Here is a 144,179-nt window from a genome sequence, read left to right on the forward strand (position 1 = left end):
ACCTGGTATTAATATTAGATTGGATTATCTTCAGAAAGACAAAAGGCAAGAGCTGTCAGTGGCAGTCATAAGGGATCATAGAAAGTGAATATTATAAGGAGCTTTCATGTCATTTATTCCAACAGCACTCTCCCTCCTGCTTTGCAGCTAGACTAAAACCCTAAGACAAGAGATGTGGCTCAAGCCACATAGCTAGTTAATGTCAAAGTCAGTGTTCACATGCAGTCCTCTTATTTCTCATTCCCTCAGACTTTCTACAATAATGAAAGACATCAACTCCTAGAGTGTAGAGACAGTGCCTTTGCCAATTACAGAAAACAAACAGAATAGAAACACAAGCATGCAAAGTCTATGAACTTTAGTGAGACCCTATCTTACTCACAAACTGCTACTCTGATACAGCCAGACTACTCAATGACAGCAACCTGGGTGACAAACTCCACAATTCTTCCATGAGGCCAATAGCAAAATGTCAAAATTCCATACTATATTTTAGAAGGCCCTTAAATACCAGATCCTTGCTTACCTCTAAGGCTTTTAATACTGTGGCTCTTCACCTCAAAATAAGTATTCTGGTCTCAAGATAATTCAACTCGACCCCCAACATCCCTTCTCTTTACATTTTCCTCTGCTCCACACAAACATACTGAATCTAGAAATTGCAATTTTATATTCAAATAACTTGTCTTATTTCTTTAAATATATATGCATATTTAAAATTTATATATCTTTAAATATACATTTTAATTATTTATATATACACATATATTTATATTCTTGAAAAGAAATATTTTTACATTTTTATCTATCTATGTATCTATCTAGGCTAGGTATCTTATGTATTCACCACAAGACCAGTTTTAGAGTAGTTCTCATAAATGTTCATTTAGTGAACAGTTAAGTTGGCATTATGGCACACAATACATAAAACTAAATTAGATTATTCCATCCAACTACACTTCCCTATCCCATTATGTAGCATCTTGCCTCTACATAAAATTCCTTCTCCCTGATGGACATTGGAAAAAATTCTCAAAGTTAGAGGCGTACAAATACTGCTAAATAATCTCTATATTCTTTAAATTTCTTCCTATCTTAAATGATACTAAAGTGTCAGGAAATACGTGCAGCAGTCTCCCAAAGCATTTGCAGGTTTCTGAGAAAGCTCCATTTCTTGGGAGTACTCACTATCCATCTTTTATATAAGGAAAGGAAAACTGCAGTTCTTGCCACTAAAATTCAAAGTGCTATCCGCATTATAGAGTGAAACCCAGGAAGATTCAGAGAGAATCTAATCTAGTGCAGTGCAAAGCAGTAGACAATGTTATTTCCAACAAATTAATTTAATTGGTTCTACAATAGCAAGAGGAAGTAGCTGTGTGCATTTAGATGTTCCCTTGGGAGCAGAGCTGAAAGTAGCTCAGAGAATACACAGGAAATCTACTGTAGACCAAATGTTCTTACAGAACTCAGTCCTTACTCTGTTACCTAATTGCAATACAATTTTATATCCAAACTACTTGTGCTGTTTTATTACTACTTAAAAAAAATACTTACAAAATGAATTTAATTTCCTAGACACTTTTATAATATGTTAGGGAAATTTGTGTTAATAGAATACAATATCAACTGACTAATATGATCAAAAGTTCTTATCTACATAGTTTGAAACTGACAGATTAATTTATCTATAGCATTTTTTTTTTCAATTTAAAGGAACAGTTTGAGAGGTTGCGAGGTCACAAAAACTTATGATTACAGTGGAAACTAATAAGGTTTTCATTTTATATATCAGTACATTTTTAATATTTTCTATAATGAACCTGTTACTTTTGAACTACAAAAAAGCATTTATTATTTTTCATGTTACAAGTGTTTGAAAGAGAAAAGTTCAAGGTCCACCAGAAGCTAGAAGAAGATGACTGTAAAGGCTTTTAGAATATGCACCAGCTAGAACTCTAGATCAAGGGAAGAGTATTTCAAACAGAAGCAACAGTGTTAGCAAATGCCCAATATTATACATGTGAGTGTGTGAATTAATGAGCAAAGTTATAAATAGCAAACAGTCTAGGCATCATTGAGAGAATGATGTAAAAATGCTTTATGAAATGGAATATCTTTAAAGTAGGCACTGTTTTCTACTTTCATATATGCTAATGAATCTGAAGTAACCTGAGAGGAAGGTAATATTTGTCTACTTTACAGATAAAGAAATTGATAATATAGAGATTAAAATGATTTATTCTCTTTTACTCAAACTTTTTACTGGGCGCCTACACTGTGCCAGGCAGTTTTTTGAGTCCTGGAGAAGCAGAAAGAAACAGACTGGATAGTCTCACCCTTATGGGAGAGTCCCTGTCCAGGGAAGAGAGTTTCAGGGATGGGATTTGAGGATCTGCATTTCTTATCAGTTTCTAGGTTACAGATTTCGGCTGGCCTGGGACCACAATTAACCAACAAAGGAAGAGCCCATGTGGGGGGAGCCTTATAACAATGAGAATGGAGAGGTAAATGAAGTGAGAGAGGTAGGCAGGAGCTGACTTGGGGGGCTTCATGGGTTATGTTCATAATTTGGAATTTTTGAAGCGAGACATTAAAAGCTGTTAAAGAAGGTTTGAGTAGTAGTGCTAGAATAAGATTAATGTTTTTATAAAGGATTGCTTTTATTATGGTCTGGAGAGTAGACTGGAGAGAGAGGGAAGTTTGGATGCTGAGAAAACAAGAGCCTATGTAATTGTTGAGAGGATGGCGGTCTGGACCAGGGTGAGAGCAGGAGAGATGAAGGAGATGAGTGGGTGTGACTTACCCTAATTTGTATAGCTAGTAAGTGGTAGCTGGATTATTTGCATCCAAATTTTCTGATTATATATTTGGTGCTCTCTCCAGTTGCTATTAAAGTCTGGTCTAGATCATCGTTAGCAGCAATAGCATCTGAGAATTTGTAAGAAATGCAGAATCTCAGGCTTTAACACAGACTTGCTAAGCCAGAAGCTGTAATCCAAAAAAATTTCCAGGTGATTCACATTCACATTAAAGTATGTAAAGCACTACTCTACCGTCAGATAGCTACCTTGCATCCTACAAATTTAGACAAAATTTATGCTTTTTGAATGACAGAAATTATGAAGGGAATCTAAATTCTCTTCCAAAGACAGTCTAGGATTTTTAATCAAGACATGTAGATTAATAATAAAAAAAAGGAATTCAGTATCTATGTACAGAAATACATAGATACTGAATTTCTGATAATAATCATATAATAAAAAAATTCAAGAGATTTGAGTTAATGACTATAATCCTCTATTAAATTAAAAGTTCCTGAGTTTTACTTTTCTATCCATAACTGAGATAACTTAGAAGAGAGAAAAATGGTTTATTAAACAATTTAACTAACTAAAAATTTCTTTATAAAATTGGCAATATAAGGTAGAATAAAATTTGGGGATGCAAGATATTCTTTATAGCTTTAAATAATGGCAATTTGATGTTTACATAAATTTAATTTGTTGTTTTGTTAAAAGGAAAAAAATAGTCAATCTCCAAATTTCCATCATGATAAATGTTCAGAAGACAAACAAAAGATTAAACAAAGTCTAATAGGTATTCCAGTCCCAATTTGCAATAATCAATTATGAAATCTCTAATGGCAATTCATCTTTTAGGCACATTGTTTAATGGTATATTTCTAGCATTTTTGCACCTTATTTTTATCATTTTCCTTCATAATTGGACACACAGTTGATTGGGTTTAAGGCCAATGAGTTCCTGATAGAAGCTAAAGTTAAGCCTAATGATCTTCATCTTGCCTTCCTTAACTATACTGTTTATGAAACCTATGCTTCTGCTCACCATTATCAGCAATTTTATTTTATCTGTTTTAGCTATTTGTGTAAAGTAATAAAGACAAAGTGAATAAGATATTAAAATATTTCCACAAATGAATATTGTTTTACAAGTAGAGATGGTGATGCATATAAACTAAACTGCTGACTTGTAGGTCAAGCCATTGTTGGGTAGACTGAAGTGTTCTTCCTAAGCTGATGTACTTCGATGTTGTACATAAAAATTATTTAGAGGGTCTCAAGGTACAGTGCATGAAAAAGCAGGATATTCTGAGAACTAATTACCTTGCATAGACCCTGGAATACATCTTAAACACCAAACTCTTCTGCCAGGACAAAAGTTAATGTTGCTCAAGATTTTGGAAGCAGAGTGTCCAGTGATTTATTCCTCTCCTTCTGTCTCCACTGAATTGACAGACATTTCTAAGTCATATTCACTTTGTAGCATTTATACTTATTCATTTTATATATAAAAAATCTATTAAGGTATGTATTATTACTGTTTTATTTTACATAAAGAAATTAAAGCTTAGAGACTATAAGGAATTGGCCAAAATAATATAGCTAGAACATAGTGGCACTAGAATTTCAATTCAAGCAATATGGTACTATAGGTAACATCTTAAGCACCTCATCTACCACTTCTCTTAAGTGTACCATAGCTATGAGCAACACCATTTCTTCCACAACTACTACCAGTGTTGACCACACCAGCTACTAATTTTTAAGCCAATATGAATTTTGACTAACACACATTTGGCAAAGTCTGTACAAGTTAGCTACCCTTTAAATGAGCACTTTTTACATATGAAACATTGTGCTAAGGACTTTACTAACATTAAGTTATTAATTCTCCAAGAAGGCATTATTATCTGCATCTTGCAGATAAAACTGAAGCTCAGGAAGTTTAAATAACCAAGGTTATAGAGCTAAAAAGTGCATGAGGCTGGGTCAAATCCAGATCCTTCTGATTCTTAAGATGGGCTCTTAGTGTCCAGATGAGCCCTTCCATGCTTTATCTTAGTAGTTCTCAACCAGGGACAGTAACACCCTCTAGACAGCATTTAGAAATGTGGAGAGTATTTTGTGGTTGTCTCAAAGCATTGAAGGTAGAGATGCTAAACATCCTTGAATTGCTGGAACATCACAAAAGGAAGAATTATCCCACGCCCCAAATGTCAATAGTGCCTTCTTTGAGGAACAATAAATTGTCATTTTCCAATCATAGAGGTGTTTCTCAGGCTGTATGTTAACTAAAGTGTTTTCACATAATAGTTGCCAGCTCTCATATCTAGAAAGATTTGGGGAAATGGTGAAGGTTCTTTGAGATGTAGTTACATATACATGCAGTAATGACTTTTTTCAGGTCCTAAAGTAGTTCTCATTTATGTTTCTCTAAGAATACAGATAACTTATCATTTGAAATAGCAAACGAGGGCAGCTGACATGTAAATAATACAACTCAACCCCTTCGATCCCTTGTAAATAATGCAAATTAATTCTGATAACTGTCTAAATCAAATGTTCACTGAGAGAGATACAAAATTGTTATGACAGATGATGCAGGAATTAATTGCTGTTGTTATTGGTGGTAGTGGTGATGGTGGTTTGTTTGTTCACTTACGGAAATTATAATTGGCAATCTATTTGTCCATCTGTATCTCTTACAGCTACCTGAGGTGTTTATACAAAACAATAATTTGAATCCTTGACTACTTATCTATTAATTTTATAGGGTTTTTTCCTCCACAGTGACAGGTGTTATAATGATTTTCTCAAATGTTATCACTAAATGCTAAAGAGCGATGGTTTGGGAAAGAGTAATGTCATGATGACAACTAAGAGTAACCAGTGGTGAATGGTCTGTTTTCAAAGGATAATTTAGCTGCCTCATGAGGTAAGAAATATGCTTAAATATCTTGAATTTGGTTATTATTGTAAGCCAAAGGCTGGATACACTTTATTTTTGCTTGAAAAGATAGAACAAAAAAAAAAAGAAGTGACTGACAGTAGTTTGCCACAGGATAGCTCACGGACTCGCTCCCTTTTATTTATCATGTTAATCAATCTCAGAGGATTGGAGCATATTTCTCATCAGGCATCATTCTCACAGTATTCCTGCGAGGTCTAAGTAGCCATTTCACAGATGAAGAAAATGAGTCTTTGAAGGTAAATGTCTCCATGTGAGCTTGTATACAATAGCTAAAAGAAGGGAGACCCCGTCTTGTCTAATACCGAGATTTCATTTTTCATTTTTAATTGTGGCCTGACTCCTTCCCTCTTGGCTGACATTCTAGTTAAGGTTTAACTCAGTGCCCACAACTTTTGAGAAAGAAACCTTTGTCTTAAGTCTGCAATTTAGAACTGGCATTTAAAATACAAAGGCTTACCAACATGTTTGCATAAGCCTTTGTTTTGTAGAACCTCAGCAGAGACCATTAACCATAGGAAAGAACATCTTGTGACCACGTAGAAACCAGTGATTATGTGGCAGACATCACAGGACCAAGAATCATATCTCATTCCTGAACCCTTTCTCACTTCGATGGCCTATATAATCTTGTCAACATAAAGCCTTCAGGTATGTGATTTTTTTTCCTTCTCTCCCTTTTCTTTCCCCAACACCACTTCCCTTCCCTCCCCTCCTCGCCCCCTCCTTCTCCTATCTACTCAAACTCTATCTACTCAAAATTTATTCTGAGTTCAGTGTTCATTTCTATGACATTGAGACTCAATAACTCATGGTTTTTCTGAGCTCGGTAACACATGGTCACAGAGGTAGAGACTATTAGAGCAAGGATTCTAAACCAGGACAAAGGAGTGGTAAGGACCCCTTAAGTCTTGTATACTGTCTAAATATTGTCAACACACATTCATGTATCACGTTCATTTGTACTTTATAACACTTGAAGGCAGTAGTTAGGAAACAAATAATTACTTTTTTCAGAGGATCAGGGAGATGAAGGGAATTTTCCAATGCCATACAGCTAATAATGGTAGAGCCACAATTACAGAATGAGGAGTTGGTATAAAATAATGCTTTCCAGAACAATACTACCTCTTTGAGAGATAAAGTTGATTTCTGTAGCCTCAAAAATGTGTTTACATTTATAAATCAGACTATTTTTCTCTAACCAAAGAACAATAAGGTTTTATTTAGCAAAGCAAATCTTGTGAATATCTGTAGAATGATGCTTAGCCATGTCAATTGTTGATTAATTCATTAATAACTTTTCAAAGAGATGTAGTAAATACAGCTGAATTGACAACCTTTGCTTAACCAAAACTTATCCCCAAGAAAACCACTTGAATGTTCAAGACCTTAACTTTCTCATCTGTAAAAGACAGAGATTATAACATTTTTGTTCACAACATAACATTAAGAAAGAATTAAAAAATAATTATATAATATTCATTGATTTAAGTAATCATATTTATATGACTTATTTAGATTCCTGTTTTTGTTTTTTCCCAAACCTCAATAGTAACATTCTACATAATAATTTATATATAAATTGCATAAACACACCACACACACACACACACACACACACACACACGTTTATTAGACATCCTGTTTATAAAATATATAAACACCATGTATTCTTAATTTGTTATTAAAATACATAATTGAAGTTATAATTAAGAATATTTTAATGACTATTTCTTAAATTTTAATTTGTTATTAACTAACCTTTGAGAGGAAAAGACAGCCAATGTATGAGAAAATCTTACTCTAAATTTGTTTTTCACTATGGGAAATCAAAGCCAGAATGCAAGTATTGCTGTTCTGATTTAAAAGCTACAACAAATAGAATGGTAATTTCGCTTCAGTCTCAGATAGGTAAAAATTAGAGAAACAGTATAAAGACAATTCTGAGTTTTGAATACAGAGCCACTGCTTCAGTAGGCATTATATATAGACTGTTGGGAGGAAACCCCAAGGAGCATCTATGGGCCTCCAGCACTCTCTGAAAATGGAGCAAGGAGTGTCAGGCAATTAGCTTAGGACCAAGAGAAACCAAGAGAGAGTTTGGGAGGACTTGCAAAAATCTTTTTCACCAGGGAAAAAGGAACACAGTAGGTATCAGGTCTATATTTTCCTTTCCTTCTAGTTGACAGTATATGGGCCTTCTTCTCCTTCTTAAGAGCTCAACACTGCATAGTGCTAAATCCATCTGTAAGTAAACTAGGGATTTCTAAAAGGTTATAAATTAACCCAGGTTAGCCCATGGAGGTTATTCTTCAGGAAATTCTAATGTATTAGAAAATGACAAATGCATTAGCATGTATGAGACCCATACCAAATTTTATATATTTGAACAGAGTGAGTGATTGACTACCCTAGATTCAATATTATCAGTGCAGCATGAGGTATGGGTGTGGGGATCATATGTGGAACAATACACAGTAAAAGGATTTCTGTATCAAGAATAGTGCATTCCACCTCTATTAAAGACCACACACAAGAAACTGATATTCAATTCTAATTTTAAAAGCTTCTACTTCACCTTGCTGATGGTTTATTTTGCTATGCAGAAGCTTTTTAGTTTGATGTAGTCTCATTCATTTATTTTTACTTTTATTCCCTTTACATTTGAGAAACCGTCAGCAAGGTAAAGAGACCACCATCTGAATGGGAAAATATATTTGCAAGCAATGCCTCTGATAAAGGCCTAATATCCAAAATATACAAAGAACTCACACAACTCAACAACAGCAAAAAAACAAACAATCCAGTGAAAAAATGGTCCAAGGACCTGAACAGACACTTCTCCCAAGAAGACATACAAATGGCCAACAAACATATGAAAGGATGCTCAACATCGCTAGCTATTAGGGAAATGCAAATCAAAACCACAATGAGATACCATCTCACACCTGTTAGAATAGCTATAATCAACAGGACAAATGTTGGAGAGAATGCGGAGAAAAGGTAACCCTCATACACTGCTGGTGGGACTGCAAATTGGTACAGCCACTATGGAAAACAGTATGGAGGTTCCTCAAAAAAACTAAGAATTGTCTACCATATGATCCAGCAATCCTTCTACTGGGTATTTATCTCCAAAGACTTGAAAACTCATATCTGAAAAGATATTTGCACACCGATGTTCATAGCAGCATTATTCACGGTTGCCAGGACATGGAAGCAACTGAAGTGTCCTACAACTGATGATTGGTTAAAGAAGCTGTGGTACATATAAACAATGGAATATTATTCAGCCATAAGAAGAGATGAAATACTGCCATTTGCAACAACATGGATGGACCTCGAGATAATCATGCTAAGCGAAATAAGCGAGACAGAAAAAGGTGAAAAACACATAATATCACTTATATGTAAGATACAAAACTAAAAGCAACATATGAACAGGAAAAGCAAACAGAGATTCATGGACATGGACAATAGACTAGTGGTTACCAGAGGGTAAGGGGGAAGGGGAGAGGAGGGAGATAGACAGTGTAAAAGGGGTCAAATATGTGGTGACATAAAGAAATCTAACTATTGGAGGAGAACACACAATGCAATATATATATCCCTTACTGTTAAATTGTACACCTGAAACTTACTGGATTTTGTTAACCAATGTCACCATAAAAATAAATAAATAAATATATATATTTATATATAAAAATCATCTACTTATGGAGCAAGTGTCATATAATAGGAGATTTATACCTAACTTAGCATCACCTTATTGAGCTAGGTCACATTCTCCTACAAGAAAACTGAGGCTCTGACATGTTAAGTAACTTGTTCAAGGACTCACAGCTAATAAGTCGCAACACTGAATTTTATGGGATTTGACTTTAAGACCTAGGTTATTGATCCCCATGTGGCACCGAGTCAAAGAGAAGGTCAGCTATACAGAGAAATGACAGTAGGCATATTTATATTTTTTATAAATAAAGCTTAAATTTTCCCATCTGAGGCAGTTTATCATTAGTCCTAACTAGAAATCTCCAGATCTGTCCCATTCAAAAAAGTGGTTTCCAAACCCCGTATGGCTACTGAGCACTTGATGTGGCTAGTCTGCCTGTACTGCAAGTATATAAAGCCTATCAGATTCTGAAAATGTACATTTTTTTTATTGTTATATGTTGAAATGAGAATATCGTGGATATATTTACTGAGTTAAAATATATCATTAGAATTAATTTTACCTATTTATTTTTGTATTTTTAAAATGTAGCTACTAGAAAATGAATTTTACATACATGGGTCATCTTATTGGATAGTACTAGTCCAGATCATGAAAGAATAGAGATGATAAGATGCTTTTTACCTTTGAAGACCTTGCCTTTATATGTACGTGTGTGTGTGTGTATGTATGTGTGTGTGTAATGTATATATGGAAAATACTCGAGGATATCGCTGTTGCCGAGCTTTTGTTTTAAAAACGAGCTTTCTTTGTTATCTGAGCTATGATGAGGTGATCGGCATGGGCACTGGATTAAGTTACAATTACACTCCCCTTATCCTAAGTAAGAATTCTTTTTAAACATTAGTTGCCCTCTTAGTGCCTTAGTATTTCATTTGAAAAAAAAAAATGAGAATAATCTATCAACCTCAAATTCTTGTTATAGAAATTAAATGAAATAATCCATGAAAAGTACCCAGTTTAGGGACTGGCTCCTGATAAATGTTCAATAATGTAAATTTGCTTCCTTTGTTCCTCTTTTCCCTTTTTGTGTCTGTCTTTACAGGATTCCAGGCCAGCCATATTAATAATACCATCTTTTCTTACTGTACTATAGATGATTTTTTTTTCTAATCTTAAATTTTCTCTTGCATGTCATTATCCAAGAAATGATAAGAGTGTTGCTTTTTTTAAAGGTCAGCAGCTTAAGACTGAACGTGTATCAAAAATGATAAATATTTCAAAGTAAATTAAATTTGTAAATATTTACTTGTCTATATAAGCTCTGCTTTTCAATTTATTAAACCAAATGCTAAAATTTTATGAGCAAACCAAGTTATACATAGTACATTTTGTTTTTAAAATAGGACAGCCTTATAAAATCAATATTGCTTTTGTGTTCATTTCTCCATAATTTCCTGAATTGAAGCATCTCTCAAAGTTTCCTCTACTTTAGAATTTGAAGAACATTTTTATTTCTAAATGGACTCTTAAAAAGCCTATGACTATTCCTTCTGATTGTGATCTTAATTCTTAACTAAATGTTCATTCATACACTCGTTCATTCCTTAATTTACTAAATATTTATTGGATATCTGTTATATGCCAGGAACTGCCAGAAGTGAACAGGATATAGTATTTAACAGGTCAGATTCACTTACTGCACTCTCCAAGCTTATATATTAGACAAAAACGTATTTAACAACAAGACATAATAATAGACAACGAGTGAGAAGATACAGGGAACTAAGAGAATATTTAAAAAGGGACTTGCCCTCAGGGCCAGGGAAGTGACTACTGAAGCAGAAATGTTCAAAGTAAGACTATTACTAGGAGTAGGAGTTAGGGAGATGAATATTATCCCAAACCACATCTAAGACTCCGTATCCCAAAAACTTTGCCTACCATTGTTGTACCTTTAAAAATAAAACAAAATTGGGCATTCTGGGAAGTCATTTTTGGCCATGATAAATCAATATGAAGACCAGAGTAACATGAAATATTCATATACAATTAATTTCTCAAAACTGCATCCAGGATGATGCTATACTTGAAAAGCATCTTGCAGAAGTCATGGTCCCAAACTTTTTAAAAAAGAGGTGGAACATCTTTGAATACTAAGTAAATATTGATGTATTCTTGCAAGAGATATAAAATAAGCTTTCAGTGACCTGTAAAAATTACTCTCTTAATGGAATCCCAAGCATTATTCAATTTTTTAATAGTCAAAAAGACATACCACATTTAGGGGGAAAAATCCTCTGAGAGCCATTATCCAAAGATTACCGCCTCAACAAGAATATCAGAGAGGAGCTATAGACAATACCTCATTATCGTAGAAATTATAAATGCATATTCAGTTGAAATTTATTGACCATCTACTTTATGTTGGGCACTTCTAGCCCAGATTATTTTATAAGATACTCTTGTTCTCAAAACACCCAAGTAAGAATTTTTACTCTCATTATAAAGGTTAAGGAAACTGAAGTTCAAAGAATAAAAATGACTTGTCAAGCTCACAGAGCAAATAAAATAGTAGGAAAGGTACATATCAGCCTTTGATTTCTAACTGTCAGTGTAAGAAACTGACTAAATGAGAAATGACTGGATATAGGAAGAACCATGTGTGTGGCCTAGATTATAAATTGTGTTGGTATTTAGAATGGAATCCCAGGCACCATTCACTACTGTGAGGAGCCTTCCTTCACTAAGTGCCCTGAATTCTAAAACTGTTCCTTAAAAATTGCTGCTAGAGAATTAAGGACATCTGCCCTAGAGGAAAATAATGGTTTTGGAAGACAAATAAGGTCCGGTATCTTTGCCTAAAGTCTTGGTGTTTTCTCATTCTCCCCCTCAAGAATGAAATGCATGCAAAACTGATCTTGTGCCAACTCTGTGTGTCTAAAGGTAAAGTAACCGCTCCCCGCACCCACAGCCCCCGTCACCCTCCTGTCTTTCTTCCCTAACCCCCTCACCCACAGATTCCTAACTTTGGTTGGCCAACTCATACTCATTCTCTACATCACAGCTTTAACACCAGTTCTTCAAAGAAGTTTATTCTGTTCTCCCAGGTAAGAATTAAAATTTCTGTTCTATGCACTACTTGGGTTCTTTTATTTAGCCTTTATAATCTTTTATCTTAATTGTAGGTTTACTGGCCTGTCTTTCCCACTTAACTGTTACATGTAAACAGCAATGGATCCCAGTTTTGTGGAGCCTCAAGTATACATAAATTAGGGGGAGGACTATTTAATAAAAATAATTCAAAATTAAAAATAGAAAATTAAGTATACAGGTGATTATTTATTTAGAATAAGAAAATAAATCACATCAAATTAGACATTTTAAAACTTGATACATATTACAAATACTGCACACTCAGAAAAATAACATTATAGTTTTACTAAAAACCTAACATGCCTCTATATACTTCTTTATAGAAAAACTTCTGGGTCTAACCATTTACAACCTAGTTTTTTACCATTCACATGTTTCCAGTGTTTAGCACAAATGGACACGTTACAGTTTATGAACATGTACCTTTTAATCATGGAACCCAGTGAGTTGGCATAGTGGGCAGTAGTATTTCTAGATATCATTTCTAATCTGAGGCACCTAGTCCTGAATGAACATACACAGAAGTGACTGTGAACCACATACATCTATTCCACTAAATCTAAACTATACCTTTCTTCTCTTCTCTCCTCCTCTTTTCACCTTCCCCCTCTCCCTCTTTATCTCTCTCTCCCCTGCCACTCCTGCCCCTCAACACTAATTTCTCTTAGCTGAATCTCCCAAATGCCCCTGGCAGCTTCAGTGCCACTCCTCTTGGGAAAAGTGTGTAATAGGAGCGCTGAAGTATAAAGGGACATAGGTTCTCATCGAATGCATTTAAAGTATTTTAATTGTGCAAATTCTACAAAATATATGACCATATAAACACGTCACCAAAGCCGGACTTTTCAAGAGTTTGTGTATATGCTTAAACTTTACAATAGATATACTTTTAGATATATAGGAACAAAGATGTGTCTTTTGCTACTTTTGAATTTCTTATTCCTAGTCCTGTGCCTGGCATAGAGTAGTCCCTCCAAACATATTTATTAAACTAATTATCTAAATTCAGTCATATTAGTTTTTAGTCACATATTCATGACCTATGTATTGTTTTGCAAAATAATGAAGTATAAAACAGGGAGGAAAAAATAGCCAACATTATTAGTGATACTATATCCAGCTTATAAAACAGCAAACTTAATCTAATGCTTTGCATATCACCAGCATATTATTTTTATTGTCATAAATATCCTAATTCTATCCCTGAATATTCTTGTTACTGCTTTCCTCTCTATGATTGAGACAGTAGAGAACTTAGTTTTTGAAATACTTTTCACAAAGGAGTTATTAATATCAGGACCTAAAATAAAAGGTAAATAACAGGTAAATAAAGTTCAAGGGAGCTATGCTCACCGACAGGAGAACATATAAACAAACTGAGATATCTGTGCAATGCAATAGCTACTCCAGAAATTAAAAAGAATAACTATTGGCATGCACTATAACACAGATGAATCTTCAAATAATTATGCTGAGTGAAACAAGCCAGATAACATGAAATGCAATTTCATTTACATAAAATTATAGAAAATGCAAAAAAAAAAATTATGACAGAAAACAAAAGAGGTATTGTGAGGAGGGGGCATAAAGGGTGAGAAGAAGAGATGATAAAGGGACAACAGGAAACTTTGGGGGGTGATAGCTGTGTTCATTATCTTGACTGCTGTGATGGTTTCATGGGTATACAGATGTCAAAACTATCAAACTACATATTTTAAATACGTGCAATTTACTATATGTCAATTATATATCAATAAAGGTGTTAAAAATTCGAAGAAGCATGTATTTATTGTTGTGTTACTAAAATAAAATATTAATCAGCATTATGTAGCACAAGTCCCTGAGAGTGTAGACCCAGATATATCTCAGATGTGTCCTCATTTGCCCAGACTTCTATGCCTGCTTATATAAATTCTTACTTTGCTAAATTAACTCCTGAGCCTTCTCAAAGATTTATAAAGAATAATATTTAGTAGAACATCCTTATCAGCATTTCTAAAGAATACCTATTTCTAGAGTGTATTAAAGGCCAAGAAAGATTTGACAAAGCAAATAACAGACTATGTAATGAAAGGCAATTCTTATTCTAAAACAAATGCACAGCATTCTAAAACAAATGGATTGGATAAAGTTCTATTGTATTAGGCCAACTTTTTTATACATTTGACACAAGGTCATTTCAAGTGAAGGAATATTCGTCTTTTTTTAGAAGATCAAACTTATTATTGGATTAGTTTTAAGGACATTCCAACGACTTATTAAATACCATAATGTTTGCATTGAAAGCCTTTGCAAAATTCACTTCACTACTTAAGGTCTGGAGAGGGTTTTTATATAAATAATCTATATCGGGTACTAGGGTCTCCTTTGCCTCATTTTTACTCTGCGTGGAATATTTACTGAATGATTACACACACATACACACATACAAATTGTTAGTAAATAAGAAATAATATTAAAATAAATACAGTTGATTTCTTTCAATTTTGTTTTGAAAAAAATGTTTAAATAAAATTTCAAGATAAGAGAAGATAGTCACGACCAAGAAAGTCAAGTTGCGTATCTTCACAACGACTTTCATCCGTCTAAAGCTTGTTATAATAATCCCCAGTGACAGGTAAGACAGGTAACAATCTTCACATTTTATTTTAAAAATACAGGTCTCTCATAAATTCACTATATTTTCATAGTCTTCAATTTTCTTTAAAATTAAATTAGTACGTGAAAGTTCTCCTTAATTTCTCCCATTTTTCCTCCTCTTAATGTAGTGGGGAGGCATGGGAACTAAATATTAAATCAAGCTGTATTCAGAGCCTGCAAGGTGCTGTTACCAGACCATGAGAACAGAGGAAGAGAACTGCTGGGACTCTTCCTGCACCTTTAATTTTTCCTGTGCTTACATGGACAGAATTAGACATTGGAGTGTTTCAACACTTCTTGACATTTTTACTGTTCCCAACTACACTATGTACATTCAAGTCTCACTCTGAGCCTTTGCTTAAAGGGTGGTTCCACATCTTGCAACATTGTGTTTCCACTGATAAATTATCCTCTTCTGTATAGATATTTGAACTCTTCTTTTATAGATTTAATTACTTCCCTTAAAAATAGGTATAAATAGATCTTGGTACATATTGCTCCTCATGCAATTTAAGCATACATGTTTTTTAAGGAAAAATATTGTATAATAGATGTCCTTTGCATATATTTTTCTCCTCAAATTGACTGAGTTTCTATATGTTGGATTAAAGATGATTTCCAATTATTAGAAATTTTGTGGAGTGAGGCGGACCTGAGTTTGAGTACTGTCTCGAATACTTCTAGGAATCTACTTTTGAACACATTAGTTAATCTCTTAGTGTTACCTTGGTTTTTCCATTAAAAAGAAAACAAACAGAAATCATAATACCTGGCTTGCTGGGATATAGCAAAGAAGATATCATGAAATAGTATATATAAAGCATGCCTGGTATATGTTCAATAAATGATTACTAATGTCAGTGTTGCCATTGCTTTCACAATGACAACTGATAACCCAGGAAATCAAAATATGTTTTTGAAGAGCTTTCAGTTACTCCCCAGGTGGTAACTCCTTACAGATTTTAAGAGAGAGGAATATTATAGAGATCACAAAACAACATTTCTCGAAATAAATTGATCCTCACAAATATATTGGCTTGATCTGACAGACCTTGCTATAGTGCAAATGAAGAGAACTGTAGCCAAAATAAGCTATCTGGGGTCTTCTGAGGCATCAGGACCATAGGAGATAATGAAAACATACATCACCCGTAACCTTTCAGCCCAACTGGGCTATTGAACGTAACAGAAACATAATGGCTTTCCTGATGTGTCAGAAATTCTCCACGTCTGCCTACAGGTAGTTCATCAAATTGCTCCATGCTTATTGCTTCAATCTGCATTCAGGTTTAACTTGTCCTACATGCCTGAATCCTTCCCCTGAAAACCTTCAAGGCCCCAGGAAATTGTTGCATCTGAATGCCATACTTACTAAGTGACAAAGACCCTGAAAGTTGAAAATCAAACCTGCTACACTACAGAAATAAAAAGGAAAGAAGTCATGTTAAAAATAAACAGTTTCAAAGATTTCATGAAAAGAAGTCGATGCAATTTGCAACTTCATTTGTTCTAGTGACAAGCTGATAAAATGTTGGTGGTACAAATGCATCAAAAAAATTTGACACAAATTGAAAGTGACTACACATTCCATTATCCCAAACTCCCCTGGTAATGGAAAATGATTGTTAAAGACAGTTTCTAATATGTCTTAGAAGCATGAGGCTGTCTATGGGAAATAATATCCTCGATTATCAGGAAAGATAAGCATTCAAAAGGAAATAATGGCTGTAGTGACTTTGCGTTTTAAGCCTCACTATTCAATTACTGGCTGTAAAAATAATTTTATTAAGGGATACTAAAATATATAAAAAAAATTGTTGTTGATGAAACACATTTAAAAATTTGGGTATAGAAATGACTCATTAGGCAGTTATTCATTAATGAAAATGTCAATGTGCTCAGTCAATAATTAAAGCTTACCAAGGTATTTATTGCAATTTTTCTAAAATAGTGTTTGCATATATTTAAATGGCATTGTATTCAGGGAAACAAAGATATTTAAAAGAAACTTTAGAAATATGACACATCAAATTGACTTTTCTCTAAATCTTTTGAAATAAAAGTATATTAGAATCTAGTACATCATCTTTTAAATTAACCATTTTTTCATAATGCAGTTTTGTTACATTAGTATGTTGTATCTTATGCAAGGAATGATTATATAATCAAAGAACCTAGATTCTTAAGATTTAGATAATATTTATGCTAATACTTATAATAACATCATATGAAAATACTTATTTTCTATATTTTACAGGGAAAATTAATCTCAGAGATTAAGGGCCCTTCCCAAGGCCACACAATAAGTGATACAAATGGGATTTGAATTTAAGGGTACCTCACTTGAAAGACTCGACTATTTCTTCTATACCATCTATTCCAATAGACTCTGACTCTGTATTTTATTCAATTCTGAATATACATTATAGCATCCTTCATAATAATATATTAATTCTGAAAACATCTTCAGACTCATCAATATGAAAAATTAATTTACCCAATTCATTCAAAAACATTAGTTTATTAATTCCTAAGTGCCATGCTTAGTGGCCATAATAACAACAACAGTAACAGTCAGAACAATTTCAATTACAAGTGGGAGAAACCCAATGCAACTAACTTAAGCAGCACAGAGAGATTTATTGGCAGGATACTGGAACTGTCCCCACAAATGAAGGAAGGGCTGCAGGAGCCAGAGCAGCTTTGGGGCTCTAAGACATTGAGCTTGGGATTTTTCTCACCATGATCCTCTCTCCCCATCTCTCACCTTCATGTCTGTTAGAGAGTATGCTTTATTTACTCAGGCTTCCCTATGTGATAACAAGCATGACCCTTACAGCTCTGAAGCCACAAGACCACAGTCTGAGAGGAAAGAAAGCTCCCTGCAACTCAGTATGCAAAAAACACCAGGGAAGGATTATATCTGGCCAGTGAGGTTTGTATAATGATCCTAGAATGCTCATTGGCCAGGGTGATGAAACATGAGTATTCAGGCTTGGGTTACATGCCCACCTCTATGGTCTGGAGGATGGCTATTTTGTTTTGGAAATCTGCGGAATTATAAGATTGCAGTGGGAGAAGAAGAGCAGTTACCCAAAGAAAGAGGCCAGGGGAATGTTATAACTAGAAAATTAGGAAATCATATTGGGTAGTCAAAACTAGCAAATATCAGATATACTAACTAACATTTATCAAACATGTACTACACATATGACAAGTATTATTCTGAACATATTTCATGTATTTTATTATTTAATTTTCACAAAAATCATATTAAATAGGTTAAATTTTATCCCCAGTAAAGATTAGCAAATTAAGGCTTAGAGAGATTAAATAAATTCCTCAAGGAATTTATTCCTGGGAAGGGCTGGATTGAACATAATGTCTGTCTGGACTAGCTTTTACAGTCATTCTATGCTACCTCCATGTTTGGAAACATTTTTCTTTTTTTTTAACCTATTATTACACATGGTGTGATTTCTAGGTCTCAGGTACCCTGCTTTGTGAATATTTTAGTTTGTTAAAATCTTTAAAATGTACTATTTATTAGAAGCATGTATTAGAAGTATCTGTAAAACAGGAAAGTGAGTGCAAATCATGCTCATAATTCAGATCTTCGTTATCTTAGTGAAGCAACTTAGTTTAAAATAAATAGGTAATCCAGTTTACACTTTGGAACAAATACAATATTTCAAACACTTTCCTATCGCTTGATACCAAAGCAGATATTTGTCTCTTTTTAAAATTAAATACTTTAGAGTTTCTACCTTTATACTTTGTTGATTTATATATATATTCATTCTTGGGTTGAATTTCTTTTTCTTGGCCTTGTTCACCAATCTCACCAGCAAATGTCAGGCTAAAAATTATCCCTTCCATTCATTGTATTAGATATGATCAAACTACTTATCACATTAGGGGTCATATGTATTTATATGATTTTGTTGTTGATGATGTTGTTTGATGTATATTTTTCTTTTAGATGATAAACTTCCTATTATGTGTCTATTCTATTCATCACTGAATCTTCAGTGGTTAGCCTTATGTTTGGTAGATTGGTCAACCAATGGGTAATCTTGAATGAATAAATGGGTAAGTCTATTGATATTTAATATATAAAGCACATATTTCATCAAATGCAAAGTCAAATTTTGTTGTTTTCTTTGATATTTAAGGTTAAGATAAAGTCTCAAAGCAGCAATAATTTGATGTTTTTCTACTTTTATCTCCTGTGTCAGACTGAAACATGTTGAGACTTGTCATACCATCTTGCCTTTGCTCAGTGTTTCTTTGCCTTACATTGCCAAACTTCTGCTTTTCTACAGGGTAAACTCCTAGTCTCCATTATAGAATTTTTTTTTATCACTATATTACTTGTAAATCTGTTTTGACTTCCCCATGGTAGTTTCTTCTCTACTTATGTTTCTGTGGTGCAATTCTAGTTTTGCCCTTATCATCTTTCACTGTTATTAGATGCTTAAATGTGTGTACCTAGAGGACAGGATCAGTCTCTAAATCTGTCTTCATACTCCTGGAAACTAACAGAATACTTGGAACATAATTTTATTATCATGTTCATCATTATTGTGATCAATAGAATCTGATTTATCATAGAATTTATCTAAAAACTTTTTACTAGTAGTCATACCACAGAACCACATTCTGAGTGTGGCGATGACTCTGATGCTGATGGAGTTTACTTGCTTGGTAGCTGAAAACACACAACTCCTGAGACAAAAATCCAGTTTACTGAAGCAAAGGCAGAATTGTACAAGATTGAAAGGATTTTTGTGGGGAGGAGGAAGAATTATTAGAGAAGTGAAAAAAGGAAGTGAAAGTACATGATAGGAGTATATATTTTTCAATATTGTACAAATGTTCCCAACCAGAACTTATATTCTAGGTGTGAATTTCCTTGGCAGATAAACTGCTCATCTTACATTTTTACTTCTATCTTTTCAATTTTATCTCCCAACATCATCTATCCTTCCCTCTGACTGTCCAGACTCTTATTTGACAGTTAGTGTATGACATTAATTCCATGGTAAACTGACTTCGTAAAATAGGAAATGCAAGAGGAGACATATTTTACTAATGAAAGACCATGTTGAAATGAATAATAAAATAATCTATAGAGACAAGGAATCATGCTTGGGGAGGCAGCTGGAACTCTGGAATCACACTGGCTTCAATTCAAATTCTGATTGTGAAAATTATTTAACTCTCTGAGCTCCGATTACCTCCTTTGCATGACTGGATAACATCTACTTCATATGGTAATTGGGAAAAAGAAATAAAATAACTTAGAGTGTCTGGCAAACAGGTGTTCAATAAAAGTGTATTAAATTCAGTTGAATTAAAAGAAAATTCTGTGGCCTTACACATTTCTCATTCCATTCAAGTAACATACCATTTAAAAATTTTAGGGAGCTTAACTTTAAATAAGTAAATTAATCTGTCTAAAGTTGCCAAGTTAATAACTGGTACAATTAGGATCAGAATGTAGAAAGAAGGAAAATATATTTAAAGGACATATTTTAAAAACTGGCATACCAGAAAGATTTTTGAAAATACAGAAAATATTACAATATGACATATGAAGAAAAATTTATTTTTGTTCTCTGTAGTGATAATACATTTTTTCCAAATAATGAGTCATGCTTAATTTCAAGCTGAGAATGACAAACTGTGATCTGCTTAATTTCTTATATTAAAATATATATATGGTTTTGCTCAAGTGACATCATCCCTGATATAAAACTTTGGAGATCTGAGAGTTATTGTTTATTACGTGCCATGCGTTAATTCATCTCTTTGCAAGTTCAGTGTGCATTTTTTGGAGGGGAAACTTGCTGGAGATTTATGAGCAATTCTAAATCCAGAGAAATATGATTAAAGAAAAAAAAAAAAGATGATCTTAGACTAATGAGACAGTGGCTTCAGGATTCCATTCCTCCGAATAGCCGCCTTTTCCAAATACTCATTAGCAATCTGAAATTTTCAGGGCAGTTTAAACTTTATCCTAAAATATTAAGCCCACCTTCAGCAGGTATTTTACTGGAGAACTATTAACAGGACCCTGGGTGTTTATGTGCCTCTGGGAGCTCTTTTCTTCCCCCTTCTTTTTGCTGTGAGGGAAGCCTGAGGCAAAAGCCACTCTGGGTGAACTCTAAGGGCCTGTTTTCCTGCTGTGTGTACCCAGCCAAGAGAGTTGAATAAGAGGTGGTGAAACTGGAAAAGATGAAAAGCATTACCACTGCAAGCCCACTTTAACCCTCATTCAAGCATGGAGTATCTAGCAAACAACATTCAGAACATACAGGCCCTCTTGTCAGCTCCTATCAAGAGGGCCTTGTCAGCTGGCCAAGCACTGGTGACCACCAATGGCACTCAGCAGTAGAAAAATTGCCCCTGAAGCAGAGTCAGCTAACCTTTGTCAAAGTGGGAAAGGCTTTTCCTGTTCTAGGGCCCACAGGGGTGTTTAACTAAGGAACCTGGTACTGAGATCTCTGGACACAGTGATAATCATCTCATGGATTTACAGATGTGATCTGGAAAGTTATAAGGGGATTATCTGCTCACTCTGCTTCTTGTACTCATGGAGGTGATCTTTGTAAGTGTCCAAGTTAGAATATTCCAGAGTCTGAACTACAAGCACATCTTTGATATGTATTGCTGCCTCAGAACAAAATAAAATAAATGTCATTTGAACCTTGGTGTTTATTCCCAATCACCTATATTTTTCAGTGCCTCTCACAGATAAAGCCAACCCCCAGTTTTCATAAAGAGCCAACTCAGTACTTGTTTGGACAAGTGGAATAACAGAAAAAATGCAGGACCTCCAAAGATTGTGCTTTTAGTGGCTATGCTAATTTGGGAATGATAATATCTTATTATTAAAGAGTAAAATATAGCACATGAGAAGTATCTAGCTAATAGAGCAATGCTTGACACATCACTGGCATTTATTAATAATGGAACATAGAAGATTTCTGGTCAAGATGCAGAGTAGGTAAACCTTGTGGTTGCCTCCTCTCACAACCACATCCAATTTACAACCAAATGATAGAACAACCATCGTTGAGAAACACCTGAAGTCTAGTTAAAAAGAAGTTCTTATAACTATGGTTATACAGAAGAAGCTACTCAAGACTGGTAGGAGGGGCAGAGACATGGAAAGAGCTGGTCCCATACCTACGTGTGGCATTCAAAAACTGAGAGGGATATCTCAGTTATAGAGGCCCCCCCGAGGATCGAAGGGTCCCAGCCTCACAGTAGGCTCCCCAGCCCAAGGTTCCAGTTCTGAGAAAGAACTTCTCACAACTTCTGGCTACGAAAACCAGCAAAGATTATGGCTGAGTGAGAGGGCCTGAGCATGGACTTACTTGCTAATGGACACGCTTGCTCTGAACTCCAGCTCTGGGGCAGCAGCTTGAAAGACGTCAGGGGCATATGGGGAGGAAATGAATCGTCTGGCTTCAGGGTGAGGGCTGGAGGAGCAGCTTTTTCTCAGACAGAATTTCTAGCAAAAGTCACTGTTCCTTTGTTGACTCCTTCCCCAATCCAGGGTATAGATGCAGGCAGCCACCTTATCTGAGTTTTCATCGACCTAACATTGGTTGCCCTGCACTAGTGATTCCTTCAGGCCCTGCCTCACCCAACATGCAGGCTCACCCAAGCCACTTCCACTGGCTTTTCCATACAAATTGCCTGTCTTGGCTCATGCTGCAGACTTTCCTAAATTCTCTCAAAGTTTCACAAACCTCAAATAAGCAGAATTTGGCTTCCATGTGCCCCTTACCTTTTTTTCTAAGCAGCTGTAAACTTGACACTGCCTTGGCCTCTCCTAGATGCTTCCAAGTCCAGTGAGAATGGCGACCACATGCAGATCACTTTGTGTCTCATGCCAGGTGGTCGCAGGCAGGGCACAGACTGCAGCTGAACTTGCCCTGCACAGGGTATCTCCCAAATGGCGCCAGGGCTGGAACACACCTGAGCATGACCAAGCTGCTTCTGTGGATAACACACCCAAAGGGCAGACTGGGCAGGCACCAGAGCCCCACTAAAGTGAAGCCTACTCTATGGGTTCAGCCCCTGCACAACTTGTAGTCAGCTCCCCCATGTAGTCATGACTAGTCCTCTCAATCAATCAACCTAAGGGGCAACCCCTCACATTGATGTGCAAATGGCAACCAAGGCTCAGCTACAACAGGAGGGCACACACAACCCACACAAGGGTTACACCTAGAGCACTTGGCTCAGATGGCCAGGGAGATTGCGCCACTTGCCTCCACAAGATACCTACTACATAAAGACACTCTACTAAGAAAGGGAGACATAACAGCTCTACCTATTACATAGAAACAAACACAGGGAGGCAGCCAAAATGAGGAGACACAGAAGCATGTCCCAAATGAAAGAACAGAACAAAGCTCCACAGAAAGAACTAAATAAAATGGACACAAGCAATCTACCAGATGCAGTTCAAAGCACTGGTTATAAGGATGTTCAATGATCTCAGTGAGAACTTCAACAGAGAGATAGGAAACATAAAAATGGGGTTAGAAGATATTAAAAAAAAAAACAACAGAAATGAAGAATACAGTAAATGAAATGAAGACTACATTAGAGATAATCAACAGTAGATAACATGAAGCAGAGTTTCAATTCGGTGATTTAGAATATAAGGTGGCAGAAAACATCGAATCAGAAAAGCAAAAAGCAAAAAGAATCCAAAAAATAATAATGAGGACAGTTAATGGACTCTGGGGACAACATCGAGCATACCAACATTCACATTATAGGGGTACCAGAAGGAGAAGAGAGAGAACCAGGAATCGAAAACCTATTTCAAGAAATAATGACTGAAAACTTCCCTAACCTGGTGAAGGAAATAGACATACAAGCCCAGGAAGCACAGAGAGTCCCAAACAAGATGAACCCAAACAGACCTACACTAAGATACATCATAATTAAAATGCCAAAGGTTAAAATCTAAGAAAGAACCTTAAAAACAGCAAGAGAAATGCAGTTAGTTACCTTTAAGGGAGCTCCCAAAGACTTTTAGCTGATTTCTCAACAGAAACTTTGCAGGCCAGAAGGGACTGGCATGAAATATTTAAAGTAATGAGAAACAAGAACCTACAACCAAGATGACTCTACTCAACAAAGCTATCATCTAAGACTGAAAGACAAAGAGCTTCCCACATAAGAAAAAGCTAAAGAAGTTCATTGCCATCAGATTAGTATTATGAGAAAAGTTAAAAAAAAACTTCTTTAAGAAGAAAATAATATATAAATAAAATGACAATAACTACATATCTATCAACATTGACTTTAAAAATAAATGAATTAAAAGCTCCAATCAAAAGACATAGGGTGATTGAATGGATAAGAAACAAGACCCTTATAATTGCTGACCCATACAGACTAAAATTAAAGGGATGAAAAAAGATATTTCATGAAAATGGAAACAAACAAACAAATGAAACCCAGGGGAGCAATACTTATACCAGACCAAATAGACTTTAAGACAAAAGCTATGTAACAAGAGACAAAGAAGAACCCAGTAATCCCACTTCTGGGCATTTATCCAAAGAACCCAAAACACTAATTCAAAGGATCTGTACTTCTATGTTTATTGCAGGATTGCTTACAATAGCCAAGATATGGAGGTTACCTGGGTGTCAATCAATAGATGAATGGATAAGAAAGAGGTGGTACATATACACAATGAAATATTACTCAGCCATAAAAAAGAATGGAATTTTGCCATCTACAATACAGATTGATCTAGAGGGTATGTGCTGAGTGGAATAAGTCAGACAGAGGAAGACAAATACCATATGATTTCACTTATATGTGGAATCTAAGAACAGAATAAACAAACATACAAAACAGAAACAAACTCATAGATAGGTACAAAGAACATTTTAATGGTTACCAGATGGGGGGGGGGTTGGGGAGATGGTTGAAGAAAGGGAAGGGATTAATAAGTACAAATTGGTAGTTATAAAACAGTCATAGGACTGTAACATACAACATTAGGAATATATTATATATTATGGAATATGTGTGACATATAATATTACAAGAACTATGTATTGTTTCAAATGAGTAGTAGATTTGTTGGGGTGATCCTTAAGAGTTATGTAACTCTTAAGTTATATAAATGTCTAATCAATATATTGTACACCTGAAACAATATAATATTGTATGTCAATTATAATAGTAAAACTTAAAAAAATAATAAAAATAAAAGCAACAGAATGTATAGGGTGTTCCTTTTGCAACAGTATTAGTTCCTTTGCTCATTTCTGTGCCTTGTTCCTTTACTTTCCAGACTGAGAGGACTATTAATCATTTCTAATGTAACTATTGCAAATATGCCCTTGGTTCAGCCACTTTCCAGATATTTAGCTGCCTAGAAAACACCCAGCTTCACCCACCACCAGGGGTGTTCCTTACCTGATGTATTTATTGTTCATCTTCCACTCACCCCAGCTCTTCCTCTCTATATAGATGTATGTACATATCTCCCTTCATTTCATTTTCAAACTCTGTTACTTTCTAGTTGTAGGAATCTGAAGATGCTCAAACAGAAATCATTACAATTAATTTGTGGTAATATGATTCCTGCTTCACCATCAAATGCACTCATTTTTACTTAAAGCCTAAAGTCTGATAAACTCTAAATGTATGTATTGCAAGTCCAAAAAAATGAACATATTATCAAGCCTGGCAAATAAAAAATTTTAAAACCTATGCAACTAAAAAAAAAAGTTACTAAAAGTTAAGAGATAGAGGGGGCAAGGCAGGACAATTCATTTCTCCCAGTTGATGTTCCCTCTCCTGTGAAATGAGATTAGGTTAATGCATGCCCCCTTCTCAGGCATGAAGTGAGGAGTTATTAACGAAGACATACCAATGACAAATATTCACATTCATGAACCCTGAGTATGTACTTGCATGTTGAGCAATTTGTATATACTTGATGTAAGCTTCAATACTCACTGTGAGAGAGAACATTTATATCTCTATTTTTATGTATACAAATTGAGACTCACATGTGGTGCTCTATGTACCAATTACTTTTTAATAAAAGAATGCCTTGGAATGTCATCTATCTATTATTATTATTATTATTATCTCTTTAAAATGTATGCTAATACGAGATCTGCAAAAAGCCATGTTTGTTTTCAATCAGAGAAATAAAGCTGTCATTCTGTGCCCACCCTTTTCCTTTCACAGCAGGCTTTGCAGATGCACTGACTACACTTGCAGACTTCATTTGATGATGACTCTTTCTCTCCTTATCCTCCTACAATCTCCATCTCCTCCCTATCACTCTCCAAAACAAAATAAGAGAAATAATGCTTTCATTAAGACAATATGGGAGCCAGAAGTCGCACCATTTCTTAATTAATTGAAGATACCTCTCTTTCTCTTCCCCTAATAACATGCTTCTTTTTCATTTCCTACTCATGATGAGAATCTACACTCTTAAATGGAGTCAATATAAAATTTGAGTTTAATGGGTATGAACTTGACTCTGGGGAGAAAATGACATTACTTCACCACAACAACTCACAAAAGAACTTCAGGGGTGTGAAGGTTAAGTTAGCTTATTCTTAATTTATTACGCCACACAACTTTATTGAGCAATGCTAAGTACTGGGCATAAATCCGTCAGTAAAAGTGATGTGTTTTCTGTTCTCATGCAGTCACATTAACAAAAGAGATAGACCTTGTCTATGTCATTTATGACTGGAGATTGAGAACGTGTATCTGTGTCTTGTTTCACTTACTTGATAGTGGTGATACAGCAGTAGTTGTGGTTGTTATAATAGCTCACCTTTATTGATGCTTACTATATGCCAGCACCGTTTTACACACCTTGTAGGTATGAACTCATTTAAGGACTGTTCTAAACTATAAAATTGGTCATATCACTTTCCTATTTCATTGATTTTTTATAGATCCACATTACTGGGAATACAAAGGAGATTAGAATATCATAAGGAACTAAAATATCATTAGAAATAAAAGTCGTTGGAAAAAACATATTTACCAGAACTCTGTTCAGAGAAAAAAAGAAAATGGGCATGAGGATAAGAACCAGTGGGGTTGCTTGAGTCATAAGAACTATTCTCTAAAGTGCCTTTAAGAGAAGATCAGTCCTGTTAACTTCCACCTTTTTTATCTTTGCCAGGTGGAGCAGGCATGATGGACCAAAAATAGGTTGCTCTCCATAATTGAGGAGAGACTGAGAATTGCCATTAATGTTCCTTTCCAGTCCTTCATGCAATCCTCAGAGCTTCCTCTAAATGTATGTCCAAGAGAACTCAAAAACTATGATCAAACAAACACAAATTATTATCCCCTAAGTCATTTTCATTTTTTAGACATGCGTTGAACTTCAGAATGGTATCAAAAATGTTTCTAGTTTACAAACACTTTCTATTCTGGTATCTAATTATCTTTGTATCCTTAACTGCTACCATTCTGCCTCTCTGTGTTCATGTGCACCACCACTATTGCCTCCTCTATTCCTTTTCTAAATATGTGCTTATCTAATTTCTCTATCAAGTACAAGTTTCATAAACACAGTGACTTTTCTTATTCATCTCTGTATCCCATTGCTAGTATCCTGAATAACACATATAGGTGTAATAAATATTTGCTAAGTGATTTTCTACTGAAAGAAAATTTCTACTGACTTGTTTAGTAAGTCACACCTACTACATCCAAAAATATCATACGCACAGATCAGAAATTCAATAAATATTTGTTGAATGTCTATATGATCATCTGATCCCTTGTTCTTCTAAATAATTTTCATTTCCTCTAACACGAGCAAATCATTTCCTTTCACTTTCTTTAAATAGTCTCTCTTTTCTCTCTCTCTCTTTTTGTTTTGTTGCTATTTTTGTATCTCAAAACATTCAGAAATGGTTTTGTTTTACAAAACTCTGAAGTGTGTTAAAAATGTGTTATTTATAGACTAATTGGCAAAGCCATATAGTTCAATGATGGCAGCTCAATGTCTGGGTACAGTCTTGTTTGGTTCATCATAATTTGACAAGTTGGCATGTTTGAGGTTAATGAGAAAATTTATTTTAACTGACATACCAGTCTTTTAGGAGAGCAACCGTCACACTAATAAGAAATTTCATGTCACACATATTCCATCCTCTTTTCAATTTTTTCTTTAAAAAAAATATGAGTCATTTGCTTTGCTGAACTCTAGAGGAGACCAAAAAAAAAAAGGGCAATCACTCAGGACTTCTAAAGGGAACAAGCTGTCTTAAGAGCATGTGGGTGGTAGAAGTTCAAGGCGATAGCCCAGGTAGGCAAACTTAGAATTTGCCCCCTGCTTGGTGGAAGCAAACAACAGAACTGAATTACTTGTCTATATAATTCTGAAAATAGTTGTTTACTACAAACCATGAAAATAATACTAGTCACCATAAACATCCTATAAAAATAAGCTAACCACTCTGAATATTGAGAAGCAACCCTTTTTCCAAAGACAGTGAGTACAGACCCAGACAGCATTTAAATTAGGCCCATGGGGGGAAAAATAATCAACAAAAGATCATTTACTAAATAAGTATGTGTTGACACTGTGCAAAGTGCTAGAGAAACAACAGTGAATGGCAAGCCCTCTAGGAGCACATGACCTAGTAGGAAATGTGTGCAGTTCTAGTAGGCTTAAGGTTGATGCATTCCAGGTCAGAAATTTTGTAAATGACATTATAGCAAGTAAATGTTGTCAAGAAGAAACAAATCTGGTTCTGAGTAAACTGAGCTCCTAATTAGTTCTAATAAGATCTTTGTCCTAAAATGGATTGTTCCACATGAAACAAGAACAGAGACATAACCTCTATTTTAAGCACAAGGTCTAGTCATTTTCCCAATTTAACTAAAGCTTTTTACAAGTCCGACACTTATGCTTGTCATTATGGTCTTGCTTGCCATTTGTACCACTGTGGACATACTTGGCCAAAAAAAAAAAAAGTACTTGCAAGAAGCTTTGAGATTATTATATTTAAGTATTTGATTATTAAGAATAATAACAAAATCTAGCATTTGTATTGAGATTTGCTGTTTACAATGTGCTTTCAATATACATTATATTAATGACTCTCAACACTGGCTGTGCCTCAGAATTACAAGTACAGGTTGTTAAATTTCCAATACCTATACCCCAGACCAGCAGATTTTGATTCAGGAGGTCAAGGAATGGTATTTTTAAGCAGCTTCATGAATGATTTTGAATTGCAATCAGATTGAGAACTATGGATTCATGAATTTGTTTTCCCACAGTGTCCCTGGGAAACATACTTTATTAACATCTAGGAGCTTTCGCTTTCTGTGTTTGGAATGCTTTTCTTGAGGCACCTCCTCAGGGAAGCCTTCCCTACCTAACCACATTCCCCTCTAACCTGGTCCCCACCCAGGCAAATCCAAATCACAAACAAGTAACAAACATACCTCAGATCTGTCATCATATTGTCCTGCAATTTTTTATTGCTGTTGCTTGTTTAGCTCTCCTACTTAAGACCTTCTTAAGGTCATAGACTTAACTATTCACCTTCTCTTCTCTTAATAATGTATTACCTTATTTAGGCACAGTAGGATTAAAATTAATAATGATGATAATATGTTGTGTTTACTATGTGCCAGGCACTGCCTCCACCACTGTATATGCATGGATTAATTTAATCTCCATGACAACTATGTGAGGTCGGTGTGCTAAATACTTATTATGCTCATTTTACAGAGAAAACCAGAGAACAAAGAAAGTAAGCAGCATTAGGTCACACTGCTTGTTTAATGGAGGCATTGATCACATGTCCATATCACAGAATGAAGAAAATTCTTTTCATTTTACAGATGAAATAATTTGAATTCTTTCAATCACAGCAGTTTGTTAGGTGTAGACTATTTATATTGTGGTTTAGATACTTGCTCTTTATTACAACAATGTCTAAAGTTTGGGGGATTCTTCAGGTTCAGTGAATGTTCTATGTGATACCTCTACACTGTGCTATTATCTCTCTTACATGGGGCAGGTAGAAGATACCAGCTGAACCACTGCAGTGTAAGTGCTGCCAGTTGAGAACAGATGATGTAAAAGAGCAGTGCCAGCCATCTGTTGACATACTGATTTGCCACTGAAAAAAATGGAGCACATTTGTTCACATTTCCAGATTATTTAAAAATAAGGAGCAATGAGAGTTATTAAGTTGGGCAATTTGAGTTCTAAGTAGCATTTATACTTTTTTTTTTTTCATGGATGCCTTCTTTAAAATTAAATTTTTAATAACCTTTAAGCCTTGCAGCCTTGAGGGAATAATTTCTTTCACAGTAGTTCAAAGGTTTAATTTCACAGTAAAGCTTTTGAAATATGGTATTATCCCTTTTGTTCTAGAAAATTACTGTTTAAAAAAATCATATTTCAAAGTAATGATTGTAATGAGAAAAAGATATGAGACCCAACTTCAAAAGAAAAAAATGATAACCTCGCCTGTGATGTCCTCTAGTGAGCCTTTCCCGCGTGGATTCTAATTTTTAACAGTTCAAAAAAATCTCTGGAATTGCACAGTCTTTGCTTGGTAATACAACTGGTCCAGGAGCAAGAGGGAGAGGTTGATAGAGATATAAAGGAAGCTGTTAACTGTCTTCGGTCATTCTGTGTGTGTGTTTTCTAAAATGCTATTTCCAAACAATGTTATCTTTGGAGTTCTAAAACCATTTTCTTAAACATTGAAGTCATTGGTGGGGTTTCATAGACAATGGGGACCATCCAGTTTAGTAGAGCTGAACAGGGAAAGGGGAGGAGAGCCCCCAAATACAAAGCATCCAGCATGTGCTAGACACTGTACTCTGGGCTTTACATATGTTTTATCTTTTCTAATTTTCACAGTAGCTCTCTGAGGTAAGTGCATAGCATTAGCCCCATTATACTGATGTGAAGGTCTCATTCTACAAGAGATGATACTTATGTAGTCTGAATAAGAATTAAAATCCTCACTGCAACTTTCGTTCGGAGATGCCCTGCCCCACTTATTATTTTATAAGAATACTTAAAGAGATTTGTTAAATTGTAAATCCATAAAGACATGAATGGATTAACACAGAAAGATTAATGGAATGAGAATTATATATTCAGGATTGAATTAGAGCCATATATATTTTAGAGAAAAAAATTGTTATCTACTAAAAAATTGAAATGAAGGAGAGTGTCATACAGCAGTCAAGGACACTGGATAAGATCTGAAAATGCATGTATGTCATTTGTAGGGCTGTAAAATCCTGGACAAATCACTAAAATGCCATTAGCCTCAATTTCTGCATCTGGGAAATGGATGGAAAAGATGTGAACTGTTCACCTCAAATGAAAGAAGGATAAGAATGTGACAAGAACTTTCTGAACTATCAATTTTAGTTGGTGTTGCAGAATGGGAAAATTGGTTGGTGATGGAATGATATATTTAATTTTACAGGGAAAAACAACAACACAAAGTGGTAGTAAGGGTTTAACTGTTTTACCAAAAAAACCATGACCTGGCTTAAATTCTGATTCTGCCATTTACAATTTGTGTGACCTTCAACAGGTTAATTATTTCTTGAAGCTTCCATTTTTTCATTCATAAAACATTTGTAACAGGATTGTTAAAAATATTAAATCTGTTACTGAAAATATAGATGTTTTCTCCATAGCTGATACCTGTTTTTGGTCATTTTTAATTTCATCCTCTCCACTTCCTCCCCCTCAATTTATGTTCTAGAATTGATGACTTACTGATAGCCCAGAAATCCACTACAGTTATATGTATTATACTAATTATATGTATTATACTCTAGAAATTCCAGTATTTCTCTAACAATTGATGTCTCTTGGAATGTCTTGTACATACACAAGTGAAATAAAAAAAATTAAAATATGTAAGTTGCACATTTTGTGTCTATTTTCCTGATTTTCTAGATAAGCTTGTTGCCCAAGAAATGAAGAGGCTTGGTTGATGTCATTGGGCTAATTAGGTTGTAACAGCCTGTGGTTTCAGTCTGTGACTCAGCCTGCCTATTTTTCTTAGCACAGTTTATAGCCCAGGGTCAGACTATGTGGCAGGCGATGTGTTCCAATTTGGGGTTTGGGAAATACAGTTACCAATTTAGACTATATGGCAATTAAAATGCAGGAGATAGTGCAAGAATGATACTGAATTCATTAACATTTACGAGATATTAGCTCTCATATATTTTTCCAGAGGCAAGAGGCAGGAAAGAAGGGGTAGAACATTGGCTTCTAATAGGAGGTAGAGGTAGCTTTAAAGTTTATCCACTAAAGTTCTAACAAAACCAGATTCTTTGATAAGGTAGATCAGCCAGCCAATGCGTGTTTTGTAATTTCAATACACTGTTCCACTTTCACACTTCAATAATTCATTTTCTAGCACTTAGAATCTAGAAACCCGCTTTCACTGATGTAGCTAAAATGCAAGGAACAGAGTTTAATAACAAACATCTCCACTTATCTCATCTCATTTCCCAGTAAATTGTGGTGGAAAACATGTGTAAATAGTACCAAGCAAACAGGGCATTAATGGTCTTCTTTAGAGTGTGCTCTACTTGAATTCTAGACTTAATGACTTTTATAGAGGGTAACCACTTTCCAAAACAAAAAGGCAAAACTTTCTAAAATAAAAATTTTAATACTATCACAGAACCATAGAATCTTCTAACTTAAATTCAAATTGAACTAACATATGGAAAGGATCTAATTCGTCCCTGTAGTATTCTGAAGGGTTTCAATCTCTGTGTAGTGGATATTATCATTTCCCTTTTAGTCTAAATTGCCTTAGACTAGTAGAAGTTAAATTATTTTCCTGAGGTTGGAGATGAAATAGAGCTTGGAGGAATCTAAGTAGGCTTAAATGCTTGCCATAATGAAGGATTAATTACTAACTTTGCTCTTCAGGAAATAATATAAAGGTTAAAGTTATCACTACGCATTCCAGAAGTTACTTCCCCTATCCGGAGATACATTCTTTGAACATAGCCAATGTATGCTTTTTACATACTTTCTCAAGTTCAAATATTGAGCAATCACTGGATATGTCAAATAAATAAAGTAATCCTCTAAAGAGGTATTCTTTCCCATGATCTTAAATATTAAAAAAATAAAACAAATACCTGAGAGTATATGAGGTGATCTTTAAATCTATTGGTGCAATATCCATAATCACAGATATTTGTTTTTTCAAAGAAACTGAAGATAATTTACTGAGCAACTTACTTAGTGATATTTAGATACCATAAGCAACAGTGATAATTCAGTTTGATTGGGTGCCAATATAGCTCTAAAGTAATCCAGGTAGAACTACTGCTGAGTGAAGAAATTAAGACCATCATGTATATAAGCTTGAATTCTAAAGGCCATCGATATTTAACAGTCCTAGGACCAACCTTTCATGGATGTGCCCCTAATGATTTAAAAATGATGTTAAGGTGCATGGGCTATCTTATGAATATCAACGTTATTATGATGCGGCCTTTGCAAATCATTACTTTCTTGGTATTAATGCAAATAACAACTGCAATAATAACCACTAACAATTATTAAGCACCCTCTTTGTGCTAGACATTCCGCTAGCTAATTTGCACATTTTACATATTTTACCTCCAGATCTGTGGCATTCTCACAATTTTACAGATAAGTAAACCAGAGCTCAGAAAAGTTAAGACACTCAGCTAATAAAGACCTGAGTCTGTTTGACACCAAAGGCAGGGCTTCATTCCTTACAGCCACTTCTGAATATATGAAAAGATCAGAGCAAACTTCAGTATAATAAAGGAGTGTCATTCATCCATAGCTAAACAAAGCTCTTTATTGGATGTTCAGCAGCTTAAAAACCTAAAATATGGACGATGACATCAATGAAGTCTGACCACCAAAGATTAATGCTTCCTTTTCATGGTGTGAAATTGTTAGTCTGCCACAGACTATATTTCTTGAACCCCCTTGAATCCAGGTAGAACAGTGTCTGACTTTTGACCAAATAATATAGATGGAAGAGATGAACAACACTTCCAGACATGATCCAACCTCCTGAGTGATGCTTCATTGTCTCTCTTTTCTTTATGTTAGCTGGCTGTCAAAATCCAGGGTGATCTTGGAGGTCAAACGTTGAAAGTGCTGAGTCTTTATTTGCTAGGTCCCTTAAGCACAGTAACACTTCTCTCTTCCTACCTTGTGCTGACTGGTTACTAGATGAATAAAAAATAACTTTTATGGTATTAAACTATTGAGCTGGGAGTTTCCCTCTTAGAGTAGTTAATGATAACATGCAGATTATTAGATATACATATTATTTCCAGTAATGTGGTCAATCAAATCTACATAAGTCAAACCAATCTTGTTTATATAATAGCATTAATTCAATTTCTCCTTAGAAAAGAATTTTGAACTATTTTTGATCAGCAGATTAAAGGAAGAAGTATTATTTCAGAATGCTGAATGGCTGTGTCTAGTATGTCACAGAACCACTAAAAAGAAAACCACTAGTTTTCACAGTCTTTGAGGATAGAAACCAGGACAGTCTGTTTAAGGGGTTGGAGACAAAGTAAAATTTCAAAATGAAATGATAATACAACATAATGAGACTATGTTGTATGAGACAAAAAAAAAAGGCAGATTTTTAATAAGACTTAAGAAGCCAAAGTTAACTGTACAGCTGAATCTCTCTGTCTCTCTTTTTCTTTCACATCTTGAAAGATTAAAAATGTCGGCTCTGATAAGAATAATACCTACCATCTACTAAGAACCTTTTATGTTATAAACAAATAGTGCTACATGCTTTACATATTTTTATCACAGTAACACTCAAAATAGCACCATAAAATAAGGTTTATCATAGTCATTATGGTTAGGGAAACAGACTCGGAAGCATTATATAAGCTGCCCATGGTCCCATTGCAGACATGGCTGAAGACCAGGACATACCTGCCTAATTACCGTCCTTTAATCACAAACTCCAGGCTTTCATTTCCAAAAACCTGATGATTCTATTCTCTGTTTTTTCATCTGTGACTGCTAAATGTTAAAACTAATAACGATTATAATGTGGCCCCCTACTTAATCACTCTGCAGAATTTGACATTCCCTCTTTTGGCTTGCTCAGCACCACCATCTTCTTAGTCTCTTGCTAACTATACCTAATCCTGAGCTTCTTTCACTCTGTCCTGCTCTCAAAGACTTGATCCACAGCCCTTCTTACTGAGAAAATTTTAGTTTTTCATTTCCCCATATGGTTTCTAAACACTTGGAAATGTTTTCCCAGTAGAGTGTTGTTACTGAATTTATGTTCAGGGCTCATATATTCTTGGAGAAGAAATGAATTTTATTCTTTATGTAAGTCTGTATTTTATGTTGCACAGTTATGCAAAGGACATGTTCTGTATAAATCTTACAAATGAAAATGTGAATTTGAACATGCAAATCTGGTAACAACTGTGAATTGAGATATAAACAGAGGAGAGTCGAATACATGAAACATTTCTACAAGGCAGGAAAAATAGATCAAGGGAGACAGAAAATGATTTGCTTCAATGCTTGGGACCTTGTTTTCTGCCAAACTCAAGGAATACAAACAACAATATTGACTTTGTAAGGTCAAAAACACTGAGTTTTAAGCAAAATGACTTCAGTGGAAGAAATATTTTTTGATGTGCATCAAAAAACAAAAATATATCCCTCAGAAAAAAGCTGGAGCTTGCCAATCATTAGTATTTTAATCCTTAGACACATAACACTACTTATTACTAAAATCTATTCTGTAGGGTTACAAGAAAAGGCAACTAGCATTTATTAAGAGCCTGCAATATTTAGGAATTTTACTAGATTAATCTATTTAATCATCACAAAATTCCTTCAAGAAGAATTCTATATAATGTCCACCCCACTTCAAAGTACACAAATTTGTGACTGAGAATTTAGGTGATCTGCCTGACATTTTAAAAATGGTGAGAGGCACGACCATGATTTAAAATTAAGTCTATCTAATATGGTCAAACATTATAATTTTAAACAAATTCAGTCTTCAGCATTCATCATTCAAAGGCCATATTTATGAAACTGATTATATCCAATATTTACAGGGTGCAATTTCAAAAACCTGCTAATGGATACTATATGTGCCTAGACTTAAGATCTGTTGATTTTATCATCCTTTTCTGTGACATTTCCTTTCCCAAACCAACCTCTGATAACTTCTCCATCCATGGATCTTATATGATTAAGTAATTTAGTTTTTACTACCAACTTGCATCCAATATGAATTATGATTTCCAGTGACATCATATCACCTTCAAAATAATGAGAGAGTAGAGCAAGGGATCAGAACATAGAATGTGGTGCAGTGTGCCTGGGTTAAAATCCTTAATTAGCCACCTGCCCTAAATTTGATTTTGGAAAAATTACTCTATGATTTGGTGCTTCTGTTTCAAAACCTGTAAAATGGAGATAATCAGAGTCCCTAACTCACAGAACTGTCATGAGACTCTAATAACAATATAAGCACTAGTCTGTTTTTAGATGGTAAGAACAAAATTATTTTAGTTTCTATACCTTAAACGAGTAGTGTCCTCATGGTAGACATCCAATAAATAAATGTATGTTGACTAAGAGAATGAATGAATAGGCAAGGCACTTTAAAAACAATGTAAAATGCTGTTTTTATGATAGGTTGAATTTTCACTCCAATATTTTCTTCTGATTCTTGCAAAACTCAGCCTTTCATTTGATATAATATGATTACTAAGACTCTTTTAATATGTTAGCAGTTAACCCTTTGGGTATGGTTTAGATACTATTCTATAATTAATCATGCTATAATGAAATTTCAGGACATCTGGAACAAGGATGCGAAGAGTAAATTGCATATTTTGTGAAAGTAAAATTCTCATTTTGAGGACAAATGGGGAAAGGGAAAGGAAAAAAGCCAAGATTGGCTGCTTCTTATATTATTGAGTGTCAGACCTGCTCTAAGGCCTTTCTCATTAACTCTTTCAATTCTCATTCAGTTTTCAAGTAAGATTAGGTTGTACCCATCATCACACAGTAATGGAGATATTTTCTCAAATTTTACTTTTCCAATATTTTGCAAACAATATACTTGAATGTTTTTGTGTATACATGTGTTTGTGTGTATGTCTATATGTGTAGTCAGACTTTTTGAGGTATAATTTACATGCTATAAAATGCCTATGTGTTTTCTATCACTGTCCTCCATAAATAGGGTGACCACACATCTCAGTTTGCTTAGTGCTTCAGATAGGTTTCCCTACCTAAGCAGCAGACTTGGAGATGAACGATGGATATTTGAGTGAAGCATTTTGATTAGAGAATACCTTGGCAATTAAACTTGTAGAAGAAAAGAAAAAAACAAAAAAAGGAGCACTGGATATAAAGAAAGGGGGACCTGGACTGCAGTTTCAGTATACATAGGTCTCAGCCAATTCTATACGCAATTCTGAAGGTGAGATGATCCTACAGAATTGTCCTGAGTAGAGCCGAAGGGAAAAAGCATTTATACTCCCCCATATCAACTGACACAGACACACAGACACACATACATGCACAGAGGACTGGTCATTGGGATAATGGTTGTTCTGCAAAAGGAGTGTGACATTCAAAAAGTTAACTCTCCTCAGCAGATTCCATCTCCCCAGAGGGGTATATGGATGGAATATCACAACATCCACCATGCCTAATTGTTCCTAGTTTATGCCTGTTTTCCCAATGTAACTATGAATAGCATTCCCATTTTCATTCAAAATTATCCTAATTTGAACAACAAATCATATTATTTCTCTACCCTTAAATCATGTTCCCTGGCCATTATAAACCTGGAGAAAAGAAAGGATACCAAAGAGGAGGGATTCCAACATAAAAAGAATAAAAGGTTGAAATCTAAGCCTTTGTAACAATGGAGGAGAAAAGGCAAGAGAAAAAGAAAAAGTAAAAGGTCAAAGAGAATTATGTCCTTACTTTCTCCCTCTCAGTGTGGAACCTAGAAAAGCAGAGAATAATAGAAACATCTAGGGAAGTCTGAGGTCTGGGGATTCCTGAGAATATCAGAGGTACAGAGACCCACTTCCCTAGATAGCTTATAGCATCAAGCCTCCAGGCTTTAGGTCTCCAGAGGAAGCTCTGTGTGTGGCATCATCAAGATGGCCTAGGGCTATAGCATGAAGCAACAGTAATGTGGGATGTGTCTACATAGGTGGATGTGACAGCTCTATCGGCTCTCACAGTGTGGAGTGAGGTGTGCAGAAAAAACAGAATCCTTGCATGCTCTGTTATAGGGATACCAGAATGCTAACGGACCTATGAAGATCCCCTGTAGGAGAAAGAGGACTTTATAGGTTTCCATTCCAGCAATGGGTGTCATCATATTGAGGGAGCAGACCACATAAGCCCACTCTGCAGTAGAGCCCAAGGTGAATTTAGAGAATATGAGTAGAGTCAGAGATCTCTTTTTCCCTGTTCAACCAAAGGCAATATTAAATATGTCTCACTATCCACAACATTGTTGTGAGGCAATAATTCTTTCCTGCTCCTGTTAGATGGCTATTCTTTCATGTTAGATGAAGCTGTTGTAAATCCCTAGACTCTATTTGCATCCTCATCTACGTCTATTGTGGCTTAACTAATTTATTAATTTGATGGAGGTACAGGTTGGTGTAGCAGAGCCTTTTTTTCTTACTATTGGCAGTGAGCTACTCGGTGGGCACATGCATGGCCAGACAAGAGCTTCTATGAATAGGTGAATCTGTCTCTGTTCAGTATTAGAGAGATCACTTGCCTATAGATATTAATCATATTCTTTTAAAAATCTACTTTATGATACTCTATGTCAGTGATTCTAAGACTCACATCCTTTCTGCATTTTAGCATTTCTGAAATTGATGTGCAGGTTTCAATTGATAGCATCTGATGGCCACTGTTGGCCAGGGGACAGTCATGACAGTGGATATTGCCTACACACTTGTTAATATCAAATGTATCAGTGTCAAAATTTACTGAATGGTTATCAAAAACACTGGAGAAAATCCTGAAGATTGTTTTTAAGCCTTAGGAACAAAATTTGAGGAGTTATATCAGATACGTTGAGAAACATCCTTGAAGTAGGAGTCAAAACATCAAAAAGCCAGCTTAAAAGTCCAGTGCCAGTGGTTTCCAGATTTTTTTTAAATGAACTATTTTAAGAATGCAATATCATCAAGACTTCCGATAAAATATAGGACAATATTATACAAAAACAAAAAACAAAAAAACAAAAAACAAAAAAAAACACCCTTAGAAATTGACCCATCTGACTGGGAAAAAAAAAAAATCAATCTCCCAATACAAAGAAGCTTTAGGAAAACCTTTACTCGTTTAGTTGGTCAATTACTTTCCTGTTTACGGTTGCATAAGGTTGATGTATGATAACGATATATAAATAATTAAGATTAAGTGTTTAAGTGTAAAAAATAAATTCTAAATTATGAGAAAGTTTATTGTCAAATATTAATTAGTAGTGTTTTTATCTTTCCAAAATATATAAAATAATGGTATGTCTTAATGTGCGCATTGCCATGGATACAAAGAAATGTGGCATTTTGGTAATTTTACATATTCCTTTGCTTTATTTTTCAACTAGTTCAAACACTGAGTTGTGCAGAAGGGTACTATTTACAAAATCCTGTCAAAGACTCCAATGCCATTTTTAAGAGAAAAAGGGGGAGACATAATTCTAAAAAATTAAACTTTTACACAAAAGGGAAAGTGGCTGTTTTAAATGAAAGGAGACAGTTTAAACCTGAAGAGACTCAGGTATGTTTAATTAACAAGTTTAATCTGTCATACTACCTAATAGTTTGAGGAGGTTCACATAAAAAAAAAAAATATTAGACCTATTATAGGAAATGGAGAAGCAATGCTTAACTGATGAATTTTAGTCATACTCAGTAAATATAGAGCCTGATTACACTAACAGTGATTGGAGATAAGAATTAAACATGCTAAAGCTTTTGAGTAACTTGCCAAAGATCACATAGGTAGTGTGATGAAGCTGAGTTGAACCTTTAGGTAATTCCATTCCAAAGCCCTTTATTTTTCCAATGCACAAACTGTCTTTTCTTTCTACATATTGTGTTATTATTGCATGGCGTTTAACCCTGTATCAGTTTGGCAATCTCTACCTTGGAGCTACCTGAAGTCAGTATAGACTGGGAAAGAACCAATATGTCCTGGATGTCATTTATATTTTGATTCAGTAATTTAAACTTTTGGGGTTTAAGTGAATGTGTGCATCTGAAACTATAAGGAGATCATAAAAAGGGAAGGTCTCTCAACACACGCTTGAAAGAAATCCATGGTTAACAAGGCTCTGGTTTGAAACTAATGAATATTTAATTAAATGTTTGACTTCATCAAGGAGACTTAGTAAATTGCTGTCAAAGTGCTTTGCCTATTAACATCTTTTCCAGCTCTTGAGTGTACCTAGAGCTAAAGTTCAAACAAGATGATCAAGATTCAAAAGATGTTGAGCTGTCAAAGTCTTTAATGATCACCTCATTGAGTAATTTCCAACATGGTTTCTGCTCAACACAGTTCTTAGATATTGTCTAATAAGGAATCCTTTTATCAAATATGCTGACAGAGTAATCACCTGGGAGATTCATACAGCTCATGAGCCTAGAAAAGACTCTCAAAAGTCCTACAATTACAAAACAAAATATTAAATGCATTTAATTCCTAGCCCTTCCTAAAACTGATTTGGGCATTTAAAAATGGTCTCTGTGTATTTTAACACATACCTACAGCCTAAAGAATGGATGGTTCTAGTAATACATTTTGGGAAATGCTGATTCACTGCAAATAATAAATCATTTTTGGTTATAAGGGAAACGAAGCCCCAAAAAGTTGAGTAACCTAGTTTAAGATATCAGTGAACTGATAGAGCCACTGGGTCCACTGACCCAGCCGCACTCCCTCCCCACCATCCCGCCATTACAAAGACTTCAGAATCTAATATTTAAGTAAGCTTCACAAGTGAACTATCACATTTAATGGTCTTTAGTGAGCACACAGGTTTTATATATTTCCTTCTGTTTTAACATATACCTGAGGGACTGGGTTCTTCTATAATTATGCAAAGCCTCAGCTTCACTTCAACATTTAATCAAATCTTGCTTAGTATCCTTCCTCCATCCATTTCCCAGAGCTACTAATTGCTTTAAATACATCTCTACCATGAATATTTTTAATTGTGAAAGAGTTTGAATGGATATCAGTTTAAATTCGATTTATAATAATCTCTTTAGTGGTATTCATTGCTTTTAGTATAAAGTGTTTTTCTTTCTTTCTTTCTTTCTTTCTTTCTTTCTTTCTTTCTTTCTTTCTTTCTTTCTTTCTTTTCTTCTTTCATTTCTTTCTCTCTCTCTCTCTCTCTCTTCCTTCCTTCCTTTCTTCCTTCCTTCCTTCCTTCCTTCCTTCCTTCCTTCATTCCTTCCTTCCTTTTCGTTCGTTCTTTTGTTTGAAGAGGTGTTAAATACTTTGAGTTAATTTTAAATTAGCAGTGGATATAAGTCTTTCTATTGAATCAACAAGTTCTAAATGAAAACTCCCAGGTCAAGAGAGTTATTTTAGGTATGTATGGCTAATCTAAGTTAATAGACCATTTCTGAGAATGACTCATCTCCTCTTCTATAATTATATTATGTGGAAAGAGACTTTTAATACAGAATTCAGTTCACTTTGAAATGAAAACTGGGTGTCTAGACTTAGGAACCCATTCAAAAGCATGGAGGGACCACTGGCTTTCTTAGAGCTTGTCATCTGATGGTACAACTGATAATTTCATAAATTGTCAGAGATGAAAAAGTCTTGGAGATCAAATTATCTGTGAAGACAAGAACACTGACAGCCATAGATGAGGGTCACCCAGGAAATTAGCACCAGTGTTTGAAAATAGAATAGTTATATTTATATTCTACCCCATAAAGACATTTTAAAGTGTCAAAAACTTGTAGGTCAAACCATTTTTTTGTTTGTCTTAATGGTCTTATAGAGGCAACAATCACTACAACATTGTGAATTTAAAAATGTGGCATACCAAACTCTTCTTGTTTTCATTTTCCTGATATTTTTAGTTTTCTTTTGCTGCATAATAAATTACCACAAACTTAACAGCTTAAAATAACACATATTTATTATTTCACAGATTCTATGGGTTAGGAGTCCAGGCACAGCTATGTCATTTGCATAGGGTCTCAAAAATCTTAAATCAAGATGTCAGCCACACTATGTTCCTATCTGGAGCATGGGGTTCCATTCAAAGCTCACATAATTGTTGGCAAAATTCAATTTCTCACCATTTTCTTGCTGACTATCAGCTCTTAGTTCCTAAAATTTGTTTACAGTTCCTTGCTATATGGCCATTTCACAACATGGTAGCTTACTTCTTCAAGGCCAGCAGGCAAACCTTTCCTGATTAGGTCAGGCCCACTCAGAACAGTCTCCCTTTGAACTCAACGTCAACTGATTAAATACCTTAATTACATCTGGAAAATCCTTTCACCTTTGCCACATAATGTAACCTAATTACTATGTGACAATCATAATGTTCATAAGTCCCACTGCATTCAAGGGGTGGGGGTTACATGGGGCATGTTCACTAGGCAGGTTGAAATCTTGGGACCATCTTAGAATTACCTATATACCAGACTAGCTTCATCTCTTCCCAGAGACAGATTTATGAAGTTTGTTACTTAAATTTGCAGATTTTTTTCATTTGCATGGGCCACTGTGAGTACTGGAAAAAGCTGGGAGTTATTCTAGGTAGACAAAAAAGCTAAGTTTTGATAAGAAAGCATTTCTATATAAACATTTCTGATTCAGGGAAAAGGAGACCTAAATCTTCAGGGATCCAGTTATTTATTACAATTTCTCTTCTCATTCTAAATAAATATGCACTATGTGTCTGTGTATATTTTCCTAAAAGAAGGCTCTTTAACTTTTGTAAACTTAAGGTCTCAAAACACGGCCCTGCCACTGTCTCTTGACATTCACCATGATTTCAGTACAAATGCTTGGGACTGTCTTAGAATTCACCAAGATTTGTCAGGTTTACAGTTTTTTCATGTTATTTCTATTCCTTGAAAGTCCTAATTCCCCTTCTCTACTTGATTGTCTCCTACCATCTTGAAGAATCAACAAATTGGGCCTTACTTGGTTTGGGGCGGGAGGCATCTCGGTGCTTATCCCTGTCATACCATGGGGTTTTAAAATGATATATCTTTTTCTAATTTGTTTCCCTACCTCCACCATTTCAACTTTCACTCTCCACCTGACCTTAAGGAGGGAAGAGTAGGTTTCCCTTCCTAGTTCCCCAGTGCTTAGTCCCATTGGCATGTAACTGATATTTTTAGAATAAATAAATATAAATGATAGAAATGAATGGTTAAATTTCCAATTATGATTAAAAAAGGAATGAGAAAGAAATGGCATTGATTTGGGTCACAAAACTAATTTAATTTTGTTCGAAATTAAGTTTCTCCTTTATAATATTATTTAAATAACTACTTTTTACATTAACATTTTTGTTCTCAGAACTACAAAATGTGAGGGCCCCGGACTTAGTGAATAGATCCTGAATGTCAGAGTAAGACAAATCTGGGCTTGGATCCTAGCTGGATGGGCTTGGGAAAATGACCAGGTTTCTTTGAGACTTCATTTTCTCATCTGTAAAATGAACTTAACAATTTCAATCTCAAGACTGAGTGATATGATATGTTTTCAAGGGTCTAGTAGACTGCCTGGCATATAATTTGTGCACAGCAAATATTAAAATTAAAAATGTAACAATGATGACAACAAATAAACAACAACAAAAAACACCCTAGTTGCCAGATAAAACAATTATAATTATTTCCATTTTATAGCTGAGGCTCAGAGACATTAAGTAACAAAGGAGAAATGACACAGGTATATGAACTTAAACTCCTTAATCTCTCTGAGCCTCTATTTCTCCATCAGAAAAGAGGATAGAAATAGATAATGCTTATATTACTGTGAGGATAAACTGAAATAGTATACACGAGAGTGGCTAGGCAGTACATAGCACAGAGTAGATAAACAAGAAAAGAAAAGGAAACAAAAAGATAAGGGAGAAAAAGGGGGAGAAAACTACACTTTGGGGACCAAAGAAGTATTTATTTTTTTTCCCATTTTGCAACTGTAAAACCTAAGGCTCAGAATACACAAATATCATGTCCAGCATCACACAACTTAATGGATCTAGATGTAAGTCTCCTCACATCAAGTCTAGGCTCTTTCTAGTACCAAACTCATCAGAGGCTCCTCACCAACTGCATATCCCATGAGGCGTTAATTCCTAGCTGCTCTGCAGAGGGCCTAATAGTGTTAAGAGCAAGTCTGTATTCTATGCACACAGAATAACTTGATTCACAAATGCCATATTCTAATTCCAGATTGAGAGGAGGCTATCTTGAGCAGAGAGGCCAGTAGGTGACTACCACCCAATAACTACCCTTTAAAATATTCCCCTTGAGAGAAAGAAATTTGATTTAATATAGAGAATAGAAAAAATAAATGCTATGGCATGGTAGTTAAGAGGCCAAGTTCTGAAGCCAACCTGGCAAGGGTTTGAGTCTGAGTCTACCACTATCTTGGGCAAACTGAGTTAATTTCTTTTCTGTAAAATAGAGATAATAATTTCTACCTCTTGAGATTGCTGTGCAGGTTAAATGACATAATGCATGTAAAGTTCTCTGGACAGTGTCTGGTAAAGCTCTCCACTAATGTTCACTACATAGTAGCCCCAGCACACCTATGTAAATGGTCCATTCCTATGCAATCTCATACAGGTGCTCCCTGGGTTGTGTAAAACTCCACCTCCACCTGCACCGAAGAGAAACAAGAAATTGCACAGCAGCACTGTATTTATAAATGTTTCTATTGGAATTATTTGCTTATATACCTTATGTACATTTTGATACATTTTCACAACTAAACACACACATGTAACTAAGACACAAATCAAGACAGAACATTTCCAGCACCCTAGAAACTCCTTGTATTCCAATCCAGTTACTATTCCGCCCCTTCCCTGGGGGTAACTTTGATCCTGAATTCCAACAACATATATTATTAGGTCTGCCTGCTTTTAATTTAATATGAAATGGATTCTTACAGCATGTACTCTGTTTTGTATGAATTTTCCCTCAATATTAAGTTTGTGAGATTCATCTATATTTGTAAATGTAGTTGTATATCACCCAATTCTTATTACTTTATAGTACCTCATTGTGTGAATATGTCTCAACTAATTTATACATTTTATTGTTGATTGACATTTATGTAGTTTCCAATTAGGGTCTGTTAAGAACAGAGTTGTGATAAATATTCCAGTATGTGGATTTTGGAAAACATATGAATGCATTCTGTTGAGTACATACTTAGGAGTGGATTGTTGAGGTTATACATATGCGCAGCTTTAGTAGATATATATTGTTAAATAGTTTCCAAATTTGATTGTACCAAATTACACTCCCACCAACAGTGTAGAAGCATTCTGGTTCATCCACAGCTTTGCCAACACTTGATATTTTCCATCTCCTTTTTAACCATTCTTGTGGGTGTATAGTCTATAGCATTGTTTTTAATTTACATTCTCTGATAACTAATGAAGTTGATTTTTTTTTTCATATATTTCAATAGCCATTTGGATAACTTCTTTTGTGAAAGACCCAAGTCCTTTGCCCCTTTTTCTACGGGGTTGTCCGAATTTTCCTACTGACTTATTAAGTTCTTATATATTCTAGATATAAGTGCTTCGTCACGTACAAATACAAAACAGAGTACTGACACATACAAATATCTTTTCTGCTCTTTGAGTTTTCTTTTATATTCTCCTGATAACTAGATGTTTTTAATTTATTATATACTGTGAATTTTATCAAATTTAACATTTTTATTTTATGGGTTCTCTTAGCTCTATTAAAAGCAACTTCCTTTCCTTCCCACAAATGATAGGAATGCAGTGAAGTTCAAATAGTATAGTTAAACAGAGTAAATTTAATGCTTCCACCCCAGGTCTGTGCACAACTTTGATCTCCAAGAGGTCCAAGCTAATATTGTCTTTCCTGATATTCTCTTTTCTTCCGAAATTAGTTCTAGCCGCTAACATTTATAATAGAGTAATCAGCATTAGGAGGGCAAAATAGCAATGCTCAGTAATTTAGAAAGACAGTAGAGCAAATAATGCAGATTAGAGAAAGAACTATTACATTTGGGAAGTGGTAGGAAGTTGCAAACAAGATGCGTGTAAATGTATTTGGAGTTAAGTCGCATATTCAGAAACCTAACCTATCATAAGTAAGGAATGACATTACTTTGGTCATTCATTCATTCATTTATTAACCACCTATTGTTTTATGTTGTTCTGATAGTTTCTCCTATATCAATTTGACTCCTCGTTGAATTTGTGTTTGTCCAAAGGAAACTGACACCTAGGTCAGTTTCAAAAAAAAAAAATCCTTTTCCACATCTTCCTATCATAGTAGAGACAGGGTCTCTTCTACTTAGGATCGCAAAATTGAGTGAGACATACCTCTACGATCCCAACAAGAATATGTTGTGAAATTGTCAAAGGTAGTAATTTTCCAAGATTCTCCACTGTGAAGTTATTCCCCTCTTTTCCATACTGTACTCTCTGTAAGCAAGTCACTAAGCACATGCTTAATTAAAGAGTAGAGAGGCAAGTATTTATATCAATTATTTGAAATTACTCTGTAATGAAGATTTATCTCTTCACCCCTATTTATTTTTTATTATATCATTTATTTATATTACATGAGCATTATTTTGTACTCAGTAGTATAAGTCAATGGTACATTATTTATTTTGTTACTCAAATTGTTCTTGTTTTGGCCATTGAATGCTCTTTCAGCTGCCTTCTGTGTCCTCTTGACAAATGCTCATCATTTTGTTTTGAGCAGTTCCTTAGTTGTTGGCACTACAAGATGTTACAGGTTTGTCTTATATATTCTATGCCCCAGCTCTAAAATCAGCCATTCCTTTAAAGAGTTTTGGTAGCTTTTATTGGAAAATGGTATTAGAAACCAAGATTTGGGCATATGGTTATACTATCTTTTGATGGAAGAATTCTATTCTCTTCTATAAATGTATAGACTACTGTACAATTCAATAATTCGACACTTCAGGTAAAGCTTTCTGACTTGATACCTCTAAGGCCTAAACCTATCAAGCCTTATCTTTCACTCTCATAGCAGTTGGGGGCTGAGATAGACTACCAATATGTTAATTTTTTATACTGATCTTCTCTTGGTTCAAATGAAGATTACCGAGTGTTTTCATTTGTGCATTTACACCTAACTGAAGACCTCTCTGAGGCAATCAGAAGAGTTGAAAGAGAAATAAAAATGGAGAGCTTTCTAGGGAACATTCTCCATCAAAACATGATTTCATAGATTTATCTATCCTTGTAAATTGGCTATTTGTTAGAATGTTTCTCTTGAACTTGAAAGAACGGGCTATGGAGACCTATGCAACCATACAGTACCAATAATCACACCCAAAGTTTATTCAGTGCTAATCGTCAGGCACTGGGCTGATTAATCTGCACCATGATCTCACTTAATCCCTAAAACTGTCCCATGAATAAATGCTATTTGCCCATACTAAAATTTCTACTTTACAGTTGGGGAAATTGAACCTGAAAAACTGACTTACCCATGGCCGCACAGCTAGACACTAACTGAGGTGGAGCTCAGAGTGCTGATTTCTCTGACCTCAATTAGCCTCGTTTACCTAATTTCACTTAACCACCACATGATATGTATGGTCTGTCATAGGGCCAGTCATCACAGACTCTCCTGCTTCATATACTTTAAAAGTATATTTGTGCTTAATATATAAGGTTTTACATGTAAATTTAAGAAGACACAATTATTATTTTGTTTGTGTTCAGAACACTCTTAAATTTTGGCTCAACAAATGCAATCATCATAAACATGGCTGGAAAATTCAAATGAAACTCATCTATATAAAGACTTATGAGAAGATAGGGCATAGTCACTGGAAAATTCTCTAGAAAATCTGTCGTTGAATAAGAAAATTTACATTTGCTTTTGCAATTTGATTTTATATATAGATACTAATATAAATATAGAGATTGGGTTAGTAATATAACTACTAAAGAATTTCCACTAACAAATGATTATTTCTTGTTTTTTTTTATTGTTGTTGTTTGTTTATTTTAACTTAGAAAGCAGCATTGTTGAGTGAAAAACACAGATTTGGAAATCAGAGAGAACCTGAATTAAGTCCTGACTCTGCTACTTATTAACCAAGTAATTTTAAGAGTTTCTTAAATGTTCTGTGCCTCAGTTTCCTCACTGATAAAATGAAAATAATAGAGGATTATTACGAAAGGTAAGTAAGATAGCACATGCAAAGTACCCAGCCCACAGATAATCCCATTACTCTGCAATGATATGTCCAACTACACCATAATATTCTACCATATAGAATGATGACACATACAGTATAGATTGCTGAGTTAACTAACAGTGGTTTGGATGCACTATGTCATGTAATCCTGGCTGAAATTCTTAAAGTGTGTATTACTGTTATAGTTAATTATAAATAAGAAAAAAAAAAAAACCACTTAGGCATATAAAGAAGTTTATTAGAGACTGTGGGAAAATTTCTTTGAACCCTATATTGTCTAAAAGCAAGACATGCACTTAAACCCCTCTGCCTTCCTAATTTCTACTATCAGCTCCATGAACAACAGGACAGAATCTAACCTATTCACATTGTATCCATGCCGTTCTGCTTAATGCATGATGATGCACATTAGGTTTAATAAATAACTGAAAGAGAACTAATCTCTCCTTTCTTTAAGCCTAAATAAAAATTTAACCAAATTAGAGAAAAAATCCTTAAGCATTAGGCCCAGTTTTATTCCCTTTTCTTCCTTGCTTGCAAAAAAAAAAAAAAAAAAAAAGTTTGAAATAATCATTGCTCATTGTTCTGTGTGAAAACTCCCTAAACAGTCTCCAGACCTATCCAATTAATAAAAAAGGGTAAATGACAAGTCTATTACTAAAGTTTTGATTAGAACTATTAGCCAAGGTCCAAAGAGGGTTTTTGTTTAACAGTTTTGAAAAACCAAACAGGCAAATTTCATGTATATTTCTATGAATTTGCCACAGAATGACTGACTGACACTTCTGATTGTCAAAGTGTTGAATTCCTTCAAAGACTTCCAAACAGCATGAAATAGGAGTAACTGCTTTTCATGTTTCCAAAGAGACTGCTAATTTTAAAATTTAACCTCTCCTTTGCCAAATTAAGTTTGGCATTCTTGCTTTCTACTCTCTTCACTCTTTAGAGCTTCCTCAAAAAACAATTTAATCTGGGTTAGATTAGAGATGCTGTTCTTGAACCAATACGGAGCACTGTGTCCACATAACATCCTGGCCTATTGAATTTATTATCCTTAAACAAGGCTGTGAACTGCCATTTGAATCACTTTTAATCAGTGAGGCTTTGGGGATGATCTTGTAATCTAACTCATATTTTCAAAGAGGAGTAAATGTGATCCATGCGTGGCACAGTATGATTCAGCAGTGTGAAAGGATAGCCTGTTCAGCTTCCACTAAGAATCATCACGGCAGACCCTGGCCTTATATAACATCTGGTTCACATTGTGATTTGAGGAAAATGCTGAAAATTCTTATTTGATTATATGAGTCCTCATTACTACTAGGCTTTGAAATGAGATTTGCATCCAGGTGGGTGAGGTCATGTGTAGAGGAAAGAGAACTTGTCTTTGAAACCAGACAGGGTTGGTTTTAAGTTACTGCTCTGCCACTTACTGCCTTGTAAGTCAATGTGGGCCAGTTTGTTTTAATTGGGACTTTCTAGAATTTTATATAAATGAAAATCAGACTGTATGTGTTCTTGTTTTTTTTTTTTAACTTTGGCTTCTTTATTTTAGAATAATTATTATGAGATTCTTCTGTATTGCTGTTTATGGCAGTATTTTGTATTGCTTTTTATTGCATAATTTTGTTTTGTGACTATACCATAGTTGATATATTTATTCACCAGTATGTGGATATTTGATTTGTTTCTAATTTTGGATTATTACAAATAATGTTGCTATGGACATTCATCTACAGTCTTTGTATAGATATGCACTTCTATTTTTCTTAGATAAATACCTAAGGATGTAATGGCTGTGTTAATGTGAGGTATGTTTAACTTTTTAAGAAATTGCCAAAATGTTTCCCAAGGTTTTGTGCCATTTTACATGCCTCCCAGTAGAATATGAGATTTCCAATTGCTTTACATTCCTGCCAACAAATGGTGTGGCCATTCTTAATTCAGACATTCTAATAGGTGTGTAGTGGCATCTTTCATGGTTTTAATTTATATTTTCCTAATGATCGATAGAAAATGTTTCTTTACCATCTATATATATTATTTGGTGATGTGTCTATAAAAATCTTTTGACTGTTTATTAATGGTTTCTTTGACTTCTTATAACGACACTTGAAGAGTTCTTTATATATGTTAGAATAAAATCTATCAGATATTTGATTTGCAAACACTTTTTCTAAGTCCATAGCTTTTTAAATAAAGTCTAGCAGTGTCTTTCAAAGAGCAAATATATTTAATTGTGATTAATTTATAAATTTAAGTCAATTTATAAATATTTTCTTTCACAAATCTTGCTTTCAGTGTCATATCTAAGAAAACTTCACCTAACCCAAGGCTACAATGATTTATTTCCTATGTTTTCTTATAGAAGTTTTATAGTTTTACATTTTAAGTTTAGATCTATGATCCACTTTGTTAGTTTTTGTATTCAGTGAGAGGTATGAAGTTCACATTTTTGCATATGAATATCTGATTGTTCCAAAACCATTTGTTCAAAACACTACCTTTTCTCCACTGAATTGCTTTTGTCAAAAATCAATTGTTTATAAACGTATGGGTCTATTTCTGCGAATCTCTATTCTATTCCATTGATCCATATATCTATCTTTATGCCACTACCACACTGTCTTGTTCCTGCAGCATTATAAGTTTTGAAGTTAGGTAATGTAATTCATCCAACTTTTGGCTATTCTAGGTACTTTGTATTGTCATATGAATTTTAGAATCAGCTTGTCAATTTTTACCAAAAATCTGATGGGATTTTTATTGGAATTGCATTGAATCTATAGTCAAATTTGGGAGAAGTTAAAATCTTAATATTGAGTCTTAGACTTGAACACATTATTTTGTCACTTATTTAGGTATTTAAAACCTTTCAGCGATGTTTTTTTCTTGTTTTCAGAGTACAAGTCTTGCACATCTTTTGTCAGATTTATCCCTAAGCATTTCACATTTTTGATACTATTTTAAGCAGTACGGTTAAATTAAATTTAAATTTCCAATTATATCCTGCAACCTTACTAAACTTAATTAGCCCTAGTAGCTTTTTTATGGCTTCCATAGGATTCTCTCCATAGACAATCTTGTCATCTGCAAATAAAAAGTTTTTTTTTTTTTAATTCCTATTTGTATATTTCCCTCTCCCTTTCTTTCATTGCATAGAGTAGAACTTTCAACAATATATTGAATACAAGTGGTGAGGGCAGTCATTCTTACCTTGTTCCTGATTTCAGGGGGAAACATTCAGTCTTTCACCATTCTTTGTCTCTTAACAGGTTAAGGAAGTTCCCTTTTAGTCCAAGTTTAATAAGAGTTTTTATTAGGAATATATGTAGAAGTCTGTCGAATATTTTATCTGTCTCTTTTGAGGTTACCACGTGGTTTACTATTAAGTCAACCTTGCATTCTTATAATAAACTCAAATTGTATAGCACATATTATCCATTTTGTGTACTGTTGGATTACATTGCTAAAATATTAAGAATTTTTACACCTATGTTTATGAGGGATATTAGTTTATAGTAATGTTTTTGTCTGGTTTAGGTATTATACCTCAACTAACTTGACAAATATAGCTCTTCAATTTTCTGTAAGAATATGTACAGAATTGATACTATTTCTCCATTAAACGTTTGGTGGAATTTACAAGTGAAACCCTCTTGGCCTGGAAATTTTATTGTGGGAGGATTATAACTACAAATTTAATATCCTTAACAGTAATAGCTTTGTGTAATTTATCTATTTCTTCTTGAGTGACGATATTAGTTTCCTAAGGCCACGGGAACAAATTGCCACAAATAGAGTGGCTTAAAACAGCAGACATTTATTTTCTCACACTTCTGGTGTCCAAAGGTCTGAAATCAAAATTTCGGCAGGGCCAAACACCATTAGAAAGCTCTAGAAGAAAGCTTCTTTGTTTCTTTTAATTCCTGATATTCCTTTGTTGTGGTGGCATAACTCCAATCTGTGATTCAGTGTTCACATGGACTTCTTCCTTGTGTCTCTCTGCGTGTAAAATTCTCTCGCCTTTCTCTTATAAAGACACATCCTAAGCACAGGAAGATTTCATCTTGAGATCCTTAACTAATTATATCTGCAAAGACTCTAATTTGAGAGACACTATTTAATTCACTATAGTGAGCTTTGGTACTTTGAGGTGTTTTTGTACAAAATGTACAAAGATATTTGTACATTTCATCAAAGTTGTCAAATTTATAAGTGTGAAATTGTTTATATTATGTACTTCTCACATTTGATGTTGGTAGTTTGTGTATATTCAGTTTTTATTCAAGATTAATCTGGTTGGAGGTTTATCAACTTTATTGATCTTTTCAAAGAATAAGATTTTGGTTTCATAGATTTTCTCTATTGTTTTTCTGTCTTTTATTTCATCAAGGGAACTGCACTGAATCTTTATTATTTGTGTCTTTTTGCTTACCTTGCATTTAATTTACACTTCTTTCATTAATTTCTTAAGGTAGAAGCTGAGGTCACTTATTTGACTTTTCTTATTTTCTAATAAACATTTAGTGCTATAAAATTTCCGCTAAGTTCTGTCTTAGCTAAATCCTACACATTTTGATATGTTGCATTTTCATTTTCATCCAGTTCAAAATACATCCTAATTTCCCTCTTGATTTCTCCTTTGGGCCATGGGTTATTTAGAAGTGTGTTATTTAGTTTTTAAAATTTGAGAATTTTACAGATGTCTTTTGTTATTGATTTCTAATTTAATATCATTGTGGTCATAGAAAATATATATGTAACTTAAATTACTTTATATTATATATTTTTATCTTTTTATTAAATTTATGGGGGTAACATTGGTTAATAAAATCATATAGGTTTCAAGTGTATAATTCAATAATATGTCATATGTGCATTGCATTGTATGTTCACCACCCAAAGTTAAATTTCCTTTCATCACCATACATTTGATCTTTTCGACCCCTATTTACCTCCTCCCTCCCCCACCCACTTCCTTCTGATAACCATTAAACTATTGTCCATGTCATGAGTCTCCATTTGTTTTCATGTTCACTTGTCACTTTCCATTATATTGCACATATGAGTGAAATCATATGCTTCTCATCTTTTTCTGTGTGACTTATTTTGTTTAGCATGATAACCTCAAGATCCATCCATGTTATTGCAAATGGCAGTATTTGATCTTTTCTTATGGCTGAATAATATTTCACTGTATATAAATACCATACTTTCTTTACCCAATTATCTGTTGAAGAATACTTTGGTTGTTTCCGTATCTTGGTCACCATGAATAATACTGTAATGAACGTCAGGGAACATATATTTTTAAGAATGTTTTCAAATTTTGGGGGTTGATACCGAGAAGAGGGATTGCTGTATCATACAGTAATTCTATTTTTAATTTTTTTTGAGAAAACTCTATGCTGTTTTCCATAGTGTCTGTACCAATTTGCAGTCCAACCAGCAGTGTATGAGGTTTTTTTTTTTTTTTTGCCTCACAACCTCTCTAAAACTTATTTTGTTGATGATATTACTTGTCTTGTTGATGATAGCCATTCTAAGAGGTGTGAGGTGGTATCTCATTATGGCTTTGATTTGCATTTCCATAATGGCTAGTGAGGTTAAGCACCTTTTCATATGATTGTTCAGGTCTTCTGTTCATTTTTTTAATTGGACTGCTTGGTTTTTTTATCGTTAAGTTGTATGAGTTCTTTATATATTTTGGATATTAGGCCCTTATCTGCGGCGTTGTTTGCAAATATCTTCTCTCATTTAGATGACTGTCTCTTTGCCTTGTTGATGGTTTCTTTTTCTGTGCATCAGCTTTTTAGTCTGATATGGTCTCATTCATTTATTTTTGCTTTTGCTTCCCTTACTGTTGAGGTCAAATTCTTAAATCCTCTCTAAATTCAATGTCCGTAAGTTTGGTACTTATGTTTTCTTCTAAGCTATTTACTGTTTCGGGTCTTATATTTAGGTCTTTGATACATTTTGAGTTAATTTTGATGTATGGTGACAGACAGAAATCTAGTTTCATTCTTTTGCATATGGCTTTCCAATTTTACCGGCATCATTTATTAAAGAGGATTTCCTTACTCCATTGTATGTTTTTGGCTCCTTTGTCAAAAATTATTTGCTCATATATACAAAGGTTTATTTCTGGACTCTCAATTCTGTTCCATTGATCTGTTTCTGTTTTTCTGCCAATCGCATGCTGTTTTGATAATTGTTGCTTTGTAGTATAATTTGAAGTCAGGCAGAGTGATATCTCTGGCCTTGTTCTTTTTTCTCAGGATTGCTTTGGCTATTTGGGCTTTTTAAGCTTCCATAAAAATCTGTTGAAATTTTGTTCTGCTTCTTTTAATCCAATCCATGAACATGGAATATGTATCTATTTCTTTGTGTTTTCTTCAATTTCTTTTAATGATGTCATAAAGTTTTCAGTGTATAGGTCCTTCGGGTGCTTCATTAGGATTACTCCTTGGTATTTTATTATTTTTGTTAATTATAAAAGAAATTTTTTTCATTTCTTTTCTGAAAATTCATTGTTAGTGTATAGGAATGCTATGGATTATTGTACATTGATTTTATATTCTGAAAAATTACTATATTTATTTATTGTTTCTAATAGTTTTTTTTTTTTGGTGTGTGTGACATTCTTAGGGTTTTCTATATCAAGAATCATGTCATCTGTGAAAAGGAAAAATTTGACTTCTTCATTCCATATTTATTTCTTTCTCTTGCCTGATTGCTCTGGCTAGGACTTCTAATACTACATTGAACAACAGTGGTGATAGGGGACAGCTTTGTCTTGTTCCTGATCTTAAAGGAAAGTTTTTAGTTTTTCACTGTTAAGTATGATGTTAGTTAAGGGTTTGTCGTATATGGCCTTTATCGTGTTGAGGTATTTTTCTTCTATACCCATTTTACTAAGTGTTTTAAAACAAATGAATGCTGTATCTTGTTAAATACTTTTCCTACATCTATTGATATAATCATATGGGTTTATGTAGTGTATCACTTTAATCAGTTTTCATATGTTAAACCATCCCTGTGGCCTGGAATGAAGCCTAGCTGATCATGATGTATACTATTTTTAAAAAAATTATTATTGTTGTATTAAATTTGCTATTATCTTGTTTAGAAATTTTACATCCGTATTCATGAGAATTATTGGTCTACAGTTTTATTTATTTATTTATTTAGTCAGTTAGTTAGTTATGTTTACCAGGTTTTGGTATCAAGGTAATGTTGGTTTCATTAAATGAGTTAGATATTGTCTTTTCAATTTTTTGGAAAAGTTTGAGAAGAATAGATATCAAATTTTCTTTGAATGTTTGGTAGAATTCACTAGCTATTTGGTCCTTGACTTTACTTTTTCGGAGTTTTTTGATGATTGTTTCAATTTCCTTACTGTTAATCTATTTAGACTTTCCAGTTCTTAGTGATTCAGTCTAGGAAGGTTGTATATTTCTAAAGACTTGTCCATTTTTTCTACATTATTGAATTTTGTGGCACATAATTTATCATAATATTTTTGCAAGATGCTATGTATTTCAGAGGTATCTGTTGTAACTTCTTTTTCTTTTCTGATTTTGTTTATTTGTGTCCTTTCTCTCTTTTCTTTAGTGAGTCTAACCAGGGGTTTTTCAGTTTCATTAATCTTTTCAAAGAACCAGATCTTTGTTGCATTAATTTTTTCTATTGTCTTTTTGTTCTCAATTTCATTTAAGTCTGCTCTAAATTTAATTTTCTTCCTTCTGCTGACTTTAGGTTTCATTTGTTCTTCCTTTTCTAGTTTTTTTAAGATGTAATGTTTGGTTATTTGGGATTTTTCTTGTTTCTTGAGAAAGAACTGTAATGAAATAAACTTTCCTCTTATTACTGCCTTTGCAGTGTCCCAAAATTTTGATATGTTGTATTTTCATTCTCATTTGTTTCTATGTATCTCTTGATCTCTCCTTTCATTTCTTCTATGACCCAGTCATTCTTTAGTAGCATGTTGTTTAATCCCCACATGTTTGTGGCTTTTCCTGCTTTCTTTTTACATTCTATCTCCAGTTTCAAAGCATTATGGCCACAAAATATGCTTGGTATGATTTCAATCTTCTTAAATGTGTGGAGGTTAGTTTTGTGTTTCAACAGATAGTCTGTTCTTGAGAATGTTCCATGTTTACTAGAGAAGAATGTATTATCTAGTGTTTTGGGCTTTGTAAAAACTGCTTATGTTCAATTGGTCTAATGTGCCATGTAAGGTTGACATTTCCTTATTGATTTTCAGTTTAGATGATCTATCCATAGTTATCAATGGGGTATTGAGATCTACTATAAATAACTGTATTTTTGTCAGTTTCTCTCTTTAGTTCTGTTAATAGCTGCTTTATATATTTTGGTGCTACCTGGTTGGAAGCATATATATTCATAAGTGTTATGTTTTCTTGATGTATTGTTCCCTTTATCATTATGAAATGCTCATCTTTGTCTCTCATTAACTTTTTTTAATCTTAAACTCTGATCCTTCAGATACATGTATAACTGCACCATCTTTTCTCTGAATGCCATTTGCTGTGAGTATCATTTTCTATGCTTTCACTTTGAGTCTACATTTGTCCTTGAAGCTGAGATGTGTCTCTTGAAGGTAGCATGTGGTTGGGTTTTGTTTTTTGATCCAATCTGCTACTCTGTGCCTTTTTATTGGTGAGTTCAGTCCATTCACATCTAGAGTGATCACTGAAATATGAGGTTTTCCTATAGCCATTTTTATCTTTTGTTTTCTGGTAGCTCAATGTCTTCATTGTTTCCTTGTTCTGATTCTGTCTGTTATTTTAATTTGGTGGTGTTCTATGGGTTTTCCCTTTGTTCTCTCATGTTTTATCTTATATCTCTCAGTTCTAGATTTTATGCGTGTGATTACAATTAAGTTTATGTAAAAAAGTTTCATATATACAGAATTTTTTTTTTCTTCTATTTTCATCTTTTCTCCATTCTTCTTTGCAGAGTCAAACCTTTACTCCCTCCCCTTTCCTATTTTTGTTGTCTTAATTATCCCTGTTTATGCTGTGAGTTCATTTCTACATTGTAGTAACTATTGTCGTCTTCTCTTTTTAAAGTGTTTTTTTGACCTCCGACCATTATATAATATTTAAGTATATAATACTCTGTTCTTAAAAAGGGTTGCAGTTTTCTATTTCTGTCTTCTAACCAGCCTATCTATTTTTTTTTTAACTTTTTGTCCCTTTGTTCCAGGTAGAATGACCCTCTTCAGTATTTCCTATAATCCATGCTTTGTGGTGGAACATTCCGTCAGCTTTTGTATGTCTGAAATGGTCGTTATTTCTCCTTCATATCTAAAGGAGAACTTTGCTGGATATTTTATTCTTGGCTGGTAATATTTCTCTTTCAATAATTTGAATATTTTGTTCCACATCTTCCTAAGCTTGAAAGTCTCTGATGAAAAGTCCAATGATAATCTAATAAGTTTTCCTTTATAGTTTACTGTCTTCTTTTCCCTGGCTGCCTTCAGAATTCTTTCTTTGTCATTAATTTTTGAAAGTTTTAATATAATTCATCCTAGAGAAGGCCTTTATGGATTGAGATAATTAGCTATTCTGTTTGCTTCTTGGATTTGAGGATCCAATTATTTCTATAGGTTTGGGAATTTCTTATCAATTGTTGTTTGACTATGCTCTCTGTTCTCTTCTCCCTCTCTTCTCCTTCTGGTATACCCATTATTCTTATACTGATTTTTCCATTGGTGTTGGATAGTTCTTGTATTTACTTATTTTTTTTTTTTCTACTCTCAAGTTTCCCTCTTCTTTCTTCTGTGTCATTTCCAGATTTCTGTCTCTGATATCACTAATTATTTTCTCCATTTGGTCAGCTCTATATCCTAAGCTTGCTATTTCATCCTTCATCTCTTTTAATGAGTTCTTCAACTCTGGAAGTTCTATTTGGTTCTTTTTAGAGTTTCAGTCTCCTAGGTAAAGTATTCCTGTTGTTCACTGATTTTGTTTCTAAGTTCTTTAAACTGTCAATCAGGATTTTCTTGCACCTCATTGTTCCCCCCACCCCCCAGAAGTGCAATCATGAATTCTATCATTTAAGTTGAATATTTCTATATCTTTAAACTTATTTTCAGGAGATTTTTCATTTCCATTCTAAGCTGCATTGTCACCTTGGCTGTTCATAATGTTTGATGAACTATTTCTCCACCTAGGCATTAATGAGAATATACTCTGCTTTTTGTTGTTGTTGTTTGTTTGTTTTTAAAGGAAATTTATTATATAATGAACTTTCTTTAGCAGGTGGACGAGGTTTTTATTTTGATTTCTAGTAGGTGGTATCCATGCCTCTACACTGTTCAAGTCTCCTGGATCTTCACTTTGAGGTTAAAAATTCTCTTTATTTACTGAAAAGGTGTCTCCTCTGTGACTAGGTTCCCTCAGTTCCAAGGCTCTACCCCCATGGGAGATTGTGAAGGGCAATGGGGGTCTGAGCCTCTGAAAAGGGCCTGAAGCCCTAGTACTGCCCCAATGGTCAGATATAATGCTCTGCTGCTTCCTTCCAAATTAGGGTGGCGATGAGGTGAAGTGGTTTGGAAGAAACCAGCGGTGTATGTGGCTGTTTTCTTTCCGGTAATGTTGGCCCTCAAGCTTCAGCTGCCTTGCTTCTATATCTCCACCCCTGTCACTGAGACTGACTGCAGGGTGTGTTTCCGTTCTGATTGCTGCAGACTACCATGGGGCTTGGTGCTAGCTCTAGGAGGCTGTAAGGTGTGGGTAGGGGGTTAGGGATGCTCTAGGATGGTGAGGGGAGGTGGTCAGGCTCTGTGACTCAGCTTTCTGCTTGGAAATGGCAGTTGCTCTCTGACCTGACCACTGGGCTCCTCCACATGGAATATGATAATCATTCAGGCAGGACTGTTCAGGGCTTCAAAGACTGAGAACCTCTACCTAACTCCCCCACAACACATCTTACACAGCTGAATCTGATGTGCAGATCTCTCAGATGAGTCTGTTTGTTATTTGTTGCTGAATTGTAGTTGTTCAATTTGTTGTAATTTCAAGGGGAGATTTCAAGGGAGATCTCTCACAATGCCATGCTTCTGACAAACAACTGAATTATTTTAAATTTATTGAAATATATGTTATGACCAGAATATGGTCTATCTTGCTAAAGGTTTCATGTGTACTTGAAAATAATGTATATTCTGCTTCAGTTGGGTGGAATATTATATAAATATTAATTAGGCCAATTTATATTATAGTATCCTACAAGTTATCTATAACTTTACTGATTTTGTTTTATTTTCCTATTTGTTATGAGAGAGGTGTTGAAATTTCTAACCGATTATAGACTTATTGATTTCTACCTGTAGTTCTTATAGATTTTGCTTCATATATTTTGAAGCTCTGTTATTAGGTGTATAATAGTTTAGGCTTGTCACTTCCACTTTGACTCCTTTAAAACTATAAAATGACTTTATTTATTCTTGGTAATATTCTTTGCCTGAAATCTGCTTTGTCCGATGTACCTACTGCACCTTTCTTTTACTTACCATTAGCATGATCTATGTTTCCCAATTTTTTTTTTTTACTTTTAACCTATATGTATCTCTATTTTTAATGTATGTTACTAGTTGATATATATGTGTGTGTGTGTGTGTGTGTATCCATTCTCATAATCTTTGACTTTTAATTGGGGTGCTTAGTCAATTTATATTTAATGAAATTATTGATAAAGTCAGCTTTAAATAACTATCATATCTTTTTTAAAAACCACTTTGCCATATATTCTCTGCAGCTTTTTCGTTCTTATTATGTCTTTTTTTGGATTAATTAAACATTTTTAAATTCCTTTATACTTCCTTTTAAAGCTATATCTCTGCTTTATTATTTTATTAATTCCTTTATAGTTTATAATAAACATCTTTGACTTCTTACAGTATACTTTCAAGTGCTATAATAATAATTCACATAGAGTAAAACAATCTTACAATAATATACTCCCATTCCCCCCCAGCATTTTGCTATTATTTTCATACATTTTATTTCTCTGTATGTTATAAAATGCATAATACAATGTTAATATTTTTGCTTTAAACAATTATCTTTCAAATATATTTAAATATAAGACTTTTTAAATATTTGCCCATGCATTTACCATTTCTGGTGTTTTGTATTACTTTTTTTAAGTGTGTGTTAACAGTTTTTGACCTCTCAGTGTAAATACTGTACTCATGCATTAAATGTTAAAAAATCTTGTATTTTTATGAAATGATTTAAATATTTTTAATAAATTTATTGAAATCCAATTCTCATATGATACATTTCACCTAAAGTATATAACCGATGACGTTTAGTATATTCACAAAGTTGTACAACCAGCACCACAATCTAATTTTTTAAACTTTTTAATACCAAAAGATATTAAAACAAAAAATCAAAACCTGTATGCATTATTAGTCACTCCCTATTACTCCCAAATATTTTCCTACCTACTCCTCGGCAAATACTAATCTACTTTCTGTCTCTGTATATTTATCTATTCTGGCTATTTTATATAAATAAAATCATGACCATTTTGTGTTTGGGGGTCTGGCTTATTCACTTAGCATAATGTTTGCAAAGTTCCTGCATGTTGTAGCACGTATCAATACTTCATTCCTTTTTATTGCTAAATATTCCACTGAATAAATATACCAAATTTTTTTAGCCATTCATCAGAAGATAAAAATTTGGGTTGTTTCCATTTTTTGGCCATTATGAAAACTGCTCTAATGAACATTCATGTACAAAGTTTAATGTGGAGACATATTTTGAATTCTATTGTCTACATAACTAGTAATTAAATTTCTAGGAGTCATATAATAATTCTATGTTTAACATTTTAAAGACCTGACAAAGTGTTTTCTAAAGTAGTTGTACCATTTTACATTTCTACCAGCAATGTAGAGATTACAATTTGTACAATTTGTCAACACGTTGTTATCCTTAATCTATTTTGACATCCTATAGGACATAAAGTAACATCACATTGTGGTTTTGATTTGTATTTCCCTAACAGGTAATGTTGTGCATTTTATCATGTGCATATTGATTATTTGTATATCATCTTTGGAGAAATATCTATTCATATTATTTGCCCATTTTAGGGAGGTTACTTACCTTTACATTATTGAGCTGTAACAGTTATTTATACATTCTGAATACAATGAGATGTATGATTTTTAAATACTTTATCTCATTCAGTGAGTTTTCTTTTTCACTTTAATGATAATATTGCTTAAGCACAAAAGTTTTTAATTTTGTGGTTCAATTTATCTGCTTTTTTCTTTTGTCATTTATAGTTTTGGTATCATATCTAAGAAGAGTTTACTTAGCAAACAATTTACACCAGCCAGTATCCTAAGCCCTTGGGTATACCTATACTCAAAAAATGATGTATGTATTATCTGTCACTCCATGTAGATTAATTTTAGTGGGAGAGCCAGTCGTTTATTCAAATTAACACACAAATATATAGCTGCAAGCTAGTTAGTACTGAGAAGGAAAAACTTGAGAGCTATGAGGAAATATAACAGGAGACCAGACCTGTGAAGTGTGTGTGTGTGTGTATTTCAGGAGGAAATTGTCAAGGAAGTATTTCTTGAAATACTTTCTTGAATTTTTTTTTTAGATTGAGACCTGTAGAACCTAAAAGAGAAAAGGGCAATGGAGAAAGTTCTCTACACAGAAAAGACCTAAAAATTATATCACTTAGAGGACAGTGTTGAGTTGCAGAGAGAGCAGGGCTGAGAGAATCATCAGATGAGGCTGTAGAAGTGAGCAGGCATTAACAGCATGCAGAGTCTTGTAGATCATGCTAAAACCCTTTAATCATTCTTTTTCCTAAAAACAATAGTGAATGATTAGAGAATTAGTCTCTTTGGCTGTAGTATTGAAAACAGACTGTAGATAGAATAAATGGCAATGAAGCGACCAGTTAGGAGGCAATCGTAGTCATTCAGGCAAGAGATAACGGTGGCATGGAGTATGGTAATGGCAGTGGAGTTGAAGAGAAGTAAAAGAATTAGAGAAACATTTACTTAGAAAAACAAAGAGAACTTGGTCTTAGATATGGTATGTGGTGTGACAAGTGACTGACTGCTACTTTTGCCTTAGAAAAATAAAAGTGTTCAGAGTCTAGAGTTTCAAAGTTAGCTGATCTGTTTCCCAAACCTTTATTTGTCTCTAATAAGACTGAGTATCTAAACTTTTTCCTTTGTTCTGCTTATAGATTTGATCTCATTAACTTCTGATTTCTGGTCTTTTCTTCTATATAGACACTCCATATTATCCTTCAGATACAATATTTGACACACGTCCTCAAATAATATTCCATTAATTTCTTTGCTACATTTTGTGCATTTATCTCCTTCAATTATTTTTATTTTGGCAGCCATTGGTACAACCTGTTCAATCTTCCAGCAGTTCCACCTTCCAAAACTTTACCAAGATCTAGACTATATGGCTGACATTCTTATAGGCAGTACCCTAGAATGTGGAGTGGGCAAGGGGAATTCTTCTCCCTGGTCATAGAAAACCAGTCTCAAGCAGAGATCAGAAGGGCTATAATTGATATGTAATCTTAACAGCTCAAGTATTGTGATGCTTCCACAACAGAAACATCTTCCAAGCTCACAATATCTTTATATCATTTATTATATTAATCTGACCACCCATTCACTACACCCACTGTAGAACACAATAAGATATTTAATGTCTCTTTCAGATATTAAAATTGATGAATTTCTTCCTAGATGTTAAGCTTTAGGAAACATGATATATAATTACTCTCTCCTATAATTCTCTATATTACAGCTCTGAAGTTTCTACTGCATATTCCTGTCATTACTTCTATATGTAATTACATTTACATAATACTTACATGATTTTATTTACATAATATCTAAGGTGATGATTCATTTTTCAGAAACTTTTTAGGTGTCCTAAAACAGGAAACACTGGGGCTATATTTATTTATTACATGAAATGTTAGAGAAAAAAATAAGTATACACATATATATTAGCTTGTCATAATAAGGCAAGTATATAAAAATGTGGGGATTGATAGTCAAAATAAATATAAGCAGAATGAAAAAGAGTAGAAAAGGTATAGTCATTGTCAGAATGATAAATCATTATTTATATGTAACATCAAGAAGGAGGTATATTACATTCCCAGTATAATGAACATCAAAGCACTCCATAATGGTAATGTATCTCAGATGCATGGATTTTTGCCTGAAGTTGCAGACATTCCACTCCAGGTGTGTGTGAAGCCTAGCTGGTTTCAATTTATAATGGGAAGATTTAAAGCTTTGAGTCCTCTACATCTGAGTTCAAATCCTAGCTTGGCAACTTCCAGCTGAACGATCTTAGACAAATTATTTATTCTCTAATTTTCCCATCAAAGTTCAGAAAATAAAACATATTTCAAAGTGTTGTTATAAGAGTTAAATAACTAAAAGAAATCAAAGACTAGTTGGTATATAGTAGGTGATCAGCAATGTTTAATGTTATTCTTCTTTCTAGTCTTTTTTAATAGAATTTTATGTATCGACATAATGGTTTTGTCAATTGATAGGTAAGCCATGTAATTAAAATTATTTTACAGACAGAGCTAATTCCCCCAAATTTTCTTTAATATAGAGGTTTTCAAACTTTAACACAGGTCAGAATCCTCCTGAGGGCTTTTAATCCATAAGTTACTAAGCCTCACAACCAGCTTTTCATTCAAATGTTCTGAGTAGGCCTAAGAATTTGTATTTCTAAAATGTTATACTGATGCCAGTGTTTGGGGCCACACTTTGAGAAACTGCTGCTTGAACACATGTGCAACTATCAAAATGATATGATTGGCCAAAAGGGAGGAAAAGCCACATTTTCCACAGTCACATTGCTGGACTAAACTTTAAATGTATTCTTCAGAAGAATCAACATGATTCAGTAGATGGGAATCAGCATATCTAGATTTGTTCTTTTCTCAGTGTATGACCTTACACATGTCACTTCACTAATACTGACTTCAGTTTTTCTATCCTAAAATTTAAAGTACTGGTGCAGGTCAGTGTTTTTCAAATTGCTTTCTCCAAGCATTGGAGTGTCTTCAGAGTAAACTCAGGGATGGTGTTAGTGGGGGAGTTGAACAGGCAAGAATATGAGCTTCTCCCATCCCCAAAGAGATCAGCTCTCCTTATGTAACTTTCATATATAATGTAGTTCCACATAAGAAACAAAAACAGATCAAACAAAATAAATCCAACCAAACAATCCAGTCTTTAAAATCTTTGGGCTAGATCATATCCATGGACACTTTTACATGAGCTTTCTGCATTCACAATGATAATCAAGCTGAGGCACTGCAAATCTTCAAACTTCAAGCTATCTTCAAGCTATTTTAGTCTTGAGATTTTTTTTTACTCCAATTATTTTAAAATAGATAAGCTATTCTTATTCCATGTGATCTCTCTCTCTCCGTGTGTGTGTGTGTGTGTATGTATGTATGTATATATGTGTGTATGTGTGTATGTGTGTGTGTGTGTATATATTCCATGATACAATTAATATTTTTGTGTACTTGCTCTATGCTACCTATATACTGTTTGAAACATATGACCTTGTTTAATCCTTGGAAAAAATCCTTCCAGACAATATCACTGTTTCCTACTTGCAAATATCGCAACTATAGCAAAGAGAGGTTAACTTACTTTCTCATGAGTCACAGCTAGTGTAAAATGAGTGTGAGAACTGATATTAAGTCTACTTGTCTCTAAAGTTTATGCTCTATTTGTTCTATAAAAATAACAAATTACCAGATACTTATCAAACAGAACAATCAAAATACACGTAGATAGATCTCTTCATCTGATACCAAAAAAGAAAAAAAGAAAAAAAGAAAGAACAAAGATACTATATCTCTAAGTGAGAGGAACTAGCCTTCCTCCCACAGAGGTCTTCAATCCATTGACTAGAAAGGAGGAAGATGTAAATGGTTTGCCCAGAATCATAGAGGGCACTATAAAATGTTTACTTCATTTTACTATTAATTTTATTTTTCATATGTGAGCTTAGCTGAAAGGTTTTAGAATACATTAATGAAATTAAAACAAACAAAAGATTATGTTAAATAAATGCTTTGGTCAAAAACAGGAATAAGTGCATGTATGGGGAATGGTACACTATGACATAGGGCAGGCATCATGAAACACAGAAATCTCAATGTAGTAACAACTTCTTGACCAGGAAGACTAATAACCTCTTAATTATGGGTTTTGGCTCCAAAGATGCTTTATATTGAATCTCCTTATTCTAAGTCATTAAAGCTTTAATGAATCATATTAGACTCATGACCCATAATCCAAAGAAACCTAGATAGTGATTTTGTACAAAATCTGAGCAGATCAGTAGTCAGAGGAATCATTCTAACCCAGAGACACTCCTACATCTTTTTGATAACTGTTTAAGCAATTCAGACAAAAAAAGAAAAAAAGTTGGGGTGGGGGGATGCTACTCCCAATCAGCCTGATGACTGAGACTGAAACTGTTATAGTCAGAAAATCATATGACATCACTCTTGAAATGATGATAACTTGCATTGTAAATTGGTATTTTAAAGTTGACCCTGTTCTTCTTTGGGACATTTGCTAACTAGGAACCCACCCCTAGTCTGGCCTCCTCATCTGTATTCTACAGCTTTATGTATTACCTACTCTCAGCAAGTGTTTGTAAAGTTTGAAGAGAAGAAGTTATTACAAAATTTATTTAAATAAAAGATATACATCACAATACTGTTTTTACAAACAAAGACATGGGAATCACATTGGCTTTGATTCTTTCTTCAACTGTGAAATAAATGGCAGTTCATTGACACATGCATTATATTTAAAATTTTTTCTCATAAACTCATAAATTAGAAATCTCAATGAAAAATACTAATATATGGAGAAACAAGAGATGAATATGATCAATATGAGAACAATCAGCTAACTATAAAATATAAATCTTTATATTCTGACAACTATCATAAACAACTGATTTATAGCATTTTTCAGTCAAGAAGCAATGAGATGTCTAATGTTAATAAGAACAGTAATACACTAATGAATAATAATAATACAGTCATAGACTCTTCTAAGCCTTCTGTTAATATGTTGATGCACTAATGTATCTGGCATGAAATTCTGATTGTTCTGTTTTCTCTCTCCATGTTTCTCCCAGTCTCTTTGTCAAAATAACCATCCATAAAGGCAAATAATATTTTATGTTTTCAACATATTACAGTTCTGTGTCTATTTTCCAAAGTGAATAGTATAGCTATTTCCAAACATCATCTACTTCACAGGCCTTTATAACTTGACTAGTAACTGATTTCCACTTCACAGAATTTATATCACACTATCTTGAAAAATGCATGCAAAGACTGAGTATTTAGTTTAATTTATGGTTTTAACCCCTCCATTTTCACGTTGAAGGGAAACATCTACCCTACTAATCACTGTTACTTTCATTTCAACAGACAATGCATTCAAATACTGATAAGAGTAAGATGCTGTGAGCTTCCAGTATATATCAAACAGAAGAACAATGAACACCCAGATTACATTAGAAGGACTGTGACTAAAGACACTTAGACAGAATATGTGTTGATAAGGTAATTATTAGGTGGAGTAAATTGCAATGTAGAAGCTTTAACGAGTACTTGTATAAATAGATTCTTTTCCACAAAAGAGATCTTGTAGCTGGAAAAAAATGGTTCCTTACTTCTAGTGATTGCCAAAATCAATTGCCTCAAGTTCTATTGCAAGAATACTTTTAAACTTTCACTCTGAAGTGTATTGTATGTATTTAATTTTGAGTTAGTACATTTTGATACTAGAAGACATACCTGATCTGGTAGTTCCTTTTTCACCCCAAGCAATGAAGATTGATCAATTGATGCTATGAGACAGCTACCTGAGGTGATCTAAAATAAAAAAGTCATTTTGAAATTAAGAAAAGAAACTTGCAAACTTCAATAATGATGGCCTCATAATAGAATTTTTTTTAGTCAATCAATATTTACAATGTATGCCCTATGTACTGAGCCCAGTTATATGTGGGTGTAGAAATGCAAAAGGGAGAGTAAAAGGAACCTAGTGTGATATCTGTAAATATTTGTAAAATAAATAAACAAATGAAAATGGAAAAAATATATAATCATTTCTCTGGATGAGTTTATAAATTACTTGGGATTAAAATATATCACAGAAAAAATATCTACTAATTATAGTATATCAAATACATAGATCTGAATTATTTTATATAAAATTTCTACAAATAACTTTGAAAATTAAGAGATAAAAAGTAAAATTTGAATGGAATTACAGAGAAGACTTGGCAGAAGATGAATTATTTCTAGGAGAACCTACTAACATAACCTAGGTCACAAACCCTGAACCTTAATTCTAGAGAGCAGATGGTCCCTGGAAAAGAATACGTAGATCTCACACACACACACACACACACACACACACACACACACACACAAATATGTATATGTGTGTGCATATATGTAATTTAATATTAATTGTGTGATATTATGAATGTGTTAGTTTAAGATATAAATCTCAGTTACCTTAATCAAAAATCACATTCTGTGGTGTTCACTTGGCATTATATCAAAAAGACCAGAGTCATCTACACAGGCTTCCTTTATGCATCTCTCTATCTTCAATGGAGGCTTTGGTAATTAATCTGATGAATGTCAAAAATGTATTTGCACTGGAGAAATTAGGGGCTTGTTAATCAGCATAATGACTGTTAGAAGTAGCTCTCGCTGGTGGCGCTGAAGCTATTTACATGTGGATTTGCTCGTGTATTTTAGTAGGACTCCCTTCTCCTTTCATGATCACAATATAAGTATTAAGTGAGTCCTGTAAACAATATCCTCAAGGATAGTAGTCACAGCTTGATCCTAAAGTAATCTATGCTTGGCCAGGAGTGTAGGAGAATTTGTAATTGTCCAACAACCACTACAAGAGTTATCTCTGTTCACATTCACCTCAAATGACCTTTTCATACAAGGTGGTGGTCAGAACTAAAAGCACTCCATGGCTTTATTGAGATTACAATACAGGTTGAATAACTGTTTTGTGTTTGATTGCTAATGAATGTCTGCATTTAATAAATTTCTGTGTGTGTGGAAGAATTTGATTTGACTTATTTTTTTGTAACTTGGTATCAAAATTACAAGCATAGCTGACATTAACTTAAAACTTTTTCGGTAGCTACTATTATCTACGAGAAAAAAATTCCAAGAGTTGAGTGTGATTGAATTGTTACATCTCAGCTTGCATCAATGCTCTGAGTACAGTGCTCTTAATCTCTAAGTCCTCTCCACTGATTCCTTATTTTCAAGATGGTTCTCCAAAGATCAATCACTTCAACTCAGAAGCAGTTATTGAACACATCTCTCTTTTTCTAGGCTCTCAGTTTAGCACTGGTGACGCAGAGATTTGCAAGTCAAAACCACAGGTATTTTTGGAACTCACAGTCTAGTAAGGGAGCCAGAGACTCCATAAAATTATGATACAGTACAATAAGTAAAGAATAATATAGGCTAATAGCTAAGACCAAAGTTATAGATATACACATGTTAAATTAATTGATATTTAATCATTCAATGGATATTTAATTTTTATTACTTACTATATGCTAGGCAGAGAAAATAAGAGACATAGTCCCTGACATTTTAAAGCTTTCTGAGGCATATGTATATACACTGTGGATGCACAGTGGAACCAGAATTTCCAAGAACACATTGTGCTCGATGCACACCTTTACGTTTATTCAGGAAATCATTTTTATCTCTCAAAAATCTATTTTAATACTGCTAGTTCACTGGCAACTGGTATTAAGTTAATGGACAACATTTATAGTCATGTAGAACTCAGGTCATCTACTGTTATAAATTTATCTTGACCATCATCTATGGGTAGATACAAGACAATTCACTAAAGGTTACAGGCAAACCAAAGATTTAGATGAACAATAGCTAAAGTAGATCAGTAAAATGGTGAGCTAATGAAATCGAGACTTTATGTTTTATTCTTATTTATTAGATTTGCAATTAACAAAATGCCTGGTAAACAATATTTAAGTAAACTGAATTAATAAGGGATGAATGCCAACAAGTAAAATGTTATTTAGATATTATATTAAACATGTGTACAAATAATTGAAGACAGCAAAATCTTTGAATTATTTATAATAATAGTCTTTATATGTTATAGTATTATAATTGGAACAAACATTATTTTGTCAGCTATAATCACAGCTTTTTTCAACAGACTCAGAAACTTCTTCAATGAAAACCCCTTTCTCTAATGTGTTTTAGTGTATTTTTTTTTCAAGTTTGACAACTGAATTTGTTTAAAAATGAACTTCTCTGCATAACAGAAAGAGAAAAGTTTGGAGACTCCAGGATATCTGAGAGGTAGGGTTAAGAAGGAGGATGGGAAGGTAGGAATGAAAAGGAAAAAGGGATCAAATGAGATAGACGGACATCCCCACAAACTTTTAAATTTTCAGTAAAAGAGGCAAAACTCTCAACTAATGTGATGGATATATTTTGTTGAAATTAGTAAACGGAATTCATTTCAGATGAGATTGACACAATGTGGAAGAGCGTAAGCCTAGAAATTAGCATACAGTTTAAGAAGGGCTTTTAATTTTCAAAGCCTGAGAAATCTTTAAGAAAATGTCATAGAGGTAAAGGTGCTCATTAAATATAAAAAATACATGAAAACAACATTATTCATGCAATATAGCATTAATATGAATTTCAATATGATAGGTTGAATGAAATACCCTCCCCTAAAGAGGTACACATCCCAATCTCTAGAACCTGTAAATGTTTCGTTAATGTCAAAAGGGACTTTGTAGGTGTGATTAAATTAAGGGTCTTGAGATGGAGATATTCTGGATTATCTGAGTGAGCCCAAATGTAACCCTAAGGGTCTTTATAAGTGAAAGATAGAGGCAGGAGGCACAGACTCAGATATTGGAAGATGTTATGCTGCTGGCCTTGAAGATGAAGGAAGGGGCCATGAGCTAAAGATGCAGGTGGCCTCTAGAAATTAAAAAAAAGCAAGGAAATAAATTTCCCCTAAGGTCTTCAGAAGAAATGCAGCTCTGTTAACACTAAACTTTGGTTTTAGTTTAGTAAGACCTCCATACTGGCAAGATATAAATTTGTGTTGTAGTAAATCATAAAATTTGTTATAATTTGTTACAGCAACATTAAGAAACAAATAAATTCAGATTAGTAAATCTTGATTAACTAGGAGTCAGATCCATGTTTTCAAGACATGGCTAAATAATAAAAATAATAATAATTAAATTGCTAAGGCGTGAGGTAGAAGGAAGGATGAAAATCACTGAACTATACATTTTAAAATGGTGAATTTTATGTTATGTAAAATTTTATATTATATGAATTATATCTCAATAAAAATCAATCAATAATCTGCTGAGTAAAGGTTATACGGTAATAACCAAGTCCTGCTTTAACCTATTTTTGACTACTCCAATGGAACAGTAATATATTTTCCTGTTTTTTTAAAAACATAATTATGGTGATAATGATAGTAAGATAACGATAATTTTGATGAAGACAACAGCTAGGCTGCTTATTGTCTGGCCTGATTCATTTCACTTAAGGGTCTGTCCTCACCCTAAATATAATAAATGAATAAAACAAATATTATCATTTATTGACTTGATTCTGATCCATTAGCATTGCCTCCCTACCATTATTATTCCTTACTTCTTTTGTAACAATCTCCTTTCTTATTGATTTCTGCTCAGTTTAACCTCAATGTCGGATTCTTTTCATCAACTACTCTGAATGCTGATTTTACTTCTGCTCAAGAGTGACTCTGTGATCTGCCTTCCAAGAGGGGCTTTGTCTTTCTCTACACTGAGATATGGCTGGTCAGTCCACCCTCAAATTCAGAATACGATTTTAACAGTATCTTCCTCTGCATCATCATCACCAGGGTATTGGGAATGATTCAAGAAAAACAGAATCAAGAAAGGAGGAGGTAGATCAAGTCAGTGGCAGAAAGGGAGATCTTTTTGCAGTGCAGTCTTGAAAAGAGTAAAGAACTTCGTCCATGTGATGGGGATGTGGGAGCTCAATTGTAGGCAGAGAGAGCTAGCAAGGATGGTCCAGAAAATCTAGCCAGACCCTACTATGAATATTGTCCTAAGAGTATTGTCCTAAATGTTAGAGAAAATGTGAGAAAAATAAAATCTGGTTGAGCACAGCAGTTTCTTGCTAAATGGTACTGAATGCAGAATATCAATAAATAGTCCCTCAAGCATCCATTAAAAGGGTACAGCACAATGAAACAAGAACTTTTGAGTGCTTATTAGGATCAACTGTAAATACTTCATCAAGCTTGCTTCTTGGATTCACATTTAAGATGATGGGGGCAATAGAAAGCCTAGGCAGATATTTCAAATTGTATGAAGGATTATACATATCTGTAAGCTTGTCATTTAGCGATTGCAATGAGCCAAGCATTGGGATGATCACTGTCTGTATATATTTTATAATCATCATAACAAATTAAAAAAGTTAGTATTACCTTTTCCATTTTATAAATGAGGAAACTAAAGATCAAAGAAATTAAATAACTTTACCCAATCGGTAAACATTGATTTCTCAATACAATTTTGTCTGTCTCACTATAAACTTGTGCTTTAAAATCCTTTGAGATATAACCTCTGTTTCTTTTTTTAAATACAAATAGTGCATTGGACCTAATAAAGCCATAATTTCAGCTTTTAAAATTATTTGGGTCTTATTTTTTTTTTCTTTTTCCTTCCTTTTTCTTTTTAGACAGTGTGATTCACAAGGCTAAATACCATTTTTTTTTTTAAATTTATTTTTATGGTGACATTGGTTAACGAAATCCAATAAGTTTTAGCTGTACACTTTAATAAGGCATATATATATATTTACACTGTATTCACCTCCCATAGTTAGATTTCTTTCTGTTATCACATATTTGATCCCCTTTATCCTGTCTACCTCCTGCATCTCCCCACTCCCTACCCTCTGGTAACCACTAGTCTATTGTCCATGTCCATGAGTCTCTGTTTGTTTGTCCTGTTCATTTGTTGCTTTTAGGTTTATATCCCACATATAAGTGATATCATGTAATTTTCAACATTTTCTGTCTGGATTATTTTGCTTAGCATAATTATCTCAAGGTCCATCCGTGTTGTCGCAAATGGCAGCATTTCATCTCTTCTTATGGCTGAGTAATATTCCATTGTATATATGTACCACAGCTTCTTTATCCCATCATCTCTCATAGGACACTTCAGTTGCTTCCATGTCCTGGCCACTGTGAAACAAGGCTAAATAACATTTAATAATTTTTACTGTATTTACTGCCTTATCATTTCATGTGAAAATATATATTCTAGAGAAAATGGCTGAATTTCCTTACGGACAGGATCCTTTCTTTCAGAATTTTGCTGCTATTGCAAAAGTATTGTCCTAATTTCAAAGGACAAATATGAGGACTACCAAAAAATTACAAATATAATTTTTTATCAAGCATTCAGTAATTTATCAAGACTTAAAATATATTGTACAGTGTCACTCTGGAAAAAAGAATTATCCAGAATTATACAAAGCCATGCCTAATATTTCAGCTTGACTGAAAACTAGTAAAGTGACAAGATATTAAGAAAACATATCGGGTTCAAAAATCTATAACTAATCTTGTCAGAGGATGTGGCAGGACAGATTCCTATTTAAACTTGCATCTTGATGAGACTTTCCCTTCATTTACTGTATCAGTACAGAGCATACTGGGAACTCAAGTGATCTAAACCCATTATAGTGGTTTTATAGTCAAATTCATGCTCATTGCATACACTGCCTTGTGCTTGGTGGCATTAAATATTTAAGTAACTGTGCCCATGATGTTGAAAAAGAGGTAACTTTTAGTGTATTTTTTATACACACTGTTGAAGAACAGATATAAAATTAAAAAGTCTGTGTCCAAGGCTTAAGAAAAAATAAATGGTCAGAGACAACACAATCTGTGTTTAGTTCCTATAACTGAATTAAATTACAAAATATTCTAAGTATATGTCTGCATCATATTCTAGAGTGAAATGTGAAGAATCATAAGCAATAATTACATCATTAAATTTTAATGTTCAAGCACAACTTGGATAAGAAAGCATGCTTCCAAAACTGGAAACAATATTAGAGAAAGTAAATTATTTTGAAACCTGAGAGCTGGATTGAATTATTATCTTCTAGCAACATTTAAGAGGTAAAATAATTATAGAGTGGAAAAAAATGAATAATGGAGTTTCATTTTGATTGAATTTATTCTTTGTTAATATGCCTCTAGAATTTGTATACCTTTGTGAAGTTGTCAGCAGCTCCTTTTATTCCTATGAGGTGCTTCCCTAACTCTAAGCTCCACAGTATCTTCTTATTGTGAGAAACATTTAAAGGATAAATGTACACTTATGCCACATATCACACCTCATATACACAGGAAGCTAGCTTTTATAATGCCTAGAGAGATCTGAATCACAGTGTCATACAATTAAATTGTGACAGGGATTACATCTAAAGTGACAGGTAACCATAGGTACAATATTAGACATGTGAGCTGATACATTTGGATTATGATATAGAGATCAAGGTTTTCTGATTTGATGATCACTAATTGTGTTTATGTTTCAACCCTTTATAACATTTTTATATGTGACTAGTCTCTGAAAGCACAGGATTCTGATCAGCAACGATCAATCCATTAGCTGTGATTGAGCTTCCTTGAGGAAGGCATTCCACTGGTCTCTGGTTCAGGCACCAATGTGGGAGGAACCATTTCCTTCGAATACCTACAAAGTGCCAGATATTGTGAGAAGCTTTTTGACATTTATTATTGAGACAAGCCTGAGAGGTAGGCATCACTATCCCAGTTTTACACATGTGGAAATTGAGGTTAGAGCTAAGTCACTGAGCAATCAGGGAAGGCATCTGGAATTTGAACCCAGTTATGTCCAGGAAGCTGAGGATCAATAGTGCTGCCAAAACTAAATTAAGGATCAGGGTTCACCCTTTTCTCTGTATTGAGACCTCCTAGGGGCACCCACTGATAAAGTGACAGACGATCTTCCTAGAAAATAAAGATACTCATTTTAGCATGTTCTTTTAGAAAATTCATGTACTCACTGAAATTCATCCACAGACCCTTGGGCTCTGAACAAGGACTCTTAATCTACAGGGAAGAAACTCAATTGTATCTTACTTTCCCTTGGCACACAGCTCCCTGCCAAGCATAGAACTGGTGATAAATAAAGATTAATGGATAGGATAAATAAATTAAAGAATGAATGAATAAAAAATTTCATGCTCCACTCTTCATTGCTAACTCAGATTATTCCTCTGTGGGTATTTGGTTTATTTATATAACATCGTATTGTATATTCTAATATTTATTGAACATCTACTATATGCCAGGTCCTTGCTTGCCTGTCTGTATGCATTATTTAATTTAATCCTCCCCATAGTCTTCAATTCTAAATATCTTACATTTAAGCACTAGAAGAGTACCTGACACAGAGTAGAAGAAATGTAAGTGATGAAAAAAATGCAATATATGTATTCGGTAATATTAATGTTTATTAAACACTTATGTTCAGTGCAAACATACAAATGCTTTACATATATCACTCTAACTTAATCCTCACAACCTTATGAAGCAAGTATTCATACTTTCTTTCACCAAAAATGTACCTGAGATTTGGAGCAAATAAAAGGTCCTGCCTGAGGTCAAAAAGCAATTAAGGAATAGAGTCATGATTTGAATTTGGAGCTTTCTGACTTAAATCTCATGGAGAATAAGATACAAAGAGAAAGTAACTTATCTGGAATCACACAGCTACTATTTGGCAAAACAGGGAGATTATCCCCACTGTTCTTTCCACTCTACCATTTTAATTCTACATCCTATCATTTAATACCATAAAACTGACAGATTTCACTTTCCTGCTAGCCCTAATTTATAATTTGTTGGCACTAACTAGCTATGGTTTCTGAAGGTCATGGAACAGCAAAGAAAAGATAGAGACTAAATTGGCTCACAAAACTGGGAAGCTTCATTGATTTTTATGATGTTCTCAACATTTTGAGAACAAGATGGTTAAATACATCAAAATGCTTAAACTTGTTGATCTACAGTTTATTTAGAGTGGAGAACTTCCCACATCTTTTCCATTCTCATCTCAACTTGGTCCTATACTGAAACTATCGCAACTGTACCCCATAATAATCATTTAGAGAAATTATCAAAAGAGGCAAAATGTGGTTCTTGCCATTTTCTTTTATGGGATTTGATTATAGTGCCTATTAGAATGTTCACATTTTAGCTACTTCTAGGCGCCTACCATTTGGTAACTGATAATTATAGCACTTTAAGTGTGTGTTTTCCTCTTAAACAACCATCCCTACATCAAATACTAGGTTATATACATTCCACTTAACAAATAAAGGTAAATTAAGAAATACGGTATAAAGTATGGGTTACAACCATGGGCTTTAAAGTCAGGAAGATATGGGTTTAAATCTTGACTTCATTCATTGATAGATGTGGGGCCTTCAGCAAAGCAGCTATTTAATTTAAATTAGTTTTATCCTCAATAAAATAGAGATTATAAGATACATGTCTTGTAGAATTATGGAAATTAACATAACATAGATAAAGAACTTAGAATAGGCCTTGCATATAAAAATGCTTTAAAAATGTTAGTTTTATTAAATATACATATTTTAATTTCTTTAGAATTATACTTTACTTAGTACTGTTCTCAGTTCTATCTATCTATCTATCTATCTTTCTAGCATCTATTATGTATCTATTCATCCAAATCATTGACTCATTTAATCCTCACTATAATCCTATGATATTTGATTATTTAATGAAAATAGAAACTAAATTTAAGAAAGGTTAGGTAACTTAAAAAATGACACATTTAGTAAAATTGAACTCTCTTCAATACGTTTTCCTATCTTTGTCTATCTGTAGAACCATAAGCATAAAAGAACCATAGACAGTTCCAAAGAAAATAATACAAAATATGCACCATGACCTCTATCTTGATGGTATAAAAGCTTTGATACCAGGGCTCATACAAGAAATTTAGAGCTCAGAAAGACACAACTACCCATAACAAAGCAGAAAAACTACTAGCATGGCCCCATTAAAAACAAAATACCTTTCTCTTAAAATGCAAATCCACTGTTGTTCAATTGTTGTTATGTAACCCCATAACAAAAATCTTTCAACATTATAATTTTAAATCTATTACATTTCTTTATTCTTTAATATTTAAAGTGACATTTTGGGATAAAACCAGCTACACAAGAAATAATTAAGAATTAGATGCAAGCTGCATCGAACATCTTTAAAAACAACAGCAAAAAAAAAATCTGAGTCGGTGAAAAGCAAAAGGTATGAGACAAAGTAACATAATGAAAAGGAAAAAGAACTTAGTATCTATCAACCTAAGTTCAGCTCCTGGTGACACTGATTAATTAATTCACTAAATCTCTTAGAGACTTTTTTTTTTTTTTCCCATCTGTAAAATGGAAATAAAAATAAAACAGGGGTTCTTGCTACAGTCATATTTTTGTGATAAAAAGGCATCTTAGTACATTATAAATGCCATAAATGCTATGAAGAGATGGCTTTGTATTCTAGGTGAAAAGCCTACCACAAAAGTAGGTAGCTCAAGCTATCAAAAGTCCCTGTAAGTAGCAAGACAAAATAGATATTTGTGGATTGGTTTAATAAAGTACTTTAGAAACAATTTACAGAACAATAAGTGTGCACATAGATTTGGATATTTAAAGCTCAAAGTCTATTATATATGTGGCTCCTGCCTTGCAATAAATTATTCTTTCACCACCCTGCAACCCCAGGTCCAATACTTTGTTCACTGAAATCTATTCAGCCAAATGCCTTCTTCTGTGTAAGGTTATGGGGATGGACTATTATGATCAATTTGTGTGGTTTGGCAACAGCTGGAATTTACAATGAAGACTAAGTAAGCACTGCTATTTGAGTTTATTAAAATTTATAACAAAGTAACAGCAAATGAATTTTACAAAAATTAAGGAAGTTTGATCATTTTTGTGACTTATTCAGTGTTTTTCCACTTCAGTGCAAATATGATTTAGAAGGCAGCTGTCATCTCTTATCGTGCTACATATAAAAATCATTATTGACTATTGCTAACTTTCGGAAAAAGTTATTAGCTTTAAGTTCCAAGCACATTTTTTTAAAGTAGAACTGAAATACAGAAAACAGAAAAAAATAGCTTTATGAATTATGTTGCTGTTTACGTTTCTACTGACAAGTCTAATCATTTGTTTAGATACAAAATTTTGTTTTTATTGAACAAGTTAGGGATAAGTTAAGAAACTCAAATAACAGTTCCTTTTGATTCTACATTACCATACCATCTGTTCCTAAAGTATGCAAATTATATGCTTCACTCATTTCCTGTATTCAATGTCCATCAGCTTCCTCTAGCTGCATTCAAAAGTTTCAAAAATATTCATACTCCTCCATTACCACTGTCACTGTCCTAGTGAAGGAACTTCTCACCTTAATAGTTAGCCTAGGCTCCTACTTAATCTCCCATCTACCTTCAGACTCTCTCCTTTCTGATTTTCCATGCATCACATGATCAGTGATTAATTAACACTCACCCTGGGCATTTGCCTCTTAACTAGCTGATATAATTAAGGTTGATCTTTTCATGGTAGCTGGCTATATGCTTACACTGAACGTCATGGTCTTGATTACCAGCTCTGCAGGTAATCATTGAGCTTGATGGAAGTCTAGCTTCTGAAGCTTTACCCCAACTGAAGCAGCTATATATCCCTACTCCATCCTCAGAAGTGGTATGTAATATCTAAAATCTACCTTCTACACCACCGCTAATTATCTTTCTGAGAATATTTGACTCTGTTGCATAGCTCCTTAATGATGATCTTCCACTGAATAATTTAACACGTAACATGTAACTGTGTAGCAGCAAATATATATTTTCATCTCCTATCACATACATCACTCCGTAGTTTTGCACATGCTGTCCCCACTCTATAAAATGATCTTTCACCTGTCCCCTGCCTAGAAAACCTCTGATTGTTTTTCAAACCCCACTTGAATGGACACCTCTTACCTGAATCCTTCATTAACCCAACTCACCTACTTCCTAACATGAGGAATTGATGGCTCCATCTTCAGTGCTCATAGAGCCCTTTGATTTTGTAAATTTGTTTCATCCAAAACTCACTCTGTATTTAAGCTGGATATGTTTATCTCTGTCCCCCTGAAAATTCCTTGAGAGAAGGCATCATGCTTAACTCGTTTCTATATCACCAGTGAATGCCATAGTGATAGTCATATAAGTAGGACACAATAAAAATCTCATTGAGTCTATTTAAAAGATGCTTTTTAGTTAAAATGAAACAAATGGAAGAGATATTAGAGTTGAGAATGATAGAGGGCAAAGAGAGAGAATATAGGACTTGTCCTGTCCTAAATTAATAATGTTAAGGACAGAGATCTGAAGCAAGGTACTAGTCATGAATTATGTTTCACATAATCATCAGATGCAGTAAGAAACAAGGGAAGAAAACTATCATTTATTAAGCACCAGTGTATGGCAGTCAGTGTGCCAGGTCCTTTAACAGTTTTAACTCATTTAATCTGTACAGTCTTGTGAGTTATATATAATTCCTATAGTATTGACACAGAAACTGATGCTAAGTAAAATGGAACAGTTTGCCTGAGATATCACAGCTGTTAACGTTAGAACTAAGATTTCAACTTAAATTTCTGCAACTTGAGTTATATTTTTTTCCTTGTAAATGCCCATTTCAAAGTATCATACATAATAGGAACTAGATTGGTGTTAATAGTATTAAAAATAAAAATTCCTAACACTTACTGAGTACTTATTATGTGTCAAGTACAGGGCTGAGCACTGGGGACACAGGTGAATTAGATACACCTTCCTCTAAAGGTTTTAAACTGTATTTAAATCAAATTGAATTGACCTAAAGCTTAGTGTAGCCAACCTTAAAGTAATTCTGGGCTTTATCAAAAAGCAGAAAGTGCTTAGTTTTGTTTGACTTTGTTTTGCTTCTGTGACTATATAAAGAGGAAAAAGAGTCTCTTCATCAAACAGTGTGGAGGCAGAGTCTCTCTTCCATGCCAAATGAGTGACTTCAATAATTACCAAAGGAGCTGGAGACATCCAGCTCCTTCCAATTAACTTCTGTTACCGAGTGCTGTCGACTGCCTGCCTGACAGCCATACGCAGATGCGGGGAGAGGAGTGCACATAAGATTTCTTTGCATTTCATAGTTCACAGATTAAAGGCAGTGTCAAGAGCAAGTCAAAGTTGAAGAATTGATTTATTTGGCACTGAGTGTGTGGGGAAGGGCTACTTCTGAGTCATTACAAACAAAGCTGAGGCACTTTCATGTTATGTTCTACCTCTTGGTACACAAATCAAGCAATTTTTTTTTTTCCTTTATGATGCCTTTACTCCGAGAGTTTCACTGACAGAAACTGTGGCTAGGTTCAGCTTTCTTAAATCCCAGCACTTACAACCTGAGTGGCAGCTGTTATAACCACTCTGGCCCTAGCTCAAATGCTAGCTGGGAGCTGCTGATGGAGAATGAGAAAAAGTGGCAGCTAGAGGGGATAGAGAAAATTTTAGAGAGCTTGATCAAGGTCAAAAAGAAAGCAGTCGGATTCTCAGACCCAAAGGGACACAGGTACACCATGATAGCAACTACTCAAACAACATCTACATGTGTTAGGCCTTTCTAGGTGTGTGTATGTGTGTGTGCATACACATTTACACATATATACACTTACATGTGTATACACATGTACACGCACATGACCCATATATATGTGTGTGTATATATATGATAAAACGGACTGTGTATATGTCTCATACTTCATCAAAATTTCTCTCTGGATCAGCATCCATTAATGATTCTTTTTGATCCAGTCTTTACCATGATGATACAAAACCTTAATTTTTCAACTTTACTTCCCCCACATTAAAAAATGGGCACTTTGCATTTTACCATAAGCAAAAACCCTCCCTTCTCCCCCACTGATTAACAGATTTGATCTATTTATTATTAGATATGGCTAAATTATTTTTTCAATGGTTTATAATTCTTTATTGTATGTAATTATTTTTGTGTTCAAATTGTTCCAGATTTGTCCAGTAGAAGCCTTGTCAAGCTACTTCCTATGTTCTTGTGACATCCCCCCATCATTTCTTGGGAGCATTCTCTGACTTTCTAGCCTAACATGGTGCTTGAGGCTTATTTTGTACCTAATCTGCCCAGTGCTGGAATCAGTCAATTATCTAAGGGTCTCTGCTTCATGATAGTGAGGAATGGTGGGAAGTAGGTTTACTTATTGCTATTGGAGTTATCTTTGATTCATTATCCTTTCAACAGATAAAGCTAGGAAACATATGCATGTATACACATGCAAAATATGCCTGTGTATATACACAACAATATACATGTATATACATGCAAAAATGCACATATACATACAAATGCATATATAAATGTACAATGTACATATATAGGCATATATATGTAAAAATGTGTGTATACACACAGACACACAACACATACTAGAAATTGTGAATTTACACTGATATCTCAAATTCCCATCCCCAAAAGAGTTTTTATTTTTTGCCTTATATCATTCAATATGTGGAAACTTCATTCACAGAGAAAACCCTGTCTCCTTTAATAACAATATATTTATTCATTGTCTCAATTCTATAACACATCTAAAATAGTTTCAGAATTATTTTACCCATGTCACTACAAAAAAAAGCAAAACAAAAAACCAAAACTATTAAAAAAAACTTTGGTGTTAGCATTTCTTCCTCCTACTCACACTGCTATGACTTAAATAATCAAATACTATGAAAATGTTACCTTGGATTAACTCTTCCTTCCTTTCCCTTCAGTTTAATCTGTTATTGGCTTTTGTCTAATTTTCTATAGGGCAAATCTAATCTTCTTTTCAAATTTTAATTGTCTTTTAAAAATTAAGGATCTTACTCTTTTTTTCTGATATGTATAATTTTACTCCCAATTGGTCATTTTTATTTAATGTTTGTTATTCAAAATCTGTTTCTCTTTCATTTTTATGTAGTCAAATTTGTCATTTTTAAAAATTTCATATGGGATTTTACTCATAATTTAAACTATTTTTCCTATAGCTACGTTTAAGGAATAACCTATGTTTTCTTTTTCTTCTAGTACTTATGTGACTTTTATAGTTAGAACTTCCCAATTGCTCTGAATTACCTACAGCTCTCATTTCCAAACAGTTCTTCAGAACCTAATGGCTCTACAAAAGTGATTCAGAAGACTGAAAATGATTAACTTAAAATATATTTGTCAGTTAAAATATTTAATTAAAAACAACACATCTACTTAACCATGTCAAATAAAAATTTTAACACATTGGCAATAGTTTATATACTAAAACTTACTGCTAAATAAAATCATTTTGGTAAATTTATCTGGACATATACTGAACCTTTGAGAATGTTATTGATTAGCAAGGTTGCAGTCCTTCCCTGGCTTTTTTATATTCAAGCTTATGAGAATCAGCTGAAAACAAAACAAGCAAATCTTTATAAATCAGTACATCAGATGTACCATGCTTAATTAAGACTAAGCAAAGCTCAGGTACACCTGCTTGGTCCATGTCCTTCACTGGAACAATGCAACAATGAGATGCACACAGGTGCCAGTAAACACTTAAAACTTTATAGTGTTTGATGTCAGAGTACTCGTATTTTTTTGGAATGCAATGTGAGTTTAAATCCTTCTTGTCTTACTCTTATGTTAATTAATTACAAAATCATTTATTAAAAGCCTCTTATGTGTCAGGTACTGAACTGGGTCTTAGATATAGAGCAAAGAACAAAGTCTTCATGATTCCAGCCACTTTAGGACCTCTAGGCAAGACATATTAAACAATTAATTTTAATCTAAAGTGGTGAGAGATATAATTGAAGTACTGGATATCAAATGGTTATATAAGAGAATATATGGCCATATGAGGTATAAAAGGTCTCCCCTCAAAAATATTGCTAAACCTAAGACCTGAAAAATGAATATGACTAAGTAAAATGTCCTTATTTATTTATTTTGTAACATTGAGGTTTCTGATGAAGTTGTGTTCAAAATATAAAAGAATTCATTCTACTGCTGGCAAATCATGTGCTTAAAGGAAAGAAATCCAAGTTCCTTAAGATAAAAGACATTTGTACATCTTCTTTGGAAAAATGTCTAGTCAGGTTCTCTGCCCATTTTTTAATTGGATCATTTGTTTTTTTGCTCTTAACTGTATGTGTACCTTATATATTTTAGATATTAACCACTTATTTGGCATACGGTTCACAAATATTTTCTCCCATTCTGTACATTTACTATTCATTCTGTTCATTGTTGTTGTTTTACAGAAGTATTTTAGTGTAATGTAGTCCTATTTTTTTTGCTTTTGTTGTTTGTGCTGTTGGTGTTATATCTAAAAAGAAAAATCATTGCCAGGACCAATGTCAAGGAACTTTTTTCCTGTTTTTTTTTTTGTTTCCTCTAGGAGTTTTAGTTACGTGTCTTACATGTAAGTCTTTAATCCACTTCAAATTAATTTTTGTGAGTGTTATAAAAGTCCAATTTCATTATTTTCCATGTAAATCTCTAGTTTTATAACAGCATGTATTGAAAAGAGTATCTTTTCTCCACTGAGTATTCTTGGCGTACTTGTCAAATATTAGCTAAGCATATATGTGGAGGTTTACTTCTGGGCTCTCTATTCTATTCCATTGGTCTTTGTGTCTGTCTTTTGTTTTGATTAATACAGTTTTTTTGTATTGATTAATGTCTTTTGTTTTGATTAATACATAATGTTTTGATTAATACAGTTTTGTAGAATAGTTTTAAATCGGGAAGTTTGATGCATATGGTTTTCTTCTTTCTCAAGATTGCTTTGGCGATTCAAGGTCTTTTGTGGTTCCATACAAATTTTAGAAATTTTTTTTCTTTTTCTGTAAAAATTACCATTGGAATTTTTATAGGGATTGCATTAAATAGAAGGCTTTGGAAAGTATAGACATTTTAACAATATTAATTCTTCTTACTTCTGGGTAGCTTTCCATTTATATGTCTTCTTCAGTTTATTTTCATCAAGGTCTTATAGATTTCAATGTACAGAGCTTTCACCTCATTGGTTAAATTTATTTTATTGTTCTTGATGTCATTGTAAACTGGATTTTTTTATTTCTCTCTGTTATTTTGTTGTTAGTATACAGAAATGTATATCAAATCATCATGTTCTAAACTTTAAACTTACATGAAGCTGTATGTCAATTATATCTCAATAATTCTGGAAAACAAACAAAAAGATAACAGATAGAACCCCCATAATCTTGAAGGTCTGCACATCAATCTTGACTATTCATCACTTTCATTCTTTCCAACATTTGGCTAACTTATTATTTAAGACTTACATTGCTTAGGACTTGATCTAGGCATTGCCTTTAAGAAGATACCTTCCCTTGTTTACTTGCCCTCTCTTTGCCTACCATTTGTGTTCTTATTGTATCCTACATATTTTTCCTCTCCACTGTAGTATTTGTCATGCTCCACTCTTTCTGTCTGTCTGTCCCCACCACGAGATACTCAGGTTCCTCCAGCTCAGGACTAAGCTTTATATATTCAGCATAATTGCTAACACTCCTTATTCAATCTATATATGTTAAATAAATGAAGATACTTTCCAAGATAAAAGAAGAAAACATATTGCAGGTGAGGACAGTATGTTACAAAAATAAAATAAAGTATGTAAGAGTGGTTTGGTTTAAGAAATGGGCAATGTGTACGCTTGGAAAAAAATATTGAGGATACAGAAAAACATCATGGAAGATCTGGAGGAAAAAGAAAGTATAGGCCAGAAGCTTAGGTGCCTGTATTTTCTGGTAATACATGTGGACTTCATTTTACAGGCAATGGCAAACTATTGTAAGCTCTGTGGCAGGCTGATAATAGTCCCCAAAGATATCAGGTCCTAATTCTTGGAACCTGTAAATGGTATCTTATAAGGGAAGGAGTTTTTGCAAACATAAATATCTTAAGATAGAGAAATAATCCTGGATTATCCAGGTGGGCCCTACAATCAATCACATGTATTCATATAAAAAGGAAGCAGAGGGAGATTTGACAGACAGAAAAGGTGATATGAAGATTGAGCAGAGAAGGATTTGAAGATGATAGACTTGAAAATTGAAGTGACTAAAGCCAAAGAATGCTAGTAGCCAGAAGAAGTTGGAAGAGGCAAAGCACAGATTCTCCTATGGAGCTTCAGGAGGGACTGTGGCTCTGCCAAAATCTTCAATTCAACCCAGTGATACAGATTTAGGGCTTCTGGCCTACAGAACTGTGAGAGAATAAATTTCTACTGTTTTAAGACACCAAGTTTGTAGTAATCTGTTACAGTAGCCACAGGAAACTCATGCAACTTCAATAGGGGTGAGGTATAAAATTATTTGTAATAGAATAATTCTGGCATTAGTAAGGAAGGAAGCCTGGGGTGAGCACTGCAGGAGCAGGGCAGGACGCCAATTGGGAGATAATGACATTAGTGCAGGTGAGTCATCAACAGAACTTAAAATAATGTGGCAGCACTAGGAATGGTGGACCGGGAATGAAAATTCACTTGTAAAGTATCCCTAGCTACAATTATTCCTTTATGTGGTAAAGGAAAGCTTACAAAATATAAATGGAAGTAAATACATAGTTTTATTGTCTTATGGTGCTTAAAAAAGAGAGAACATCTAAAATGCACACCTTTTAATCCTTGCAAGTAAGATAATAAGTGCTACAATACTATGTACTGGGCTGCATCAGAATTAAATTTTCTTCCAGATAAAAAAGCAAGGATATTTTCTGCACACAGAAATCATTCCAATTACTTTGGATCACAGAAAATCAGAGCCAGAAGAAAACTCAGGGGTTCTGACTTAGCCTCAACAGTCCTTTTTATCATTCTAGATGAGTAGTCATTTGACTTCTGTCTGTCCAAAAGCAACTTACTACTACCACATGTGGCAGGCAGCCCACACATGAAGCTCTGCCTGCCAGATACTCATATAACAAATATTCATCAAGTGCCTGCTCTAGATGTATTGGGTGTTTTTGTAATTCTAGAGATCCAGCAGTCCTTAAGAAATACAGTGTTTCCATTCTAGTAAGAGATAGATAATAACCAAGGAACCAAATACAATAAAAGAATAATAATCAGATACTGACAATAAGTTCTAGGAAGAAAGTAAAACACAGTAAAGATATTGAATATTAAAATTGTGATTAGGAAAGGCATAGCTGAGGAGGCAACATTTGAGCTGAAAGATGAAGGACAGGTAGGAACTGGCTAGGCAAAGATCTGGGCCAGTGTATTCCAGGTAGAGGTAACAGAAGTACAAATGCCTGAGGATAGAAATGAGCTTGGTGTGTCTGGGTAACAAACATACATCAGTATTGCTGCCACATAATGAAGGGTAGAATATCTGAAAGTTACAATTCTGTGACGCCCCGGAACATACCACGCAGAGCTAGAGTAGGGTGGCTGTGTTAGAATAAAAAAAGCACTGGTTAGGAACTCAGTGACCTACATTTTAATTCTCTTCCTTCACTTGACCACATGTGTACTCTAATTTTTCTTTGCCTTTTTAGATTTCCAACTTCTAATAATTCTGATAAGTGATGGGGTCACACTAGATCACTGATTTTCAAACTACTCCATGAGGCTCACTAAGGGGCTCAGCTGAAGGGGCTCGGATCTTGCCACTAGCTTCACCCAGAGTAGCCCGGTGACTTGTTTGCATTTTCAAAACAATTTTATTTAATCAAAGGATACTACAGATTGGAAAAGTTTATAACCCATTAGCTAAAATTATCTATTTAATTATTTAAAACTTCAGAAACCGTGATTCTAAGCTATAGACAATTTTTACTCAATAGAATGGAAAAATGCAGTCTAAATGTGAAATGGATTGCCTTGTAAAGAAGTTCCCCATTACAGGAGTTTTGCAAAAACAAAACAAACCAACAAAACCCTGCATTAAGGAAATGCTGGGTTACACAAATTTAAATTGTTTCTTTACTACAAACACTCTCAGAGCCTTTAACAAGCTAATGTTCTTTATGAATTTCCATGAGAAAAATGCAATATGCAGCATCGCCCATACTTCCTTAGAACTTCTGTTTTACGAAAAATGCTATAAAATTAGTGTTCCACGGAACCCTTTATTAAAACTATTTTCTTATCACTCTGTGATAGCAGGATATTATTCCTTTATTATAAACTCAACATGAAACTGAGATATCTCTCTTCTGTTCACGACTATCTCTACAATGTTTTACATATATATACTGCTGTGAAGGCAATATTCTACTAATAAATAGTTCTCAAATGACTCTCTCAATGAATGAGTGGGAAGTAGATAATAAATCTAACTTTGTTCTTGAGGAGAGTAAAGCGCTGTAGCTATTCTCTGATGTCACCAAAATCACACCAAAATCAGTGACATAGCCGAGGACTCATTATTTTGACAGTAAAACCCTAAGCCTCTTCCATGAGATTCTAGCTTCTTTTAGGTTCCCACTTTCTCTTACAGGCATTATTCATTTATTTGATAATGCTATTTGAATATTTTCTGTTCCGAGTACTCCAGTAGATTTGAGAAAGCAATGATAAGCTTACAGTCTAGGAGGAGGCAGAGGTGATAATTATATATTAAAATATATAATTACAAACTTAATATGTACTATGAAGGAAACATACATTTCGTTATGATCTAGTAGTGTTGAAAGTTATGGAAAAGTTCATTGAGAAATGTGAGATTCAAGATCTGAAGAGGTTAACTATGCACAGAAGGTGGAGGATAGGGGGTTAACAGGCCAAAAAGAATCATGAACAAGATCTTGTATTCTTGTATGATATTTGTATATCTGCTGTGTCTGTTGTAATTTCTCCTCTTTCATCTCTGATTTTATTTCTGTCCTTTCTCTTTGCAGAAGCTACTTTGAAAAAGGGAGTTAAGAGATTGAGAGGGAGATGTGGGAAGATAGTAGCTGCTGGGATAATAAAAGACAAGAGGGTTTTTGTTTTGTTTTGTTTTGTTTAAAGAATAGACAAGGTTGAACATATTCTGGTGCTAGTGAAAAGGATACAGTGGAGAGAGGAAGGTAGAGACTGAAGACACAGGAAAGGTTAATCAATACTGGTAATCAATGCTGTGAGTTTCTAGAGACAGCAAGAAAGACCAGGATACAGTGCAACAGAAAGCTAGATGGGATACTGAGGCAGAGCACAGCTAATGTTATCGGGAGAAATGCAGAGAATAAAGAGTCATACACTGGTCAGAGGATAAATTGGGAAGATGAAAACTGTAGGTGAAAAAGCTTAATGGCTCTTTATTTTTGAAGAGGAATGTAGGAGTCAGCATTATTTATTAAGTGCAAAAGGAGTAAACAGTTGATGGGTGGGGGGAGACTCAGAAATCTGTAGGTCACAGAGAAAGTTTGAGGTAGTCATTGTAAAAAACCTAAGAAGAAATAAGTCAGAATGAGAAAGAATGCTGGGTAGTATTGAAAGCTACTGGGTAGTATTGAAATATCATGACTTTAGTTCATTTATGGCAATGATATATGTGACTTGCTGCCCAATTATATGTGCTAAGAATGTCAGTATTTGCTTAGGAAGTGGAAGCCAGACTCAGGAAAATAAAGATTTAACTAGCAATGGCATGCATGTGTATGTTTGTGTGGGGAGATATGAAAAATATTTTCAGTGGATGGAAATTTTTTTTTTTTAATTTAGGATAGTCATAGTCAGAATTTATTTTTGTTTAGATGACACGTTACTTTTTAAGTATTCGATTCCTTCAAACTTTTGATACTTTTAATCATGCTGTTTGTCTCAGCTTCTTGCTCCTTCCCTTTCCAATTTTTCTTCTCCCCTTCTTTTCTTCCATCCTTTCTCTCTTCCTTTCTCTTTTCTTCTTTCTTTCTTCTCATAAACTCCCTTTGTTCTCTCTAGGCTCATAACACAGAAATTTTCACCTCTGGCTATAAATGAAAGTCACTTGGGAAGCATTAAAAGTCACTTACCTCTAGATTACATCACAGTTGAAATTAATTCATAATATCTGGTGTTAGGGACAGGACATGAATATTGCATTTGTTAAATGAACAAGTGTCATTCAAAATCAAAACCCAATTAAAACAGTTTCTCCCATACACTTTACATTAATATGATCACATGAATAAAAATAGTAAAACTTAAAAGAAAAAGGAAAGGAAACAGAACAAAACCAGATGCTCCTCTGTTCCTCATCCTGCATCCTTAGCCAGTCCAATAGCTACCAGTAATAACCGGTCATTCTAATTGTCAGTGTCCATAGGTGTGCCTCTGGGAACTCTAGCAGAGTGTGGGGAATATTAGAAACTGCCTTTTTTTTTCCTGGTGAAATTGATGTGTTGGGAGAAGTAAGAAGGGCAAGATTTTCATTTCACTTCCTCAATATGAAACTTTTAAGCTAGTGACCTCACTTCTCTCAGTTTCAGTTTCTTTATTTACATGATAAAATGTTAGCATATTCCCTACCTAGAGATCTAGAGAGGGAGCATGAGGTCAGTACCACATAACACATGATTTAATATTTGCACCATAATAACCATTTATCAAATGACTTTTATACTTAAAGTGCCTGGTACAATGGTGGCACATGATAAGTAGGGTTGAGGAATCCAAAGTCACCGTGGCTTTAGTAAATGTTTTGTAAATACTTAATGGCTTCTTGAAAACATAGGAGTTGTTTTTGTGAATACGAGTCTTCGAATAGACATTTTTAGGATGCATGAAAGCATTCTCACCCCTTCCTTGCCTCAACCACCAGAAGAGATCATCGTATCCACAGAAAATGAAATTAACCATTAACCACTGAATCATTCCTGAGATACAGATAAACCAAATGTCTGATAGTTCAGATGCCTTCAATCAACTAAATGAAATTATTACCTAAGAGGAGAGAGGTATCATTTCATTCCAAATGAATTCCAGCTTTTAACTTATATTTGAGACATTGACTATTTCTCCTTTGAAATTTTTAATTCTTTTTCAGAAGATATCCTAGTCCAAAGATGTCTAACATACAATTCAAGCAAAACAACTGCCAGCATGGGAGTGCAATTCTAAGCTCTCAGCCTAACCATGGGGCTTTCATTCTTTGCCAGATCAGAATGACCACGGAGCTACTGGGCAAGCCCTCTGAAACCCTTTCTGGATTACTATTAGATTTCCCAGACAGCAGGATCCTGTCTGGAAATGACAAAGACTTCTCAGCGTTCATGGAGTTTCAATACTCTTTTGTTTATAAAAGAGGAAGAAAGACTGGGAAGAAATTGACTTTTCTATTTGATATACCTGCCTCCATTGAACAGGAAAACTATTTGAGGATTATCATAGCCACTAATAGTGGTTCCCTTAGCCAGATTTGTCTTTTGTAAGAAAAAAGTAGATATATCCCTGCATTCTTTTATTTATCAATTTTAACACATTTTGTGGGTCAAGTACTGTGCTAGATATGAGCTGTTTGAGTAAGAATTCCCAAATGAAATAAATGGGAGAATCCTACAATAAAATCAGATTTTCATAATTCAAAGAGAGTTTAATAAAGAGACTATTTACAAAGATGTGGACAGAGTGGAGGAAAACTCAAAGGATAGTGTAGATTCCTGCTGATCTCTTCCTGAGACTATTAAAGGAATAAGAAAAGGAGAGAGTACCTCACATTTATTCACCCTCTGTCTCTCCTGACCCCCACCATCCTCTGCCAGATCCTTTCATTGGTTGAATCCAACAAGAGGCCAGAAGGCAAGACATTCTCTTGATAGAGACTTGCAGGTCAGCCTCCCTTAGTTAAAGAAGAACACAGCAGAATAGAGTGGATTTAGAGGGACAAAAATAATATCATTGGCACAGAGGGAGTACAAAGATGATTTGAAGGGTATGTTTCTACTCTGATTTTAATCTAAAACATGACCACAAGGAAAATCACTGATGAAATTATAAAGTCTAAAATTTTCCTGCTTATACATCTATCTGGTCAAAAAAAATAATCTAAGTAAATTAGGGTCAATTGACATGAAATGATGTTCTTTTATTGAACTGTTAATTTGTATTTCTTCTCAGAGGCAATGCATTGTAATGGAAAGAACAATAGCTTCATTGCTGGATAAATCCAGTTCAAATATTCATTTTGCCACTTACTATCTATTTGCCCTTGGGTGAATTATTTAACTTTTCCAGCCTTAGTTTCCACACCTGTAAAAATGGGATTAGTTACATCTACCTGCTAATATCCATGATATATTATAATAGCTTAATAAAAGATATCTTTCATAATCTTTAATGATATTACAGCTATATAAATATCAATCTTAAATCATCAGGATTCTGCATTTCATTTGATATGTAGATGTCAATTGAAGGAAAGGAGATATTTAGAAAGAGTATCCTTTGGCTTACTATTACTGACGTTTAAATCATTTGTTTTTTATTATCGGTTAGCTTTGACCTTTTATTGGAAGCATAGTGATAAAAGCCCTATGAATTATAGGCTATAACTCTATTTTAGCAATGAATAAACTAAAGTTCAGAGCAGTTAGAGAATTTTCTTATGATTATATTATTGGTAAGTCAGGTAATTCTAGGTGTCCACAAAGTCCATATTTTATTATATATTATGTGACCTGGAATGCCATCATACAGAAGCCATTCTTGCATGTGGAAGGAAGAAATAATAATAGTCAAAAAATCATAAGGTGTGAAGGAAAACAGATGTTAAAGAGGGTGAATGCCTTATTATGGGTGGATGTACAAGATGATAGAGAGATAAACAAACAATTAAAATCAGATTATTAACTGATAGGCCAATGTTATCTTAGAAAAGAGATGACTTAAGAATGCTGCAAGTATGATCACTTATTCAAGCACTGATACAAAGAACAAAAATAACAAAAACTGAAATGTAAATAGCCATCATATGAGAAATACCCTTGTGCTAGAAATAAACACAAAGAAGGTGAATCAAAATTAGTACTGTTGTTATGTTAAGTCATTTATGATGAGGAAACTAGCCTACAAGTCTCCTAAGATGTCCTCTAAACTCTCAAGTTCAAAGTCTATAATTCAAAGCCAAATATAAGGAATATACAAAACAAGCATAGATTATTTAGGATTATTATGTATTGTTTTAACTTGGGATCTTTTGAGTGTACTCAAAGTAGAACTTATTCAAAATAATTCAATCTAAAAGGGGGAATTGATTGAAAGTATACAGTTATTTCAGGGGGCAAGATTCATAAAGCATGGGATCAAGAACTGGAAAACAGAGGCTCGGATTACTCCTACTGTTTATCTTCTCTGCTTCTCTTCAAGCATTTCACCCATTCCCTCTATCTCTTTACACCCTTCCTTCACTTTGGCATGTGCAAACCACTACAGCTTTGGCTTCACATGGTTTCTTGTTCAATCCATCAGACACAAATTGGAGTCTCAATTAGCAGAAAGGAAATCTGGCAGCCTCCACTCATTTCAGGTGCTTTCTCCAGCCCAATTTTCTATTGGGTGGTGATGTCATTGAATTGCAGGACTATGGAACAGATTGCCTACTGTGAGACCATGAATATATCCTTTTAGAAAATGTACAGAAAAAAAAAAAAAGCCAGTGTAGAAAAGAAATGAAGCGTAGCATGTGTATGGATAGTTATATGTAGACAACAAGAAAATTGTTTTCAAAGGCGTTACAGTGCTGAACTTGCTCCAGGATATAAATATTCAGATTTCTTTAAAACACTTCTTAGACTATATTTTATTCAATGGCTTTACCATTTGCCATCTAATACCTCTGCAATAAGCATGGTTGCTAAGAAGTATTTTAGTTTTCATTTTGAATTTTTTATTCATGGTAAAAGTAATGAATGTGAATTGTAAAAAATCAAAGGGAGCGGGGAGAGGGAGAAGTTTAAAGAACAGAGTCAGAACTAAACAATCGCCCTACCCAGCAACAACCAATGTTAACATTTTGGTGTATAATCTTTGAATTTCAATCTACACACAAACCCATTCATATACTTGACCTTTACATACTATTTTAAAGTGTTTTCTTTAAATTAATATTTTTTTGTCATTTTCTCTTTATATTTTGTAATGGTTGTATGGGATTTTTTAAATTTCTGAACCAAAAAAAAAAATTGATTATTCCCCCTATGAACAATGTTTGAATCTATATATCTACATGCGCATATAGATATTTAAATATATAATCTACATTTTTAGTGTATATGTCTAATTATTTAGATTAAATTTCTAGGAACAGATTACTTGGTAAATGAATCAGATAAACTACATGATTCTTGATACATATAGCAATCCAAAAAGACTGTGCTGACTTACATTCTACTGTGTTTAAAATTTTGGTGTTTAAGTAGTCAAAAAAGCAAAACACCACTATCACCACAAAACCTTCCAACCGGAAATGATAAACTACCTCATTGTTTTAACTTATGTTTTTCACAATTATCAGAGTTGAAAATTTTTAAATTCTTATTATTGATTGGCCGTATTCAATTCATAGTTTGTCGTGTGAGATCTTTTGAAAGTTTTTTTCCCCAACCTTTCGCAGTCACTAACTTACATAACCTATGTTTTACTTTCCTACAAATTTTCTCAAAAGAGAACAGACTCCACTATGATATTCAATTTAGATGATAACTGTGGAGTTGGAAAAAGCATCGCCAGTGGAGTTATATAAACTGGGTTCAAATACAGGCTCTGATATTTAACCTTGAACTCCATGTAATCATTTACAAAATAGAGACTAGAATCCCTACTTGCATAATAAGATTAATTTCTTCTCATTGCTCTGAGAACATGTGTTCCACAGTGCCATCTCTATTTTATTACTTATACTTTCTTGTTCTCTACATTCAGAAATATTGAATTTGCTTAATATTTTTGAATTTGTCTTGCTTTTTCCCACTCAAAAATTTCATGTTTCCTCTACCTAAAATAATCTTTTCCCCATCTTCCTAATTCTTATACATCTTTATTATTTTAATTTTATGTCCATATAAGAACATTTCTTTAACTTATGTTACTTTAGCTATACTGGTTATATGCGTCGAAATTTCCTTTAACATAATTACTGCATCTTGTATTTCTCATTTTACTGACTGTGTTTCTAAGCAGTTGTTTCTTTAAGGTAGGGCCCATTTCTATTCACTATCATATCCTCAGTGCCTAGAGTACTTAAGAATCAATAAATATTTGTATAAATTGATAAGCAAATGAACCATATTATTCTCCTGAACAATATTTTTCTCTTCATCCAAATCTACTTATTCTTTTGTCACTTGTTGACAATATTGTTTGTTTAGGTTGAGGTGGACTTCTTTTCTTAAACATAAAGTAATATTTAACTAAGAGCAGCCTGCACACCTCTGGTGATAGCTGAAATGATTTTAGGTAGTAAACAATTTTTAATAATTCTTTAAGTATTTTGGATTATAATCTATAAAAAGAAAGAGATGTCACTTCCACATTTTGGTACAAATGTATAGTGCACACTCCATCTGCCTTTCTCCTCCTCTTCTGGATACTTAGGGTGACTTTATACCCCACTCACAATCCCTACCATTCTTTGTAATTAGGGCTATGTGACAATTTCTGACCAATGAGCTGAGACTGGAAATTATGTGAGTCATATTTAGGCTAAAGCATATAATTGCCTTTTTGAGAACTTCCAGTGTTTTTGTTGTTGCTGTTGTTTTTGTTTGTTTTTTTTTTACCCATCACAGAAACTGGGACATCCTTATGCTGTTAAGACTGATGGAGCCTCTGCTAGCTTGGGTCCTTGAGTGACTGTACAGAGTAAAATTCCCCTTTTTTCACTGATCCCCAAGGGCTATCTAGAATGAGCAACATATAAAATGGTATTGTGGGGATTGCTTACTATTGAGGCTTAACCAAGTTTATCCTGACTATATCAATGACAATAAAGTTTCCTTTTAAAATAATCTAATTTAAAATGAGGTGTTTTGTAGAAATATGTGAAGTAAATAATATAATATTTCAAATTACTTTATGATCCAGCAATTCCACTTCTGGGTAAATATCCAAAATAACTGAATTCAGGGACTCTAACAGATATTTGTACAACCATGCTTATAGCAGCATTATAAACAATAGCCAAAAGGTGCTAACAACCAAAATGTCCTTCGATGGATAAATGGATTTAAAAAATGTGGTATACACACAATGTAACATTATTCAACATATGTCGATTGAGTTGTTTGTAGTGAATATTTCACAGTGTATAACTAGATTAGGCCATCAGGTGGTACATCTTAAATGTATATACTTCTTAATTGTAAATTATACCTTAATAAAGAAAAAAGAAAAAAAAGAATGAACCTTGGAAACATTATGTTAAGTGAAATAAATCAGACGCAAAAGGAGAAATTATATTGTCTAATTCCACTAATATGAGATAATTAGATCAGTCAAACCCATAGAGACGGAAAGTTGAATAGTTGTTCCCAGTGGCTGGAGGAAGGAATAATGGGGAGTTAGTGTTTAATGGGTACCAAGTTTCAGTTTGGAATAATGAAAACATTCTGGAGCTAGGTAGTGGTGATAGCTGTATGATAATGTGAATGTATTTAATGCCACTGAATTGAATATTTAAAAATGGTTACAATGACAAATTCTATGTTATGCATATTTTACCACAATATAAAACACAGTTCAGGTGAGATTCTTTTATCGAAAAAATCATCCAGATGATAAATAATTAAAGGTTTGGAAATACTGACATAACAAATGGGCATGAGCTTTCAGATCAGAGACTGATTTGAAGTCTGATTTGGGATTTGAAGTAGGTATTGCTACGTACTCGTTGAGAAAATTTGGCATTTATTGACCTTCCTCAGCCTCACTTTCATTATGTAGAAAATAGGATCATTGTAAAGATAAGCAAGGTAACATGCAAAGCACTTAGAACAAAGTAGAAATCCAGTTAATGGTTCTAGTTGTTATATTGTTATTATTTTTGTTATGTTTTATAACTAAAAATTGAGATTTAAGTGTTTTCTATGCAGTAGTTTTGGCTTTTTTACCCCTCTATATAATATAAATTTGGTTAGAAATGAAGTTATGAAAAACAAGATTTTCTTCCAGTAGAGTTATTAAATCATTCAGTCCAATTTTCTTCACTTATTCTCAGTGTCTTCTGGCTTTACAAGATAAGTAACAGATCCAATTTATGCTGTCAAACACTAGCTACCTACTATCTAAAAGACTACTCATTTTAACCTTCTTTTATGTTTACCTTGCTGAAAAATAGTTAAATGCTTTCAATAAAACATAAAACCACAAATAGTCAAAACTTACCAAAGACGGTCGCTCCAGATATAAATAGATCTTTTGAGACAAATGAACTATTTAGCTTAAGAAAATTTTGCACAGTTAACTTTGTAAACAACTGGTAAGCAAGCAATAGTCATTTCCATTTTGTTGAATGCCCATTATGTGATCTTGGGGTTATGGGAGAACAGAAATAAAGATATCTCCATAGACTCTTAAGGAACTATAAATCTTATTGACCAATTGATGATGTGAATGACATCTTCTAGACAAAGCTTTCGTTAGAGAAGTTTAAAGAAAGCAATAATGAGTTAAGGCTCATTCAAAACACCTTAAGATGAAACTTATGCTATAAAATGCAGTCCCCTTATAATACTGATATCTGCTATGTTATTTCTTGATCGCTTGCTTCAGTTGATACTATGCCACTGTCTGGAGGGCCATTCTCTCTTATATTTCTTATTTCCTATATTATCTCTAACATCTTCATCTTTGAAAAGCCCCACCTCTTGGACTCTACCAATGTTTCACAAATCGGTATCATCATTAACATAAAATTCTAACACCAGATTACATATTGTTCTGTGTTTTCTACCAATGTCTAGAGAGATGTTCCTTTTATTTAAATTTAAAATATCATGAAGAAGAGATACACATTTCCTTATGCATTTATATTCTTGACAGTTTTCAGAAAATTAATTATAATTTAGGCACTCAATAAATACTTGCCCATATGACTTAGTTAAGATAACAAAACAGGAAGTTTCGATCAGTCTTTCTAGTTGCAAGGTACAGTGATAATACACTCTTTTTATTATAGACATCACAGAAATTCCGCAAGTGTTTAAGTTGTATTGGTAGCCCTTACTAATTACCTAGAAATTAGTTCTCAATATTTCTCATATACCTTGGGCATTTCTGCCTTATTGTTCTAATTATTCTATGAGAAGAATTTGCCATGGAACTTTATTGTAACCTAGTATGTAAATTAGTCAAACTAGTAATATATAGAGAGTGAAATAACTATATTACAGGGTTAAATTAACATGTCCTCATGCAATGAGAAATAAACAGTACATTTTTAATGTAGCAGCCCTGCCATTAGTTGTGTTCAATTCTCTAAGAATTTAATTTGATCTCTTTACATTAAAATGCTACTGTTAGATAATTTTTTGTCCATATTATTATACTTTTTAAAACACCTCTACATAATGACTACATGTAGTTTGGTGTAATGAACAAAGTAAATTCATAAGGTAAATTCAGACCTAGTGCCAGCAAATGAGAAAAATAAATAATCAGTCTTCTCCAATTCATTTTTCCGCACATTTATAATGAAAATTATCAAAAAGAAAGCATCCAGGAAGAAAACCACCTAACTTTTTTTTTCTTTATTCCATTAGAGAAAGACCTCATTTAAATTAACTCAACTATAAGACTTTTCATGTTTGGCTGGCTATGTTTGAAATGACACCAGAAAAAAAGAAAAAAAGGATTATTTCAAACCTATGTCTAATGTACAATTAAAAAGCCACTGATATACACCTTGAGTATGAATGTGATAGCTACAGTATAGCTCCTCTTTTAATTCCTCACTAGGGAAAGTTAATTATTCCATTATTTATAATATCCTAAGTGCCATTTATATATTTATATTTCATTGTATTATAATTTTTTTATTCATCTTATCTGATCATTACATTCTTGAAACATATATATTTCCTACCACTAAACTGGGACTGTTTATATCATGGTTTGAGCTAAACATTTTGGTAATTTTAGGCAAATAAACTGACCTAAGAAATGCCAGCTATCAGCTATACAAAGAAGGCATATCAAGAGATGATGATGTTCTGTTATTTCTAATATTATTATTAAAAATAACAACATGACAAAAACAATAAAAAAAATTATAATAGTTACAATGTTTTGAAGACCCAGTATATGAGGCATTTTACATGTCACCTTATTAAACCTTCCAATAAATCTGAAATTAGGTATCATTTTCCCCATTTCAAATGTGAGGCTGCCACAATTAGAAATATTAAGTAACCAGCTTGCATAGGGCTATGTAACTAGAAAGTAGCACAGCTGAATTTCAACCTCAGGCCTGTCTAGCTGCCTCCCAAGCACAATCTTGTCAGAATGAGTTCTGATTAGGGGTTATTTTTGGTGGTGAGTCACTTCTTTCATTCTGCTGAACAGCCCTGATACTGGACTGTCCTCGCTTCTCTTTCTATTTGGAATTTTATTTCATTGTTGTGTAATACTTCTATGGATACAGCCGTCACTATTACTGTAGCCCATGGTCAGATATGGCTCTGTTTAGCTAATAGCAAACATATGCTTAAAAAAGAATGGCTCAAGATATAGACAACTGACTGGCCCTTAAAACTTTCATTTGATGTTTAGTATTATATGTCACAAGTCTTAGTCCTTTATACAGTCTTCATTGTCACATATGTGGATCAGAGAAGAATGAACACGAGGAGTCAATTAATATAAAAGACCGACTGGCATATTTTAAAAATAGACAGTGATAGCCAGATATACTAACCATTCATTTAGCCAGCAATTGGAACTGTGCTACTGTCCCCATATTTATTTATTTCTGGTGAGTTGGTAATTTTTCTTGCCTGTGGGGATTATCCAGTTGTCCTCTTTGGAGTGCATCAAGTATTTAAAGAAAAATGGAGAAAACCTTTACATTTCTCTGGCTTGGGAAAAGTGAAATAATCCCTGTTGATAAACACCTTTGGACTTCACAAATTTCCATCTTCCTCAATTATTCATGTCTTTTCAAATCTCAAACATATTCCAGGGAGATTTGATAGTATATAATTTTCAGTCAAATTGCCACAAATACCCATAGAGAATTTGGTTTGACTTAGGGATTTTTCCCTAATTTTTCTTTGATCAAGTTTGCTGCTTGTGGATTTTTTAGACCACTTCAAACAACTGCTTTGGAAAGGGTTCATGTGTGTGTTTCTAGGTGCTCCAGTCTCTGGTCATGCAGGCTCCACTTGGTTCAACTAAACGAGATCTTGGACTCTTTTCACAGACTCTTTTAATTATCAAGGAAGTGAAATTGACAACCTCCATGAGAAAACTGGAACTCTCTAATTTTGAGAATCTATTCAATTTGTTGGAAGTAAATACTAAATTATAATTTTAACTAAAAGATCCTGTCACATTTGTGCCACTTTGGAGAATTTCATGTGCATTATTACCTTTCAGGGAAAACTCAAGAATGCTTCCATGTGGCACTATACACTTTTCTAACCAAAGAACATGTTGGTAGAAAACTAGTGAGGTAGCAAAGACAAAAACAAAACAAAACAAACAAAAAATGGGGGCCATGATAAAAGTAACTCCCTATCTTTAACAATTACTCAGTATCGGCTGTGTGTCGGGGGGTTTGGGTGCGGACTAGTAACATAAAGTCCTTAACACTAATTTCAAAGCCCTTCTCACCTCACAGACTTTGTTTTCTCACCACTCTACCACCTCAAAGCCCTGCCATGGTTTTCTTCCAGTTTCCTGAACATGCTATAATTGTTCTTGCCTCCAGGCCTTTTGCACATGCTGACTCTTCTGCTAAGAAGTCACCTCTGATCTTACTTTCCTGTTTTGGCTGATTGCATTCTACAATGCTGTGTCTCTCCTGGAACATGTTTTCCTTAGTAAGGAAAAATGACCCCTTTTTAAATTGCCATAGCACTTTTTTTTTTTTTAACCCTGCCTAAGGCTTTTTCACAATGTGGGAATTGCCTCTTTATTCTTCTATATTCTCCATTAGATTATAAGCTTCTGGAAAACAGGGGTTGTGTCTCCCTCTGTTTAGTATTTTATGGCTTAACATCTAGCACAGTGACTAATACACAGGAGATATTTAAGAGTTTGAAAGACATTTCTTGATTAAATAATAATGACCAACATTTATTATATCTATTATTTGCTCAGGACTGCGTCAGACACTTTATATGTGTTATAACTACTGCTTACCTCAATCATGGAGTGCACATGTTAGATGTGAGAAAATGAAAATTTAAATAGGTTGTGTAACTTATCCAGGATCTGTGAGTGCAAAGCAACAAAGTCTGTGTTTGCTCTCATTTTACCACAGCATCTACAAGATGGTATTACAGTATGTATATTAATCTCAGTAAAACAAACAAATGCAACTACTTTTATATGAGGTGCATAAAGATTCTTAACTAGTTTGCTGTGAAATGTTTTAAATTCTATAATAAGACAGTTATGGAGACATAATAGTATTTGTCTGTAGGTCCCTCCTAAGCATAATTATTTCTGCCCTTTCATTTTTGCTCTGTAAAGGAGTATTTTTTTCCTCAAGACATATTTTAGGGCAAACTGCCTTGAAAAAAATAGGCAAAAAGGAGTTAGAGATAAGTTTAATAAAAATTCTTCCTGTTAAACAAATAGCCAAATGTAGACACTATCCTGTGAGAATGTTTTAGTCTCAGTTCCTTGCATCAACTGAGTGTGAAACTTCTCATAATCGTATTAGAACAAAAATTCTGCTAGATTAGCATAGAGTTTTGATTTTTACAAAGTGATTTCATCTACATGATTGTATTTCTCAAAACTATCTATGAGAAAGGAAGGGCAGTGTGGTTAGACTTGTTTGACAGTGGAGAATGATGTTCAGAAAAGTCAAGTGCTGCTGAAGCAGTAGTGAAATGTCCCCGGAAGATTTCCTGCTACAAGGGGCAGGGAGTGTAATTACTACAGCCCATGCATTCTTCTCAGTCAGTGACCTAGTACAGTAAGGCTACTAAAGTAGATCCATTTTTGGAAACATTAGTCCTGTTTGATGGCTACCTTTGGTTCCAGGATTCTGCGACGGCTTTGCTGAACCTACTTTAGCCTGCGCTGCTGTCTAAGCCATTTTCACCTGACCTTCACTCCTTTTCTGCTAAAATATGTATCTCAGTTAATGCAGCTTCCAGGTTTTTCCAGCTTCTTCCCTGTCTCCAATCATACAACTGTTTCCCCTAATACAATCTTTGCATGTTTAATCTTGTCGTAGCACCTGCTTCTTGGAGGAATTAACACAGGTGGCCCTAAGTTGTGTATGGCATGTAGCACAAACCAGATCTCAGGTTACATGGTTGGACTGGGAAAAATCATTAATTTACAGCAACTGCAGTAATCATTAATTGAAGTTAAATATAGAGGGAAATTTGGATAGGAGCAGCTATTTACATCATGATCTTAAAATGTTTCTCCACGAATTGCTTATTGGTGATAAAGGAAAAAGTAGAAACTGTACTATGGAGAGATCAAACAGTGTCTTAAAGTATTTATCAATGTGGTAGATAGACATATGTCCAGATGTAATACCTTGAGAGTTTCACAAAATTACCTATATAGTATTCGAGCTGGGAATGAATAACCTGAATCTAATCATGAAGAAACATCAGGAAAAAAAAAAAAACATGACAAATATTCCACTTCTAAAAGAGGGAGATCTTATAAATGTTGTATCATATTTAATGTAATTAGTAACAGTGTTGGGTTAATAAGAGATTATCCCAGTTCTTAGGAAATGCACATTGAAGCATTTCGAAGTAAAAGGCTAGAATATATGCAATTTACTCTCAAATTATTCAGAAACCAAAACCAAATAAAAAGCATAAAGATAAATAGGTGGATAGGTAGATAGATAGGAAGGGGTGTGTGTGTGAGAGAGAGAGAGAGAGAAAGAGAGAGAGAGACAGAGAGAGAGAGAGAAATACAAATGATAAAGCAAACAGAGTAAAATGTTAATAATAGGTTACTATAGGTAAAGGGCATTGAGTGTTCTTTGTTATTCTTATATTCTTTAAAGTTTCCTATAAATTTGAAGTTCTTTCCAAATAAAATATAAAATATTGTATTTACAAGGCTTTGGAATAGCAAAGGAAAAAATAAATGGAGAAAGAAGTATGAATGTATGTTTTCCAACTGTGAAGATATAACTTGCCTTCCAGGGCTCACCTCACAATCCCTGTATGCATAGCACCCAAGGACAACTTACCAGATCTTTTCCTTCATAGCTCCTTATTCTCTCCCCAACCCTCCTCCTCTCCTCCTTTCTCCTCTCCTTCGATCCCCTCCCCTCCCTTTCCCTCCTCTTCCCTAATCTCCTCCTCTCCTTCTCTCCTCTTCTCTCTCTCTTCATTGAACTTCAGTTTCTTCCTTTAATTTATCAATGCAAGTAACTGTTGAGTTTTTACTATGTGGTGAATAAGACTGTTCATACTCCTTAGTTCTTGTCAATCTAGCATTGTGATTTGTAATACAGTCTCTGGAACAAATTCGGGCTCCTTGGCAAGTATAACCTGAGGCTAACTACTTAATTTATTTGGCTTTGATTTCCTTATCTGAAATGGGGATAAAAAGAATAGCATCTGAAGCAAAAGGCTGTTTCAAGGGTTAAAAAATTATGGTCACCACTGAACAAATTTTCAATAAATAACTATTTTCATTATCAACATCATTATTATTACTCATAGGATTCAGAGCTTCCTCATCTCATCTTCTAAGACTGTTGGCAAGACTTCTAAGACTGATATAATATATACAAAGCGTCCAGCACTTCCTAGAAAATAAAAATCCATCAACAAAGATTATTATTATTCTTTAGATGAAAGGGGCTCGGGCTGAGTTGGGTGGTCTAATACAATTCTCAAATTTCCACCCCTGGAGCCTAACTCTCAGTAGCCTATGAAAGCTATCCTTCTTTATTACGTGCTCTAAATTTTCCCTGCAGAGGCAATTTTCAAAACAGTTAATCAGACCAGGCTTATGCATATAGTTTGGGATTCACATGTGTCCAATGGTTTCCCTAATTTAGGTCTGACTCTTTAACATTTCCATCTGGTCTAGAAGCATTTATTTTCTTTAATGATCTTACTAGAGACAATGACTCTTCATAAATGGCTTTGCTCTTTGGCCATATGACTCAGGGAATGCTGTCTGTGGAAAGTAACACCCATTTCCCATCACTTTGCCTTTTTTAAATGTTTTAAGCTGCAAGCAAATAGTTGCAGTAACTGTCCCTAGACACTGTCACGTTTCTTCCTGCTTCTTTGATTATTGTCTAAAAGTGAACTGGGGAAAATATAACTAAGTTCTCCTCAATAATTAGTTTATCAGCCAAGGAAAAATTGGCTAAGAAAAAAGAATTAGCGATTCTGTTCTGTCATTAAAGCCTCATTATTTGGGGGTCCAGTTAACACCATTTTGTAAATTAGAACTAAGAACAGCTGGTGGATAAGATGAAAGATGCCAACTGCATTTGATTTTCTCTACACTCTGTGTCTTCCGTTATTAAAAAAATTTTCACATTTTCAATTTCCATCCTCATTTCCATTGGAATAATAGCACATATCTTAACTATATCACAGAGCAGCAATAATGATTAAACGTATAAATCTGTGTGAAGGTATTTAGAAAAGTATCAAAAAAACTATTTAAATTTTTTGTGTTAATCACCCTTACTATTTGTAAAATCTTCTGAATATAACATTTGCATTAAAGCTATGTAGTGTTTCTGTGAAGACTTAGGCTATTATTTTATTCCAGTAAGTTCATAATTCTTCAGAAATTCTAATGAGCATTTTCTGCACAATAAGTGATTAAAACTTAGAAAATAAAAACACCTGCATTAATCATGTAAACTTAGAAATTATTTTCAAATAGGCAAATTTGAATAAAGAGAAATGGGTACTTGCTTGATTTAGAATGATAAAAATTATGATGATGATGATGATGATGGCAGTGGAGATGAGATTATGATGACAATGATAATGATAATAGTCACACAAATATATACAGCACAATAGATTTTTACAATGCACTACTATATCTTTTACTACTTGGGTTTTATGAAGCTTCTGAAAAGAAATAAAAGTAGATACACATTACCTTCCAATAAGATGAGGAAACTGATAGGTGAGATGCTTTGACTAAGGACAAGGAACAATTAAGTGAGAAACTCAGGAGTCTTCATTCAGTCATTAGCTCATTCATTCTGTCAACAAACACTGAGCATCTGCCACCTGCCTTGAAGTGTGATAAACACGAGTGATTCAGGAATGAATATGATGAAGTAAATCAAGATAATCATAGTTTAAGAAAAAGAGATACAAATAATTAAATCAATAACTATAACAGAAGTATGAGGGCACTAATAACGATATTTATAAGATATTATGGATACAAAAGAGAGCCACTCTATAATCCCAGCTTGTTCCAATGTGATTATTCATAACCATACTGTTCACTTAGTTGCTTCCTGTACCAATGTAAATGCACATGGTTTACAAAATTAGTAACTTCATGTTATTCATCATCAATGCTTTCAACTATTTTTTATCTTTTATTTAATATTGCTTCTCTATATCACTCAGCAGAGCTATAATACAGAGCACTTCCAAGTGTGTTGGCTATGGTAGTATACTTTCAAAAGACCAAGTCTTAAAGCTGGAAAATCAGGAATAATCTTATGATTTTCTTCTTTCAGGTTTTCTAGTTGACTAGCTCCTTTTTTGGAAATCATAAAGAAAGTTAGTTTTAGTGGATCAGTGTATCTGGGAAACAGCTTTAACCATCTAAGAGCAATGGAAAGCCACACAATTAAATGTAAATAGAGTACTACAAATCACTATGTTAATGAGAAGATCTAGTACCATAGAAAATTACCAGAAAAATACAAAACAGGAATATTTACTCTGTGAAAAATAGACATAATTCAAGAAACAAACAAAAACTTAAAAGATCCCTCTAATTACTATATATATAGAGGAGTTTGAGGAGATATTTTGCCCATATTGTGATGACTGATGTGATGGAGAAAAAAGTATAAGAAAACTCTAGCAATTAAAGATATGACTACAGAAATTTAAAATAGAGATCCTAAAAGATGAAGATAAGGAAATCTCTTGGAATATAGAATAAAGCAATAAAAACAGAAACAGTTCTATTATTTACCCCAACCATCCTTCTCTCTCTCCTGACTTCCAGCACCACTCCCAGGGTGTCATGAGCCATGAGCCACAATGGCCCAGGCTTACAAAGAAGGGTGGGGAGTGCTAGGGGAGGGTAAGGCCCAGCCCCCAACAAGCTCAGTACACAAGGGCTGCTCTCTACTTTGTCTAGACTACAGCAATGGAGTTGTCCCTATGTCTGGCACTTGCTGCAGGGGACCCCCAGGTGAATGAAGGGCATGCTCTGGGGCCCCATTCCAGCTTGCCCACCATTTGTGACCTTGGGCAAATCACTTGACCTCTGTGTGCCTCAACTTCCTCCTCTGTAAAGCAGAGACTGTCTCTGTCCCTTCCTTCCTCACAAGTATGTTGTGAGAATAAATTAGACACATAATAATAATAAAAAAAAGAAACAAAATAAAAGGGAAGAGATCATGAGGTTTGACTCAAGAGAACTAACATATTACCACTAGAATTTTTTGAAAGAATAGTGAAAATAGAAGAAAAGTCATCAAACAAGTAAAGGAAGGGCATTTCCTTGTGGTTAAAGAAAGATATAAGTCATCAGATTGACAGGACCACTTGAGTATCCTATGCACAGCTAATACAATCAAATCAAACAAACAAACAAACAAATAGAATCCTTGTGAATTAAAACACAGATACTAAACACTTCCAGAAAAAAGAAAAGAAAGTGACATATAAAGGAGTGAGAATGAGACTGATATCAGCTTCTAATTAGTGACATAACATGCCAGAAAACAATTGGGAAATGACTTTAATATTTTCAGGAAAAATGATTTACTAGTGTTTGAAAAATGGTTATAATATCAATGAAATATGATGAGAAAATAGGTTTATAAACAAAAAGTATTCAGAAAGGTTACATAATCTAAAAGTTATTCTAAAGTTACTTTAGACTATACTCTGTTAATTATATCAAAACAAGAAAGAGTAAATAAAGCACAGAATCTGAAAAAAAAGCATGGAATCTGAAATTGCCCTAGTGGCACAGTGAAAGGGAGCTGGGTAGCAAATGTGAAAAACAGTAGTCTAGATTGTTACAGGAGTATAAAAATTTCCAATAGAGTCCCAGGAGAAGAGAAAGATAGGCATGAAGGTAAGGGTGAGTCACTTGACAGCAGAAAATATGATTAAGACCTTAGGGGAATTTAAAAAATAAATAAATAAAGGATGTTTTTAAAAAGTGCTGCAAGAAAAAAAATAAATTAGAAACTCTGAGGAAAAAAAAAATGTAATGGCCTCAATATAAAACAACTTAAAATATTGATGGATTTTAGGCAAGTGATAGAGTACAAGAAAAATATAATTAATCTGAGTATACTACTATAAACATTCTCCTTTAAGTGGTCCACAATGTTTTGACATTGGAGTCCAAGAGAAGGCAATTCACTGTTCGTGCAATGCTGACCAATATATATCTAGACATGCCGATGTAAATGCTCTTGATTGGTTTTCAGCTTTTAGATTCACACTATGCACAAAGCCACAAAGATTTGAGCATGGTTATAGGAAACAAGTATTAGGAATTTTGATCATGCAAAAATAAAAATAGAGCTATCATATAACAAGTCTCAAAAAGCAGAAAGAAAAACAGTATTAAGTGATAATATCAAAAGTTAATGAGACAGAATAAAGATATAAAATTAGTATATTAGATTGTAATGGTAATCAATAGAAAGAGTAAAACAGTAGACTAGCAATCAGGTATGTAAGCTGAATACTTATCTTCATATTAGTGAGTCAATAGATACTATTTATAGTTGATAAATTAAGTTAAAAAGATATATAATATACAGTTATAGAAAAAGCCTCCAGAAGAATTACAAGCAGTAACAATTAAAAGCTGCCTTTGAATCTAGAGCTGGTAATAAAATACTTTTTATCATAAATCTTCTTTACCTATTAATTTTATCATTATATATACAATTGAAAAAATCTCAATATAGTATTTTTTAAAGTCTGTAGTGTAAATATTAGACCTACAATGCTGGAAGTATGTGAGATGAGGGTAGGTCCTATTGTTAAACAAACTATCCGTTTGATGATTCTGAATGCAGAATACTGTACTTAAAGTTCATAGAAAACTGTATAAAAGAGATCTAGTGATTGTCAAACTTCTTTGACCAAAGATCTTTCTGTTTATTCTATTAAGAATAAGTAAGAATACTCATTTTTAATTCGAGGAACAATTGTTCTTCAAAACTCATTTTCAAAAACATTTTCTTAAGAAAAATCTTTTCAAAAAGTATAGAAACTTTCATGAAAATAAAATTTTCTCACTTTCAATGCTTCCTTTTGAAGTGTAAAAGTGCATTTGTAAATGATGAAGCAATCATTCATCACTGAATTGCTAATTTGATCCTCTCTGCATCTTAGTTACTAAACCAAGTCTTTGACTTTTAAGCATTGTTTGATTTCCTCTCTTATCTCAAAATAATATTTTAAAATCCAAATAAAGGCATGGACCTATCAATTTCTGCTATACTGAAAGTATAACCTTAAACTTTTGCTAAATCCTACAATAGGCTCCTGAATTCCAGTCCTGTATTCATACAATAGACTCAATCCGTCTGAAGATGTTACTTTGTTAATGTTTGTCTTTCTTTGCTTTATCTATATTATAACTATAACGATTTTCCTTACTACTTTAAAGAGCCAGGATCAACTTCAGCAACTCACCCTCCACCCTGGCCACTAAGCCAGGCACCATGTTAATACAAAGATAATTTTAGAAATGTGCATTTAAGAAGAATACTAATCATCTTCCAATGCCTGTCTATAAGACAGCATGAAAGGCAAAACTCTTGCCTCTCTGAGAGCAAATACTGTGTACAAACTCTTCTACCATGCTCTGCCCATATATGTTCTCCTGCAGCAATAGGGAGCCAGTATCTAGGAAAAAAAAAATGTCTTTGTATGTATTAGTAGACATACAACTCACCCTTTCAACATAAGCATTTCACTGTATCTACCAAGCAAATTCCTACTCTTATTTCTAAAACTTGGATCAAATACTCTCTTCTCTGAGAAGACAGTAAAGGAAAAGAATATTCGGTGTACTCCTACTGAGCACTGAGTGAGCTAAGAGTAGATGCACAAATTAAATATTTAGTCACAATGATACTGTAAAGCAGGTATCATAATCATCATGTTCTAGATAACAAAACTGAGTCTCAGAGGAGTTAAGCAAATTACTCAAAGTCACATCCTTTGTAAATGACTGAATGGAAATTCTAGCGGACTTCAAAGCCTCTTCTTTTCCTGCTTCACCATTTCATTAAAAAATTCTAGTTGTGCATCCATTACACTTTTTGTATGTGGACATAGCTGTCATCATACCATATTGCAGTTATTTGTTTACATATGTGTGTCCCATTTGTATTCCCATACTCTAAAGGCCAAGAATGTTAACTTTATATCTGTAGTTCCAGAATCCACTCTGTTTTATGAAAGGTTTAGTAAATTTTTATTGAACGAATGAATAAATTAGTATAAAAATAAGAAAATTTCAGAATCCGAAAACATTGTTATTCATCAAAATTTTCTGACTTTTACTATCTGGTGATGACATATTACAAATGGTGATGACATATTAAGGATCCAAAGAAACACAGCAGCACTTATATTTGGCTCCCATTTGGTTTCTTTTGACTCAGTTTATGCTTCTGGAATTATTGGCATGGGTTAATCCATATGAAATTTTATAACTTCCGGGAACCTGATGGATTATCTAAGATAACTCATATCATTTTATTAATACAAAGTTCAGAAAGGGGAAACAATATTTTAGTAACAGAGCTAGTGAGACGTAGGGCTGGGGCTTGAACACAAGTATGTATTCTGCCAAAACCAGGCTTACTTTCTTGATACTATAAGGAGAGAATTTCATAATTCATAATTTCATACTTCTTGAGACATGTATGTAGAAATAAGTTCAACCAGACTCCAACATAACTCAGACCAAATGGAACTGTTTACGGCCATGTGGAATCAGGTTGCAAACCAGAAGGAAACTATTCTTTCCTGACAATCTATTAAATAGCCAACTTTCTCAGATTCTTTATTTTGTATGTTCATCTTACATTCTCTCCACACATAAGTTAGCACGATTGATGTTAGGTGGGAGATGGAGAATATGATTTAGATTTAGGAAAAAAAATGAGCTAACATGTATTCTGTTTATATATGTGTCTAACACTTCACACATGTTAAATTATCTACTAATCCTCAACCTTTTAAGTGCTATAATTGTATGTATTTTACAGATAGGAAAAAAAATAAGGATCAGCAAAATTAAGTAAGTTGCCCAGGCCTCACAGTATGTAGGAGTCTAGAATCAATCTAGGCAGTGACACTATAGTACCTGTCACTTGAAATAGTCATCCTTCTCTTTCCATCTCTAATAAAACTTGCTTTTACTTGGCAACCCTCAAAATGTAACATGTTGCTGAGGCTGTTGACTAGTGCAATTGTTCACAATATTGTCCCATAGACTAAGCCTCTGAGTGTAGTCTGAGAGTTGGGAAGGAGGAAATTCATAGCAGATGAACCCTGGGAACCATCTGAGCTCTACTCTCATTACCAAGAAGAAAGTTTTATTATAGAAAAGATAAAACTGACTGTTACTGACTGTTACACTCACATAAAATTAATTCTACAGTTGTTCTTTACCAATGAATGTATCTGAAGTCTAAAAATAACCATTGTAAATGAAAACAGTTGGTTTATTAGAGAAGTAGGATTCTGGATTTTCCCTGCTTCCTTCTCTCCTTTTATTTATTTATTTATTTATTTTTTTTGCTTTCTGTTCCTTTTGTAACAAAACTGTTTATTAGATGGTTTTTCATAAAAGTTATAAATATTAATAATACTAAAAATATAAGTGTTTCTGCTTTGTCTCCCCCAAAACTCCAAGTTAAAAAAATAAATAAAAAAGAGAATAATGGTTAATAGAGTTTTATAAGAGTCTTAAAATGCAAATAAAACATGTACATGGGGGAAAGCGATGCCTTTTTAGTGCACTAAATAATCTGCATTACAACTTAGAGCAACTCATCTTCTACATAGACTTGCTTATAAAAACTGAGTATATATACAGCAATGGTAGGAATCTAGCTTTCATTATGAAAACTGTAAAAAATAAATATGGGAATATAAATAATCTATTTGTAACCAGACTGCAGGAGCCCTGAAATAAAAGCCAAAAAGCAAGATGGTGTACAGTAATATTGCCTTTGAGCATTGATTTATGTGATATTCTGGTGCTGGCAGGAGTTCCTTGTTATTACTGCAGCTTAACAAACATACAGCAAGGAGAGAATTTGGCAGTTATTGTTCACTTAGAAGAAAGCTCATTTCTTTTTTTACAATATGCAGCAGCTGGCAAAGTTGTATTGTTGTTCATACATTCTTCCAAAAAATAGTGATTAGGTGCCTACTAGGTGCAAGATATTGAACTAAGAGTTGAGATTAAAGCAGGAGAATTAGCTAGAAGAATTATTAGGAAGTGTGTGGATGTTGCATATCTTGCCCTGAAATGATCTTCAAAATGTTTTTTAAAAGACAGAGAGACACATACACTCAGCAGACCTACTACGTTCTGCTCATTATGGCTTCTCTGCTATGGTTTTGCACTTCACTCACTCCATTAGTTCAAACTCTATTTCTCAACAACATAGGGAATACCACTTTCCTTCTGATGCCTTTTCTTGACAATCTTCAGGTAGAATTTGTCATTCTCTTGTTTATGCCATTTTATTCAATAGATGACCGCAATACATTCAATTTTTTTATTATATTTATTTGCCAATATCTCAATGTGCTACCATTAGATTATAAGATCCCTAAGGGCATTTCTGCACTCCCAGAACTCAACAAAATGCCAGGCTTTTAGTGGATGCTCAATAATATTTGTATACATGTATACATGTATGAAATACTTATAATGCAAGGCAGATGGCAATTTTGATTAAAGAAAGAATCAGCACAATGAGAATATGGGGAGAGGAATAAATTCTAAAGAAGTTGACATGAGGGAAATGGATTTTGAACTTATCCCAGACGGTGATCATGGTAGGAAAGAGAAATCACTTTCCTTGTAAAAAGAATTCCCTAAGCTCTTATTTGTGAAAGATAATCATGGCAAGTTCATGATAAACATTTATTGATAGGACAAAACATGAGGGAAGGGGGCTGCTTTACTAACTTGCATATTCCCTTTCCCATCTTACAAGTATTAAATAATTCTAATTCATTTATACACTTTACACACACACACACACACGATCTTTCAGTCTTTCAACTGACCCTTCAATCTTCTTTTAATGAGTATTCGCTGCTCCTCATATCACTAGGTCTTTTCAGGAATCTCTTTTTAATTTTCCTCCCTCTCTGTCTATCTGACTGTCTGTCTGTCTGTCTGTGTCTCTGTCTCTTTCATTCTCCACCTGATCTTTCCCACTCTTCTGTACTTGCTTATCTCCAGCTGTCTCTATTACATTTGCCTCTCTGTGTTACTGCCAGCTTTAATTAAAGATATAAGAAAGTCACTTCTTAATTTTTTATTGTTAACTTTTTCTTTCTTTTCTCCATCACTGTCAGTGATTTTATATCTCCTCCATTGCCAGCTTCCATACTTTGTTTCATATTTGATCCTTAGCTTTCATTTATAATACCATTTAGGTTTTAGTTCTGTAATTAAAAATATTGAATTTAGGTGACATAATCTAAAATCTCTTATACATCATACGTGTGAACAACTAAGCATCCTATTTTTTAGATATCATAGTGAACTGCAGGTACAGTAATAGCTAATATTTACCTAGTATACGTTTTGTTTCAAGCTCTTCATAAGTTGTGTATGTGTGTATCTCCAAGCTCAACCTTCATTATAAGGTCATTATTTTGGCAACAGGAAAAGCTCAACTTAGAAGTAGCAGATAACTATCACAAAACCCATGCACATTCTTCCACAGTAGGGAATGGTCTTCTTTCAAATAAGTGAATATGAACTATATTAGAAACTTACAAATCTGTAAATTCTTTTCTTTTTTGTTTGACAGTCTGGTTTTGTTTTTTTCTACAGCTAAATCTCAAAAGTGCTTCAGGGTATCACTACAAAATAGCATAAGTTATATTCAGAGAATTAGAATGGGCTTATTTATTTTAGGAGGCTATTTCCTAGACCAAAATTAGAAATGCCTATTTCCAAATCTTCATGATATATAAGGAGAGAGTCACTGACATGTGCAATCACTTCTCATTGTTTCTTTGAGGGAGATCAGAGAGTGTGCAGATAATTATGAGCTCATTAGGATCAGCTAGAGCAGGGGAAGGATTTATAATTGTCTGCTTTTTAGTCAGAGTTGTATTAGAAGTAAGACTTGTAGAATACAAAAAACTTGACACTTTGCCCTCCTTCCAACATAGCTAAATATTTCACATACCACAGTCAGGGGATAAAAAACAGCAACAACAGAAAGACAACACTGCACCCTGAGATAAACCAAAATAACAGCATCACCTGATTAATTCTGGTTCCCAAGATAATAAAAGCTTAGAGATTTCTCATAAACTTGGACTTCCTATAAAACAATTTTCTCTGATTTTTGCTATCCTGATATCTGAATATATGGTATGACCTTTATGAATATGATAATCATGTGAGAAACTTTATGAATGCTTACCATGAACTGACTAATAAGCATTTGGTGAGCTTCATTATTTTGCAGTGTTAGCTTGAAATGCTTGTGTACTTTATTTGTCCAGTAAACCATTCTGACTCACTTGTACTCTTTGCAGGTCAACTCTTTCATTCCTTTTCTAAATTTGCTTTGTCTTTTAGACACTTTTGTAGACAATTTTAGAAAGATTCTATATTCAGTAATGCAGTACCCACACTGTTGCTTCTGGCTCTGAAACCTTAAATTCAAGTATCCTCTTTGACCACAACAAATATCTAGTGGTCCCTATGTTTATTTCCTATATATCTTCTCTTAGACTTTATGCAATGCCATTTAAACCACTCACGTGTATAATGAAACCCCAATTCCAAATCAATCCATCTGTTTGATTTCTCTGTCATTGGACTACTGAGGATTTTTGAAGAAAATTGCAAGTTCTTCAAGACTTGCTATACCTGACCTTCCCTCAGTATTTTCTTCTATTGTACCTGTCTCCGCCAGTCACTTGACATTCTAAGATGGAAATCTTCCTCAGCTCCTTCTGCCATGGGGACTTGTTGATTCTGCTTCCTAAAAGTATTTTTTCCCTGTCCATTTAGATTCAGCATTAATGAAAACACATTATCTTCTGCCTTCTTTCCAGGGATGGCCTTTTATTTGTTCTCCCCGGCTTCAACTTTGACCTTTTCAATGCATATCTCTACATTGTGGCTAGATTCTAACATGCAAATTTAACTATAGTATTCTTCTCAAAAAATCTTCTTGTTCTTCACTGTCTTCAGGATATAGTACATACTCAGTATGAAGTCAGTATGGTTTTTGAAGTCCATTATGCTTGGTGTCTTCCTACCTCTCCGACCATGGCTCGTGTTATTTAACCTTTTATTTTATCAAACCAAATTATTTTCAACCTCCAGTTTCCAGAAGGGACGATGGGCTTGGTAAATCTGCATAAGTTGAACTTTTTTATATCCCAAATTAAATACCAATTATAATTAGTCCAATAAGCATGACCCTTCGAGACTTGGTTATTCTTTTGCCCTCCTTTAGAATTTAGCCCTCCCTTTATTATAGAATCCAAATTGTACTAATTTTTATTTGCCTCTTATTTTTCTTCTTTCTCATTAGAAAAGAGATCTTATATTTTATTTATCACTGTATCCCCAGTATCTAACATAGTGCCAGTCAAATAAAATGCAAACAATGAATATTTGTAATGAACTCTAAGAGAATGCCATATGGGATTACATAAAACATGAAAATAGTCCTTATCTCTATATTCTTAACTTGCTTGTTGAACTTATATGCTTATGCTCTTATTATAAACTGTAAGCTATTAGACTCAGCAAAAGTTGCAAACAGCCAGCTTGAAAGCTAAATGCTGCCCACAAAAATGTTTGTTTTGATATACTCAGTGCTTGTAACAAAATGGAGCCACTATTTAAAGATAAAGAAATTAAAATCTGAATTTCCAACTGATCTGAAAAGTCAGAAAACCTAGAAACACAGACCCATCCAAACAGGCTTTGTGGTCAGTTAGATGTGGGCATATGGATACTTAGCTTTTCATTTACAAACTTGATATTCTTGGCCAAGTTTCTCAATGTCTCTAATCCATGATATACTTCTCTGTGAAACAGATATAATGCCTAGAATTACTGCAACCTTCAAATTAATTAATTAGATAATATATGCAAAGGGTATCTCACATTATCTGGCACATGGTAAGCCTTAAGTCAATAAATTATCACTTTTAATTATTTACTATTATTGAAATCAGCTACAGCTTCTTTAGTTAGGTTTAATACATGTGTCACTCCCATCAGCTGGTGAGTTGGTTATAACTGACATAAATTTAATAGGTTTGATAATGTAGCAGGGGACCCATAAGCCATTCGGTAGATCATTCCTTTTGTTGCTAAGGGATGTTGCCTCTCCCTCTATGTATTAGCCACTAGTCTCATCCAATAAAACTCAGTATAGTTCTCTCATCTTTTCTCTCCCATTGGTTTACCTATTGAGACAGAAAAAAAGCTTCAGCTCTTCTGCCTGCCTCTGCAGCCATACACCTTTCCTCTGCAAAGAAAAGTAAATTCCAAACTGGATTTCAGAGTCCAGAGCATTAATTGGATGACCTTAACTATTAGGTGTAATCAAGCACCCATTCAAAGTCTCTCTTCTCATTCCTGTCTTTCTAGGGTCAATAGATCTTAGCAAATTCTGACTGTAGTACACATCATCATATCTTTTTCCTGGTCCTCTCCTTCCCTGAGCAGATGGATAGGTGTGTCAATTGAGTAAGATCCTGCCCCTCAGGGCAGTCAGACACTTTTCCAGCTCTCCTTTCCTCTTTTAGTACTAAATAGTCTTGCTTTAAGCTATTGGCCTGATGTGCGATTATCTCCTAAACCAGTCTGGCACTAAGTATGAAACATAAACATATCCTTCCTTACTATCCACCTTTCTCATTGTTTGGAGCACTGTTCAGGATACTTTGAACAAGACTTTTCTCACAATATGGTGGTTTAGATGTGTAGGTAAAGTCGACAAAAGCTTGCAAATCCCTATAATATAGATACAGCTTCCAGAGATATTTAGAACAAACTATAACCCTGAGAAACTAGGTTGCTATATTTAGCAAATCTGGATGGAATTGGTAGTCAGAGGAACAAGGGAGAAAAGAGCAGCTTCCCTTACAGACTTGGACCAAAGACAGCTGTTCTTCTGTGGAGGTAAATTAGATGTCCAGGGAGAGAATGCACACGTCATATAGAAGCATTAGTTACAGACTTTTCAAACACTGGTTCTTGTAGGAGCTTTATTATCTTAGCTATCATTACCCTCTCTATCTTGTTTTCAATCCACACAAGCTAGGCCTTCAAGCTACATAAGGTAGTGAACCACTAGTATGTGAGAATTATGTTCATGGGTTGTTTATGTTGGACAAGGGGAATCCACATAGGTCGTTCATTGTGGATATTTCTGTTTGCTTGTTTGCTTTGCTTTCAAGATTTCTCTCACACCATCCCCCTTCTATCTTGTTTCTCAAATAGATGTAAAGGAACTATCTTGAGCAAGTAGAGTCCAGGTTAAGAGAAATGATTGAATTTTTGTGCTACCATTGAAATATGGAAGTAGACCAAGGCTTGGGGCAATTAGATGAGAACCATAATCTAATAGGCTGCAGGGGTTTGGGGATGAACATATAGCAAAAAATCATATTTAATATTGGATTTCTGAAGGCACAGACTTAAGAATACTTGGCGAAATACCATAGGGCTTAGAGAAGCTTCTGAACTTTCTGAGAGAAGCCCACATCATTGCAATGAAGATCATATAACTGTGGCCTTTGAAAATTTGTATGTATTCCTTGACATCTTAGTAAAGTGAAACTGAAAATAACTATATTTTTTTCCTCCTGCTTTTTGTATTTTGATTTTGTTTGATAACAGTAGATTTGGATTAAAAAACACACACACACCCAAGGAAAAATATCACTTTTCCTTGAGAATTTCTATTGTTGCAATAGCTACATATCATACTATATTTTACGGGTAAGGGACTAGTGCTTCTCTATACTTACATGATTGTTGAATCATTGGACTTTGGAAATGGATACATGAGAAATTAGGGGTTTTAGCTGTTAAACATTAGAGTGTGAAGAGGTATGCCTATTCTAGGGTAAAAACAAAACAAAACAAAACAAAACAAAACAAAACAAAACAAAACAAAACAAAACAAAGCATTATACAGCTGTTAAATACACATCCTACGCTGGCCAGAAATGAGTGTTTCTAGAGAAAATAAGGAAATCAAGGAGAAAGTCCGAAGCTCCAACTATGCAAAGGGTAGTGGATAAGGTAAATTTTATATCTATATTTTTTTTTCTTTTGATAATTTATTAAGGAGGCTGAGGATAGTTCATATAAAGCATCATAAAATTTGGGCTATTGAGGTGAACTAATCTAGAAAACATGGCAAGATTTAATTTGAGAAGTAGATTTAGAATAAGGGGATATCAAGTTTTAACTTATTTTACAGTAGCTTTGAAGTTAATTATTGTCCTAATTCACTTTTTAAGGGACTTCTGATGTTGGTTAAACTCTCTATTCCACTAGTCAAAGAAAGGTGAAGAATAATTACTATACCTAACATACAGCCATGCACAGATAGAGACAGGGTTTCTTCAAAACTCCAATAGTATCCACATCTGAGGAAAACAGCACTATCTCTGAATGATCCATTATAGAAGTGACTGCTAAACTGAGCTGAATTAACAAACTGTCACATGGGGTAAACACTGGCATTAGGAATTGTGCTCAGTATGTGTGCTGGCTCCTTGCTCCTTCACTTCCTACTCTTCCCAAGAGAAAGAAGCAGAGATTGCTAACCTGACAGTCATAGGCTCAATGTGGCTTAAAAGTTCACGCATCTGGCTGGGGCTATCTTTGGCTCTCTTCCATTTCCTGTATTCATTATGTACCTGAATTGATAAGTAGATTAAGGTCTCTTTTCCCTCAGTATACATGCCTAAGGGTGCTGGTCATTGCTCTGGGTTCCTAAACCACATAGGTCAAAGATAATAACACTCAATCATATATTTTTTAGGATAAAATTGGAGGCTCCTCTTAGATCTTAAATCCTAAGTTGCATGTGCCCACAGAGCTTTAGCAGAGTTTTACATGGAGGCATTGCAAACTAGCCTAATAAGTTATCATATAGGGCTTTGTTTCCATTTAGCTGCCATTCCATGAAAGCCTAGCTTCTTTCAGAAACTTTTTTAAGGAAGATTAACTGGCTGGTTAATATTACTCCATCCTAGTCAAGTTCCATCAATAAGCCAAATATACGACAGACTGCTTGTGTTCTTCATACATTTATTTTCTATAGGCTGACATTCTGTGCTTTAGATATTCTTCAGCATAGTGTTTCTCAAAAGTTTCCTCAGAAATATCCCTGCTGGTAGGGACGATGAACACATAACCCTGGGTCTGAAAATACAACCCAAAACAACCTATTATAAAGCAGAGAGTTCCCTAAAGTTCTATAAAACAAACAGCAGCAGCAGTATTACACAACAGTATTACACAACTACCAGATATAGCCAATTTACTTTAATAAATTATGTTTTAAATTATTTATTGATGATTAAAACTGGTTCTTCCGAGAAGTAAGAAATCAGGTTTTGTAATCAAGCAAACTGGGTTTAAATCCCAATTTTCCATGTGTTAGCTGTGTGTCTTTTCCTTGGGCAAGTTATTTAAACCATTTTGAGCTTCAATTTTCTCATCGGTTGGTTTAATGTGAGGATTAAATTATTGTGTATAATATTATAATCTATGTTATGAATTTTACATCTTTTTAGATATATTCTCCCACCACATTTTTTTTTTTCTTTCACAATATATACATCTAGTCATCTGCTCTTGGGGCCCAGGAGTAGGTCGATTCTAGTTTGAGAAGCACAAATCTAGGTGATGAGCGCCATTTCTCTTTCAGGCTCTTGTTCTTCACAGAAGGACACAGTGATTTATTCTACTTTTGCTCCAAAGAAAGAAGCAGAAAGGTATTTTCCCATATTGCCTTATCCTAGGGAAATGGATTCGGTTTGCTTTTGGTTTAACTAATCCCTTTTTCCTTTGGGCTGCTCATTTTTGTTTCTTTTTTTTTTTTTTAATCTTCCAGATTTCTTCAAGCCTTCCAGCTATTCCTACTGTCCAGGACACAGCGATGGATTCTCATACAACAACAACAGCTGGAGAAGTTTACATTTTCTTTTGGAAGATCTCATTGGTTGGTAAAACTGAAAATAAAGACATTTTTAGGCATTTCCCTAAAGTGCTTCTCTACCATCCTTATGCCCAGTTTGTTTGCCCATATTGTTCTAGCAGAGGTCTCTTAACGCAATGATTGCAGGACATCTGGGGGAAATATTTAGATATAAGCGGTTGCTGGAGTAACTTTTATTTTTATTAATGAAACCAGCTCACCATTTGGCAAAATATCCTATGCCTTCTGAGTGCTGTATAAAGTAATGCCTGATTGCCTGAGATATGCTTTGTCCCCAGAATTTTCTTCCAATTAAAATAATAAACAAACAACACAAGCTATAGAGATTAGAGGAAAAAAAAATAATTATCTTTCCTAGTCAAATAAATGAGGAACTGGCTAGGGCAAAGAAGGAGAGAACTAGAGAGATATATATTATTTTCTCCCACGGTGTCATTTTCATTGTTAGTTTATCTTTATGACAATGAGTAAAAAGGAAGAGTAAGTCAAAATGCAGTAATGGGAACCAACCTAAATGTTCCCATCCTTACAAGCCACAGAGAAATAGTTTCCTTTCAGTACTTTTACTATTCCATCTCGAGTTTCCCCTCACTACTCCTCTAGGAAGCTTTAGAGGCCGTTACTTCAGGGAGGGAGAAGAATGTATTAGAATATTCCACCTAACACTGAGAATAATATAAATTAATTTTGCCATTCAAATGATAATATCAACAACAATAATACTTATACTCTATTAAGTGCTTATTGTGTGCCATTCACTGTACTAACCTGTATTATCTTATTTACTTTCTTAAAATAGCTCTCTGCAGCAGGTGCTATTATTTTCATGAGAATTAGAGAATTTAGTTAATTTGCCTATAGTCACAAAAGACTCAGTGACCATCTCCATAAATCAGTTTGAAACAACACATCTGATGTCAGTCATTCATTTAATTACTCTTGTTGTGGCATATTTTTATAACTGGATGTATAATAGTTTATAAAGAAAACAATCAGGAGTACTACCTCAAAGTTGTTAATACTTAAAACTAAAAAGCTTCTCTCTAAGATCAGGAACAAGACAAGGCTGTCTGCTATCACTACTCTTATTCAATATAGTGTTGGAAGTCCTAGCCAGAGCAATCAGGCAAGAGAAAGAAATGAAATGTATCCAAAGTTGGAATGAAAAAGTCAAATTGTCACTTTTTTACAGATGACATGATTCTCAATATAGAAAATACTAACGACTCCACTAAAAAAAATATTAGAAACAATAAACAAATATGGTAGTTTCAGAATATAAAATCAACATATAAAAATCTATATGTTCTCATATACTAACAATAAATATTCAGAAAAGGAAATTAAAAAAAAACAATTCTTTTTATAATTGCAACAAAAAGAATAAAATACCTAGGAATAAACCTAACAAAGCATGTGAAGGGCCTATCCACTGAAAAACTATATATTATTTTAATTGTCTTTAATTAGGTTGGACAGTCTACGAGAAATCCCTTTGTGATCTGTGTCACAACAGATGTAACTTAGAAATATTTGTGTGAGGCTAGAAACAAGATATAGTGTGTGTGCGTCGGGGGCGGGGGAGGGGCAGAGCCTGAAATACTTCTGGAGCTAAGATGTAGAACCTCTGAAAACTGCATGAAATATATTACCAAGATAAAATAAAGAGAAAGAGTATAGAAAAATACTGTGGAAGAAGAATGATTTATTAAAGAAAGATGGTAGTAGTAAAAGAGAGGTAAAATGGTGAGGAAAACAAAAGCGTGAGAGGCATCTTGAGGAAGAGAAGAAAAAAGGAGGAAAATAAATCTTACTTTAAAATACTAATCAAGATTATTTAAAGGTAAAGAGGTTTTGTTTCATAATGTTAAAAAAATTAACAAAATTACTTTGCTTAACTTTGTATATTACACGTATGGCATGCGAATTTCTTCAAAGATAATTAGTAAGAAAAATGAGTAGTGGCGAAGTGGTTGTCATTTACAGATTGTATATATGTCACATTTGTTTTTGCTTCAATAACTATTTTCTTCCTGTCTACTTCAGAAATTTTATTTCACATGTGACAGACTACCAGGTTGAGCATGTATTTTTATTTACAAATATTCATTCTTTTAGGGTGATTTAAAAATGTATCATTACAAAACAATGGAAGAATATTATATATTTATTGGTATTTATATCATGTGCAATAATAAAAAAAGTTTTTAAAAAGTTATTAATACTTAGTGAATATCTTCTTTTTCTTATCCAGACTTAATTACAAGGCTCAGGAGACCCTGAATGGAGAGGAGTTTGAGCTTGAACTAAACACATAATTTTGTGTCACACTACACTAAATATTTATTTATATGCTCCCCCCCACACACATAAACACACTTAATATTGAGTTGCTAAACCAATGACCTAATTGTATTCATCTCTATATGCTTATACATTTCTTATTACAAGCTCAACTAAGGTCACATTAAAACAATTATAAACCAGAAAAGAGGGGAGATAAGAGGAAAGCATTTTTTTTTTCCTTTGAGAACTTATACAATGTTAACAGAATTACAGACCTATGTATCATTTCACATTCACATATTCATTTTTAAGTAGGTAGAATTATTCTAGTTATAGATATAAAGGAACAAAGGTACAGAGTAATTACATAATTTTAGAAGGTCATTTAAAATCTGTTTTTGCCCACTACCTAGTACATGCTTATTGTACAACATAGTGTTGAGTATATAACTTTTTTATCACTATTGATCTTATATAATTACATTAACTTACTTCCAACTCCTCTGATGAATTTGCAGATTACTCTTAGTACTGAGTGATTAGCAAAAATAATAGAATAGAAATAGTGTTGGGATGTGGTTATTTTTGGACTGCTGAGTTTGAAGCATGCAAAACTGTAGGATATGAAAAAGGAGGTTTTTCATAATAGCTGAAAATGTTTTTATAATCCAGGAGATAAATTTGTGCAAGAGATGGAGGTTTGGAAAATAGACTAAAAAAGGTAATGACTAAAACCATGATAGTTGATGAGGTCTCCGAAGGAGCAAATATAGAGTAAGAGTGCTAAAGATTAGCTTTATGAAATTAGGAGAAAAAGCCAAAAAAGATTTTGAGAAGGACCCTCTAGTAAAGAGAAGAACCAAGACAATTATACTAGACAATAAAAAAAGAGGTTCAAAAAGGTGAAATATATTAAAGTGAATTAAGATATACCCATTGGATGTATCAACTAGGAGTTCCGCTCTATCAGATATTTTTAAGTTTTGAAGTTTTACATCAGCATACCTAAGGGACATTTGAGTTAAGAGAAAATTTGATTTAAGCACAGATGCTCTTGAGTATATTTCTAAGAAATGCTTAATATAAAGAGTATAATTGATATCATGAAAGAAGAGTCACATTCTACCAGCTTATTCTAACTTATTTTGCTTTAATGTACATATTATCACCTAATATATTACTTATAGATTTGTTGTCTGCTTCTTCATGGTGAAATATAAGCTTATAAAAGGAGGCACTTTATTTTATTACTACTGCACCCTCAATGTCTAGAATAGGAGTTGACTAAATACAACTCACCCCTTGTAAATGTAAATAAAGTTTTATCAAAACACAATGCCTGTTCATATTGTCTGTGTAAATGTGACAGAGACCATAAGGCCTATCAACCAAAAGTATTTGCTATCTAACCTCTTATAAAAAAAAAAAAGTTTGCCAGCTTCTGGTCTAGAACAACATTTGCACCTAGTGGTCGTTTAATAAATATAACAGATAAGCCAATGAGATAATTCATATAATAAAGACATTGTTCTCAATTATTTAATGTTGTTGGTCAAATTAAACTTTCTGAGCTTTGTTCCTCCATTAGTAAGAATGGGATAATAATATATAGTATATGTTAAAAGACAGAATTGAATATTAAATGACATATACATATAATTGGCAAGTGGTCAAATCAAAAAACATAAATACTCTTTCCCTTTGCTTCCTCTCCTTGAAATGCTGTCTGTGAAGTTGTAGTATCAACAATATGCAGTCAATGGTATAATATTTATTTGCCCAAATAAGATACCCTCTGTCCCAAAAAGTTGTGAGTCTTAGACTGCACAGTCATGACAAAAGGAATAGGGCCTGAGGATAGTCAAAAGCCCTCAAATTCCAAATTATCCCAGTTCTTTAAAGTCATTCTGCCATTACTAACATTACATTGATTTTGGCAAAAGGGAACAGGAGATAAAAAATGGAGATATTTGGGATTGATAAAAACACATGGAATAATTTTCCAAACCACTGGCTCTCACCTTTCTAATCGTTCCAGAATAGTCTTTCATTATTCATGGCTTTCTCTGCAGTGCAGTGCATCCTTCAATGCAACTGTCAAGACAATTTAACCTCCTAATTTTTCTGTTTGTATTTTTTGCTAGGTTTTTTTTTTTTTTCCTTATGGTTGTTGGGTATCCAATGAGAAAGTTTTATTTTGTAAAGCCACTTAGCTTTTAAAAAGTACATGCATTGTTCTTAAATACAGACACTCTACCAAGGGAGATATTTTCAATTTTATTTTGAAAAGAGACTTGAACATTAAAATTGAAGCCTTTGGAACTGACAAGTGCTAAGCAGGAGAAAATAGAAAAGACAGATATTGGAATTTTCAAAAAGATGTTAACAATTTAGACAAAATGGAACAGAGAGTAAAAGAGAAAAATATAGAAAAATAATTCTATTAAATACACAAATGTCCAACTCTATCTTTTAGGCTCCAGATACCCCCATATTGCCTGATGAATCTCAGATCACATCATAAATTCCACAATTTCTATCTTCCCTGGATGTCAAGATCTTCCATAATACATTAAGCAAATGCATAGTGAGCTTTTGCATTTTGTGACATAGTATTTGAAGTAATATGGATACCACACAGAATGAAAGGCCCGAGCCTAACCTCAGGCTCACTGTCTACCAGAGAACACTGCCTCGTTAAAATTTTACATACAAGTTACTAACGCTCTGAAAAGAGAACACTAACCCTTTTTACAAAGAAAGAAGACTGACTGGGGACAACATGTATAAGAACATCATGGGATGAATATCATAGACAGTCTCATTAATTCATTTGATTGACAAATATTTATCTACCTTGTGTTTGACAACACAAAAGGGGCCAGGAAGATCTTGAACAAAGTTCATCATAATATATATTTATTAGGATTATATATTAGCAAGGAATATTTTTAATGTTTTACTTTTGTCCAGTTAATGATAAATAGATTTTAATCAAATTTAAATGAGATGTTAAAAAAGAATGGCATATCGACAAGTTTTTAAGATAATACACTGTATTCATTTGTGTTCCGTGTGCAGTGTAAAATTTTTAAGATTTGTGATTTTAAAAATCAAAAATAATATTCATTATTTTCCTGTTTTGTTTCTAAATAATAAAATAAGAATGGCTTCAAGGTGCTATTTGTAAATAATTTGTCTACAAATAAAACATTTATGGTGTGGTTAGTCTTTCTTCCCAGTAAATGAAGGGAAAATTGTATATAGGGTTACTATTTTTTTTAACAGTGGCTTTGAAGGATAAGAAACATCTTGAAATATTATATAATTTTGATCAAATGACAATGTACAGACTTAATAGATGCTGGCTTACTGTGAATTTAAAAAATTATTTTCATTTTTGTGAAGATCATCATCATCATCTGTTTTTTAGGTTGTTTATATAAAGTACAGATGTTACTAACATTTCTCTTCAGTCAGACTACTTGAGTTCAAATCCTGGTGCAAACCTACTTTGGGAAAGAGTCTAACCTACCTAAACTGCGTTTTTTAACCTGTAAAATTAGTATAATAGTGCCATCTACCTCCTAGAATAGTGAAATTTTCATAAATTAGTTTATATAAAATAAATAAGGCACTCTAATACTTATTTACTACTACTTCAAAGGGTTGTGGAAAAAATCACTGTACATTACCTAGAGAGAATGTGATTGTAACTTCAACTTTTCAAATTCTACACATGGTCTCGTGTAAACCTCTAAATTTATCAGAATCTCAGTTTTCATTTTTAATGTTGAAAATACCTACCAAAGAGATTATTCAAGAATATTGAACTGAATAATAAATGTGAATTAGCACACTCATTGGCACACTGTAGTACTAAATTCACATTAAACAAAAAGTCAAATTCACGGGAAATTCATGGGTTTCTAAAAAAGCAAGTGGCAGAAAGGAGAAAATTCTTGTTATAAAAATAGTAGACAAGATTTATAATTTTTTCATATACAAAGAGCTTTTAGAAATCAATTTAAAAAAAAAAACTAAGATTCCAATAGAAAATGGGCAAAGAATCAAAGAAAGTAAAATGTTTCAGCCTAATTTCTATGGTGCTTGAAATATAAACAAAGTCAACCTCTACCTGAAATGACCCATTCTTATTTTCAGAAGTTTCATGGGACAAAACTAGAAAACTTTATGTATCACACGTAGCACAGTGTTTATCCCACAATGAGTAGCAGTAGTACAAAGGTATTGAGCAGAACAATAGTAGTAGCAAAGGTATAATTATATCACATTATTATTTGGGTGAATAAAATACCATCCCATGTTTGATTTTCTGCTTCTCTCCTAATGATTAATATTGAATACTCTATTACAAACCTCTCTTAACACTGGTTTTATTCAGTACCCATAATTTATATTAAAAAAAATCAACTGAGCATTGCCCTCAAGTAGATTATAATGACTCGAGGTAATGTGAATAACAAACACTGATATCAACAAAATAGAATTATTTAGTAGTTGTTTTATTCTTATGAGAGTCTAGAAAACTTGTAAGTTACAATATCTGAAATTTTTAACATGTAAAAAAGTGGTATATTTTTATAAAGTTTACTCAACCAGAAAGTTGGTACAAATAATATTCAATCTCTGCTTGACATATCTAGAAGATCGTGCTCTTTCCACTGCCTCAGACTAGAGAAAAAAATTATTAGAACTACGAAGCTTGTTGTTATCAAAATACTCTCTCTTGCCAAGGTGAAAAATCACCATGGATAATTGGCCCTAGATAATGAAGGTACATTAGATTATTGGTATTTGGCATTTTTAGATAAAGAAGATGGTTAATGTATATAGGAATATACTGTACAAGTAAAATCTCATAGTGTAGCATAACATGTTCATACACAGAACTTATTTTGTTTTGTAAAGGGCAATTTAATTATTACAGCTTGCTAAGTCTGCCTTTTATTGAGAGTAACAAGGTAGAATGCTGCAGCCACAAGCTGAATCCCATGGCTGGCACAAATCTAACAAAAACCAATGGCTTCATTCAATTTCTCTCTTCCTCCAGAATGCAATTAATGCACTGTGATTAGTTGAACAAATTCCAAATCGTATTCAAATGAAGGCAGTTTACTCAAGAGTCTAGGTCCAACAGGTGATTATTTTCAAAGCTCCTGGAAGAATTGGATGGTTTCATCTAATTGTTCTCAGGAAGAAATGGATTTAAATGCTTGCTTCCAATAAGCCCCTCCACCTAGAGTCCATATGGTGGTTCAATGCTAGCCTTTCAGCTTCACTAGCCCAAAAGGTGGCCATGGGTAATTATATCTTACTTCCAAAATATTTTATGGTGAACTAAAATGTTTCAATCTCGCACAAAATAACAGCGGAAGGTTCCTAACCACTAGGCAAAGAAAACTATAGGGGTATCACATGTAGGTTTTGTATGGGAGGTTTGTAGTTCAGAGTCCAGAGAAGAGTGGCAAAGGACTAATAATAAAGGTTGTGTGCTCAATGTGAAGCAATGAAATATACTTCACTTCCTTTATTTATTGTGAGATTAAATGGCCCATTTACTTTTTACAATAAAACTGTGAAATGTGCATTATTTTCTTCATTATTCCAAGAAAAAAACTAAGACAGAAAATATTAATAAAATTTGCATAAATGACACATGGTTTGAACTTGGAGAAGCAAGATATTCAAAATCACATATAAATATATAACATTAAAGGCTTTTTTTCCTTCTCCATCAGGTTGCCTTTATTTATATTCCAAGCACCATAGAAATTTGGCTAAAATATTTTGCCTTCAGTTCATCTAAGAATGAAAATCTAATTTAAAAAATTTTTTACATTCACATACACACAAAACAGACACACACACACACTTTGGTTTCTGGTTCTGCATATAAGAAAGGAGCTTGGAAATCAATCATAATGAGTGAAAAGCTGAACAGACCAAAACATCATAACTCTTCTTGGATCTACAAGAGTGGTGAGGATGTAGGGTAAATTGTTGCCCCCAAGATTGGTGAGACAAACAGGTGAATACCAGGAGTCACGGATCACCAGAGTGGGTCTCATGAGTGGAAACCACCTTGGGAACCAGTGCTGAGGTAGAAAAACCTAAACTGCAACTGATGAATTGCTGAAAGCTCAAGTGTGAGAGTTAAAAACATCGAGGGGAGCCACACACTTTTGTAAGTTTTATGTCCAGGAGCTTGACTAAGTTCTCACAGTATCGGTTCATGAGTGGATAAATAAACAATGGTACATCCAGACAATGGAATATTATTCAGTGCAAAAAAATAAATAAATAATAATGAGCTATTAAGCCATGGTAAGACATGAAGGAAACTTAAGTGCATATTAGTAAGTGAAAGAAGCCAATGTCAAAATGCTCTATATGGTATAATTCCAAGCATATGACATTCTAGAAAAGGTAAAATTATAAAGACAGTAAAAAGATCAGTGGTTGCCAAGGGTTGGTGGGGGAGAGGGATGAACAGGCAGAGGATTTTTAGGGCAGTGAAAATATCTGTATAATGCTATAGTGATGACTACATGTTATTATATATTTGTCCAAATATACAGAATGTACAATTCTAAGAGTGAATCTTAATGCAAACCATGAATTTGGGGTGGTAATGATGCTTCAATGTAAGTACATCAATTGTAATAAATGTACTATTTTGGTGGTAGATGTTGATAATAGATACCTGTATGTACATGTATATGAATATATACTTGGGTAAATAGGATATCTCTATATATTCATTTCAATTTGCAGTGAACCTAAAACTATTCTGAAAAAATAAAACCATATATATAAATCATTTGATCAAATATATCAAAATTATTAGAGGTGATATCTACCATGAAACATCACATTCAGATAAGTATTCTAACACCAAAATTAGAAGTTATCTTGAGGAACTGATCTGAACTTTACTTATATTTTACAAAAACTTCATATTCTCTGGGAGTGGGAGTCTTGACAATGGGGTAGGACAGAAAGTGAACTAGACCTAAAGCACACCAAGTTACATCACTTAGTGATGGTGCAGGCATAACCATTTACACCAATTTTCTATATTTTTTTAATAAAAAGATTATTTTATGAAGATATCCTAAACATAAAATGCCAGTGGTGATAAACTATTGTTTCATAAACTTCTAAGGAATAAAAACACATGTTACAATAGCATTAGGAATCAAAGGAAATAAATATGTGAATGACTCTGCTGGGATCCCATTGTATTTTGGTTTATAGCTTACAGTGAATTATTATTATCGCTTGGTTATGTCTATCATTATACCCTGAGATCCTCATAGGGCTAGGTTCTATCTTATTGCAGTTGTCAATGTCTGGCATAAAGCAGCTTCTCAATGACTGTTTACTGCTGTACTCAACACACTGATAGCCTACATATCAGCTCTTCCTCCAGTCCTCTTCTTCCACATCAATGCGGTATCTATTTTTCTCCATCAGTATGATGCAACTTATTCTTTCTTCTAGAAAAAAAATAGACTAGCAATAAAGCATTAGTATTATGTGTTTAACTGTGTCCATCAAATGTATATGCTAATCTCAGAATGTAACCTTATTTAGATATGTCATTATATGTCATTATAAATATAATTAGTTAAGATAAAGTCATTCTGGAGTATTATGGGCCCTAATTAGATAAAATGGCAAGTGCCCTTAGACAAAGGAGAAATTGGGACACACACAAGAACACCACTGTCAAGACTGGAACTGTGCTGCTATAAGCCAAGGAACTATCAGAAGCTAGGAGAGAGTCCTGGAACAGATCCTTCCCTAGCACCTTCAGAGAAAGCATGGCCCTGCCCACACCTTGATATAGGACTTCTAGTCTCCACAACTGTGAGACAATAAACTGTGTTGCTCTGCCCACACCTTGATCTAAGACTTCTAGTCCCCACAACTGTGAGACAATAAACTGTGTTACTCACCTAGTTTGTGGTGATTTGTTACAAACACCTTAACAAACTAATGCAGTGAGTCATGAAAACTGTATATAACTTCACTTCCCTTTGTCAAGGAAACACCTTAAATCTCCTTATCAGATGCCTTATTTACCAAGTCCTTTCTTGGCACCATCGAGTATTTTATTCGTTTGCAAAACCAAGCTTCCTCCTCTTCTACCCTACACTTGACATTTTTATGCCTTTATTATGCAGAGTTATTCTATACTACCCCCAAATTCTACTCCAGTAATAGTACAGTACTCTAAATTTACATATTTTTTTCTTTTCATTTTTATAAACAATTACGCTATAGGTATTATCATATTTAGTTGACAATGAAAGAAAATGTAACCCCAAATGTTAAGTGGCTTAAGAACACAGAGAAAGGAAGTGAAAGAGCCAGTGTTGCAATCATGGTTAGTGTTTTCATAGACAAAAGCATATAACTTTGATTTGGCTATGTCCACATATATAGGTAGTTTGAAATGAATTGCCATTTTAAGAATTGGTCAAATTGAAAAGATAAATTAACTGAATGAAGACCATTAAACTGATGGCTCCATTCAATCTGGTCAAACTATATGAAATGGCCATGTGTATCAGCAGTCTGAAACTTCCTTTACTCTTGTTAAGTAAATCCCTTGAGTATTACCCTGAGGACCCATACTCAAGATTTCTCTCCATAGAGGACTTTGGCCTGGGCTTACCGTATGTTCAACAATGCCCAGATTCTCCTGGGACTTTGATACGATGTAATCAATTGACTCATAATTTTTGTAGAAACCACAGGAGAGGCATCTCTCCACAACCCACATTTCCCTCAGGAAAAGTTTAATATTTTCCTCCTCACATATCAAACATCTCTTTCCACTCCTACTCTTTGTCATGTCTCGTATTTTGTAATTCACGGAGACATATCTGATAAAGGTCCATGAAAACCACTGAAATCCATTCTTTGTCTTCCAATTTTCATCACTCATTAGTGACATATGCAGATAAGTCTATTTTGCTCTCTCTTTTTTAATTCTTCATATTTTATTGTGCACAAAGAGCTGAGAGACAGAGGCTCATCAAAGCCATCATTAGGCTACATTCATCTGCTTTGAACTGCCTTTGTCTTCTATTAGTTTTTAAAATAGTCTCAGTCCTTGTGTAGCTAGCTGGATGCTCTCATTACATTTGCTCCTTTTTCATGTTACTCAGAGAGCAGCGCTACTTAGAGATTTTTTTGTCTTGCATTTCCAGTGATGAAAGTATCTCTGAGCAATCTTCTAGAGGTTTGAATTCAAAAGAAAAGAGTTTTTTTTGTTAATTAAAATATTAAGTGCTATCTGCATTTATGTTTATTATCATCTGTGAAACATTCGTTTTTCATACTCATCTCTTTGGAGCGTGACAGCATTGTTATGCAATGATTATTTCCAATGCCAAGATATCAACAGGAGTATTTTGAGATTGTGTATTTACAACAGGAACTGTGGTGGTATCTTTTGTTTTGGAAGATGTTGGCATTTATATTGTTATTCTGCTTAGAAATAAGTCATCTTTCTAAGCCTATTGGAGAATTGCAGTAATTTTCTCAGTGATTGCACACAGAATTGGCTCTCTCCTCAGTGTCACCACCAACTAAGATAAGGTTCTCTAGTTTTTCAGTGACTCTAGTTACATTATTCACTCATTTGTGCATTCATTCATTCACTCACTCTTTTAGCAACCACTGACAATACAGTTTTAAATAATGTCTAAGAAATAAATAGCCCTGGCAACATCTTATTTCATCAAACTATGAATCTATAAATTTGCAAGAAAAATTTTTTTGCAGTAATATAGAAAACTAAAACCATTGGACCTAAACTAAAACTAAAACCAGGTTGAGTGGTTTAGATTACGAAATGTAAGTGACAACCTACTAAGACTCTCCCTTATGAAATAGAAATTAAATAGAAAGATATTTATCTCTTTAATTTCATTTGATACCCGGAGTAGGATGACCCCAGGTTTAAAACAAACAAGCAAGCACGCAGACAAGCAGACTATCCATTTGGAAAGATTATCTTAGAAATAATGGGTAAAAAGTCAAGGAGTTATGTGAGGACATGAGGGTAGTAGGAAAATGATGGAAATCCATTGAGTCAAAAAAAGGCATTTCTCATACATGTTTCCTCATACGAGATCTAGATAGAGACAGAAATAGACACGTGTTTTTAGAAATATAGTACAATATACAATAGCTTTTTTTTTTTTGCATACTCCATTTCACCCCTGAATTTCAGAAAACTCACCAATAAGGTGGGAGTTAGTCCTATCTCAGAATAGTAGTTGCACTGGACAAGAACCTAGTCAACACAGGAAACTGGATTAGTTAGCTGTGCATATCAACCTACTTCTCAGCTCAAAGAAGCGTTCATTCACCTTGCATATGTACAGGGAGTAGAGCCAAATAAAATATTATGCTATACCCTGTTATCACATGACAAATCAAAACAAAAAAATATAGAATCTTTTCACAAGTACTGTGGCTGTATCACAGATTTCTGCTAAATGCTATATTCTCGATATGCTTCCTTGAATGCTTTATTTTGAAAAGAGTTATCCAGAATGAGTGATTGTTATCAGCTCTAAATTTGCCCTCTGTATTCTATAAGTCTTTGAATAACTACAGAAATAGCTTATGGAGGTTTAAGATACCTCTGAATATTCAGGTTAATATTCTCTTCCACTTAATATATAGCATTAGGCTTTATTTAATTTTTCCAATGAGGAAACTTAGCAAATATGGCTTTGTAGGTACCAGGAAATGGAAAGAACAATGATAATCTGAAGTTTCCTTGGACTCGAATGCAAAAAATTTAAGATTATCATTCTAAATTGAGTCCTTGAGGACAGTTAACCCACAAGTCCCTGCGCTAATGTACTTTAGTAAGTGGGAATTTATGTTTATATATTATTTGAGGGTGTAATGTAAGATGTTAGAGTTTAAGAGGTTAAGGTCAAACAATATTAAATATCCACATATCAAAGCATCCTGGTATTGTTTCCGTTGCAAATTAATGTATTTTTTGAAGGTTTCTCATGGAATCTGCTTTATATGACAGAAATAACCTAAATTTTGCACAAAATGATTGGGATTTGAATCCAGGCTTTATTAATCACTATCTCTGTGACACCCGCATATGTACACATACATGCACATAACCCCTAGATTTTTAGCTCAAAGGCTGATGGAGGCAAGTTGAGTTAAGTTTATCATCTTAAAAAGTATTTTGTAAGAGTTCTCTGTTTTTGTTTCATAGGCTCTGTGAAGACAGCCCTTATAGGGCACAGGTTATCACAAAATTAACAAGTTTTACTTTTTAGGACTTTCTTCTAGAAAAGGCAATTTTATTTACATTTAATAGGTAGCATTGTGGCATTCACACTTCCAATTTATTCATTTGTTTGTAATCTTACCTGAGCTCATTGACAGGCTACATTTCCCAGCTTCACTGGCAATTAGATGTTTCCATGTGATTGAATACTAGCCAATGAAATGCAAGGTTCCCCTCTAGTTTAGTACATAAACGTGTCTCATTTATATTCTTCCCTTCTCTTTTCCAGGTTTTGCTAGCTGAAATAGAAGAGGCCTTCAGGGAAATCTGGAGGATCACAAATTGAAGATGGCAGAGTATCAAGGTGCTAGGTGTTTGGGTCACTGAAAACTGCTTGGAAGAGAGCTGCCCAACTGAGAACATTCACTTATCTGAACAAGAAATAGGCATCCTTTGTATTAAGCCTGGATTGGATTAGCACAGGATTGGATTAGCACAATGCTAAGCACATAGTAAACATCCAATAATTGTTCTCCTTTTCCCTTTGTTAGCACATATTCATTCAACACATGAACTAAAACTTGGACAGACTCTGGAAATAACTTCTGAAACTGCCCAACTTTAATTATAGCTTTCTAGTGTAACCATTTGTTTACATGCATGTCTCCCACTACCATGCCAGGTAACCTTTGAACAGCTTAAAAATAGATAGCTTTATTGTTGTTCTATTTCTGGTGCTTTGTTCTAGATACCTAGTAAATGTTTCTTGAATGAAATAATGGAAAATATTGGACAGATTGGAAAGGGTGAGATAAGAAAGTGTAGTTAAGGCCAGGGCATATGAAGCATAATGGCTACAAGCTCAGATGCTTGTAGTCAAAAAGCCCAAATTTTATTGCAAGAGCTCTGAGTCAACCCCTTATTAGCTGAGGTTATTTGACCTCTCTAAATTTCATTTCCTTGTCTGTAAAATGTAGATAACAACACTACTCATAGGATTAGTTACAGTTACTGTGATATTACTGTTACTATCATTAGGGAGGGCATTTGTGGCTGTATAAAGACACTAGAGAAGGTACATACATTATTCGAAAGTTCTTGGAATGATAAGGATCTCTCTAAGATTCCCCCACTGGCTTTAAAAGAACAAAACTCTCATAGTCAAGCAGAACATAACTAAGCAATTACTTATCCACAGCCCAAAATATTGTGTCTTAATGTCACACTGACTCCATGCATGTAGAAAACATCTTTATTTTTGAAATTTTCAGCAAATCCAACTCATTCCTGGAACTTAAAAGAAGAAGAAGAAGAACAACAACAACAACAACAAAAATCAAATGAAATAAGTGAGAAGCATTTTTTTATTAAATCAGAACTGCAAAAGAATAAAATAGGTGTATGTGACATAATCGCTGCAGGCTGCTGAATTAACACTGGCAACGTTAGCATAATTTGACATCTAAATAAAGATATTGAGAGTGAAAAAAAAGTGACATCTCAAGAGTGAACTATGTGATTAGTCAGTGTAAGAGTTGTTTAAATATCAACCCTACAAATCATTTAGAAAGCATTTAACACAAAAAACAGTCAGATTAAAAAAAATTAAATACTTAGATGAAGACAAACTAGGTGGGTTTTAAAGAGTATAAATTCTTAGGAATAATGGAAAAAGACAATTCTGTAGATATTACCTCTGCTTATTACTTTTTCTTTTTCTTATAAAAAATGAGTAATCAGTCTCAAAGCCCTTGTATTCAGAATCTCAGCTCAATATGCATTTTTCTCCCTTCCTTTATACAAATTAGAAAAACTGTTCAGGATAAAAAATGACAGATGCCTGATTAGGGGAAAGTAAATCCTACAAAAAGAAGTAGAAGATAGTGGTGTTTCAGGATTTCTGAATGTCAGAGATAGAAAGGACTTTTAAAGCAAACACAGGAGGTTTCAAATCCTAGCTCTACTGTATACCAATCATAAATTATTTCATCTCTCAGAGCTTCAGTCACCTCATTCATTAAAGTGGGATAATAATATAAAACAGATTAGATATATAGAAATATTCATAAATGTTCTTACTTTTTTACTTTGGGCTATGAAAGATCTCCCTTGCTCTTGCCCAATATCAAACAGCAAGCTAATGGCAGATTAAAGCCCCAGTATTTCAAAGGTCAGACCAGTGAGATCTTCTTTTTACCAAATTACTATTTTGCTCCACTATTTGTCAACTGGGCTCCTAACTTTTGCTGATTACATCTCTGATGTACTGAATTAAATGTTGACAGGTAGCCCTCAATATATCCTAATTTCTTGTGAATTCATTTATTAACAGGTAATTATAAAGCATCTTCTATGTGTCAGGAACTATTTTAATTACTCGCAGTAGATTGGTACTCAGTGGAGACAGGGTGTGTGACCTTGTGGAGTTCATGGACTGGATAGGAGTGGAAGGGTGGGAGACAGAAAATAAACCAATAAACAAGAAAATAAACCAATAAACCAATATTAATATTGACACACACACACACACACCACACACACACATAATAATAATACATAATAATATAGATGAATCTATACATAGATATCTCTATATATATTTATAGATCTCTCTCTCTCTTTATATATATATATATATATAGTGTTAAGTGATAGCTAGACAATTAAAATAGGACACTTTAATAGAAGGTGGCACTGTTAAAAAGCATATTTAAAGAAGGCTTCTCTGAGGGAGATAATATTTAATCTGTGATCTAAACGATATGATCTAAACTAACTTTAGGCATGCAGAAGGAACTAATATGAAACTTGCAGAGGAATAAACTTAGCATGTTTAAGAAACAGAGAATGGTCAAGCAGAGTGGACAGAGATATGGTGGTGCCAGATAAAATTAGAGAGATGGGGAGATACTACTTGTCAAAACAGTCATAATGTAGGCATTTCTAAGCCATGGTAAGAGTTTGAATTTCATTCTATATGCTATAAGAAACCATTAGAAGGTCTTAGCTGGAGGAATTGCCATAATCAGATTTAGATCTACAGAAGAAAGTGAGAGAAAGCTTGAAGAGGAGGTTCCATGGCAAGGAGGGGAAGGAGTGTGTGTGTGTGTGTGTGTGTGTGTGTGTGTGTGTGTGAGAGAGGAGAGAGAGAGAGAGAGAGAGAGAGAGAGAGAGAGAGAGAGAGAGAGAGAGAGAGAGGAGGGAGAGAGGAAGGAGAGAGAATGGGAGAAACTGAGAGAGAGAAGAGAGTATTCAACAATTTTTCACTGGCCATGATCTATCTTTTCTAGTGTCAAACTTCAAGCCTGTTTCAGACATAGTCTCAACAAAACAAAGCAAAATAACAATAAATAAAACCTGTACATAAGTCTAATTCCAAAACAAGGACAAAAATGCAAATTTTACTGAAAACATTGGGAGGTACAGAAGCAGGAGACTACTTTGTAAAACATAAAGCAATACAGAGTCAAAAATACTCTTTTAACATGTTAACTCCCCCAAGGCTCCTCTTCCTAGAAAGTTGCTCATTTCTTCCCTTCTACTCTAATCACAGTACTGCATAAATATCTTCTTCCTCTCCCTGCGCTGGAACCTCTCCTTAGGGCCTTCTCTCTCTTTTATTGATTTATTCATTCATTCATTCATTCATTTTTGATATATTGAAATATAATAGACAATTAGTTGATTGTGTTTACATTGTACAATTCAATGAGTTTTTTTTTTCAGTTATAGTTGGCATACAATAATATACCAGTTTCAGTCATATAGCATATTGATCAGAGATCTACATAACTTGCAAAGTGATCATCCCACTAAACCTAGTACCTCTTCACCCCATTACATATTTATTCCATTATTAACCCTCTTCTCCATGCTACACTCTAAAATTCCATATCTATTCTGCAACTATCCACTTGTACCTCTTAATCCCTTTGGTTTTTTTTTGTCCCCTCCAATCCTCCTTCCATCTAGTATCCCTCTAAATATTCTCTGTATCTATGAGTTTTTTCCTCTTTTGTTGTTGTTGTTTATTTTGTTCTTTAGATTCTACATGTATGTGAAATCATGTGATATTTGTCTTTATCCAACCAATTTCATTCAGTGCAATACTCTCTAGGTTCATCAAGGTAATATCTTTTTCATCTCCTTCTTTTTAGTCTGTGTGTGTCTTTTACTCTGAAGTGACTTTCTTGTAGGCATCATATGTAGGGATCCTGATTTCTCATCCATTCAGCCACTCTATCTTTTGGTTGGACCACTTAATTCTTTTCCATTTGATACATGTTTTTTCTTCTTAAAGAAGTTCCTCCAACATTTCCTATAATACTGGCTTGGTGTTGATAAATTCATTTAGCTTATTTTTGTCTGAGAAGCTGTCCTTCGACTCTAAATGATAGCTTTGCTGGATAAAGTATTCTTGGTTGTAGATCCTGGGTTTTCATCATGTCGAATATTTTGTGCCAAGCTCTTCTGTCCTGCATAGTTTCTTTTGAGAAATCAGCTGCCAGTCTTATGGGTGCTCCTTTGTAGGTAAGTAACTGCTTTTCTCTTGCTGCTTTTAAGATTCTCTCTTTGTATTTAACCTTTGGCATTTTACTTATGATGTGTCTTGGTATGGGCCTCTTTGGGTTCCTGGTTTTTGGGATTCTCTGAGCTTCCTGGAATTGTATGTTTATTTCCTTCACCAGGTTAGGGAAGTTTTCCATCATTATTTCTTCAAATAGTTGTTCAGTATCTTGTCTGCCTTCAGGTACCCCGATGACATAAATATTTTTACTTTTAATAGTGTCTCATAGGCTCCTTAAATGATTATTATAGCATTGGCTTCTTTTTTCTTGCCATTCTGATTGAGTGTCCTTGGCTTTTCCATTCTCTATATAGGTCATTTGATTCTCTTCTTTATTCACTTTTTTTTTTTCCCATTGAATACACTTCTCATCTCAGATAATATGTTATATGTTCTTCATTTCTGGCTGGTTCCCTTTTATAATTTCCATTTCCATTTTAATGTTTTTTTCTCTTTGTGGAAGTTCTCACTGAATTTATCTACTCTTCCCAAAAGTTCACTGAGCATCTTTATAACCAGTGTTTCAAATTCTACATCTGTTAGATTGCTCGACTCCATAATTTCTGGATCTCTGTTCTGTTCTCTCATATGGTTTCTGCTTCTTTGTCTTCCATTTTAGCTGCCTTTCTGTGTTTCTTTCTATGTACTAAGCAAAGCTCCTAAGTCTCTCGTTCTTATTAGTATGGATTTGTGAAGCAGGTGTCCAGTGGCACAGTCCTGAGAGGGGTTCAGCTGCAAGCCAAATTTAGCCTAAGCCTCTGCCCCTCCGGGTAAGATTCAGCAGCAATCCACAGATGCTGTGCTTATAGTTGCCTCAAAAGGCCAAACCAGAAACTGAAATCAGCTGCCTCCAGTATGAGTCTAGGTGCTGTTCAGCAAGGAGCTCCTGATTTGCTGAGGATACACCTGGATGTGGCTTGGATGGGGCCATAAGTTAGGAGATGTGGAGTTTCAGGGAATCCTCTGGATGGAGCCACCTCTGTTATCCAGTTCAATGAAGTCTCCACTATGGTGGAGCTGAGTCCATGCACTGGGAGCAGGAAGGGCTTAACAGAGGAACAGTGAATGCCAGCATTTCTGTACCAAGTGACTCTCACCTCGGTCCTCACTCAGTGCTCCCCTGTAAGTCCCTGTGCAGCCGAACTGGCACTGATGCTCAGAGCCAACGAGTCCATCACGGCAAAAGTCCACTAGTGGACCCAGCCCCTTTAAGAGGCTTCTGTCACTGCCGCTGATGCAGCCTCTGTCCCACTCAGTCGCTCAGACCAGGCAGCCCTGCATCATTGCTCCATTCTACCTTCTGCAGTTGCAGGGTGTTTTCTTAGTTTTCTCCCTAGTCGTATAGCTTGTTCATCTAGATCTCAGGAGATTTTTCTTTGCTGTTTGCTCCTTGTTTCCATCACAACTTTTATTTGGTTGCCGGAGGGATGAACAGAGCCTCTATCATCTATGCCGTTCCTCCCCGCTCCCTTTCTTATTCAACTTCTATTTCGATCCAACCATGATACAACTCATGGACATGAAAGTTCTTTCTTTGGATTTCCCTGTATTAGTAAGTGCAAAACTGGAGCGGGTGGAACTGAAGAAGTTGTGATTGATTAGTGATAATAATAATAATAAATAAGGGATTATATATGCATTAACTCAAAGAACCGTTATGGCAGGCAGCATTATACCACTGCCCCCAAGATTCCTGTCCCCTAGAAAATCTCCCCTTGAATGTATATATGACTTGTGATTATGATGGGATGTCACTCTCATGATTATATTACACGGCAAAGATGAAGAATTATTGCAGATGTAATTCAGATCCCTAATCACTTGACTTTGAGTTAATCGAAAGGGAAACAACCTTGGGTGGAATTGACCCAATCAAGCAAAACTTGTAATAGAGAATTTGGATTCCGCATAAAGAGTAACATTTGAAGCAAGAGAGATTTTGCTATTGGTGTTGAAGAAGTGAGCTGCCATGTTATGAGAGGACCCATGAGAGGACCCATGAGAGGGTCAGGAAGTAGAGGCTGAGAACAGTCTCACGCTGACAGCAGGCAAGAAAATGGGGTTCTCAGTCTTACAAACTCAAATCTGGCAACAATCACATGATTTTGGAAGTGAACTGAGCTCCAGAGAGAAATGTAGCCTCGCCAATCAATACTTTGTTTGTAGCCTAGTGAGACTCTGCACAGGGAACTCAGCCTCAGTCTCTATCTAGACTCCTGATCCATGGAGACGTTGAGATAATAAATGTATGTATTTTTAAGCTGCTGAATTTGTCAATTTGTAATTTGGCAATAGAAAACTAATATGATCTGTGGCTGACATTCCTAGATCTATTTCATTAGTTTTAGTCTTTAATTATTTTTACTTTTTCTGATACCTTCTTTTCTCTGCCTCTAGCAGAATTGTTTTTTTTTTTTTCAATCCCTACCTTTTACAGTTATTATTATTGGTTTGGTCTATTCACTTGTTGGCTTATTTTAATCATTTTCTAACTGAATTTCCTAAACATTATCAAACATTCATTAATTCCCAAAGGCCATGTCTCACCATCCAGATTTTTCTTCACTTTTATATTTCTCTTTTAAAATCCTACTTATCTTTCTAAACATAGCTTAAAGGCCACTTGTACCATAAAAACCTCTTCTGATTATAGTTGTGACCACATATTCTAAACTCCTTTAGCACTTTCTTTATGTATATTTATGTTGTTTTACCTTGTTTTATAGTTATTTGATTAGCATTTTCTATCTTCAATTGGATTGCAAACTTTCTGATAACAGGAGTCATTTTTTTTCTCACTAGCACCAAATATAGTCAGTCTTTGTTATTTGCATTTCCATTCCATATTTGCAAATTTATTTGTAACTCCAAAATAAATATGCATGGCACTTGCACAGGGATTCAGAGATATGTATATGTACAGAGTGGCAAAGTTGCCTATTGCCTAATGCACATGTTGCCAGTTAAGGTGAAACAAGGCAATCCATGACTTTCTTGTTTTAGTTCTCATACTAGAAACAAGTGTTCTTTCTGCAGTTTACTAAGTGTGCCATTTTTTGCACTGTTGTGCTTTTGGTTGGTGATTTTTCGGTTTAAAATTGCCCCCAAGCATAGTGCGTAATTGCTGTGTAGAGTTCCTAAGTGCAAGAAGGATGTGATGTACTTTATAGAGAAAATGCATGTTGTTAGACAAGCTTTGTTGAGACATTAGTTATGGTGTTCTAAGCTGTGAGATCAACATTAATGAATCAACACTGTATACTAAATAAGGTGTCCTTAAAGAGAAACTACATAGAATAAGGTTATGTATTGATTAGTTAACAAAAATCTTGAGACCAGATGATTATAGGAACCTAACCTTGTATTTCTCCTAGGAACAATAGTTCAGTATAGACTAATTCAGTGTTTGCAGCAACTTTATAGAATATAGTTATTCTATAACTACGCAAATAATTAGAATCAATGGGACTTAGTATATTTTTTTCTCAAATATGCCCTGTTTTCACATACCATTATAACTGTCCATCTGACTGTCCATTAAATATTTATTCCTTTCCCTCTGCCAGACACTACTTGAGACTGAAGATACAAAGGCAAGCAAGAGATGTTATCATTGATTTCAAGAATCTCACAGTACAGTAGTGAATAATATAGGATGGTACATGGCTACGGTACAGAAGACAGAGCATTTATGGAAGTTCACAGGAGGAAACTAAACTCAGAAACTGTGTGTTTTCTGGAGGAATAATAATAATAATAATAATAATAATAATAATAATAATAAGCAGCAGCCTAATGAAGAATGGTGGCAGAATAAAGAAAAAGTAAAAGTTCCTAATGTGTAAGATAACTTGGCAAGAGTAAACTGGAAGAATTCTTGTATAGCTGAAGGGTGACAATTCAGAAAGAGAGAGTGATAAGGGATAAAGCTAGAGATATTGAAAGGACATAGAATACTTTTGTAACATGTTTTTCCTCTGTACAGAAAATGCTCACAAAAAGTGATTGTCAAAAACATAATAAAAATAATCAATAAATTATGGTTAAATAAATGGACTGAACTTTACATAAACAACCTGGAAGGTATGATTTTTAAGTGTATTTGGTCAAAATCTGTAGCAGCTACTTTTTAAGGCATATATTTATATGCCATTAGTTAAATGACATGTTTAAAGAGTAAACTTGAAACTCTTGAAAGGTTAAAAATCAAAACAAACCAAACTAATACACACCCCAAAAATGTGATAAAACATTTGTAAAGCATTTTACATAGAATAACTTAATTTAGAGTCTCTTGCCAATACTCATTCATTTCCATCAATGATCTAAATTAATTCACTATCAATATAGCTTTTCAAAGCATGTAATCCTCTAGGAGTTTGTAAAACATTTATATATATGTATATATATTTATCTATATTTATATATATATATATATATATATATATATATATATATATATATATATATATATATATATATATATATATATATATATATATATATACAGCAGGCTTACCATATGATGAAAAAATTTCACTTAAAATTTCAGAATTGATGAATTTTGATTCTTGCAGCTTGAATAAAAATGATCACAATAGGCTAATTCTTTCCCCTAGAACCCTCATAAAATAGTTGTGTGTATCCTATTATTTTCAATGTTAATAGAGTGGTCTTACATTTAAAAAATGTTTTAAATTTTGTTTATGTGGTAATGACTTAAGTAAGGTTAAATTTCTCTCAAAGTGATTATATTACTCTTGTTTCTCAACATGTAGAATATTATTTGCATCCATAATTTGTTAAGCACTTGTGTATCAAGAGACCTTCCCGATGATACTCATATCACGTAGCCAGTGACCATAGGTCTTTCTGAAATTAAGTTACTATTATAATTTGCATCACTGATGTTAAACCTACTATTAACTAAACACTTGCAGTTACTCCACTGAGAATACTGAAGCACATATCCTACTTGAAGGGATATATGGATATCTACGTTGAGGAGATATATATGTATATATGTATGTATATGTATGTGTATGTGTGTGTGTGTGTGTGTGTGTGTGTATGAAGGAAGACAAGGAAGGAGGAAGAAGGAAGGGAAAGGAAGGAAGGAAGGAAGGAAGGAAGGAAGGAAGAAGGAAGGGAAGGAAGAAGGAAAGGAAAGGAGGAAAGGAAAAGAGGAAAGAGATTAGGAAGGAAATCAGAAAAAGAAGAAAAGAAGGAAGTAAGGCACTTTTTATTCAGACTATTAGTCCCTGAATTTTCCTGAGTCTTCAAGGAAACTTAATACATGTTTTGTGATTTAAGTAGATATAAATACATTTAAAAAGCATATATGATTAATTTTTGAATGTATATACTGCTTTATTTGGCAGAATAAGAGGGGAGATTAATGTTTTTTTATTGTGTTCCATGGCATAGTAATTTTATATGGAATTAATAAATCTTGCTGGGGAAAAAAGGGAGAGAGGGCTCTTTAAAAGACCAAAGATCATTCAGCAAAGTATGGAACTGCAGGGGAAAAACTGGCCTTTAAAAAGTTGAAGGTCACACCTGAAATGTGAATAAAAGCAATAAAACAAACAGAGTTAGTTTTCCATTACATGACAAAAATAAAAAAGAAGGACACTATTTAGAATTGTATGAGGGATGTAACTTCAAAAAATAATTAGTGTATCAGCAAAAATAAATGTGCCTTAATATTTACCACTGCATTTTTATAATAATGTTTTATAATACTGAAAATTCAGAAATAACATAACAATTAAACACTCGGATGTCAATTCCATTCATTGTGATATATTAAAGTGGAAAAACTTGGAGGTAATAAAATGATTATGAAAATATAGTCATTATAAAATAAATATATTAAATGTGAAAAGGTATGTGGTACATAAGAATATTTCATGAATATATTAATAAGTTTAGAAAGAACAAAAACACTAACAGTATTATTTCTGGATAAATAAATGGCATACTTATGATTCAATTTTATGTTTATTTTGACTTGCATGATTTTTAATTTTCTATTTTAATTCAAAAATTTTTGATTTTAAATTTAATTTTCTATTTTTAATTTTTAATGACCAAATATTACTGCATATATGTAAAACACAAATTTTAGTTAATATCTATCACTCTATTTCCTCATAAGCTTCTTTCTCACCTCCTCAAATGACCTGTTTTGCTATTTACTGTTTTAGCAGTGACTGGAATAGAAAGGAGTACCCTATGGGAGTCAAGGACAAACTTCCACAGGCTTTTTTAGCAGGAGAGAAAATTTATAAGGACTTCTAAAAATTCAACCTTCAAAATCAGCTCCTAATCTACTTGTATTAGGGTTCAGTTGGGCATGCAATTACCCATCGCAGGTCTAATTGCCTATTTGCATGCACAATTTAGAAAGGCGCAGTTGAAATTTAGTCCCGGGCTCTCTCCAACACTAATTTTCTCCTTTGAAATTGACATTTCAAAGAACATCAGGTGGCTAAAAACCCAGATTTGTTATTTACTTCAACAAGAAGGGAAGTTTTTCCTTTCCAAGTTGAAGGTTTGGTTTAAAAAATTAAAAAATGAAAGGGAAAAGACAAGGATACAAAGGAATATGCTCTCCTTCCACATTATCAAGAATAGACTCCCATTTGCCTTGAAAGGAGTTGTAATGTGATTGGTTACCCAATTAGCAAGGCTGTCTGAACTTCTGCATGGAGAGGAAAAGGTATTTAACTATCTTGTATTTTTATACCTCTATCCTCCTCTGTAAAAGTGGAGATAATAGTATACATTTCTTTGGTTAGTTTTGAGAATTAGAATGAATAATGGATATAAAAAATGACATAGTAAGCCACAATATTAGTCCTCTCTCTGTTCTCCTCATCTTATTTTCTATATCTATTGTCTTTCATCTTTATAGGTAATGATACATAGAATTGATTTATACTAGCTTATGACTGAAAGGATTAACAACTGGTAAAACAGCATCCTCTCTTCCTTGCCAAGTCAGTTTTGTGGGCTCATTGTAGGGACTGAAAACAGATGTATTTATGAAT

Source organism: Pteropus medius, unplaced genomic scaffold (genome assembly GCF_902729225.1).
Source record: "Pteropus medius unplaced genomic scaffold, Ma_sr-lr_union100, whole genome shotgun sequence".
NCBI classification, from domain to species: Eukaryota; Metazoa; Chordata; class Mammalia; order Chiroptera; family Pteropodidae; genus Pteropus; species Pteropus medius.